This window comes from Alternaria conjuncta, assembly GCF_024043145.1.
Source record: "Alternaria conjuncta strain BMP 0040 chromosome Unknown scaffold_9, whole genome shotgun sequence".
Taxonomy (NCBI): domain Eukaryota; kingdom Fungi; phylum Ascomycota; class Dothideomycetes; order Pleosporales; family Pleosporaceae; genus Alternaria; species Alternaria conjuncta.
The window spans coordinates 1,148,424-1,263,570 of NW_026250098.1; the positions used below are offsets into that span (position 1 = coordinate 1,148,424).

The 115,147-nt window shown below is 53.3% G+C and overlaps 31 protein-coding genes across 31 annotated transcripts in view; 10 read left to right on the plus strand and 21 right to left on the minus strand.

The window, feature by feature from the left end:
- Positions 1–899, minus strand: part of J4E85_006858 (uncharacterized protein) — a gene marked incomplete at both ends in the record, with an annotated part of 918 nt that extends 19 nt beyond the window's left edge. Inside the window, 2 exons of the mRNA XM_051471093.1 lie at positions 1–682; positions 857–899. The exon at positions 1–682 is cut by the window's left edge and continues 19 nt beyond it. Coding sequence (XP_051325303.1) covers positions 1–682; positions 857–899 — 725 coding nt within the window. The remainder of the gene's footprint in view (positions 683–856) is intronic.
- Positions 900–4,074: 3,175 nt separating this feature from the next.
- Positions 4,075–5,763, minus strand: J4E85_006859 (uncharacterized protein; the record flags this gene model as incomplete). Its single annotated transcript, XM_051471094.1, has 3 exons — positions 4,075–4,589; positions 4,692–4,699; positions 4,751–5,763. The coding sequence occupies 3 exons, from the start codon at positions 5,761–5,763 to the stop codon at positions 4,075–4,077; spliced, it is 1,536 nt and encodes a 511-aa protein (XP_051325304.1).
- A 2,019-nt stretch (positions 5,764–7,782) lies between these two features.
- J4E85_006860 (uncharacterized protein) lies at positions 7,783–11,060 on the minus strand (the record flags this gene model as incomplete). Its single annotated transcript, XM_051471095.1, has 2 exons — positions 7,783–10,467; positions 10,515–11,060. 2 exons carry the CDS (start codon positions 11,058–11,060, stop codon positions 7,783–7,785), a joined length of 3,231 nt encoding a protein of 1,076 aa, XP_051325305.1.
- A 3,457-nt stretch (positions 11,061–14,517) lies between these two features.
- On the plus strand, positions 14,518–18,257 carry J4E85_006861 (uncharacterized protein; the record flags this gene model as incomplete). The annotated part of the gene is made up of 2 exons (XM_051471096.1): positions 14,518–16,439; positions 16,487–18,257. 2 exons carry the CDS (start codon positions 14,518–14,520, stop codon positions 18,255–18,257), a joined length of 3,693 nt encoding a protein of 1,230 aa, XP_051325306.1.
- Positions 18,258–18,409: 152 nt separating this feature from the next.
- J4E85_006862 (uncharacterized protein) lies at positions 18,410–19,411 on the minus strand (the record flags this gene model as incomplete). The annotated part of the gene is made up of 2 exons (XM_051471097.1): positions 18,410–19,249; positions 19,313–19,411. 2 exons carry the CDS (start codon positions 19,409–19,411, stop codon positions 18,410–18,412), a joined length of 939 nt encoding a protein of 312 aa, XP_051325307.1.
- A 3,145-nt stretch (positions 19,412–22,556) lies between these two features.
- Positions 22,557–25,040, minus strand: J4E85_006863 (uncharacterized protein; the record flags this gene model as incomplete). The annotated part of the gene is made up of 2 exons (XM_051471098.1): positions 22,557–22,949; positions 23,004–25,040. 2 exons carry the CDS (start codon positions 25,038–25,040, stop codon positions 22,557–22,559), a joined length of 2,430 nt encoding a protein of 809 aa, XP_051325308.1.
- A 653-nt stretch (positions 25,041–25,693) lies between these two features.
- On the minus strand, positions 25,694–28,114 carry J4E85_006864 (uncharacterized protein; the record flags this gene model as incomplete). The annotated part of the gene is made up of 6 exons (XM_051471099.1): positions 25,694–25,756; positions 25,845–26,119; positions 26,169–26,298; positions 26,351–26,611; positions 26,661–27,855; positions 28,032–28,114. The coding sequence occupies 6 exons, from the start codon at positions 28,112–28,114 to the stop codon at positions 25,694–25,696; spliced, it is 2,007 nt and encodes a 668-aa protein (XP_051325309.1).
- A 5,665-nt stretch (positions 28,115–33,779) lies between these two features.
- Positions 33,780–35,734, minus strand: J4E85_006865 (uncharacterized protein; the record flags this gene model as incomplete). Its single annotated transcript, XM_051471100.1, has 3 exons — positions 33,780–35,329; positions 35,378–35,406; positions 35,478–35,734. 3 exons carry the CDS (start codon positions 35,732–35,734, stop codon positions 33,780–33,782), a joined length of 1,836 nt encoding a protein of 611 aa, XP_051325310.1.
- A 556-nt stretch (positions 35,735–36,290) lies between these two features.
- J4E85_006866 (uncharacterized protein) lies at positions 36,291–38,204 on the minus strand (the record flags this gene model as incomplete). The annotated part of the gene is made up of 4 exons (XM_051471101.1): positions 36,291–36,317; positions 36,366–37,889; positions 37,936–38,108; positions 38,165–38,204. The coding sequence occupies 4 exons, from the start codon at positions 38,202–38,204 to the stop codon at positions 36,291–36,293; spliced, it is 1,764 nt and encodes a 587-aa protein (XP_051325311.1).
- Positions 38,205–38,549: 345 nt separating this feature from the next.
- Positions 38,550–39,708, plus strand: J4E85_006867 (uncharacterized protein; the record flags this gene model as incomplete). Its single annotated transcript, XM_051471102.1, has 2 exons — positions 38,550–38,950; positions 38,997–39,708. 2 exons carry the CDS (start codon positions 38,550–38,552, stop codon positions 39,706–39,708), a joined length of 1,113 nt encoding a protein of 370 aa, XP_051325312.1.
- An 831-nt stretch (positions 39,709–40,539) lies between these two features.
- Positions 40,540–41,277, plus strand: J4E85_006868 (uncharacterized protein; the record flags this gene model as incomplete). The annotated part of the gene is made up of 2 exons (XM_051471103.1): positions 40,540–41,081; positions 41,136–41,277. The coding sequence occupies 2 exons, from the start codon at positions 40,540–40,542 to the stop codon at positions 41,275–41,277; spliced, it is 684 nt and encodes a 227-aa protein (XP_051325313.1).
- A 4,081-nt stretch (positions 41,278–45,358) lies between these two features.
- On the plus strand, positions 45,359–46,402 carry J4E85_006869 (uncharacterized protein; the record flags this gene model as incomplete). The annotated part of the gene is made up of 1 exon (XM_051471104.1): positions 45,359–46,402. One exon carries the CDS (start codon positions 45,359–45,361, stop codon positions 46,400–46,402), a length of 1,044 nt encoding a protein of 347 aa, XP_051325314.1.
- A 2,894-nt stretch (positions 46,403–49,296) lies between these two features.
- J4E85_006870 (uncharacterized protein) lies at positions 49,297–50,797 on the minus strand (the record flags this gene model as incomplete). Its single annotated transcript, XM_051471105.1, has 5 exons — positions 49,297–49,371; positions 49,421–49,775; positions 49,956–50,328; positions 50,397–50,488; positions 50,727–50,797. 5 exons carry the CDS (start codon positions 50,795–50,797, stop codon positions 49,297–49,299), a joined length of 966 nt encoding a protein of 321 aa, XP_051325315.1.
- A 1,437-nt stretch (positions 50,798–52,234) lies between these two features.
- Positions 52,235–53,681, minus strand: J4E85_006871 (uncharacterized protein; the record flags this gene model as incomplete). Its single annotated transcript, XM_051471106.1, has 3 exons — positions 52,235–52,696; positions 52,747–53,594; positions 53,648–53,681. The coding sequence occupies 3 exons, from the start codon at positions 53,679–53,681 to the stop codon at positions 52,235–52,237; spliced, it is 1,344 nt and encodes a 447-aa protein (XP_051325316.1).
- A 5,689-nt stretch (positions 53,682–59,370) lies between these two features.
- Positions 59,371–60,738, minus strand: J4E85_006872 (uncharacterized protein; the record flags this gene model as incomplete). Its single annotated transcript, XM_051471107.1, has 1 exon — positions 59,371–60,738. The coding sequence occupies one exon, from the start codon at positions 60,736–60,738 to the stop codon at positions 59,371–59,373; it is 1,368 nt and encodes a 455-aa protein (XP_051325317.1).
- A 619-nt stretch (positions 60,739–61,357) lies between these two features.
- Positions 61,358–62,450, plus strand: J4E85_006873 (uncharacterized protein; the record flags this gene model as incomplete). The annotated part of the gene is made up of 2 exons (XM_051471108.1): positions 61,358–61,508; positions 61,786–62,450. The coding sequence occupies 2 exons, from the start codon at positions 61,358–61,360 to the stop codon at positions 62,448–62,450; spliced, it is 816 nt and encodes a 271-aa protein (XP_051325318.1).
- Positions 62,451–64,258: 1,808 nt separating this feature from the next.
- On the minus strand, positions 64,259–65,177 carry J4E85_006874 (uncharacterized protein; the record flags this gene model as incomplete). The annotated part of the gene is made up of 3 exons (XM_051471109.1): positions 64,259–64,354; positions 64,406–64,573; positions 64,722–65,177. The coding sequence occupies 3 exons, from the start codon at positions 65,175–65,177 to the stop codon at positions 64,259–64,261; spliced, it is 720 nt and encodes a 239-aa protein (XP_051325319.1).
- A 734-nt stretch (positions 65,178–65,911) lies between these two features.
- On the minus strand, positions 65,912–66,749 carry J4E85_006875 (uncharacterized protein; the record flags this gene model as incomplete). The annotated part of the gene is made up of 2 exons (XM_051471110.1): positions 65,912–66,565; positions 66,615–66,749. 2 exons carry the CDS (start codon positions 66,747–66,749, stop codon positions 65,912–65,914), a joined length of 789 nt encoding a protein of 262 aa, XP_051325320.1.
- Positions 66,750–68,100: 1,351 nt separating this feature from the next.
- Positions 68,101–69,216, plus strand: J4E85_006876 (uncharacterized protein; the record flags this gene model as incomplete). The annotated part of the gene is made up of 3 exons (XM_051471111.1): positions 68,101–68,148; positions 68,206–68,771; positions 68,832–69,216. 3 exons carry the CDS (start codon positions 68,101–68,103, stop codon positions 69,214–69,216), a joined length of 999 nt encoding a protein of 332 aa, XP_051325321.1.
- A 512-nt stretch (positions 69,217–69,728) lies between these two features.
- Positions 69,729–70,474, minus strand: J4E85_006877 (uncharacterized protein; the record flags this gene model as incomplete). Its single annotated transcript, XM_051471112.1, has 2 exons — positions 69,729–70,163; positions 70,220–70,474. The coding sequence occupies 2 exons, from the start codon at positions 70,472–70,474 to the stop codon at positions 69,729–69,731; spliced, it is 690 nt and encodes a 229-aa protein (XP_051325322.1).
- Positions 70,475–70,957: 483 nt separating this feature from the next.
- Positions 70,958–73,330, plus strand: J4E85_006878 (uncharacterized protein; the record flags this gene model as incomplete). Its single annotated transcript, XM_051471113.1, has 2 exons — positions 70,958–71,791; positions 71,816–73,330. 2 exons carry the CDS (start codon positions 70,958–70,960, stop codon positions 73,328–73,330), a joined length of 2,349 nt encoding a protein of 782 aa, XP_051325323.1.
- A 188-nt stretch (positions 73,331–73,518) lies between these two features.
- On the minus strand, positions 73,519–75,484 carry J4E85_006879 (uncharacterized protein; the record flags this gene model as incomplete). The annotated part of the gene is made up of 2 exons (XM_051471114.1): positions 73,519–74,879; positions 75,010–75,484. The coding sequence occupies 2 exons, from the start codon at positions 75,482–75,484 to the stop codon at positions 73,519–73,521; spliced, it is 1,836 nt and encodes a 611-aa protein (XP_051325324.1).
- Positions 75,485–76,586: 1,102 nt separating this feature from the next.
- Positions 76,587–77,770, plus strand: J4E85_006880 (uncharacterized protein; the record flags this gene model as incomplete). The annotated part of the gene is made up of 3 exons (XM_051471115.1): positions 76,587–76,595; positions 76,644–76,754; positions 76,808–77,770. The coding sequence occupies 3 exons, from the start codon at positions 76,587–76,589 to the stop codon at positions 77,768–77,770; spliced, it is 1,083 nt and encodes a 360-aa protein (XP_051325325.1).
- Positions 77,771–77,788: 18 nt separating this feature from the next.
- On the minus strand, positions 77,789–78,202 carry J4E85_006881 (uncharacterized protein; the record flags this gene model as incomplete). The annotated part of the gene is made up of 2 exons (XM_051471116.1): positions 77,789–78,029; positions 78,081–78,202. 2 exons carry the CDS (start codon positions 78,200–78,202, stop codon positions 77,789–77,791), a joined length of 363 nt encoding a protein of 120 aa, XP_051325326.1.
- Positions 78,203–78,403: 201 nt separating this feature from the next.
- On the plus strand, positions 78,404–85,168 carry J4E85_006882 (uncharacterized protein; the record flags this gene model as incomplete). The annotated part of the gene is made up of 1 exon (XM_051471117.1): positions 78,404–85,168. The coding sequence occupies one exon, from the start codon at positions 78,404–78,406 to the stop codon at positions 85,166–85,168; it is 6,765 nt and encodes a 2,254-aa protein (XP_051325327.1).
- Positions 85,169–85,779: 611 nt separating this feature from the next.
- J4E85_006883 (uncharacterized protein) lies at positions 85,780–90,213 on the minus strand (the record flags this gene model as incomplete). The annotated part of the gene is made up of 5 exons (XM_051471118.1): positions 85,780–86,745; positions 86,809–87,143; positions 87,194–88,089; positions 88,229–89,860; positions 89,909–90,213. The coding sequence occupies 5 exons, from the start codon at positions 90,211–90,213 to the stop codon at positions 85,780–85,782; spliced, it is 4,134 nt and encodes a 1,377-aa protein (XP_051325328.1).
- A 707-nt stretch (positions 90,214–90,920) lies between these two features.
- J4E85_006884 (uncharacterized protein) lies at positions 90,921–91,470 on the minus strand (the record flags this gene model as incomplete). The annotated part of the gene is made up of 3 exons (XM_051471119.1): positions 90,921–90,991; positions 91,039–91,396; positions 91,447–91,470. 3 exons carry the CDS (start codon positions 91,468–91,470, stop codon positions 90,921–90,923), a joined length of 453 nt encoding a protein of 150 aa, XP_051325329.1.
- A 722-nt stretch (positions 91,471–92,192) lies between these two features.
- RPS30A (ribosomal protein S30A) lies at positions 92,193–92,629 on the minus strand (the record flags this gene model as incomplete). Its single annotated transcript, XM_051471120.1, has 4 exons — positions 92,193–92,216; positions 92,268–92,372; positions 92,518–92,525; positions 92,578–92,629. 4 exons carry the CDS (start codon positions 92,627–92,629, stop codon positions 92,193–92,195), a joined length of 189 nt encoding a protein of 62 aa, XP_051325330.1.
- Positions 92,630–93,455: 826 nt separating this feature from the next.
- J4E85_006886 (uncharacterized protein) lies at positions 93,456–94,217 on the plus strand (the record flags this gene model as incomplete). The annotated part of the gene is made up of 1 exon (XM_051471121.1): positions 93,456–94,217. One exon carries the CDS (start codon positions 93,456–93,458, stop codon positions 94,215–94,217), a length of 762 nt encoding a protein of 253 aa, XP_051325331.1.
- An 8,573-nt stretch (positions 94,218–102,790) lies between these two features.
- J4E85_006887 (uncharacterized protein) lies at positions 102,791–103,984 on the minus strand (the record flags this gene model as incomplete). Its single annotated transcript, XM_051471122.1, has 2 exons — positions 102,791–103,593; positions 103,645–103,984. The coding sequence occupies 2 exons, from the start codon at positions 103,982–103,984 to the stop codon at positions 102,791–102,793; spliced, it is 1,143 nt and encodes a 380-aa protein (XP_051325332.1).
- Positions 103,985–112,708: 8,724 nt separating this feature from the next.
- Positions 112,709–113,911, minus strand: J4E85_006888 (uncharacterized protein; the record flags this gene model as incomplete). The annotated part of the gene is made up of 2 exons (XM_051471123.1): positions 112,709–113,537; positions 113,598–113,911. The coding sequence occupies 2 exons, from the start codon at positions 113,909–113,911 to the stop codon at positions 112,709–112,711; spliced, it is 1,143 nt and encodes a 380-aa protein (XP_051325333.1).
- Between the last annotated feature and the right edge of the window lie 1,236 nt (positions 113,912–115,147).

Sequence of the window (115,147 nt, forward strand, 5' to 3'; positions counted from 1 at the left end):
ACACTTAGCCAATAAAACGCAAGAAGCCCCAAGCCTTGGATTTGCGGTACATCGGAATGTGTGGTCAGGGAGGCTTCATTCAACCCAAAAGCCCTCGCTCTTGCGTGGAACAGGTTCGCGTCGCCCTCCGGCCAGTCCTTGTTGTAAAGATACGAATAGTTGGCGCCGATAGCGAAAACAAGATTCAGGATCGCCTGCCACTTGGGATTTAGACGCGGTGCCTTTCCCTCACGTAGCGCCGCAAAGTATACGCGAGTTTGTTTGACGAAGTTGCGTGGTAGAATCGGGAAAGAGTCGTGCACTCTGAGCATGTAGCATTGCACCAGATGCTCGGCGAAATCGGGTCGCGGCAGCTCATACGGATCCACGTAAAAGTTGACACTCACGTCATCGCAGTCGGCCCAGAAGCTGAATGAGCTTACTTGCTCGTTGCTGAGAACGTTCGAAGGACGGCGTTGGGACCTGGATCCGGACCATTCTCCGTCTGGTCTTTCTTGTTGAGCAAGAGCTACTGTACGCAACCACTGTACTTCTGAGCTCTTGCCAACGAATCCTGTTGACCGGGCTCCGTCGCTACTGTGTAAGTCTTCGTCCAGCAGATCCAATGCCTCAGTGTCAAGATGCTCGAAGTGCTCGAAACCGCTCGCCTCTCCGCTGCCTTGTGAACCATGACTGTCGACGTCTGGTTGCGAGGGGATTGGGGTCGGAGTACGTCTCTGTTCTGACAGGTCTTCATCCATCTAGCCCATGTCAGCTTTCTAGTCTTTCCCTTTCGCGTTTTGTGCATAAGATCTATCAGGACCCAACTCACATCTTCCAGAATGTCGGCAATCCTTTCCCCATCCTCGGTGCTTACCCGGTCCCTTAACTGCGTTAGGAAGTCGGTTAATTGGTGGCATTGTTCAGTGACGCTGGGAATGTCAGCAATGCAAACATAATTTCCAGCGGAGACTGGACAGACATTTTCAATCGATCTTTCCGGGGCAAAATGTAGACGCATTCGCGATTCGTGGTCGCACAATGCTTGCACCTTGGCTTCTCGCCCGTGCATTTGATCTTGTGGGAGCGACACTAAAAATGCCGCTGTCAGAAGCCGTACCAAATTCAAAAAACACTGGCCTATCGGAAAGCCCATCGGCTGAGACTCCTGGTTAAACCAGGAGTTGTGTAAAATCGAGCACCCGTCATCGGCACAAAAATCTCGTACGCGATTCAGACTTACACCAGTACAGGCCCGTGGGACTCGACGCCTGTCCTTCAGTCCACTTTGTCTTTGCTCGACTCTCTGCAGCCGTGGAATCGCAACTTTCTGTTGCCCGAACAAAGGGGAGCCATAGTTTCCTTGGTAATGATGCTCCGGGATGTTCGATGCCATGATCCAGGGCAGTTTACCATGGATCGACGTGGGATGTTGTTCGAAAGACCGAACGTAATTCCAAAACAGAAGAAGACGACGCGGCAAGGGAGCGAGTAATGTGAGAACCCCAGACTACGGCGGCTACCCGAGATCACCTTCGACCGCATTGAGGCTTCAGGTGAGCGTCTACTGCCAATCCGGATATGGACATGCAGCCTTACCCACTTGATCTCACATGTACCCTGAATTGTACGCACACACGCTTACAGCTGGATGTCTGTTGAGCTAAGGTTTGCGGTTCTTCTCAGTCCCTCGGAAATCCCGTCGGGATGCTTCACCGTGGCCAATAAGCGCCTGGCTTCTCCCCAGCCCTGGCCCTCCGATCCCAATCATCAGAATTATTGTGGGTTGATGTCACTCTTTCCCTGTTATTGGTGTCCTATAGAACATCATCCAACGGTGATTTCCTCTATTTCAACTTCATGAAAGCTTTGCCACCCACAAATTCCAGTCGCCAACCGATTTCCCAGCGACAAGCTGCGCGGCTGCGTGTCAACCAGGATACCCATTCAGGACTTTGGCTTCCCAGGGCGTTGTGGTCGGACCACTTCGCATGCGGCCACCAACTTCTACAGTACCGCTTTTGCCATAGACTAGGATTCTATGTGTTTACGGGAAAGTCGATCGACATGCAGAACTTAATGCCAAATCTTACATGTGGACTATTTGGCATTGCGTATACGATCCAGGCGGAAAATACAATTCCGATATCCCTCATAGGATAAGAGTAGTAGCTGGACCACGTAATGCTTGCTCAGCAATTGTGGGAGCATGCAAATCATACTCTCGTGGGTCCTAGCTGCCAGCCTCCAACCCTGCAACACAACCAGACGTGTCAGTGGTGTTGCGGGGCAGCTGACTCGTTCGACAGAGTCGAATGGCACTACTATTCTTACTTTGAGCCTGGAACGTACGCCAGCTTGAAGTTGAAGGACGAGTCGGCTTTGCGGCACAGTAATACCGGATAACGAGAAAGTATGTACTTGTCACTTACATATGCCGACCGTTGATCGTCAAGTTCAGGTATGTCGCTCTTTACTCGAATTGACTAGTTACCCTAGCTAGCGCAACGAGAGTCAATCTAAAGAAGCACACCCTCTGCCCCGTTGTCATATCTGAGGAACTCGTAACGAGGAAACACCCGCGCATGCTAACACTAGGACGAATTTATCGACGTGGGGCTTTCGATCGCTGAGCCTTGTCGAGCATGGATCTTGTACAGAATTGGTGTCGTGTCACCTGCGCGGCGAAACAAGAACGTTATTCAATTGACTCAAGACCTGCATCTTGAGTATGAAACCTTATGAAATGGCAAGTTGATGCATGACGTTAGGCAGGCTACATTTCGGTGGCGTCCGCAGAACCGCCAACCAATAGTAAATTCGCCACGATCAGCCCTGCACGTGGGGTCCGTCTCTACGTGCGTACGCGCCCGCTGCAGGCACGTCGCAACGAGTAAAAAAGAATTCATGCTTTGATCTGGAAAATTTGTCAAAGGATCGCATCAACGCGATAGTCTCGTACGCTGTGTCGCTACGTCAGCCAAAAAAATTCCGACATGTCAATGTGTTTCACGCTCCGCGGACAGGCATGGCACGTAGTTTTTAGTACTCCGCGCCGATCTAAACAGACGCCCCCCAATTAGTAGACGCCCAATCTTACGACTTGTGCATATCGCTTAATTCTGTACGGTAGATACGGTTTAACTCAGTTAGCAGATTCGCGCCGTCCCACAGAAGTACGATAAGACCACAATCCTGCATCACAGGATCTTGTTCAGGATCTCGCTCTAGTCGACCTCGATCAGATCCCGAGATGCAGAACTTGATGTTGCGGTCCAGTTGTGGCTAGCCTTTCGGCAACCGGCTTTGTAAGGTTTCGGATGACAACATCTGCGCGCTCACACTTGTCCGGACGCACATCCGCCGTTCCTCCCGCGCGGTAACTAACACATACATGTCTTTCTGACACTTCCTCATGCGACCGTTTACGTCCAAGACCGTGTGCTTCCAATTCGATCACTGCGCAATACACGATCCGCTGCTTCCTACACGCAACCATCTCGCATCTGCCGGATTTTGCAACTCTCAATTATTCTGCCGTCGAGAGCATGGTGGAAACGGAAACTATAAAGACAAGTCAAGAAATCAACATACGAGCCTAGAGACGAGTCAAGATAAGCTGTGGACACCATAGTCCTCGGATCCTCCCCATTTCGAAGTAGCTGGAAGACAATCGAGGCCACCATCCCCGCACATTCCTCAACAGAGCACTTGCGACTCAGTATTTACCACCGTTTTTAGCCGTACCTGGCAACGTTTATGGGGCCAACTGCTCTCATTCGGTGGACTCATCGCATTCGCGTCTGGTGCTTATAGAAGCGATAGCGAATCCTGGTTGAGATGCAGCCACCGCATTGTATTAGTCTGTATCCAGGCTGCCACCGACACTAGTACGCAGCTCTTCTACGCTCATCACGGTAGATGCAGAAAAGCAAAGCCTCCGCAGCAGGATTCTCATGCTACGATCTTGACGAAAACAGGAAGTATTCACTAAATCCGGCATCGCGCATGGCGATTCACTTCCGCCAGTCAAAGGACCTAGCATGATACGGTAGCAGCCGCGATCGCTACCCACGTGCAGAACCACCAGAACTCTCAAGGACCCCACTGCACGTTCTTCAGCTTAAGCTTCATCCCATTCCTCGGCTTACTAGCGATCGCACCACCTACGACAACCTTCTCTTTAGGGTTTTCCATTTCCAACTCGAAGCTCCCCACAAACGCCGCAACAAGCGCCCTTAGCTCGGCTCTCGCAAATCTCTCTCCTATACAGCTCCTCGGCCCATGCAAAAACGTGAGAAAACTGTAGTTGCTGTCCGCCCCACCGTTCATCGTCGCGCGCCCCGTCTTGCTGTCGATCCAACGCTCGGGTACGCACTTTTCAGAGTCCGGGCCCCACAGCTGCGGATTGCGGTTTATTGCCCATGGAGCGATCCATACCATGGTGCCGCTGGGTATGATTTGGCCACAGACTACCGTGTCTCTGATGGCGACGCGCGCCGTGATGGGAACTGGAGGGAAGAGGCGCAGGACTTCGTTAAGGACGCAGTTAAGGTAGGGCATATTCTCCAAAAGGCTGGCGGAATTGAAGCTGGAGTCTGAGAGGACTCCTAGATCAGGGATACATTGCTGGATCTCGGAGCGAAGACGCGTTTGAACGGCTGGGTGCTGAGCCAATAGGTGAGACGTCCATATCAAGGCAGAAGACGTACTTTCATGACTATACCGGTCAGCTTTGTGCACGAGTGGACTTGAAGGTAGGGGTACTAACCCTGCGGCTAACAAGGTGAGGAGTTGATCAACCAGGTTCTTATCCGACAGTTGGCTGTCGCGTATCATGATCGACAAGATGTCACGGCTCTCGGCATCCTTATGCTGCATCTTTGCCCTCCGCTCCGCTACAAACTCGGAACAAATCCTGCGCAAATTCCTCGTCGTAACCCTGGCCCGCTCATGCAGCTTCCAGGGTAGGATGCTGACCAGCCAAGGCGGTAGGACAATGTTAGCCACATAGTACCACATCTTCTCCGCGGAGGGCTCCAGAATCTCCTCGTAGTTCTTGATCAACTCGTCATCGGCGTTCAACAGAGACCCGGTATCCCGACCCATACCAGCGAGACAGATGAGGTCCAACGTCACCCGCGATGTATACTGACAGATATCCAATACGCCATCTGGTCGCCCAAAAAGCTCCTGCCTAATCGCGCCGCAGAACTCCATCGACTTTGCGCAAAACACAGGATACAATTCTTTAACGTTCCTGAAGTGGAACGCAGGCGCTAACCTCTTCCGCTGTAGCCTGTGCTCTTCTCCTTCACTTAGCAACAAGCCCTCTCCCAGGAACCTCATCAGGAACCTTCTTGCTCGAGACGGTTTCTCGAAATCATAGCTCTTGTGCACCAGTACATCTGCCAGTGCTGCCGGCGTAGTCAGGATAAGTCTAGTAGTATGAAGAAACCCTCGTCGGAGGATGATGCCGTCGTTGGGCACTGTCTTCATGGTTTGCAGATGCCAGTCCCCGCCTGCCTGACGCTTCTTCAATAGCAATCGGCCGTGGCCGAAGAGCGGGATGAAGCCTTTGGGTTGCGGCAGATTGCGCAGTGGGCTAAGGAAGAAAGGATAGAGGACCATGTTGTGGAAGATGAGGACTGTGATGTTGAGAATGGTAAAAGCTAGCCAGTACGTGGTGAGAGAGATGTCCGGAAGACATTCTGCGAGCACATAGCGTGCGACGACTGCTTCAAGAGTCGGTAAGAGAATAGAGTTCGCGCCGTTGAAACTCATGGTTGCGATGCAAGTGCAAGAGAAAAGAAGGAAAAAAAGAAGATGCACCAGGAAAGACTTCAACAATATTGGGTATTTGATATCTCTGCTCCTTTTTGGCGATTTCTTTGTCTTGCACACCTGCAGTCATGTGGCGCGTGAGATATCTTGAGCCTCACACAACATTGTCCCCGATTGGTTCGTCTTCCACAGCCGCGGTCTATCACGCAGGTTCCTTAACCGCGTAGCAACATCTCTGTTATATAATTAAACATTGAATATATCCAAGCGAAGGCGTAGCGCTACTATCGACTTCGTATTGACAAGCCTGGGCGCCGGGCGTAATAGGCAGAACTTCGAAGCATCCGGGCTTACTGTTCTTGCAGGTGCATCACTCAGCTCAGCCATGGGATCAAAACATACCCACTACTGGAACGCGATTTCAGGAGGCTGGAAAGATAGCAGATTCCCTCTTATCATGGATCTCACCACTACACCACACTCTCTCCTCCCCTCAAATCACCACCCCTCTCCATCAACCCAACCTTCTCTTCCTCACCCACCAACTTCTCCGCCAACCCTTCCTTCCCACCCTCAGGATCCAATCCAGCACACCTGAGCACAAACCCACCAATCTACTGCTCCGCCTCGAGCGAATTCCGCGTCAACGCGTGATCATCTGCTTCGAAAAGTTTTATTTCCCTTTCGCCCCCATCCCCATACATATCGTACAGTCTGTCCGAGCACCGCGGACTCAGCGTGCGATCCCCCGTCCCATGAAGAAGCAATACCGGTCATGGCGCAAGAGACCGTATACCTTCCGTTTCTGCAGTCTGACTAGCAACCGTTGCGCACCCCACGACTCTCTTGTCTTGCCCACCAATAGTAAAGACGGGTGCGCCGCCGAATGACCAACCTACTAACACGAACTTCTCGATTTGATACGAGTCTTGTAGTTCTTTCATGGCGGCTAGCACATCTCTAACGCAGTGTTTGTTCCACGCAGGATATCTGTAGTCAAGTCGTAACGCGGGTACAGGCTGCTTTAAAGAAGCCAGTTTATCAGCCAAGGAGAGGTATATAGATGATGGACCCACGACGCCACCACCCGCGCCTGAAAGCAGGATAGCTGCTGTTCTTGTGCTCGGCGTGGCGGATGCTGTAGGCGGTAGATGTAAAAAGCCTGAGACAGAGCCGTCGGGTCCATCTTCAACTGCTATGGACAGAGGTCTGACGATGCATGATTTTTGGGCGAGCGGTGGGTGCGAGAGGCCTAGGTAGTCGTCGAGACGCGCCGGTTGTAAGGGTGGGGATGTGCGAGAGGTGGCTGATAGGGAGGTAGCGGGAGGGGACATGGTGCGTGTTAGAGTGTCGATATGGGCGAGGAAGCGTTTCATGAGGGATAGAATAGGTGGTATCGTCATCAGGAATGGAATACCTTACTACATCGCTGCAATGTAGTGTTCGCCACTTGCCATCTCTTGCCTCATGCTTAGTTAGGTATGATGTCACTTCAGAACTACACCAATCGAATGATACTGGGTTGCGAGACTGTAAACATCAACGGCTTCTTCGATCGTTCTGCTCCGAGGACGATTTGTCTGAATGCTGCGTTGCTCGAAAGAGGAAGGGGAGCACTGTAAGGATACGGACTATGCCCAAGTGCGCTAGCTGATTGGGCTTTCGCTCTGTTCCTGTGACAGCGAGGCGGCACAACATCATGACGCATGCGAAGATAACAGAATGAACGCGCACGAAAGGGTCTTGGAAAGAGAGGAAATCTTACTAAGGACTACGATTATCTCCTATGCTGTAGTACTAGCGGAGCATTGCTCGTCGACCAATTGGCCAACCTCCATCAAACGCCATGTCATGCTGAGCTTTGAGCTCTCTTATCCTAAACGCCGCTTACTTGCTGGATATATGATCCATTGAACGCCGACCTGGCCATATGAATCATGAAAACTGACCCGGACGCCGAAGTCCTGACAGGTTGCGCCCCTGTACCCACGTCGGTGTTGAAACACCTTCATTCCATCGTCACCTTTCCGTGGTCTCTAAGACCAGGGCCTCGGTCCCCGATTCCAAATCATCTACACGACCCGCTCCGATTTCCTCACTGCCTGCTCTACTCCTTGATGGATGCTGTGCAAGAACGGGCGAATCTGCACTGTCTGAGAAGTTGCCAACGCTACTCTCGCGTACCCGTTGTGCTACGCTAGCTGCGATTTTCTCATCCAGCATGGTCACCAACCGTTCGGAATATTGGTCCAGTAACTTGACCATGACCGTCTCCTCAAAAGCTTTGGATTTTATCCTTTCCCCAATTGCCCTCGCGGTAGCCGCAAGCTCCCTTTCCACCTCTTTCGCTATCTCTGGGCTAATAGTATCACTAGTGTTTGCGAGACGTTTCCTGTAGGCTCGCAACGTCCTGCATAAACTCTCGGTCGACGCTCCGATCTTGCTAGAGTCGCTGACAGGTGCTTTCGCGCGACTTCTGGCGTCCATGGAGGCACGGCGTTTGCCGAGTTGCGGGTTTTTAGGGCTAGGTGGCGATGGGGAGCGGTTCTTGTTCTTGCGTATGGTACCCCCGCCATTCCATGCTGTTATTCGGCCTTCGCGTGAACTTGTAGGCATAGGAGATGGATCAAGTTTCGGCGTTGGAGCCAAGGAGAATTTTGATACTTTTTTACGCAGCTTTGGTGACTTGCTCCCAGTGTTCGGAGGAGTCTCTTCCACGGGTGAGCGTTGAAAACGTGCTAATTCGGATTGTGAGAATACGCGTCGTAGAGGTGGCTTGTTGGATAGCAGATCCTGGTTGGAAGGCGTATTTGGGGCGAGCAAATCCATCGACTTTGATATGTCTTGACGATTGGGAGCTTGTAAAGCCAAAGCCCATGCAAATATAGTCCCGTCTACTGCCACTGTAACCAGTGACTTCTCGCCCAACTCTTCACTCACTTGCCCAGGTGTTTCCACAAGCGCAATATCAGAGACACCTTCAGTATGGCCCCAGTCACGAGCGACCAAAGAGCCGCTTTCATCGTAAACGCGTATCGACTTATCGGTGCTCGACACACCAGCTATTAGTGGAGCGCCCCAATTACGTGGTATGTGGACTAGGGAAGATAGAACGACGGCATCCCCACCATCAGTGTCGCATGCACGGAAGTTGCTGAGACTTTGACCTGTTCGAATGTCGAATTTGTGGACCTGACGGTCGATGGTCGACACGAGCAAGACATCATCCTGATCAACGTCCCAGGCTGACGACACTGGGGTTGCCTTCAACATGATAGCGCGTGACATGACAAAAGCGCGGGTCGTTCCACGAGCCTCCTCGAGAGACAACAGTTCGCGGACGACGAGGCTTCGATCGCTGGAAGAAGAGACTAGACGAGTGCCATTTCGTGAGAAGGAAACCCCGTTTACTGCTCCCACATGCTCGTCCAAGGTTTGCAGTAGATCCCAGGTCTGCTCTAATCGGGTGAACACTTGAACGGTGCGATCTCGACTGGCGGATGCGACAAACGTGATATTCGGCTCTTCGTGTATGGCGATGCTAGTGATTTCACTGGCGTGAGCCTTGAACTCTAATGTGCAGGTTTTGGTGTTGCAATTGATGAACCGCAGAACGCCATACTTGTCTCCAGCGACGAGGAAAGCGCCATCGGCAGAGACACGAACTGTCCGTAGCTCATTCGGAACGGCCTCGGGATCCTCCAGCTGCTCAAGCTGTACTTGAAGCGAACCTTTACAGGATCCTTGACTCCAGAAGATGACAGTCCCATCAGCTGCCCATGTGTAGTATGAAGCCTCGAAAACGTTCGGTTGTGTGAGACCAGCGTGTACTCCTAACACAGCATGCCCGTGCGCAGGCAACGTGTGGACGACGTTGCCGACGACGGCTTCGTCGTCTTCGGAGCAGAGTTGCGACAGTCGAATTGCTCGGTGTGCATCGACAGTAATGAGGTAGTCTTTAAGACAAGCAATTACACCGATTTGGCTGCTGTCCGTGACCGAGATGGATGGAGACTCTATGCGCGGTGGAGGCGAGGGCGGCGGAGTCAGTCTTCCAATCATCTCTTTTATGTTGAAGGTTTTGAGCGCGCCTTGGCTACCGGCGATGTGAAGTCGTCCCTTGACGTCGACTGCTAGAGAACTGACAGGAAAGCCGGCATCAACCAGTCTCGAGAAGCGATGGTCGGATTCGGTATCGTCGATGAGACATATGTCTCCCTTGTCAGAAGCCACGATGGCCTTGTTCCGGGCTATAGCGACGACGCTTGTGAATGTAGACTCCTTTAAATTCTCTAGGATGCAGTTTCTCCCTGGTAATGTCTTGTGCGTCGAACCTGAGAGGAACGAAACATCGCTTTGGCGCGCCTTGCTAATGCGCATTGTGGCGTTGAGGTCATCGATCTTCCAGACCTTGACATGGCGGACACCGACGGTGACGAGCTTGTTTCCCATCCATGCCATCCGATTGATGTGGCTGACGCACTTGTTGCTAGCATGCAGCGTGGCAGCTCCGGTGCGGGAGTTGATGTGCCAGATGTATAAGAAGCCATCGTTGGCGGAGCCTAAGCTAGCAAGGAAGCGCGAGTCGGGGCTGAAGGCGACGCAGTTGACGCCGAAGGTGTGATCCGAGAGAGACGTGAGGGGCGTGTCCGAGGGGGCGTCTGAAGAGGCAGAGAAGATGAGTACACGCGGTTTGTAGCCGGTCTGGAATAAGTTAGGATGATGCAGCATGAAGTCGGCACATGTCTCACCTCTCCGACGGCAAAGAATTTCCCATCCGGACTGAAACTGACACAGGTTGCCGCCTTGATCTTCTCTTTCATGTTCCAAGCTCTGTTGCTCGGCGAGTCTGCCCAGTCGGGCGCACTGGGCGACGGGAGTGGTGAGCCCCCGAAGCCGGCGTCGCGCAACGAGACAGCGGTGCGGTTGCGACTCTCATTCTGGGTCGGGGTGGATGGCCCGCCATAGATGGAAGCCGAGGGATTGATGGGGTTGGTGGTCGGGCGTGCGCGGTAGAAGCGCTGGGTGACACGGCCTTGGTCGTCTATGCACGCAATGACAGCGGCAGCACCCGCCGTGTAGCCAAAGGTGCTCGCCGACGGCAGGCTGTCAAAGGCATTGGCCGAATTGGTCGTGGTGCCGATGACCTGGCGCAAGGCAAGGCTGGCTTCGGCGCGTCCAGCCTTGACGGGCGAGCGCGGGGTCGTCTTGAAGAATGGGGAGGGAGAGGGATTGAGCTTGATGCCGGACCCGATGGCTGGGCTCATCATCCGGGGATTGGAGGGCGTAAGCGACATCGCGGCCTCCAGGTCAGTGGTGGAGGAGGTTTGCGATGGCTAGCAGACATCTCAGAAAGACGTCATGGCACTAGGCGCGCCTGCTTGCTGGGGGAGGGCGAGGTGAGGTGAATATCGCGTGGTTGGTAGGGATTCTCTGCTGCGACTGCGGAACGGGGATCCGGCCGCTATCAAAAAAGGGACGTGGGCGCGCAATTGAGCGGGGTGAGTGCGGTCTAGAGTGGTGACGGTGAAGGGGCAAAGAAGCTGCAGCTTGGGTGGTCGTGCATCAGACGGCGACGCGCATCTGAGGGTGAATTGGCTCGACGGGGCCTTTGTTTGGGCGGTCACGACACGCAAGGAAGCGACGATCTACGGCGCGAGGAACAGGCGGAGTGCAGCTCGCTAAACCCTATCACCATGCATCATCACAATCTCGTCCAGCCACACCAATTTCCCCATCGACTTCGCGACTTGCACAATCTGATGACATCGTGAGAGGCTCCGATATGCAGGGCTCATCGACGCAGGTGTCCGGCTGTTGTGCGACCCAGTCATGCATCTCCCGGGTAGCCCTGGCACGTCGGACCCGTACCTGCACCGAGTGCTGCGACGTGGCAGAGTATACGTGTGTACACGCCGTGCAATAACAACTTCGCATAGCAACGCGCGAGGTTGAGGATATCCACATGCTCTAGTGTCCACCGCGGGCGGCGCAGTGGAGTATCGCGTTGGAAAGGAACAAGTGCAGCACTCGAAAAGTGGGGCACACACATGTACAAGTCTCATCGGTGTACCACAAGACAATCTCAATTACGCTATCATGGCAAGAGCAGGACGGAACACCAAGTAGGAGCTTTGCGCGCCATTCAACTACACTAACATCCTTCACAGATACGCCGACACACCAGCAATCTGCTCCCCCAAGCCCGACCCGTACTCAACTTCGACACTAACGCACCAGCTTCCACCCGTTCTTCTTCGTATCCAACCATCGAACGTTCAAGAGACAGAACAGCGAGATCGTCAACAAAGATCCGGTATAGACAATCACCCTGACAAAGTCTCTGCCTTGCAAGTCTGCATCGGCAACTCTCGACACCAACGCGCCTGCTATCGGTGCGCTGATGACAAAACCGACTCCGCGTATGCTGGTCATCATACCACTCTTGGGATAGTACATCTCCGAGCCAAACAGCATCTTCTGCGCCGAGTTGATGACGACGTTGAAGACGCCGTTGCTCAGCCCGTGGCAGACACTCATACAGATGTAGAGTCCCACGTTGCTCGTCATTGCGGCAGATAGCCAGAACGTCCACGTTGCCATGGCGTATAACGCAGTGGCAACAATGAGCATGTTCAGATGCCCAATCTTATCTGACAACCAGCCGGTGAATAGTCTTCCTGGGATCCCTACTCCTGTGTTGATGGCCAAAAGGTATGATCCATGGATGATACTTGTTCCTATGGACTGGGCAAATTCAGGTCCAAACACCATGGGTATTGCCATCGTCAAAGGATGTACTAGGTTTGCGACTGCGAGTGAAGCGAAAAGCGGATCCTTGAAGACATTCCAACCGACTATATGGGTAGACCGCCTTTCGAACTTTCGGGGTGGGAGGGCGAGCGCACTAGAAGTGGACAGGACTACGAAGCTGAATATGGCGAGAATTCCTAACGTCCACCGGATACCGAGCGTCTCGAGTAACTTTGTCAGTGCGAAGACCCATACCGTGCTCCCTAGAGCCGCGCATCCAAACATGATACCTTGTGCGAGGCCGCTCCGCTGTGGGAAGTACTCTGGTAATATGGGCCCAAGAATATAGATGTGAATGCCGGTTCCAAGGCCGACCAGGAGTCCCTGACACGCAACAAGTGTTGCCAACTGCGTCCTAGTAAGTGACTGATGCGAGAGCAGTTGGGAAGCTTTACTCACCTTGTGGCTGGCTACTGCAGTTGCGAATCCGATCACAACAAACGCCGTGCCTAATCCGCACAAAGATCTAACGTGACCTCCTAATTGGGGAAGATACGGGTAGTAGAACACTCCAAAGGCGGCGAAGAGCCCTCCATTCCCTAACGACCCTATCGCCGAGATCAACGGGCGTTTGGATAGCTCGGTCTGAAGGAGGACGCCTTCCGTGACAGCCGCTTCTCGTCCGTAGTGTGCTTGGAACACCCCAAAGGCCTGGTTGAGGCCTACTAACGTAAATGCCATCAGACAGGTCGAGCCCAGGATGCGGCATTGTTGCGTCCGTGTTATGTGGTCGCCGGAATTTTCGGCATCCGGATGGGTGGATATGCTGGATATGCTGGATATACTTGGATGTCTGGAGCGCGACTTCTCGCGGAGCGAAGGCCGGGCGCTGTCGACTGAAGTCGAAGTAAGCTCACATCTACACAAAGGATCAAAGGTGCAAAACTTACCAGCTTGTTCAGCTTCGGAGACGTTCATCTTTTCTATCGCAACAAAAGGTATCTGTGTATCAAGAGTACACAGGAGTGCGAATACTGTCCTACTATTTAAGAGCTATACGTGAGAAGTCTGTTTCCCATTCTCCTATCCGTCGCGGAAGTTATGTAGGCAACACCATGCGCGAACTATGGTTCCGCTCATTGTTGAATTTTCGAGTCGCTACCGATCCGTGGTACCATCCAGTGTCATATCATATGAGGCATTCGCCCCATCCCGGGCATCTTTAGGCCATCCAACACATGCCAGTTGCAAACTGCGTTGGCACGCTCAGGTTTTGAGACCTCCGGTTGGTGAGATGCAGCGGAGTCAGGTCCCATTCAAGTGCATGGACAGACTATAGGTTCCGCATCAAACGGGCACGCAGTCCTGACCCACTTGCTCCATCACCGTATCCAAGTTGTATGAACTGTTGAACAGTGTGGCCAAGCCGTTTCAGAATGCTGCATATAATCGAAGTTGGAGTCATTGTACTCTTCTAGGCCTGATGTCGACATGGAGAGCACTGAGTGGTCTACCAAACTTTGTGGTCAATAAGAACGTTCGATTTTCGGCAACATATTCCTAGCTTGGCCAGAAGCTGGCCGCTCCCATGGTAATTTGTATGGGACGACGCAGCATGCTGCCTCGTTTGCACATGCGAACTCCTTCATCTCGATGTCTCTTGATGCGCGCATGCGCGCTGCATCGCCTACGTCATAGGTTGCCAATCTATTTGTGTTGACATGCACTACCTTTGCATTAAAGACATTTTCGATCACTAACAAGAATTAGCATCGCAGTCGCAGCCAGATATATCGCGATGTGCTGTGGTAGAAGATGGGCATAGGGCGGGAATAGCCGGCGCGTCTTGGGTGGACCCTGGCTGGGGGAATATCAAAGAAAGTTGACGATGGTTATCGCCATCAGACGCAGCGCCGCGCATTGCCTCCACCCCTCCGCAGCCTACGCCAACTCCTGTAGGCTCCCTTCCTCCCCAATTCTGGGAGCGCCTTCGACGTCCGTATGTACGTGATTCGGTCCGCACTGCGAGTGTCTACGAAACGACCTCCAGCGCGCTTTATTCGCGGCCGCCGCTACCCTTCGACACCACGATTACGAGCATTCCACACCACACGCACCCTCGCCCAAGCCGCAAACCCACCGCCCACGCCCAATAGCACCCCCGCCGACCAAGATGACGTCAACAAGACGGACCGAGAGAAGGCAGCAGCAGCAGTGGAGGAGCCCGCCGACAGTGCGGTAGCATCAGAAGACCCAGAGGTTCTGGCACAGAAGCTGCAGCGATCGCGGGAAACCTCACGCAGGTACTCGGCTGCCTTGCGACGCCAGCAGCGGGGGAAGAAGACGCAAGGGCTGCCGCCTGTCCACATACCTGACTGGTTTCTGAAGAAGAGGGTACTACGCCGCCAACAATATCTCGCAGACCCACAAGTAGCCAATGCGCCCACGGTTCTCTCTGTTCAAGTCGCCCATGCTGAGTCCGGAGAGCATGCCGCGTGCACCATACCGGCTCCACGCGACTCGGACGCTACCCAGATCCTGTCGCGACTAGTGCGTGGCCTGTGGAACAGGCGCCTGGACGATCACGAGAAGCTCAAGGTGGAGAGGTATCTTGAAGAGCAGATGGCACCGATCGATCAGGCGGAAACACACCAGTCACAAATCCGGAATGACGAAGCAGTCGCTAGCACCGAAGCAGGGCGCCCGGACGAAGTACCCATATCCACAATCACCGAAGACACTGCTTTCATGGACGCTTGGTCTAAGCTGAGCAAGATTCAGAACGACAAAGACATGGATCCGCGCCAGAAAATCGAGGCCATGAAGAAGCAGAGTGCCAAATTGGGCATGGTTGCGAGGAAACGGGAAATCGCAAAGACTCGGCAGGCGGGCAACTCCAGACGCCTATCGTCCTTGGTCGTTGCTGAGATCCGAGCTACTATGGCTGCGTCTCTTTCCTCCTTGCACCCAGCTGGCGACTCGTTCCCTGTTACAAAGACAAACCTTAGCCTTCACTCACCCATGGCTGAGCACGAGCCATTGATAGATGAATGCGTAACATCTACTGCTCTCGAAATGGGCGCTGACGTTGTTGTCCTAAAAGCTCAAGACCTTGCTCATCTTGCTGGAGATTACCTTGGCGAAGGAGCAGAGCCATCACCACGTTCGATACGCTCGCTGGGCTACGAAGCATACCGCATGAACACAGATCTCGGCGATCTCATGAGGGACATAGAAGACTCTATCGCTCAGGACGACTCCGAGTGGAATCAGTCTTCGTCGACGGATCAGCCTGATCCCAATTCAATGCGCCCCCGTGCTATACCCCTCTCCATAATTTCTCTAAAAGGCTCTCTTTCACCTGCCTTGCGGGCTATGACACAAAGCTTGAAGGGCATGGGCCTGTCAGCAGGCGAATTCGGAACGTCTGATGCGACAGTCGATGAGTCTGGGCGCAGTCAAAACCCTGGGGACGTACAGCTTGAGGATCTGAAGTTAGCCGCCCTCTTAGACGCACTAATTGATGCGGGTGATCTGAAGCAAAGCCGTGGTTTCGTCGACAATACCCAACCTTCCCACTCGTCTGAAGAGTCTCAAACATCGTCAAAAGCTCCTGCCTTTTTCGACTACTCTCTGAAGCAAGAAGGTGCCGAGCTTGAACTCAACTCTGCCTTACCGTCTCCTGCAAAGGCAGACATCAGCATGAGTGTCAGAGTTGGTTCAGCTGCGAGGACCCTTAACGCCCCGACAAAGTCTAAGGTTATCTATATCCCGGACTTCAAACAACTAAATGCTACACACTATGGTGGTCGTATCGTTCAGAAGCTGGAAGAGCTTGTTCGCAAGCGCCGTAGTGCTGGAGAAAGCGTCATGATTGTGGGAAGCACTTGTTCACGCGACCTCACGCCTGAACTATCCGCCAGGTGAGGAGTACCCGCAACGTAGAAACGGCCAAGCTAACACACACCAGCGGAGTTCGTGCTCTCCAAAGCGAAGGCGAAAGCGGCTTCTTCAGGACCATTGTCGTCGCATCAGAGTCCGGCAGCAGTAGTACACCAAACTTCGACGAAGCTCTCGCATCGTTGGGTAGCAACTCTGCGTCGTCGATTGACCTTTCAACAGCAGAAAAAGATAAATTCCGACGCATCAATCTATGGCATATCCAAGACATGCTTCGCTCATTAGATCCAGCGGCGGCTGCAAATATCTCGAATCTAGAGCAAAGTCCTTTCCGATTCGCTGAGTGGGCGCCTATATTCCATTCATCACAGTTCGGCCGTGTGTTGAGTTACGATGAGGTACACAGGGTGGCATTGACAGCTCTCGGCCTGCTTATCACACGCCCAGTAAGCGAGGCAGTAGCCTCTGAGGACGCACCGGCGCAAGTAAGCTGGGCACATGTTGCGCTTGCTATGGGACTGCTAAAGTCTAGTGACACAACTAAATACACCTCTTTCGAGAAGGCTGCGGCAGCAATCCCAAAACGCTCCAAAAACGCTTTTGGTAATCAGGAAGGAGGGTTTGAAGCAGACCTGGGCAGGAAACGTCCAGACGAGAAGAGCATGCAGCGTCAACGAAATCTACAACGCATAGCATCTACAGCCAACAAGCACGAAAAGCGGCTCATGCCCGGTATCGCAGACCCGGATCAGATCAAAACGACCTTTGACCAAGTACATGTGCCCACCGAGACGGTAGACTCGATACGAACCATTACCTCATTATCACTACTACGACCTGAGGCGTTCAGCTATGGTATTCTAGCGACGGAGAAGATATCTGGCGCCTTATTATACGGACCTCCAGGCACAGGAAAGACGCTTCTAGCCAAGGCTGTAGCGAAGGAGAGTGGCAGTACGGTACTCGAGGTTTCCGGCAGCCAAATCATGGACAAGTATGTGGGCGAGGGCGAGAAGAACGTGGCAGCAATCTTCTCCCTAGCACGGAAGTTATCGCCATGCATCGTCTTCCTCGACGAAGCAGACGCTGTCTTTGCATCCCGAGACGCAATGCGCGAACGAACGTCGCATCGCGACATACTCAACCAATTCCTGAAAGAGTGGGATGGCCTCAATGACCTTTCCGTCTTTGTCATGGTAGCTACAAACCGACCTTTCGATTTGGACGACGCTGTCATTCGCCGACTACCCAGACGATTGCTGGTAGATTTACCCACGCAAGCCGACCGGAAAGAGATCTTACGCATACATCTCAAGGGCGAACAACTCGATGACTCTGTCGATCTAGCAGACATTGCCAAGCGTACCCCGTTTTACAGCGGAAGCGATCTCAAGAACATTGCCGTCTCTGCCGCCCTCGCATGCGTCAAGGAAGAGAACGAACAGGCCGCCATTGCCGCTGCGAAAGCCAGTACTGAGTCTGAGTCTGAGGCCCCATCCACTTCTGATTCAGAAACATCGGAATCTACGACCGCAGCCACATCCACAGCCTCTGAATCCTCCCAACAACAACCCTCCTCGCCATCAACGCCACCAAAAGCCCTACACCTCGTCCGCGGCCAAAACTACATATTCCCCGAGAAACGCATCCTACACTCGCGCCACTTTGACAAGGCATTGCAGGAAATCAGCGCCAGTATCAGCGAAGACATGAGCAGTCTGAGCGCGATCAAGAAGTTTGACGAGCAGTATGGCGATCGCAAGGGGAACAAGCGGAGAAAGGACTTTGGGTTCGGGATGATTGCTGAGAGGAATGAGAGTGCGGCTAGGGTGAGGATATAGACGAAGTAGGAAGTAGGAAGTAGGTAGGGGATAGCTGTGTGTTAGGGAAGTGCATGGGCGGGTGGAGAAGACTGGTGCATGTATATGCTGTACGAGTAGACGCTAGTCATGAAGTTGAAGAATGAGTATATATTATCCTACAATCCATGACCTTACCTCAACATCTCCTCAACCGTCTCCTCCAACGGCTTCGGCGCCCTCCCCGCCTCCTTGAGCAACGCCTCCAACGTCCCATCATCAATCTCGCATTCGCCGTCTTTGAGCGCATCATACGTGCTGCTCCACCACTCCACACTCGGCCTCTCCATGCCCTTCTCACTCACATAGTAATCCTCATACTCCTTCCTACTCACAACCTTGAGCTTAACCTCCTCGCCCCGCACTTTACTCACAATGCGCGCAATATCCGCCAACGAATGAGTTTTCTTCTGCGACAGGTAAAACGTCTTTCCGGTCCATTGCTCGCGCGGCGCGGCAAGTACTTTCGCTGTGCAGAACGCCATGTCAGGTATACTCGTCCAACTCACCTTGCCATCTCCTGCTACTACTACTTCTTTCCTCGTCTCCGCTGTAAGACCGAAATAGTATCCAAAGTACAGCGGCCAACTCTCGTTATACAATCCCTCTCTAATTACCGTGTATGTGCACTTCCCTTCCTTTGCCAGATCGGACAGATACTTTTCCGTGCGAATATGCGCGCGCATGACACCGGCTTTAGACGGATTCGCGAAACCGAGCGAGGTGTAGTAGATGTGCTGCACGCCTGCTTTGAGCGCGGCGTCGATGGCGGCGCGGTGGTGGGCTTCGCGGCCGTGCCAGAGGGGCGCGTTGTTGTAGTCCATTTCGATTCTGGGGGTCGAGACGAGGAAGAGGGATGTGCAGCCTGCGTAGGCGGTGGTGAGGGAGGAGGGGTCATCGAAGTTGGCCTGGCGGAGGGTGATGGATTGGGCGCGCAGGGGGGCGAAGCGTGAGGAGGAGGGGTCGCTGGATGTCTGTGAGGGTTGTTAGTTATGAGAATAGGGAATTGAAGAGGATAGATGGGAAGAGAGACGTACGCATACTACAAGCTCCTTTGGGTCAATGAGCTTGTTGTCGAGGATGGCGTTTAGCACGGCGCCGCCGAGCTTGCCTGTTGCGCTGGTGAGGGCTAACATCTTGATTGCCGTATGCTTATGTGTTCCTGTCAGACTTCGTTTCCAAAGAACGGATTGCCTTTGCTATTCCAGAGACGCGTCGTGATTTAAAAATGTCACGTCGATGACTTCATCGCTAATCAGGGTCCACGGCAGTTGCTGGTGGGGCAGATCGGTAGATGATTTCTGGAGTCGGCATCGTTGTGCAATCGCTTTTTACTAATTAGACAATCGACCTCCTTCGCGATCGTACCTAGGCAGTTGCGGTCATCCGTAAGTTGGTATGGTACGGAATCAGTTGCGGCGCGTGTTCAGATGGTTGGTGCGGCGGAAAGCTAGCTCTTCTTACTGCACCTCCCCAACCCCTGCTATACTAAACACAGCACCGGCGTATCTTCGACTGCACACCTACTACTACTTGAGTAGCCAGAATCTAAGCAGGACTAAACACCTTCAATAAGTTCATATTATCGTAATCGTCTGCGTTTCAAAGCCAGAATGAAAGCTAATGTTCTCCGGATCATCCTCGTCAAAACCATGTGAGAGCATTCCCACTCGACGATACTTTCCAGGTGAGGCTGGTACAAGTACCAAGCCGCAACAGTGGGTATTGATAGAACAACCACTACGCATCAACAAAACAGCCAAAACTGAATCGTTGGCATCCACATAACCGTCGGGTAGGCTAGCATCCCAGAATAGATGCGTATTCCTTTGATACTTTAAGAATGTGCTGGAGAGACGGTCATCGTGCAGCCATTCCATCCACATGACGGGTGCTATTATGGTCAAGAAGCCGTCGTATATCTTTCCAAAGGTCGTGTTTGGGGGATATTGCTCGATGGAGACAACCACTACCCGGGCTAACTTGGTATAGTCATGCTCTTCACGTAGGTTGTGAAGTTTCGTAGTCGAGGGCAAGATGGGGCCTCTATCAACTGCAGCCCAAGACCATGAAGGCGCACGGTACTCGACTGGGCGCGGTGGTAGATTCCCTGAGCTCGACCAACAAAGGTCATATATCAGAGTCTCTTTCCAAAGACCTGCGAGATAGGTGTAACCTGTATAGTCTTTGTATAAGTCGGCGATGGCTGATAATGCCGTAAGTTTATCCAACGGAAAGGTAAGACTTCGCTTTGTGTAGTCGTCTACAATTTCATGCCACTTTGGTAAGGTCCGAAGATTCGAGTAAGGACTGTAGAGCCGGTTCTCCATCCGCACACTTCGATCTTTGTACCATTCTAATAACGACCCAGCGCCTTCGCACCGCTTGTTTGTGTAGCAGTATAGTACCACTTGATTGTACTTGAAATCGAGAACTCTGGGTGATAGGTGGCGCTCTTGGTATGTCCAGGCACGGTTGTTGATGGGTTCGTATTTTCGATCGCATTGGTTGTGAAGGAATATGACTTCATCTTCACTCGAGCTGTCCTTAGCGAGGTAACGTAGTGAGATGGGAACCTGGACATCCTTATCTGCACTCCTGTGAACGTAACATCGACGTTGTAGAAATCCGTCTGAGACGCTTGCCGCGGTCGACGCTGAGATAGTAACCCATGCCCTTCGATAGATCTGTGGCATAGATGCCAATTCTCGCGTGACATCTTTTGGGTCATCTTGTATGATGCAGAGTGAGTCCACCCAAAGAAATTCCAAGGAAAGGCCTCTGCAGACTGCGACTGCGTCTTTAAGCGTTTGTGGCAGGCTGTTCACACCAAACCCAGTCTTTAATCCCGCAACGGAAGCAATTGTAGATTTAAATGACTGGTCTCCGCCCCAGACGTAGCTCAGAGCGGCCCATTTCACTCCAACCCCTTGCCAGTGTTCAGTCAGACGGACGGTCACTTCGTCTTTTGCAGCGGCAATCTGTAACAGTCTGTGCGGTGCAAACTCTACATGCTCTTGTCGGCAAAGAGTATGTGAGGAGTGGCACTCTGTGAGCCAGTCAGACATCTGAGCAAGACTGGATTCTGTTGCTACGTCGGCATTGTAGCTCTCTGGCAAATTATCTCCCACTTCCCTCACAGCTTCTCCTAGAGACGATCAGCTATAAACTCAATGGTTTCTCCCATTGCTCGACACACCTGTCACTCCGGTCGCTGTCATGTCAACGGAGGGTATATATCTCATCTTGGACAGCTCTTTGTACTTGAAGGTCAGTATGGTAGGGCTTACCCTATGGCGGCACGAAGACAATTCGATCCAGACCCCTCCATGACCCCATAGAGACCTAAGCGAATTCAGGCGGTCATAAATTGACGAGGAGTACGGTCGCACACCCTCGTGTGAAGTGAGGAATTTGTATTCGAGTCCAGCCAATTCGCGAATGTGTGAAGCCTGGTAATCCTCACAGTCGGAGCATCCTGAACAGACCAGTAGATGCCCAGGCCATTTCGCAGAGGCAAAGAGTAGTATGAGCTCGCATCGGTCCTTGACGGCCTGTCGCAATTCAGCTATAGTGTGCGGGAGTTTGATGCGACTTGGTCGTTGAATGAAATGTTCTCGACGGAGCACGATCCGCTGACAGTGTTTACAGCTGTGAGGCGGAATGGGATGATGAGACTCTGGCTCGTCGGAGTCGACGCGAGACATTGGAACGTTGGAAGCGAATGAGTGCGATTAGTGAGCTAGGGAAGTTTGAAACTCTAATGTAAAGTTGTCGCCTAACATGGTGGCGGCTGTGTATCTTCAGCTCGTCCGCATTAGAGGATTCCGGGTGCTGATGCGGGGCTGGCGAGAGAGTGGTGTGGCAGGTCGCATGGAGGCTGGAAGGCGCAGGCAGGACGTAAGCGCTTGGACCCATCCGCTGCCCAAGACAGGAGCGAAAAAGCTGGTCTCCGGTCGCGCAATCCATAGGTACACCGATATGCGATAGAACGAGACACAAAAGACGAAACGTGCACACAAAGAGGGATAAATTCTTTCTTTCCACTCCATCTACACCAACACCATCTCCTTCCACCCTATCCATCCCAATCCCTAATGCAAAAACGGCAGGCTTCCCACCACCCTACCACTAAGAATCACACAAACGAAACAAAAAGTATGAATAAACGCCGCTAACGATGCAAGAATTCGCCCAAATCCCCCCAGCTTCCAAGTCCGGGGGGTGTAAATGACCGTGATATAGTCCTTTCAAACAAAAACAAGGCAGAAAACGAATAGCTTACGCATACCGCACACTACTCCTATGCACCGGCGGCGGCATGGGCACATTGCCCTGTGGCGCATGCGGATTCGGTTGCCACGGCGCGGCTGCACCATTTGGTGGTGGAGGTCCCTGTGGAGGATAGCCGTTGTTATATTGACCCATGGGAGGAGGGCCCATAGGTCCGCTTCGATTCCTCCTCGAGCTGCCACCGGATTGGTAAGGCATGGGCGGGGGAGCCTGAGCGTATTTCTTGAGCTTGGAGCGACGGCGGTAGGAGCGCAGGCAGCAGCAGAAGATGCAGAGGAGGAGGGCGCCGCCGATTCCAGCTGCGAGACCGATGACGAGGGGGAGGTGGCGTTGGATCCAGGTGGTGATTTCTTTGCCGACGGAGCCGCCTTCGCAGACACCCTGTGATGTGTTAGTGTTTGAACTGAGGTAGGAGAGTAGTCGAGGAGAACTTACGTTGCTGCATTGACCTCCACCGGTACAACTTGTTCCGTCGAGGAAGTTTTGCTGGATTCCATAGCATCTAGCTCCGAATTCTGGGCTTGCGCAGCTGATCATGCAGTTGCTGTTGTCGCAGGCATAGGTGTCGTTGCCCTTTGTGTAGCTGCCCATGATGGTCTTGCACTGCATGTCTCTGCTCGTGCACTGTCCGGAGGCACAGCTGAGGCCATCACCACAGTCTGAGCCATCCTGCTTGGTCTTGTCCTCGGGGCAGTATGGCGAACTTCCAGTGCACGTCTCTTGTGGATCGCACTCGCCAACGGAAGCGCGGCAGACGGTGGTGGCAGGAGCGAAACCGCAGTCGCGGCAGCAGTCTTCGTTGGAATCGTCGCACACGGCGTTATTGATGAACTGGCAGGTGTCGGGGTTACAGCATTTGTTGCCCTCACAGCCTGAGGCGCCACCGCAGTCGCACTGCTCGCCGTCTTCAACGATACCGTTGCCGCAGTTTGGACCAGTAAGAAGAGCGACATCGCGGTTGTTGGTAAGACACTGAGACTTGACACTGTTGCGTCCGAGCGCAGAGCAGATGTTTCCAATAGAGCAAGCGGAAAAGCGGGAAATGCCCTCGGAAGTCGAAGGGTTCATGATGAAGCCGCCTCCGGCGTCACATTTGCCTTGGCTGAGGGGGCAGCATTGTTGTGCGCTGACCAGGTCGCTGTTTGCGCATGATTGCGACGTGCAGTCGTGCACAGCACCGTAGGTGTGTCCCGTCTCGTGAGCAATGACCTGCCACTCGGATTGAGTTTTGATAACAACGTTGGCACCAGCGACTTGCTCGCCAGCGTTTCCGCTGTTGTCCTGAGAGCCTGTAGTGCAGGCTTGTCCAAGCCAAGCCAGTCCAACGGCGGATCCGGTGTTACAGGTAGATAGCAATGTCCAGTGTGAATATTGATCGTTCTGCTGGCCCCTCCATGTGGAAAACTGGTTCAGACGGTCTTGGATAGTAATGCTGCCGCTGCAGTCTTGGTTCCATGGTGTCGCCTGCTGTTGCTGTGTCGGGCATTCAGGTTCCGTGATGAGCAGATTGGCCAAGCCGAGGGAGATGTTGAAGGTACTCTCAAACAGCTCAGAAGCCGAGTTCATGGCGTCAATGATGTTGGTCTGCGTCGCGTTCTTGTCACCGTTGAAGGAGCGGACATAGGTGCAGTCGGCGGCCACACCGACGAGCGCGACCTTGCGCGTGCCGGGGCATCCGGCGGTACTGCCAATGGTGGAAGAAAGGTCGACACCTGCACCGTTGCCTCCGGGCTGGTAGTCGTCCTGTCGCTTGAACATGGCACCTATGAGTGACGGGGACGTCGCGGGTGAGACGTCGCGGGCGCGCATGCTAGCAAAGACCGGGTGGTCTGCCTGCGTGTTGAAGAGCAGCTCATCTGACGGGCATTTGACGCTGTCTGCCCGCTTCCTCAGTTCCATGCGCTCCTCGTCGTTGTCGGCAGAGTTCTTCATGTCCGAATCGCGGTAAACGACCATGTATTCCTTATCGCGCAGGTCAACGTCTGGGTCGTCGGCTGTCCGCACCGACTTGTAGTTCGTCGCCGTCTTGACATGGTGGTGGTCGTGGTCTACGGTGAAGGTGCCCTCGAATAGCGGTTCCAGCCCGTCCTTGCGTATCCCTATCCGGGCCCAGCCGACCTGGTCCCAGCGGTTCCCCCTCTTCAACCATGCTGTGCCCTTGTAGACTTTGTGTCGCAATCGCTCAATCGGCTCTTCCCGCGCTATTGACCCGTCGGTGTTGAGGTGTGTGATGCGGCCGCCGTCTACGAAGAGGTCGTGGTTGGGCTCGAGGCGCAGGCGGATGCGCTTGCCGGAGACATCGAAAGCGAGGTCGAACGACGAGACGGCAGTCACGCGGTGTGTTTGTGTGAGGATGTCGGCATTCTTAGCGAGCGCAATGCTCTGCAATGGTGGGCGGGCGTGTGATGAGGCGGCTGTTATGGTGGCGAGGCCGATGGTGATGGCGGCCCGGAGACTCCCAAAGATGCGCATCTCGTGTGGCGGTGCTTCTCCGCTCAGGAGAAGATGGGGGAGGTGGTGAAAAGCGAAAGCTACGACAACGCAACGAGAGACATGGGTAGGCAAAGTACGTGTATACAGAAGAAACGCTAGTAGAGGCGAAAGGCTATACGCTGGGTGAACGATGGCGAGCGATAATGGAGAGTCGTAATCGTCTACAGGGGGGCTGTGCAGAAGGGCCAGCCACCGTCTTGGCGGCCGGCAAGCGGACAGCGAAGGGGTCTGGGCGCGACACGAATGAAACTATCCACCCTGCCTGCACCTCTGCGCCGTAGACTGCTCTGCTTCGTATCTGTATACGCCGTTGCGCCGCTATTCGCGCGTTTGTTGTCGTGTTGCTCCACGCAGGAACACCCGGATGCACAAAAATTACACTCAACGTGAACCTAGCGGCTGCATATTCGTGCTATATCCGTACTAAACATAGAGGCGCGCACAGCGGCCGCCCAAACAAACACAGCATGGTCATGCCTCAGCGCGCATACTGCCTGCGTCTCACTATAGGACTGCCATTGCTCGGCGCTTGTTCCCTCCAAGCGCGACTGAATTCCTCCCCACCACACTAGCAGAGCTTCGTATGCTTCCCTCCCATGGCAACCACGCCCACCCGAGCCAAGTCGAGCCGTTTATTTCTTCTTAGACTGGTGCACAATATCGATGATCTTGTCGACTACCGACGGATCCGAAAGCTGTCGGGAGCCGTTAGTAAACATCATCCCACCAAGTACGCGTCATCGCCTTCAACAAGACAAGAATATTGGCAAAACTCAGACTTACTGTTGTAATGTCGCCCAACTGGTCCTCTTCTCCCGCCAAGATCTTGCGCATGATACGGCGCATGATCTTGCCGGATCGCGTCTTTGGCAGATCTGGCACCACAAAAATGGCCTTCGGTGCCGCAAACGGTCCAATCGACTTGCGCACTTGCATCACCAAGTCCTTCTTCACCTGGTCACTTGACTCCGTGCCGTCTTTCAGCGCTACAAAAGCGTTGACAGCTTGGCCTGTCAGTTCGTCATTGATACCCACCACGGCGGCCTCAGCCACTTGGTCTGCGCAACCGTCAGCAACTTGCATGTCGGACTTTCGGACATAACGTACGGTGCTCAATAAGCGCGGCTTCGATCTCAGCGGTAGACAGCCTGTGACCCGAGACGTTGACAACATCATCAACGCGTCCGCGGATCCAGTAATAGCCCTCGTGGTCACGTCCGGCACCATCTCCAGTGAACTGCAGATGTTATTAGAATTTGCATGTAAGTAATCAGCTTGCCCAAACTCACGTAGTAGCCCTTGTATACGTTCAGGTATGTGTCCATGTATCGCTTGTGTGCTCCCCAAACTGTGCGGGCCATGCTGGGCCACGGCTGCTTGAAGGCCAGTACACCCTCGACATCGTTGCCGTGAATCTCCTCGCCAGACACGGGGTCGATGATCGCAGGCTCGATACCGAAGAATGGCAAAGATGCGGATCCGGGCTTCGTGGGTGTGATGCCTCCCATGGGTGAGATGACGTGGGAGCCAGTCTCAGTTTGCCAGTAAGTCTGTCTCAGTCAGCAACAATGTCTATGAACGTACTCAGCCGCAACTCACATCAACAACGTGTGCCTCCTCCTTTCCGACAATTTCAAAGTACCACTTCCACACTTCGGCGGCAATTGGCTCACCAACAGATCCGAGAATCCTGAGGTTCTTCATCTTGTGCTTGACGTGCTCGTCACCCGCACGCTTGAGCAGCCGCAGCGCAGTGGGCGCGACGTAGAACTGGCTGACGTTGTACTTGTCGACGATGTCCCAGTAGCGCGAGAAGTTGGGGTAGGCGGGTGTGCCTTCGAAGACAACGGTAGCTACACCAAGCAGCAGAGGGGCGTATACGACGTATGTGTGTCCTGTAATCCAGCCCACGTCACCACCGCAGAAGAAGACATCGTTGTCGTGGATGTCGAAGACGTACTTTCCAGTTGCTGCTGCGCCGAGGAGGTAGCCTGCGGTTGTGTGCATGACACCCTTGGGCTTGCCGGTGGACCCTGAGGTGTAGAGCAAGAAAAGAGGGTCTTCCGAGTTCATCGACTCTGGCGCAATGTAGTTGGGGTACTTCTCCACCTCCTCGTGCCACCACCAGTCGCGACCCTTGGTCCAGGGAACCTCGGCGCCGGTGCGCTTGTAGACCAGGCAGTGGCTGATGCCGGGACATTGCTTGAGAGCATCGTCGACGATCTTCTTTGTGCTGATGGTCTTGCCGCCACGCTTGCCCTCGTCGGTGGTGATGACGACCTTGCACTCTGCGTCGATGATACGGTCGCGTAGCGAATCAGACGAGAAGCCCGCGAAGACAACGGAGTGGACGGCACCGATACGTGTGCAGGCCAAGAAGGAGATGACGGCCTCTGGAATCATAGGCAGGTACAGGGCAACGGTGTCGCCCTTCCTCACACCCATCTCCTTCAGTGTGTAGGCCAGCTTCGAGACCTGGCGGAGGAGTTCTCCATATGTGATGATGCGGCCATCGCCCGCGTCGTCGGCCTCGTAGATGATGGCAGGCTTGTTGGGGTCCTTGAAGGCATGACGGTCGACACAGTTGTAGCTGGCATTCAGTCTGCCCTCCGCAAACCACGCGACATCGCCGTGTTCGAAGCTACCCGAGGACACGGTCTGGAAATCGCGCTCCCACGTGAGCAGTTCGCGCGCGAGTCGGCCCCAAAAAGCTTTCGGGTCTGTGATGGACTCCTTGTACAGCTTCTGGTACTCTTCGAGGTTCTCAAGATGCGGTTTCGAGTGCGGGTGTTTGCTGTGCGCGCGTTAGCTGCGTGCTCTCGTCTGGGTGCGATCGCGATCTGGTGGTCGGCCAAACGCTCGGCGGCGCGGGGTCACCCCGCCCACCCGCGAGCTCTGGAGCTTGGATGACGCCGCAGCTGTCATTGTCTTGGTGCATGATGCAATGACCAAACAAACAGAGAGACTCACTCGTAAAACGCCTTGGGGACGTGGAATGTGTCCACCTGGTGGGCTTCGGCCACGACGGGCGGCTTGACGTCTCCTTCAGACATGTCTGGGCTGGTCGATGTGGATTATTTAGCCTGGCTGGCGGGGCAAAGGAGCTCGGCTTCGGCGCGCTGCAATTTCGCGACAAGGACAGTTCAGCAGCTTCACCAGCGTGGAAGCGTAGTCTGGCAGGATCGCAGGTCAGAGACGGACGGATTGTCCAGAACAGTTATATGTCTCAATTCCGGGTAAAGGGGTCGGCGGTACGCTTGATTGCCGCAGGGGCCGGAGTGAAGTTGGTGAATGTTCGGGAAACAGCTGCTTAAGTGGAGCTTCGCGTGGCTGTTCAAGGTTCGAGATTGAGGCGACGCGGTTGGGAGAGGGAGGTTTGTAATGCAGAGCACGAGATGGGCGAACGGCACTCTTATGAGCTGCGACTCTAGCAGGGCGTTGGTGATGTAGCCTTACCCCTCGCGTGCCTTCGCTGCGGGGACTGGAATATGACGAACAGCTTATTGCTGGCTTCTGTCTGGGCCCACAACCATTCCGTGGGCGGCACCATGATCCAATACGGATAGCATCCTGTGATGCCCTCCGTTTCTCCGGATCACTAGCACACCACGCCAGTCAGACTGTACTGCTGTGCCGATCCGCCGTCAATCTGCTTGACTGCCAATAATTGGCGACATCCAATTTGCCCTGCTTCACATGCTGTAAACGCGTGCAGCGACATGTTGGCTCATCAGGGCGGGCACTTATTCACCATCACCATGTACCTAGATATCCATGCTTGACCCTGAGGAAAACAGCTTCGGCAGGCAGCCGGCCCGCAACTTCGCGACCGCACAATATCTCCCGGCTGTACGCAATTGCCCGAATTCAAGCGGCGCGGTCGGCCTATAATGACTTGCAAAACTGTCATCACCTGGGCAGTGTCGAAGAGCAGGAGCTCTCCCGTAAGCTACAAGCTCGGCTACAAAGGTGCCGAACGCTCCTACAAAGCTCTTGGTATGACACCACACAAGCCCCAAGCACCCCATTGTGACCAGACTGTCAAGAGTACAAGTTCTACATATCTGGCAGGTTGTGGAGCTGATCGCATGCTCCTTTGCAAAGAATGGGCCTGACCACGCGATGCCTGCAAGCATCAGCTTTCGGGCGTGGGGAAGAGGGACGCAGGACCCATCCGAGGCACCGGCAATTGTTACCGTTGGGCTGGTCGCCATATCTGTTCCCGCTTGTCTGTGCTAGCTGTTCTTTAACAGTGGACACTTCGCATGGCGTGCTGGATTACTTACAAGAGCTAGCTGTTGTGGGTGTGTTTTGTGTGCAGTCCGCGCTAAGCTTTCACCGTGCGAGAGGGTAATATGTTCCGTCCTCGGTTGACTCCCACATGCGAACGCCCTGTGAGAGAGCACCTTTGCGCGCGTGTCTTCGTGCACATGCTCGGATGTGTATCACATTTACGGTAGCGTTTAACGTGCGATCAACACAGTAATCGCGATGCGACCATCCATACACATCTTGGCATTCAAACAGCCGTCGTCATAGCTACCGGCATGCCGTATTGGCTGATGTTGGCAGGTCTGGACACGCTGAAGCAGATGCCGACCAATAACGACTTACAGAGACGTATTATTTGGAGCATTATCATTGCGGGGCCCCGCAGGGGAACAACAGCCAAACCAAATACTCCAGGGCTCGATCAGTTTACTGTGCCTCCTTAAATGAGCTAACTCAATGACTTCGCGTTGGCATTAAGAAACAGTCTGCATGCCCGGAGATTGGTCTCAACTCTGGTCAGAATAGAAGCCGTTGTAGCCGTGTCTCGCGTCATACGGGAATTCGCAGCTCAATGGCGAAAAGATGGGCATGTCTTCATCCAGTCTACATAGCAACAACAGTCCCATCCACTACATGTACCACCACATCCCCATTCCCACCCCCATCTCTACTATCACTCCTCCATTTCCTCTTCACCAACTCAGGATTAATCACAATCCCCCTCTCCCCAACCCCCTCCCACTCAAACTCATACGTATCCAACTGCCCAAACAACCATATCCTCACCGTCAGCGTATCCGTAATAATGCGCGCAAGATCATCATCTCGATCCTGATCGCTAGACGTCGGATTTGCCCAAGGGAAAAAGGTAAGCGAGAAGTGTTCGGCTGCTTCGCGTGTTTCAGACTGTGCCATCCAGGATTTGCGCCGGTTCGGGTACCCGGTTATGGTGCTGTAGAGGTAGACGGAGACGCGGCGGTGGAGAGAGGTGGCGGCTATGAAGTCGGGATCTAGGATTGGGTGTGAGCTTAATGCCTTCCGTGGATCGAGGGGTAGGGATGGAGGTTTACCTGATCCGACGTCGGCGCCGTTCGCGACATGCGCCAGCTCTTCTGGAAATAAGGTCCCTTCCTTGTCCCCTTTTTGCTTTGGCCCTGTTATACCCAGAACGTATGCTACGAGCGCATGCTTGAGCGCCGCAGTTGGACTTGAGCATTCTTGCAGGAGTTCCGCCATATCCACGCCTTTGATGCCGAACTTGGCGATTGAAGGTTCCATACTCGGAGTGATACAGGCGTGTACGTCGCGGTAGAACTTCTCGATATGCTCATGCATCATGCTGAACAAGTGCGACACGCCGTTCCACACTTCATCGTCGTCCGCTGCAGGGGGTAAGAACGATGTAACATCCTTGGACGGTTCTTTTGCCACGCCGGCTGGCGTTGACATCGGAGGAGACAATACAGCAGTGGGCGTCGCTGGCGTAGGGGTCTGCGATACCTGTACATATGGGCTGTGCCGCCCTCCTAGACTGCCGACACCTTTGTGTTGCATCATCCCCAGATCAGGCGCAGAGTCGGCATAGCTTGGGTAATCTTTCGTACTGACGTTTGCATTCTTGTGTTTATTCCGCTGCCTGAAGAGGAAGAAGGCGGCGGCAAATGCGATTGCCGCGCCAATGATGAATGTTCCGATGGCAATACCCGTCACTGCACCAGCGCTCAATCCCTTCGTCTCATCGCCGGCTGCCACTCCTGCCAGGGTTGCGACCGTTGCCTGACTTGGATCTTCCGTCGTTACGGATGTTAGTTGGCTGGGTAAGGCAGTGTGGCTTAGCGACGTTGATATTGATGTTCTTATGATTGAAGGTGTTTGCGATCCTAAGCTCGTGAAGGTGGGCTGGGTGCTAGGTTCGTCAAGTTGTGTGATGCTAGAGCCAAAGCCATCAAAGGTAGGTGATGGCTGTATGTCCGAAATGCCTTCGGATGGAGAAATCCCCCATCCACCCGGCGTCCTTGTCAGAGCGAAACCAATTCCCTCCGTTTGTGCGGTACTTGTTCCGTCCGTCTTTGAGGTACTCGCGCCGAATTTCTCACATCCTGGAAACCAAGGAGTACATCGCGGTAAATCGTCGTCAAATGCGGTGGTCGTGAAACTCCGGATAAAAGGTAGCATCTTTACAGTACCCAGGTATTTCAAGCCAAACCCAAGGCTGTACCTCAACCACGAAATCGACAGGCAAAAGGCGAGAAAAGAGGAAAACGAGAAAAAGAGAAGATCCGAAATCGAAACAAACCTCTCCAGCCTCAAGGGCCACCTATGAACAAAGACAACCCCATCGTATAAGCCGATCAGGCTTCCAGCTCAGCCGCAGCATCCTACAAGGCACGCCGCCGCACTCCGCCTCACGCACTGCAGCAACCCAAACCCCGAATCCTTCCAACTACCCAACTCCCAGACACACGCTTTGTTGCTTACCGTCGTACGGGCAATCAAGCCAGACGCCTTGTCATGATTGTGCAGCTTCCCACTATTGGGACGGCGTAACGTGGGGCGCAAGGGTAGGAGTAAGCAAACCAGTCCCAGTATGAGTGCGCGGATACGGCGATCCATTTGTTGCGCTAGGGCGGCGGCTGTTTTGTTGTTTGGGGGCCTGGGGATGCATGTGTGGATAAGGGCGGCTGTGCGCAGCCTTGTTCTTGTTTGCACAGCCTAGGTAAGGGTTGTCCGCGTTGTGCATGGCATGGTGGGTTTTAGATTGCGGGTGTCTCACTTGTTGGTGGTGTTTGGGCGGAGACGTCACGGCACGTGGTGGTTAAATGGGGAAAGAGGTGGAGGGAGGTTTGCACATGCCATTTCTCAAATCCAGGTTGCCGGCGGGCAAGGGCAGGGTCTATGTGTTCTAGCGTCTACCACCACCACTTCTTCAAACCTTGTTTCTGGTTTGTTTGGTGAACTTCCCTCGAGTTCGCTTGTCGGTATGGGTACTTTGGCACCTTCGGTACCTTCAAGTTCTTGTGCGGTCTCTTGGCAGGGAAGTTCTGCTGTGCTGTACGATCCTTTGTGGGCCAGCATCTCCACAATCTGATGGTGAGCTGAGACTTCAGCTGCGCTTTCATCGGAGCTATAACCCCGCGCTCTTTGTTTGCGTCGCCTGATACATACAAAGGCGATGATCAGGGCTACTAACACCGCCAAAGCCACGATGCCGGCTGCGATTCCTCCCTTTGCGCCGTTGGAAAGACTCTTTGAGTTGGTGGAAGCTGCGTCTGTGTTGGTTGAGGTATTTGACGGCGTCGAGGTTGGGGAAGTCGAGGAAGCTATCCATGTCGATTGTTAGCGATTGCTTTGTTGCTCATGGGGATTATGGAAACATACCCGTCACCTTCTCCAATCTCCCGTTCTTCAGGAAGCACCCTCGAAGGCCCAGTGTCTCACAATCTTTATCCAACCCCTCTACCAAATCCGGTGCCAACATCGCCGCATCAATCGCAAACCCGGGATACACAGCCGTCGCCGCATCAAACGTAGCGTTCATGAGCCAACAATTTTCGAATTCTGTCGCGCCGAGAGGTCGAAAATCGAAGCCGTAGCACAGCGGCTCTTTCTTGACGCAGCGACCCATGCAATCGGACCAAGTTTCTTCGAAGGTGGGATCGAGGAAGTCGACTTTGGCGCCAATGTCTTTCCCGCAGAGGTTTTGGAAGGGCACGGTGAGGTTGAAGTCGTGGTAGGTGGTGGTGTTGCCTTCGCATCTGTCGCTGTCTGATTGTGCGGTGGTGTGTGTGATGATTGTGAGAAGGCATGCGAGCCAGACGTATGAAGGCATTATGGGCAGCACGATAATGAGTCGTCCCCTACTTAGCAGACGGTAAACAGAGATCGGGAAGATACAAGAAAGGCCGGATTTACTGAGCACCTTCGGTAGCTAAAATACATCTTCTCCGTCTTCTCCCACAGCCTGGTAACGAGCATCGGCCCCCTCAACAGATGCAGCGGACATGCCGCAGACGATCCTCTCGACGTCAAGATCTGTACTTTACCCAATGATACTCGCACCGTGCATCTTCTCCTCCAGCCACATGTTCTTGGCAAAGCACGAGGCGTTCTCAGCCTTGTGCGAACCTCAGGAGCTATGCTGAGAAACTGGGTCCGTTGTAAGGGTGGAGTGTATAAATAGTCTGAATGAACGGGAGAGAAGACGATCTTGTATTTTACTGCGCCCTTGAACAGGAATGCTGCGCAAAAGATTGAACTTAGTGAGTAGCTAGCCTCGTCCGTCAGAGTGAGCGATATGTATGCCAAGAATATGGCGGTTCATGTGCATTGCGGGACGGCCTGCCGTAATCGTTGTTCATAGAAAAGATCAGCTTCAATGTTGATCAAATTTGCAAGTGTCGACTGGCTTGACGTTGTCAAGTAACCGCCATTGCTCTCCACCTTCCCTCAATAAGAAAACGGCCTAATAGCATACGTCTCCTTCTCCTCCGGCAGTGGCGAAACAGGCTTCTCCATAAATTCGGGGTACAAATACCACGCCAAGTGTTTGCCCTCCGTCTGCGCACTAGTCCACCCATTGCCCAACCAAGCCAACCTGTTGCTCGTCTTCCCCACACCATGTAGCTCTGTACCGTCACTCTGTCCCTCGAGCTCATCCAAATAAATATAGTCGAAGTCTTCCCACCTCGGACTCCTCATCGTCTCAACACAATGCAACGTACTTCCTGGCCAGAGCCCAACGACCTCGCCCGTCCCCTTGTTCTTGTACCAACTTCGGCATTCGTCGGCGAAGACAGTGCCCTGGAAGTAGGCGTCGACGTATTCGATGAAGTCCTTCTCGCGCGCTTCCTTGACAACCATGGCTGCGATGTTTTCTTTTTGGATCTTGCGGATTGCTTTGATGATGTAGTCGCCTAGGGTCTCGATCATGCACGTCAGGCTGCCGGAGCCGATTGCGGCGTTGGGACCGAGCATGGTGAAGAGATTGGGGAAGCCAGATACGGAGTGTGAGAGGTAGTTTACGGCGCGGTCCTCCCACCTTTTAGCAAGTGGCAGGCCGTTGCTGCCGGTTAGGGGGAACGGAGGTGGGGCTGAGGCTTTGAAGCCTGTGGCACACACGAGAACGTCGATTTCGTGCGTTTTTCCGTCGGCTGTGTGGATTGCGGATTCGGAGATGTGTGTTATGGGCGATGTGACGAAGTCGACATTGGGTTGCGTCAAGGCTTCGAGATAGCCTGGACCAGGCGTCAACCGACGGCACCCTGGGGAGAAGGAGGGTAAGAGTGCTTCGAAGATCTCAGGCTTGCTCTTCAGCCTCTCTTTCATGTGCTGATGGAACATATCCTTTGCGCCCTTTTGTAACTCAGTCCCTTTCATGGTAACAGCATGGATGCTGTTTCCATCTTCCTCGACTGAAAGCCTGAACTTGTGGTAATATTCTGGATCGTTCGCGAAACGATCGCGAAGCTCTGGGGGAATCGTCGAACCATTGAAACCGTACTTGTCCCATAGCTGTTGGCCGAAGGGAGGCGAGATCCACGTCTTACTACGCACAAAGGTACTAATATGAGTACCTGGTAGACGCTGCAGCGACGGGACAATCTGGATGGAGGAGGAACCAGAACCGATGACGCCTACTCGCTTGTTGTTGAAGTCGTAGGCTTGATTCCAGACTGCCGAATGCATGACCTCGCCTTTGAACGTCTCAAAGCCCTTTATCTCAGGCCAAGATGGTGTGTTCAAACCACCCCTCCCTGAAACAAGTACGTCGGCCTTGTCCTGTAGCACATCTCCTGTGTCGAGATTCTTCACTGTGATGTTCCACTTCGCAGTCTTGCCATCCCAGTGGCATGCCTGAATCTCATGGCGTAGCTTGATGAAGCGATCCGCGGAGTACTTGTGCGCTACGTCTTGGAGGTAAGATTGAATCTCCGCAGACGGGGCATAGAGCGACGACCAGTTCGGGTTCGGTTGGAACGTATACTGGTATGAGTGAGCTGTAGATTATTAGCCGTGGTTGTACTCGTAAGTTCAAGCTTGCTTACATGGTATGTCGCATGCGCAACCGGGATATCTGCGATCAAGTCAGTGAATGCACTGCGAAACAGTAAGAAGACCTTGGTTAGTCACAGAAGAAATGCTTACCTGTTCTCGTACCAAGTCCCTCCAACGCCGCCATTCTTCTCATAGATGACAAGATCGACATTTCTCAATCTCTCTGGAATGCGAATGCCGCAATAGATGCCCGAGTATCCAGCACCGATAACAACAACTCTCAGACGTCGCAAGTTTTCCACAGGCGCATCGTTGAGCTTGAAAGGCGGCTTCGCTGAAAGCCCATTGGCATCCTCGTTAATGGAAATGCCAGGCGCGTCGATAGGAAGGTTAGGTACTGCCGACATCGTCAAGAAAGAACGAGTTACACAATAGGAGTAATTGCGCGACGTGTATCCAAATTAAATGGTTTATTCAGAGGCTAGACTGGCCAGCGTAGGTGGTAGTATAGAGTATGACAGAAACGATCCAGATGATGTTGGCCGCAAAATGGCGACAGAGAACCGTTATAAGTACGGCCACCTACACCCCTCACCATCGTCAGGGTTGGCCGTATGATACAAGTGCCGAAGCAGTAGGCGGAGCGTTAGCGAGACGTCGAGTTACCAGTCGGATTCAGCAGACGGCCTGGGGTTCCACCGCTAGGCTTAGCCTATCAGAGCGCGACAGCCTCCGCATCTGTGTCGGCCGAGGCGCCACCCCGGACCTCCACATGCGTCCCGCTGCATCCCGCAACGCGCTCTTAGTGACTTCGCGGAATGTCCCCGTGAAGACTTGCGCGTTCGGCTCTGGATAGTTTTCTATCCGTCCTGTGCAATACAGCTGAGAAACCCCTGCGATGAGCGGCGCGATAGTTGTACCGCAGAGCTGCAATTGAGTTTGTTCCATAGACGATCCCCGGTACTACCTCGGAACCGTGACGATAGCAATCTGTAGTAGTGTAAGCAATTGGAAATCTTCTCTTCGCATTTTGCATACCTGATTTCCAAGAGCGATAGATAACCTAGAACTATCTGGCTCCCAACCAAGACTGTACTCTCCGTCTATGGCCGGGTTCCATTTGTCGCTGGGAGTTTCACTGGCGCGCCACGAGGCAATTGGTACATCTCTCTTTTCTACATCCCAAACAGTGACGGCATCGGGGCCTGCAGCAGCTAAGAGCGACCCGTCTGGAGAGAAAGCAATCTTAAAGGCCTGCGTACCATCCGTGGTAGGTAGATATTTGACGCATTTGAAAGGTTCGTTTGCGTCCCAGATGCGCGTTGCACCAGCCATGGAGCTCGTTGCAAGCAGAACAGAGGGCAGCGAAGAACCGTTCGTAAGGTGGCTGGTCTTTGATTTTACGCGGAAGCTGAGATCGGTGGGGTACTCATCAGGATATTCGTGGACCTGTAGTTGTATCGAGTCGTTGGGGTGGAGGATGCCAAGATAGTACTTCCTGTCTTCGATACCCAGCACGGCGATGATCCTAGACGCAGCGTCATACTTGACTGTTTCCCATGTTACTGAAGTGTCGAGGGTTTGCTGGGTAGTCAGGGAATCGTTGACTTGGTAGATCTTGAAGAGCTTGATACCACAAACGACAAAAGCAGAGTCACTTATCCAGTGGGCGTCGAATATGGCCGTGTCGGTGAATTCGGTCCATGCGGGTATAGAGTCGCTATCGTTCTTCCACACCTTGATGGAACCCTTTTCGCCGTCTGTTGATATCGAGAGCAGCAAGTTTCGTTCGGGGTTCCAGCGAAGCGTGTTGATGAGGCCGGCAGTGGAGGAGATGACCTGTGAGGCCTGGCCGCCTTCGGTAAGCTTGATGAGCTTGTCCATCATCATCTTCTCTCCGACTTCGTTGGATCGCTGTTCTCGCACAGAGACAGTGAGTTCGTTGTCGGAATGCCAGCATAGCGCGGTGACGTCGAAGTTGTCGACGGGTAAGGGTATGTCGAAATGCTGGGTAGGGGGTTCATGGCCAGGGTCTTTGCTCACAACGTGAACTTGGAGGAGGGATTTGCCGGCTGCGAGCAGTACAGGGGAGTCTATAGGCCCCCATAGCGTGTGCTCGATAAGACAGGCAGGGTCTGAGGGGGGAGGGATGGAGACGATGCCGGGAGTGAGATCAGCCACAGCGATGGCCTCGGTCTGGATCTCAGCGTCCTGGCCGATGCTGAGCGTGGATATGGGGATATCAGCAAGCGAGGGCGACTCGGCTTCCGAGACCATGGGCTCCGACTCAGCCCGCACGCTGTTGGTCACATGGGTGGTGCCGTTGTGCTCGATGTCCATGGCATCGCCGTTGACCTGGGGCTCGGGGCGCGGCTCGACGCCATTCGTCGGCTTCGTCTTCTTGCGCTTGAGCGTCTTCTTGGGCGGGGGTTCTTGGACAGCGCCGTTGGCCTCGGCGGCGAGTTCGTGTGCGGGAATGCCCTTGTCGAGGGTCAAGAGGTTGCCATTGCGCGCCGAATAGGGTCGTCCGTGGTCGCTGCCGAACTTGTAGCGCGGCTCCGTCTGCGCTCGTCAGTACCAGCTTCCCGCGCGCGTGTATGCGACATACATTGCAAGCCTCAGCCTGCAGCTGGTCGAAGCACAGCCCGTCCTGGACGAGCCTGATGAGGGCGTGCTGCTCGATGTTCTTCGCAAAGGGCAGCGTGTCGGGGTCGCGGATCCAGCATCGCGAGAGTTGCAGGGCGGCATTACCGAATCCGGCCTCCTGAAGATATCGCCATACTGCACCTAGACGTCAGTCATGCAGGCCAACAGAGGCGTGGGCTGGGGACGTGTACCGAGATAGTTCATCGCGTTGCTGCTGAGAGTCTCCGCCATGGCGCATCCTGTACGCGCTGCATGCGCCGGGGAGCAGAGTGCGTAGGGTCGGGGATAGGCGGGGCGTGCTGGGTGCGCGATTCGTGGTGGTGGTCGTCGTCGAGCTGGTAGGAGGATCGAAGGCTACCTGCAACTACTCAGCACTCTGGCGGCCGCTAGTCCCCACAGGATCTCCGTCCGAGCGTCGTTCATGATCCCTGCCGTCAACACATGCAGACGCTCCCACGCCTGCATGCGCAATTCACCCTCGACACCTCCACCGCCCGTCTGGACCTGCCCGGGCCGATACGTGAAGGACGCCCGACTGCCTCACCTCCCGCCTCCAGACGCCGCATTCTCCCCACCATGGCGCGCATCAACCTGCCCCCGCTCACTCGGGGCGTGCTGGCGGCCGTCGTATTCTTTACGCTGGTAAATTTCGCACTGCGACCCAACGCCAACCTGGTAGAAAAGATCGAGAAGCCAATCATCGGCGTGGGAAACGGCGTCCCGTGGCTCACCATCGTCCCCCGCTATTCGGTGCCGTGGTATCCTTGGGTCTTCGCGCTGGCGACGGTGGTGGAGCAGAACCTCCTCGGCCTCATCACCACCGGACTCACCGTCTTCTATGGCGGACGCTACCTGGAAAGAGCGTGGGGGTCTCACGAGTTCACCAAGTTCATGCTCTTCGTGGCCATGATACCCAACATGCTCGCCTATCTGCTCTACATCGTCGGCTACCTGGTCATGGGCAAGACCTCTCTGATGTGCGTACTCGGCCTTCGTCCCATGCACTGTACTGACCAAGCATAGGCGCACGACCATCTCTGGTGGCATTGCCATCCAAGCTGGCTTCCTTGTCTCCTTCAAGCAGCTCGTCCCCGAACACACCGTGGCCATCGCAAAGGGCCTCATCCGCATGCGCGTCAAGCACTTCCCTGCCATCTTCCTCCTCGCCAACACCATTTCCGGCATAATACTGGGTACCGAGACGGCTATGTTTCTGGCGTACTTCGGCTTCTTCACTGCCTGGATCTACCTCCGCTTCTACCGCATAAGCCCATCGCTATCGTCTACCGCAACTGGCGACGGCTCTGTCATCCGCGGCGACGCCTCAGATACCTTCTCGTTTGCTCACTTCTTCCCAGAGCCCATACAAACACCCGTTGGCGCCCTCTCGGACGGCATCTACAACACACTCGTATCGCTCAAAGTGTGCATACCCTTCTCAGATCAGGATATTGATGCAGGCAACGAACAGGCGAGCGCCCGGGCTGAAGGGGGTTTACCCAGCATCATGAACCCTAACAGCAGGGGCGGTCGAGGAGGAGCCACACGTGCGGAGGCAGAAAGGAGACGTGCTCTCGCTCTAGAGGCTCTGAACCAGCGCCTGAACGCAGCAGCGTCTCGAGGTCCAAGTGCCGCTGCTCCGTCAGCGCCTTCTGTCTCTGGACCTACCGAGTCACTCGGCGAGACAAACTACGAGCCGGACCGACCAGAAGCACCCGAGAGATCAGGGGCGTAGTACACTCGCTCTCAGGGATATCTTAGATCGCTTTGATTACCCGTTGTCGTTCATATACCCGTGGCAGCAGGCGCCTCTCTTACTCCACCGAGTACCTACAAGTTCTCGGCGTTTTGGGCATGGGGCATTGCGGCCGCGTCTTGTCAGCGTTACAGCGCTTTGTTTGGTCGCGTTATTGGAGCGCATATGATACCACCACTCGGGAGGGACTTGTCAGTATTCTTGTACCCAATTATTGTCTACTATCAGAATAGAGTAAGTCGACTGTTTACAAGTCCATCGTTCCATCCGCCGGCTGTTACACCTTGCGAAAGACGTTGCCGCGACGCAGCGGGCCAGTGCCAGAAACGGCACTTCATCAACAATGCGCACTCAAGTGCTCAACTGTACTCGACTTGAATCAGCACTGCCGTTGCGTTTCAGTCGACATGCATCTCTCATGCGCACATAATCGAGCGCCTCCCAGGCACCACCCGCACTTTTGAAGACTACGTTTCCGCAGAAGTCCTCGAAGGGATGCACGCAGCCTACGTGCAGCCTGGTCGCGTACTGCAGGTGATCAGTGCAACCGGGCATTTTGTTACACAACTCTACCCGCCGAGTCTCACGGAGCCGGTAGAGAGCAAGTGTCGTGACAGTTGATACACAGAAAAAGAAATTGCCGTCTCATATTGCTTTGGGAAGAAAGATGCTCTCACCTCCACGAGACGTACAACTCACGAGAAGTACAAGTAGACCGGAATTCTCTATAGTTTCTGTAGACAACGCGCGTCCTATTCACACTTCAGTCCTATCAAATCTCTCTACTTTAACAGTAGCAAATCACTCATCATGTATACATCCATTCTCACCACCCTTCTCGTAACCAGCACCACTCTTGCTGCAAGTCTTCCCCCGAGCCCAGGTCATCCTTTCATCCCCTCAGAATACGTCCCAGAGTCTGCACATCCAGCTGCAAAGCGACAAGGCCTCCCCCTCGGTGATGTTCTAGGTGGAGGCGATGTTCTGGGCGGAGGCGGTCCTCTGGGCGGCCTAGGAGACTTATTAGGCGCTGGAGGCGACGCCGAGAGCTCTTCCGCTGCGCCTGCCCCGGCTCTGACTCCTGTTCCTAGAGCATCAGATATCGTCATGACGACCACCATGGTCACTGTAACAGCGACCTTGTCTACGCCGTTGCCAGAAGCGCCATCAGCTTCCGTGTCTCCCGTGCCTGAAGATCTGGCCGGCGTCTACGTCTGCGATGACATCAACTGGAATGGCGCATGTTCGCACCACTTCACCAAACCAGGCGGTTCAGATATCGACTGCGCGCAACTTTCCGGCAGGGAATCATCCATCGGGCCGGATCCGGGGTTCTTGTGCGAGTTCTTCACGTATGTACTAACAATGCCTCTACTCGGTTTCCTAGCTAACACCTTCGTTAACAGCAACAACTCTTGCCGCAAGACTCCTGGCGTTGAATCGGATTTCCTCAGCTTGAGCTGGCCCGGTAATGCGGATTTGAGGAGTACGGACAAGGGTGATTTGAATGATAGGTTCTTGAGCTATGTTTGCTTCAAGGTGTTGTAGGGAAGGTGGATTTGGGAGATGGGGGTTGAGAGTTCGGGAGGTCTAGGAGGGGCTTGAAAAAGGATTGAGTGAGAGACTGGTGCTTTCGTTCATGTTCAATTGATGATTTTACGACTCAGATCTTGACTTTTGGCATGCTGAACCCTTTCGTGCGTGTGCTGGTGGATGCTTAGTGCCCCGTGGTTCCTGCGCTTCGAAGCAGCATGTACAGTCGTTACTGACGATCGATGGCCGTATGCTGCTTCTCGTGCAGACATGTTTCTTGGTAGTACATGTCAGGCACGCTACATGCTCGGTCCTCACATGCTCCGTCGTATTCTTTGTTTGTTTATTTACCTGCTCCCATTCTTCCTCCATTCTTCATCCACATCTCTTCCACACCACTCTTCTGGGATACGACCCATTCTTCTTCTTTGTCAACTATCCTCACTTCTATCATCATATATCGCTTCCAACTCTCATTCATCACCACGACACCTCAACACTCTGTCTCTATCGTTATCATATCGTCACCACATCTTTATCACTCCATCGCTACGGACAAGAACACGCACAGCACAGCCTCAACGTATTCAGCAAACTCCAGAAGTACAGCAAGTACAAAGTGGGCTCTGCCTCGACTTGCTTCGCCAGGCGCAAGATCAGGGCTAGGGCAGCGACCTCTTCTGTCTTCGTTGTGGCAATTATAGTCACACCAAGGAGAACTACCAATGCAAGCGCTGCTACGCCAAGGTCGAGTGCGACCATTGTGCCTCTTCTCAGTCGGACAAGCGCATTGGTCTCTTACCAGTTCTCCGTTGGCAACATCGCTATCTAGATACAACAGTATGTATCTGATGCCAGAACTTATCTATACCATACTAACTGTTCCTTAGTATCATTACAACATTCGTACCGCTATATCTCGCACATTCTTATCCAGTCTATCTATATCGCCATCGTTCCCTCGCCAGCTCTTATCCTGCCACGATCGAAGGCTTCTACAAGAACACCACGGTTTGACGCAACTACGAGGTCAATCCATGATCGATAACACTTTCCTCGAGGGAGCCATGTATCCACAATGCAACATCGCTCTTATCGGAAGCATTGCTACAACGGTATGCATCTGACCCCACAACTTCTCTGTGCCATGCTAACTGTTTTTTAGTATTCTTACGGCATCTCTACCTTATTCATCCGTCTATTTGCAACACTACCCTAGAGGAAGTCAGATACTCGCAGTGCAACCACGCTCTGCTCGGGGACACAACCATGGAAGACGTCCGATTTTTCCAGTGCATTTTCGGCAACATCGTTGTCACGGTATGTCTCTTACTTCAGAGCTTCACGATGTTTTACTGACTGTTTCTTAGTATTATTACGGCATCTCTACCTCATTCATCATCTCATTCCAGACCAGTCATCCATGCTCTCCGATGAATACGACGGTACGTATCTTGGCCCAAAACTTCTCCATCTCTTACTAACTGTCTCTTAGTATTGTTACGCCATCTCTACCCTCATCCTTTCGCATTCTTCGCTATCCCTCTCCATGTCATCGCTATCCGACTCATCCTCGCTCCCACCGAGACGCTCGAACAACATCGATGTCATCAGATATCATATTACACGACTCAGGGAATTGATCCCATCGAGTTGGATGATTCACTCTCGCTACCTTGCGGTGGCCTTTGGCAGCCTCATTGCTACTGCTACCTGTGTCCAATCCAAGTGCCTTGCAGTGGCCTTCGGTAGCCTTGTTGCTACCGCTACGCTAATATCCCTTGTCACATCCGCGACACTCGAGGTACGTCTCATTCGTCAGCTGTCTCATTATTCAGAACTGACTTCAATATTCCAGCGTCCCGCCATCGTATTGCCATATTCTTGATATCCTTCCTCTAGGACGGTCCTCATTCTCGTCATCAACTATTCCTTGCTATCATCATCGCCATTGTTCAACAACATTCTTACGCCATATCAAAAATACTACTACTACAACCTCGCAAACGCTCACATTGTTGGTTTTTCTTGCCGAGCCACCCGATACCATGCTAACAAGAGTTCAAGGTTACCCGTCAGAACTCCAACAGGGACGAAGAAAACGCTGTGCATGCACTCGAAGCCGTCACCTTCATCCTATTCTTTGGCCCCGACCATCGGTCTACGACTGGTGCTTTTCCTTCATCGTTATCACATTCCTATCATCACCATCTTCATCAATACAACATCTTCGCTGTTTGGAGCTCTCGACTCCAATACCATCTCGCACCAACTCAACACCATCACCAATACTGCAGCCAGTGGACACTCCTCATCGAACCTCGGATGACAAGTTTTCATTGTAAGTTTCCCTTCCAGCCGCGCTTCCTCATCTAGAGAGAGTACGCGTTGTACCTAGCATCTCTCCGTGCTTGACTAATCTGGCTTCAGCATTATTCCGCTATCCTTTCACATTCTTTCGACGATTTCGTTTCTATTATCGTTATTCTTGTCATCATTCAACGCATCCTGGCTACAGCAGATCGCCAAAACGCAGTTCTCGACTATCATTTTCGTCGCCTTCCCCCATTCACCGACGTCGCTTTCGTAACCAAGGAACTTGGCGTTGGCCAGGAAGGCGAGGTAAGTGCGCGAAGATCCATGCTTAACTATCATGCTAACAGTTGATAGGGAGCACAACACAGACGCGAGACTATTGCCTTTCCACAGTCCCAGGACCAACGAGCCGATTTGTCACCGTAGTGACACTTAGAGCCTGCTCGCAATAACACGCAACCTCTAAACACATGCGCATTCGCCATGGAGACAAAAGGCGCGCTAAAGCCATCGCTTTCATCTGGAGCAGCTTCTCATCACGGAGGGCGTCAGCTACGCGTGCCAATTCCAGCTACCACATCATTCTTATCGCCTTTCGTATATCGATATTCCATCTTTATACCTCGGGCCGCACACTGTGCTCTCCAAATTCTTCACTACCGAGTAGGTTCGCATCTTTACCTTCATTCTCAACAACTCCATTCTTTATCGGCATTCAGCGACTGTTATCGATATCCTCGTTCTAGCCATGCCTCTACTCCATTCAGTTTCAGATCTGTGGGGTCTACTCCCTATCATTTCGCATTCATCCATATCCTATCGTTATGCCTACGGCGTCGCACAGGTCAAGCTCGGTTACCTGTCTCATGTCCTTGGAATCTACAACACACTGAGATTCAGGAACTGAAAGACCGTGTCAACGCCCGCGCATCGTCTTGTCCGATGCGTACATACCGTTAGTGGCAGGGGCGACTGCGCGAGGAGTAAACGATCCGTGGGGTTCATAGGCTGGATGCTGATCGTCGCGATTCCAGGTCGGTGGCATCCTGGATGGAAACGTCACCTTGAGAACGTTGGGAGCGGAATTCGTTGGTGTAGCTCTTATCTTAGAAAATACTATGCTCTCTTGTCAATCTTGCTTCCCATGTCACAGTGATGCCGATGCTCCGTCTGAAGCCGATGCACAAAGAAGGCATACTCCAGCGTGCGATCGAGATTCCGAGCTTCATTCTCATATCTTACAACGGATTCCTTTACATTATGTGCTAGAAGGCGTTGTTCATCGTTAATTAGCTGTATCCTCGGACTAAAGGACGGAACAGCCTTCGTTCGTGGAATTTATGTCTTCCGCGCTATTCCTAGTCAGGTTTAGCACATCAATTTCCAGGTCCGCGATCGTCATCGCAACGGTCATCTTGCCACAAACCCACCGCTCTACCCCCGCATCTTCTCTAAATTTACAACTACTACGATCTTCTAGTGTCATGCGCAATATCGCAAAGTAAAGACTTGGCCAATGATGTCTACAAAGCATGCAGTAGTAACGTGGCCGTAGAAAGATCGCGGAATTCTCCAAAGGCTACCCGGTTTTCTTGTCCTGCAATCAATATAATCGGAGGCCACGATTCAGGTCACTCCGGAACTTGTTTACTATTCTACGAGATTAGTAACGGTCTTCCGTGTTAGCCTCGATACTAATTACAATGTTGCACAGTATAAATGTGTGCGAAGTCTCAGTGCCACGACGCGCTGCGCATCTTTCAAACCATCATATCTCATCATGAAGCTTTCCGTATCCCCTCTCGTACTACTAGCAGCCATCGACAATGTCAAGGCTGTTCGATTTCTCGGACGTGTGAATCCGGACACGCAAGAGTTGACATGGCCTGGAACCGGCGTATCCTTTACCTTTACAGGTTCCTCCGCTAGCATCGGCATCGAAGGCACAAGCGGCACCAACAGTGCTCAATTGACCATCGATGGCGTAGCTACTGTCATTCCTGATGTTAATGGCACCTCCATCAAAACGCCCGCTGACCTTGGTAACGGCAAACACACGGTCGAACTGCGGAAACGATCAGAACCTTCATATGGCACCATAACCATTGGCAACGTAACAACGGACGGCACCTTAGGTCCAGACATCTACGCCTCGCGCAAGATCCAAGTCATTGGGGATTCCATCACCGTCGGCTACGGCCTCGACGGCGTCAACCCATGCGTGAACAGCGCCGCTGTGGAGAACAATCCCAAGACCTACGCCGCCCTGGCTGCCGACGCATTAGATGCCGACTACGACATCATAGCCTGGAGCGGCATCGGTCTGACAAGAAACTACGTCTCTCCCACCCCCGATCCAAGCGACATCATGCCTCAGCGCTGGACCAGATATGGCGCTCTCGATCCGCTCAACAGCTATACATTCCCCGCAAACGCCACACCAGATGCTGTAGTCATCAATCTTGGTACCAACGACTTTGGCTATCAAGCCGGCGTACGCGACCCAATCGTCCCGGCAGAATACACCGCTGCCATGGTCGACTTTGTCAAGACAATCAAGACACACTACCCAGATGCTGCTTTCTTCCTTCTGACGTCGCCTATGCTTGGCGACGGATATCCTGCAGGCCAGGCGCAGAAGACTACGCAGACGAATGCATTGAATGCTGCGATTGCGCAACTTAAGAACAGCACGAAGATCAGTCTGGTGGATATGCCGTCGCAGGGCTCAGACGTTGCTTGTGATTATCATCCCAATGCTGCGACCCATGCGGAGATGGCGGAGATTCTGACCAAGGCTCTCGCTGGTGAGCTGGGTTGGTGAGGAAGTAGAGTCGTTGTAAAGAGGATGTGATGATGATGTATATACTTTGACACGATGTATCTAATATTGTTGTTGATACCGGAAAATGTCGGTACGTCATGAACGAGCTGTGAAGGTAGACTATCAAGCTTACCGCGTAGACATATACTTTGTTCGACGCGGTCTACGTAGGTAGAATCATTCGCGTCGCTCGCAAAAAGCATCTATGCAAGATATGACGTTCAGAATTTCACTCCCAAAGCCCGCGGTACAAAGTGTACCATCACCACACGTCCCGAGGAAGCGGTTTTGTTCCAACCCATCACATCTGAACAACACTGACCTTTTGTCCAGCCCTTCTGCCACAACTCTCATAACAGCTAATGCAAACTATCAAGAAGGGAAACTTTTGGACATTCACATCATATACCCCGAGAGTGACTCTTCCATGCCTGCAGCCCGCATCCCAGTGACAAGGCCTCAGGCACAAGCATCTCCCTTGCCCATGCTACATCTGTACAAATCCTTACTTCCACGATACCACCTTTCTCCACATGACCCTCTACACCGAAACATCTTCATACATTTACAACCCACCTCCACCGGTCCACCCCCACCTCACGCCACCCCAAAAGACCGTCTCACCTTGCCCCTTCCGCCCACAATATTCGCCCCCCGAATCGGCCCTTCACTCACAATGGAAGACCCAGACTATCCCCTCAGGTCAAGATCCAGAATCCAAAAATCGTATGATAATACATCAAAGTTCACCATTTCGGACCGTCGAAGGAAAGTTATCACCTGGACCCTGGCGCGGGGGTTCCGCTACTTTTCGAGACACGATGGCACCCGTAACGAGGCTGGCAGCAGTCTCAATCCGGCGAGGTGGAAAGCGGAAACCATGTGATAAGGGAAGGGATGTGTTGCGTTACGACGCACGCGATTGCGCCATATAAAGTTCTCACCCTCGGTCCGTTCTGGGGTGTGGACAACTTTAATTTTCCAACGCGGGTTTTTGGGGAATCTGGAACCTGGGAAACTTGTGTCTTCGATGCGAGGCAGCATGGGGGGTTCTTTGGGGAGTGGGATTGTCTCGTGCGTTCGTTTGGCTTCTTCCGGCTCTTTGAGTTTATGGGTAGCTGGGGTGCTGGTGGTGCGTGATGCTGGATCCTTGCGTTTGCTTGCATGTCGGAGGACCCTTGGGATCTACTTGCGTGCTCTCGCGCGTGTGCGTACGCGGTATATCCTTGTCGTAAGGGGTAGACTGCGTGAATTCTTGAGGCAGCTCGGTAGCCATGTAGGCTATTGAAACCGTATTCGAAGGGGTTGAGAGAGAACTGTAGTTCGTACCTACGCTGATTGAAAGACCTCGCATTCGCTATCAGCCGTGCAATAGCTTTGATAAAGGGTCTTAAGGTATGGGGATGGTGGTCATCTGATGGTCAGTGCTGCTGTGGGGTGAATCGTCCTGCGCGATGGCTGCCAAGCATCGCGAGAATGTTCGTAGTAAAACAGCGACATCTTGTTAAAAATTGACGTGATCATCGAACTCAGCCAAATTGATACGATTTCGCATTCGCATTGAGACAGCCAAATCACAACTCTCACATTCCTAGTGCAATGCGCAGCCCAGCCACTCGACTGGCGCGCCCTTACGAGCGGCGAGACACAAGCGGCCATGAGTTCCGTTGCATCGCGTGGAACCGTTCTGGACGGGCAGCCGCTTAGCAGCGAACGCTTGTTTGAACATGTTCTTCAGCCACGCACTAGCCATGCCGACGCGGTGGCAGAACTTCGGCATCGGTGGATGCAAAAACAACAAGTCCGATCATAGTCAAATCCCAAAGTTAAAATCCGCATTTCACGGATATCTCCAGATTCCACCTCCGCTCAACCCACGAGTTAAACATAGCAACGCGTTTGGACCACTTTCACCCTCGGACCGGAGCGGAAGATCGGAGGGTCAAAGGAGCATCGTGATCTTCATCATGGTTTGAAACCTCCTCGGAGGGTCGGCAGTCGTAGGAATTAATTGGGGAATAAAGGCGACTTGACTCGGCAGGATCTGAGGTGATTACTGATAACAATGATTGAATCCTGAGGGTGGAGGAGGTCGCTGAGTAGTGGCAGGTGGAGCTCTCGGAGTCTACCGCATTTGGTCACACAATCCTCCTTGGGGTATGCTGGCTGCGATATGTGGAGCGTATCTGGAGGTGGCTGAGGTGTACGAACTTGTCGAAGTAACACTAACCGGGAGAGTACAATACTCCGCGTGTTTGTCGATCATCGTTTGATGTCAGTCTAAAGGTGCTGGTTGTGGCTGCATGTTAAGCCTGTCACCGCGCAAGCCAGTACGACGCACATACATCGTGATAGTACAGTACATACCTGTAAGCGATGTCTAGCGGTGATTGATCCCGCACCTTGAGCATGCGCAGTAAAGATCAGCGAGATCTCGCAGGTCTTGAAACCTTATTTGTGCGTGGGGAGAGTGTAGTTTGACGATGATATAAAGTTCGATCTGCTCCATGCTAAAAGAAGCTAACTCGCTAGTTCGTATCGCGCAACGTGACGGACTAGACAAGTGCCTCACCATGGCGTCCTCTTGCGCATGCATGTCAACCCGGCTGACAGCGGATTTAGTTTAGAAGCACCTGCCACGAGTTTAGCGGAAAGAAGCTGTTATAGAAACGTGCAATTTCATTAATGCACTTAGTGCGACGCCTCATGCTGCAGCAGTGGCTTCGCCCATAGATGCGGGATCTGAAGGCGATCTGCAGATCTTCACAGACCCATGATGTCTATCGTCTGAAGAATAGTCCAAGTCCTGATGCTGATCCTAACGCCTATACCGCCAGTGACGCCGTTAATTCATATGCTAGATGACTGCCGTTGACCGAATGATGATGCCTCCCTTAGTCGACGGGCGCGTGCTTGAAGAGGAAACTAACACTCTCGCCGTTGTGGGTACGCCTGCAGGCCTCGGCAAGCTGTGTGCCGTTAGAGCGGCACCGTTCCAAAGTATAGGGAGTTACTTACGGTCGGACTAATATCGATTGTCTCGATGCGGTCGCACAGCTCCTTCTTATCTTCATGGGGTACGGTGTTGGTGACGACGATCTTCTTGAGCTTGCTGCCGTTTAGAGCTTCAATGGCATTGCCACTCAGTATGCCGTGGGTGACGATCGCGAGCGCATCCTTTGCACCCTCGGAGATGAGAACGTCCGCTGCTTTGACAAGTGTACCGCATGTGTCGGCCATGTCATCGACCAGGATGGCAGTCTTTCCTCGTACGTCTCCGACTAGCACCATGCGCGAAACCTCGTTGGGGCGCGTGCGCTCCTTGTGGATGAGGGCAAAGCCAAGGTTCAAGCCATCCGCTATCGAGGTTGCCCTGAAAATGCGTTAGTACTAGCACATTCTAGAAGTCGTTCTACGGATGACAGTCCGAGAGTTCAGTATGGCACAGAGTAAGACTTCGGGTCTTGAGTTCGCGCCGTTGTACCACTGCTCACTGCCGTACTCGGCACCAAGACTTGGGGAGGTTGTTAGCAGATAGGACGTGTGGTCTTACCTCTTGGCACCCCCCGCATCTGGACTGACGATGACACAGTCCTTGACGTCCAGGTTTTCGCGAATCCACCTGAGCGTGCTGGGTTCAGCATAGAGGTTATCGACGGGGACATTGAAGAACCCCTGAATCTGACTGGCGTGAAGATCCATTGTGATGACGTGGTTGCAACCGGCGGTTTGAAGCATGTTTGCCATGAGTTTTGCGGTGATTGGCGCACGGGACTTGTCCTTCTTGTCCTGGCGGGCATACGGGAAGTTTGGAATCACAGCGGTGATGCGGCGCGCAGAAGCGGTCTTGCATGCATTGATCATAATCAGTAGCTCCATGAGAGCATCATTGATGTCACCTGGTGGTGTGGATTGCAGGATGAAGACTGCGCTGTGGTAAGCCGAGCACTAGACGCAGCGATACTCGATCCCGTATAGATATGATGATGCATACCATCTTCGTCTCGAACGGACTCTCCAATAGTCACGGAGGTCTCCTGGTTCGAGTACTGGAGCACCAGAATCTTGGTAAGCTCGATTCCGAGCCTGTGACTCAATTAGCGATGCAGTTGGGGCACGTGCTTAACACCCCGAGGCTCTGTTTCTGTGTCGGTTTCAGAAGAAAAAAGAAGAAAGCATCAAAGAAAAGCCGAGTGACTTTGCGGATTGTGCGATACCCATTGCTATTGCATGATGGTGGGGGTAAATATGTTGCAGTCGTTGGGCAGCTGCATGCCAAGTCGCAGCCTCGAAAGAGCGTCAGGAGTGAAGAACTTGAACGTACCGGTCGGCAACGAGAGCAGCGAGTTCGGGATAGCTGTTGCCGGTCAATAACTTGATGCTGTTGGTAGCCATGGTGGTGAGTGTGACGGTGGAAATTATGGCTCTCTACAGGTAGTCACGTCGTCGCCCAAAGAAGTGAGGTTTTTCGCTAGGCACGGACCATGCGGAGAAAGGTGGCGCCGACCCAAAGAGACTGGAGCGTCCGGTCGCGGCAGGTGGAAGCGGGCCCTCTCACCCGACTACTTGCTCTATCTCGACCAATATGCCGACCTTTGCACCTGCTGAAGAAGTTTCATCTCTGATAAACGGCAAATATGCCTTAAGCCTCGATGATGGCGGGAAGTCGATGCACGATGCGTGCCGTGTGTTGGGATAGGCCTTGCAGTGTTCTAATCGGCTTCTGAAACTTGACGGCGGCCGAGATCCGTATCTGGCCCGCTGTGTGTTCTGGGCGCGTCCTACATCTTTGCACAGGTCAATGGATATCGACGCAATGTACGTTGAAAACTCTGCAAAACTCGTCCCCAGCTCAACAAGGGTGAGAGCAAGGAAATTGATGTGACTGCTGCGCGGGTGCGCGACTGTGCATCCCCGCGTAACACTATAGACACCCCGGCAACCTATAGAAACAATACTCTGGGCAGTCCCCTCTCATGTTCCCAGCCCCACCGTATGCCCGTTTCACCGGACACCTCTCAAGACGCTGCGATGTCGTCGTCGAAACAGCCTATAATGGGCATCATATAGCAAGGACGCCAGTCTAGCCACGTGCGGTACGTAGCTCAGTGAAACAATTCGAGCTCTAGAATGCGCACTCCTCCGAAGCTGCACTTGCTCCACTGCGCTCGCAGGCAGATTACCTACTATCGTCGTGACAGCAAACGTCACAGCCCGGGCCTTAAAGACGAAAACTGGTCGCCGTACGGACCAGGCCCGTCAGTGCGAAATCTCACGCAAGGCCCGAGCAAGATGTTGGAAAAATGACGATGTCTCGACATGGTCCCTGAGCACGATCAGCGCCACCAGGATTATTGGGAAGAGACCGAAACACTTGGCTTTGAAATGTCATTCTTGATTCATCTACCCCTGCAGGTAGTACCTAGATACATGGTGCGCCACAATAGCGTCCTGCCCTTGTCAAAGCTCAAACATGAAACGCCCCCAACATGGTCATCGCCATTCCTGACATCGTGATGTAAGAGAAAGTATTGATGCGCAAAAGACTACTTCGAAGAACAGAAAGGATGGGCAAAAGCTCGGGTATATATGCCAACGTATACAATAAAGCAGAATGTCGATGGTATGAGCGTTCTTTTGTATAGACAAATGTCAAGGGGCCACCCTGGAATAAAAGAACGAGTAATGGTAAGAGCAAAGTATGCTTGGGCCGTTATGGTACAGATAAGGAAGTCGTGAGAAGTCCGGGGGTCGAAATTAATGGTACGCCGTCAAGGCAAGGAAGAGGGTATCGATGATGGAAAGATAGAAGAAATGAATGTCGTGAGGCGCTCAGCAAGATTGCTCGCACATCTTGCCGATGGCCTTCTCAATGTCGGAGAAGAGATTTAAAACGTGTCCGTCGGCGTATATCTTGATAGACTCGGTCTCTTTTCGTTCATGTCGAGATGGGCTGTCGATCTTTACAGGGCTTCGAGGTGGAGTAGTTTCGGCTACCTGATCCCGCGCGCTAGGGTTGAGCACAATAGCAGCCGCGACGTGCTCGAGTAGCTTTTGCCGAAGTCGCAAGCGCCGATTTTCGGCTTGCTCTAGTTTCAGAATGAACTCGTCGATCGAGATGTCCAGTTCCGCCAGTGCCTCTTCCTGTTTGAGAAGTGATTCGCGTGAGAAGATGACAGTTTCTCCGCGCCTCAGATAAGCAATCATACGGCCATGTAGCTTTTGGCGGCCGGCACGTAGTGATTTGTAGGTCTTTCGAAGGTAGTCGCAGCGCTCGTCGAGTGCTCTGAGTTCCTATAGCGACGTCAGCATTGGTTATGTGGATGGTGATGTGAATAGCTTACCCTTGATAGTGATGCTACGTCACGTTTGTTCAGCACCTCGAAGTTGCCAGCCTGGTCATAGGCCTGCTTGTGGAGTAGCTTCTTGTCGGCGTCGCTCATACGTCTGGCAGCTTCTGGCACACGCATGCCTTCAGGCAATTTCCATGCGTCAGGAGTAGGCTCAGAGCCGTTGGCCTCTGACATGGTGCGGCTGCGATCTCTCTTGCTGTTGCGTCGCTTAGGTCGACCTCTTTCCATGATGGACGATTCAGACATGTTTCGGTTATGGGTAGAACTTTGCGATGAAATAGGATCTCTCCTCTCAGTACGCGGTGAGCCTCGGTTCGAGGCGGGTGATGATGCATAGAAAGGATTGGTAAAGGTTGAGGGTGGGGTAGGTAGAGGAATGCTGCCATTGGGCGATCGCCGGAGGTCCATCGCACTCAGTGGTGTGTTACCGCCTGAGTTCATTGATGCAGGCGTAGTCAGCTGTGGCCGGCTTGCTTTAGAGTTCAGGATGAGTGGGGCTGGAGACGTTTTGCGTTCAACGGCTGGCGATTTAGGAGGTACTTGTGGGCGCAGGTCGGATTCTTCGTCGATGTTGGCGGTCTGAACCTTGAGATAAGGTCTAGGTGTGGCACCGGGGCTGAGGATTGGTGACAATGGTCTTCCAGAGGCATTGGGCAGATCAGAGGACATAGGGCCGTTGGTGTGCTGAGATGGGCCAGGGGAAGGACCAGTCACACAGGCCATCATTGCATCGCCGAAGGGTCCCGTCCTCCAGTTAGAGCCGGGAGCACTGCACGATCGCTCGTGACCGAAAGCCTCGTAAGAAAGCTTGCGAAGAGGTGGTCTCCCTGGGATAGTTGCTGGACAGATTATCAGCCATGGCTCGGACGAAGAGATGTCAGTTCACACTTACGAGAGTCGATAGACATTTCCTGAACGGTAGTCATGGTGTTTCCAAGCTCAGGTACACTGACTTTCCTCCTTCTTGACAAGGATCCAGTACGCTGCCAGAAGGGTAGACTGCTCTCAGGCAATACGGCAGTGTCACTGAGGGAAGTGGCAGAACGACCAGCTGAAAGGGCAGCCAGCTTGTCAGAAGATTCTGGGTGCTTTGGCAGTCCGACAGGGCTTTTGGCAGATGGCCAAAGTTGGTATCTGGAGGTGCTTGGCTGTTGGAGAGTTGCCAGCGAGGGGCTCTTAGAGTGGGAAGAGATGGTGGGCGATTGGGAGTCTCGAGTAGCCTGAATGTCTCTGAGTGAGCGTGAACGTCGGGGCAAATGGTAGTTCATTGCAATGTGGAGTGGAGCAGAGTGGCTTACCATCCTGGAGGACGTTTCTAGAGTTATATAAACGGGAGACTTTTCGGAATCCGAGCGCATGCAATTGGCAATGTGTGCCATGACGGACGTTTGAGGTTGCCGTGGCTCACTGTCTGAAGTACAAGGTTGGTGAGACTCGGGAGGCGGGCACGTCAAACATGAAGGCTTTCCCTGCATGTATGTGGTAAAAAAGACACTGCAGCGGGTTAAGTGTGGCTCACAAGCACTAGTGTTGATACCTGCAGCAACGAGGAGGGCCCCTGCAAGACGCGAAGTACCAATAACAGCAAAAGTGTCTAGGCTGTCGGCGGCGCGTCCCAGGTGGGATTGGCGGGAGTTGGGTGAAACGCGAGCCTAACCTCGCATGTCTGGCGATTCGTGGGGTAGGCTATATCATCACGCAATTAATGCCTAGGGTGATCTGCACGATGGACAGCGCGGCACCACCCTTAGCATCGAGCACAGCGCATGGTTGCGACGGACGGTGCCTTTTGGCTGCAACATGTTGATCTGCAGCATAGTGTGGAGGCGAGTAGCAGCGCGCGACTGAAGCATCAGGTGAACATGTCTAGCGCCAGCGAAAACGGACCTGATGCAGTTAATCGACTATCATCATCTATCGTCGCCTTGCGGACCGGCTGCTCATATGCCAGGCGGTTTATCAATGCCGGTGGTCTGCACCAAAGCGGTAGGAAAGCCGGCCCACCAGCTGCGAACAGGGCGACGCAGCTAAACGGTCGCTGGCGACTGAATAATGGCCCTGGTGGCGAGGTACGGCGCACCAGTGATGTGCATGTTGTTGAGAAGAAAACATGTGCCCCGTGCTGGCGTAGTGCATTGGACTCGGTCGCAGTTCAGATGAGGTTGTGCAGCGGCGCGCCTCTGGCCGGCACGCGGCGAAGACGTTGGTGTCAGTGAGTTCGGGGAGAGGGAGGCAGGAGCGCCTCAGGAACAGGGCAGATGCAAGCGAACGTTTAGAACTAGCAGGGGGGCGCCATTGGCTGCGGAAGCGGCCTCGTGGCATCCCTGGGCCGGAAACAGGGTCATCACGGCACAGCTGCACCCGCTCGACTCGTCAAAACTACGAGCTTTTCTAGACGATGACGCTCAAAGCTTATTGCACGCGTTGGTGCGACCCTTCAACGCCGCCCTGGCAAGGGCTTCCGCTCCACTCCACGACGGCCAAATACCGTGAGCGAGACGGCATATTCCACCGAAGCCCATGTTTGGGCACCCTCTTAGCCAACACTCGAGACGACGACGATGATCTCCAGTCAGTGACCCCTCACATCACTTGTACTGTCATCTCAGCGACTCTTCGACAAATCGAGTCCCAATCTCCCACACAGCAGCTATAGGCGGGGGCCGCAATCCGTCGCTTAATTGCCCACGGAGAACGTCCAAAAACATCCTTCGGTGAAGGATTCATGGAAGAGAGTCACGTCTAGCGTACGTCTGGTACTAATTCGGTCTGTGGTTTGTCACTTGCCGGTTCCGCTCGACGGTTGCGTGGGATCAGGTAGATTCCTGGTCCAAGCTGCCGTGGGTCCCTGACACTGTCTCTCCATCTTTTAACTTTGCGCCATACTAGTGCCCATGCCTAGTTCTTCCTTCTTCATACGCCTACGCGAGCAGCACCGTGACTTGCGTCCTTTCACGCCGACATTGATGCGAGCACGAAAGCGAATCTGAAAGACCCGCTTTGCACTTTGTCTGCGATTCCCGTCCGCTGCGGACCACAAAAGCTTCAACACAACACGTGCAGTGCCGCATCTGCCTCTTTCTCCCGAGCCTACTACGCCGTTTCACTCTGGTATCCGTGCGGTGGCTAGTTATCACACACCACAGCCGAGCGTCGACCCCCACGAAACATTATGCGAAAGACATGTGCGCTCATCTTCTTCCCTATCTGCCTATAGGAATGATAGTGACGGTGCTCTCTCCAAAGGTGATGCCTCGTCACGTCAATATGCATATAACTATAGCTGGGTACGTTGCGCTACTGAATTTCGGCCTTCGCGCACCGACTGCATGCAAGTGCTTTCCGACTTCACGCCAAGCGACGCAGTGAACGGGCCAGTCTCAGCAAGGGATTGCTGCACGAGAGCCACCAACTTTTTTCGCAGAGTCAATATCGTCCGATTTGCACCACATGCGGTTACCGTCTTGCCTGTTCCTTATCAAAAGCACTTTGGTGTGCGGTTCGTCTTGCTGTTCATACTTTCGCCTGGCCCATCTTCCCCGAAAGGGGACGTCTTGGCTCCATCGCACCCTGGCTCTTGACTGACTGTTCTGAGCGCAGGCTGCATATCATCACGTTCGGTTGGTTCGCAGGCAGCGAACGGTGCTCATCGTGCAGTCAATATTGGTCCGTTACCTACGAGTAGATCATCTCGCGTACAGCTGCTACAGCACCAGTCGATCGGGCGTCGAAGGAATCAACCCGCTGCACATGTGAGAAATAGGCCGTTCCCCATATATCATGACATCACGTCGAAAATGCGTGTGTTCGTTCTGATTGCTATGTGCCGGTTCCGATCGGTTCGAGAAAAAAAGCGCCACTCCATTATCCAAGGCGCGGGAGTCGGCACACTTCGCCTGATCACCAAGAAGGGAAACGCACAGGGCCTTCTTCCGTTCAAACAATTCAAGGGAACTGCTCGCCATAGCCTTGTTATCTTGCGCCGAACGCAGGTATCGTTTTCGCAGTTATATGATGATCAATCCCGCCGGGTTATGTACCGTACTAAGCTATTAGGTGCAGATTCAGAGCATACCACGAACCGTTATGATCTGTTCTTAGTAGCGCACTGCTATTGCGTATCACTACCAACATCATCTCCGATATCTCTATTGAGCATTGCGGATATGGCGCAACGTCAAGCACAACACGTCCGTGTTCCAATGCCGCTTCGATAAGGAAATGACTTCAATGCTCTCATGGCCCCACTCAAATCATACACTTAACCACCTCCACAACGTGCCGAATTGATGCGGCTCAAATGGGACCTCTATCACACACAAGCTGGCTAAATACGACTCACCGTCACCTCGTTTCAAACCTCATCCGCTTCATTAACGTTATCTTTGTTGCAACATATTGTACTGTCATATGGTAGCACAGCAGGCATCAAGGTAGTACAGCTTTCGTGTACGGCGAGAACAATTCCCCAGCTCTTACTTTGATACTCAAACGTTACGAGAGTTTACACCCTTGCAGCTGGCCGTTGCCCAGACACCAAACTCCTGAGACCGAAAAGCAAAAACCACCCACTCGCCGTTACTCAACAATCGTCGATCTGAATTCAATCTCGATCTTCTCCAAGAACAACTTCTTCCCATCGTGCTCAACCCATAGCGTGTGGCTATTTTGATGTTTGTGGGGGATTGTTACGGGACGAGTACCCGGGGACTAGTTGCCATGCATATGAGATGATCGTCAACATGCTGCAACAGCCGTTGAGAAATGCTACATCGCACAGCAGACGCGATCCTTCGCTACCTGCGAGGTCGGCAGTTGCTTGTTCGCACCGGCTATTAATGTGTACGACGATGGCATAGGAAGTCCCTGCTATGATATAACGGCGATGTATACATGTGGCACAGAACAATGAATTCGAGAACATCAGCCAGGCGCCTCAACACAGACTTCAACATTCCTCGAATTTGACATCAACACGACGAATTACACGCGTAGGAGGTAATAACAGTATGTAAAGAAAGAAAGCACCAGAAGGCTTACCTTCCACAAAGCAAGCAAACAGAGCTCACTCGTCCAAAGCTTCCAAAACAAGAGCTTCTCGAAGACGCATGGAAGCCTGAGGCGCAAAAGTAACAGCAGCATCGCACCAGCACTTCCGCCCACGCCACATCAGCCCCTGCGCAAAACCCCGAAAAAGCTTCCAAATCCTTAGCCAACATTCGCAACACCCATCTTTCTTTGCGACGGAAGTGCCTCCTGGTAGTCCTAGGAAGAACGGCAGCTAGCAGCCTCCTTCGACGTCTCTTCTAGCCTCGTCGGAGTTTAGGGGACCCTCCGCTCGCCAGCCAGGCTAAACCTACACCAAACCTGCGCCAAAGTTAGACGCCAAAGGCAATGTCGTGCTTTGATCTATGGGTTAGCTTAGCCAACCTAATAACAAGCGCGTTCCCAGGTAAGCAAGCAAGGCGCAGGGTCCGTGACGATTTTGGGTTTACCTACTTGGGATGCCGCTGCGAACTGCAAGTCACGTCTTATCGCATGCGTCTCGAGCGTGTAAGTTTGAACGGCGCATACCCGCGTCGAAATTTGGTGTTGGTTTGAGGGAAAACAGGGTCCTTTGCCCCACCAGCTTGCGACCTGCAGGACACGCCGGTGAACTTGGCCACCACCAACTGCAAACTATAACACAGCCGCATATAGGGCGACCAACAATTACAGAACCTGAGACGCGCATTTTGCTGACGTGATGCCAACTTTTTTCTTGCTGCATTGTCAACATCAGGCGTTAGTGCTGTTCAAAGACGTTCAGATTGCTCGCGTGTGGAAACAGGATTTTCCTGCACGGTACCTTGTGTAACTTGTTTTTTACTCCTTCCTCAATCGGAATTTTTGCGGGGTGCCGTGCATGAGGCTTGCGGGTCGACAAGAAACGGAGGTGCAGCAGGGAGGTACCGAGTCTGGGACCTAGAAGTACCGAGTACCAGCGATTTGAGTGTGTAATAATAGAGACTGTGGTATGGTAGAGTTGCGTTTGATTTAGAACTACGACTATCGTTACAGCATATTGTACATCGTGAGTTGCCGGCTCTGAAGAGGCGTTCAGGAGATACGCAAGCATGCAAGCGCCGCCCACTCCTCCACTTTGCATGTCAGGCAATCCGTACGGCAGATATCGTCGTGTTTAGAGTTTCGAGGGTGTGATGTCCTGCATGCTCAGGCAGTCTGGCCACCCAGAAACCACATCATGCAGTGGACATCGCCGTTAGGATTGAAGGGATCGATAGCCGACATTAGTTTCCTCTCTTACACACACAAACACCCACACCTGCATTCGGCAGTCGTCCGTTCGCTCCGTTCCGTTCTTTATCACACCCTCAATGTCACTCTGACGGTTTTCCCCACATTCCGATCGAGATCACAGAATCCCGTCTCTTCACATGGCTATGCTATTTTCATGACATCTCCTATGTGTTCTTTTTGCGTGGCGGCCTGACTCCCGTACCGTTTTACCGCCACCACCGCCACCAGACTATACTCCATTCCTCCTTTTCTAAATAGGACATGGCAAACTCGTACGGATTTCGCCGTCCTATCTTACCACATGGCCAGCCAACGCTACCTTAGTTCAACGCCCAGCCTCTCCACAAGCATGCCTTTCATCCGCTCATGCAGCTCATTAGTCTCCTTGTTCGTGAGTGTGCGTTCCAAGCTGCGGTAGTTGAGGCGGTAGCACATGCTCTTGCGCCCAGTCTTTGGATGCACGAATTCATCCGTTAGGCGAACATCTTCCACAAGATCACCGCAGACCTCTCGCGCGATTTCCATCACATCGTTCTCGTGGAAGCTGGAGGAGGATGGCGCCGGGGCTGCTGGTGGGATTGGCGTGCCAGATGGAGTTGTAGGAGCAGAGGATGGGGTGGGGGATGTCGTGGATGAACTGTTAGTCGCGCCTCCTGCAGGCGGATGAATAGCAGCGGCGCCACCAGCGGCATTCGAGCTACTCTTCAACCAGAAACTCACGTCCTTGAAACATGCAGGGTGTTTGCTAAAAGGCTCGAATCGACGAATGGCTTTCTGCTCGCTGAACTGCGATAAGAAGCGAGAGTCCTTTGACCAAAACAGACGTATGTCCGGGATGGAGTAGAGCAACATGGCTATGCGTTCGAGACCTATGCCAAAAGCCCACCCTACACGATTGGGAACCGAGGCATTGTTCAGGATGGGTTGTGACACGATGCCGCAGCCGAGCACTTCGAGCCAGTCGCCTTGCCAGAAGACTTCCAGTTCCCAAGAGGGTGATGTGAAAGGGAAGTAGGCCTCCACCCAGCGTACCTTTAGTGGCTCGTCTGACGTGGCAGTATCTGCAGCACCCTTTGCAGCATTAAAGATCGTGACCACCATATCCTCAAGACTTCGTTTCAGGTGTGCAGCCATGGCTTCTGCTTCTTTTGCCGAATGTCCTGTCTGAAGTGGGTTACGCTCGGCGTGGAATAGAGGGTTCGGGTCTTCGACTGCAACATCGTGCTTGGGAATCTTCTCCACATCGTCCCAGATGACCTGCGCAAGTGTCTTGCCTTCTTTCTCTGCTTGCTGACGGTCCCAAGTCCTGGCTCCCTCCATCTGATGGAAAACAGGGTAGTGGCTTCTGTCGATGGCATCTCGACGGTATACGTCAGCACTGATGAGATAGCCCTCGCTCTCATTGTTGCGGAAAGTGTCGGCTTGATGAGCCGAGGTGTGTGTTCGTAGTACGGTTCCCTTATTTATGTAGTATGTATCCGTCCTACTCCGGCCTATGTGATCTAATGGAAAGCCGAGCGAGTCGAAGTTTTGTGCCGTGGTGACGATAGGAAAAAGGTCGTTGTGGGTTTTGTAACCTGGAAAGCGTGACTCGATAAGTTTTCGTGTGATGGTCAGAGGATGATCTGGTTGCAGATGAAGGCGTCTTGATATAGCGTCGAGGATAGTTGAGGGTGTGTTCATCCATTCATCGGTTTGATAAGTTCGTCCTTCAATTTTGACTTCTTTCGGGAACGCTCCTGTGAGAACTTAGATGCCACACTCCGAAGTTTCTTCATATCTTCGAGTACACGAAGTTGCTGCCCAACACCAGAAACACGATAGTAGAATGCAGACGCATTTTTCATCTGCATCTTCCGAGTCTCGCTCAACGCCGGAGGAGTACAATTACATCAATATGGGAAGCCGTGAGCCGCGTCACATGACAGCAAACTCACCAGAAGAATTATATCTCACCGCTTGCCGCCACTGCCAGGGCGACGCGGGGCTCCGTGGTACTCGCAACAGGGCATTTCGACCTAATTGACGGCAAATTGCCGTGGAAGAAAGTGGTATTCGCATCTTTGATGATGAGATTCGCCGTTACCTTCGCGACCTCAAAACCACGCGCGCCGCCAAGCCCAGCCCGCCAGCTCCGAGCTTAAATCCGGAAGCAGCACGTTTTGCCGATGACGTCCGCATGCCGAATTCTCGGTCCCTCAACTACCACCGAAGCTTTGCAGGCTTCCTTACTTTTAAGGCTACAGCTTCCCTGTCTCTGCCAGCTACACATGCTGTTGCTGCGCGGCCTTTCACCTTCAACATGGCGGACGTCAAGAAGCCCGTGAGCGTGCCTGAGCTACGGAAGAGCGAAGATGTGAAGCCTATCAAGAAGACGCCTATACGTTATCCGTTCTGGTTTGGTGGAAGCGCAAGTTGTTTTGCGACTTTCTTTACACATCCTTTGGATCTTGGTAAGCTTTGTACCGCTTTGTGCGCAGCATTGGACAGTGGCTGATAGTTTGAGTAGTCAAGGTAGCTTTCTCGACTGTCGCGTGCGCCAATTTGTGTATACTCATAAATTCAGGTCCGGTTACAAACACAAACGATATCTGGCGTAAAGTTGAACATGATGCAAATGTTCAAGCATGTTATAAAGACTGATGGCGCATTGGGACTGTACAAGGGCGTAAGTCGTGTTATCTATCCAATCCCAATGGACCCGTCTAATGCGACGATAGATTTCCGCAGCCCAGCTCCGCCAAGGGACATACAGCATGACACGCTTCGGTGTCTACGAAGCCCTCAAAGACCGCATGACGACCGCCGACACGAAACCCTCGTTCCTCACGCTCGTAGGCATGGCTTCCATATCAGGATTCCTCGGAGGATTCGCCGGTAACCCAGGAGACATCTTGAACGTACGGATGCAGCACGATGCCGCACTACCGAAAGAAAAGCGGAGAGGATACAAGAACGCGATTGATGGAATAATACGAATGTCGCGGGAAGAAGGAGTAGCAAGTCTATGGAAAGGCGTTTGGCCCAACTCGTCAAGAGCTGTGCTCATGACAGTTGGACAGTTGGCAACATACGACGGATTCAAGCGCGTGTTGCTGAACTACACGCCGCTGCAAGACAACCTCGCAACACATTTCTCAGCATCATTTTTGGCTGGATTTGTAGCTACAACGATATGCTCGCCGGTAGATGTCATCAAAACCAAAGTCATGAGCTCCAGTGAGAGTGTAGGACTAGTGAAGACTGTCACGGATACTATGAGAGCAGAAGGATTCCGCTGGATGTTCAAGGGCTGGGTACCGAGCTTCATTCGCGTCGGCCCGCACACTGTGCTCACGTTCTTGTTTTTGGAGCAACATAAGAAGGTCTACAGGCAATTGAAGAAGCTGGAATAGAAAAGAGGGGAATTGGAAAGACGCGCATGTGCTTTGTGCAATATTGGGTATGCGATGAGGCGAATGATACCACATGGGCGGGCGTTTGGCGCTGACAGCATTGCGCGGCGCGACATTATAGACTAGGCTTGGATGCATCGGTCGGCTTGTATATACATACGACCGATGTGCATATACCTTAGAAAATATCAAAAAGTACACATCTCAGTACCAATGCTTGATGATACGCTGTTATACCTTCTAGCAATCTAGACACGCCAAACCCGTCTTGACCGTACGTCAGCTCCATCTATCGGCTAGCCACTACGGGATTTGTATTCACCTAGATCAACCAGAACTGTGTAGCATAGACATCGGGGGATTTGAAGAGTCCATCCGGTGCAGAATATGCAACACTCTGCCTGCTTCTCAGGAAACAACACAGCGTTGTAGACATAGTAAGACTGCTATTACCAGTAAGCAGATTACGATGATGAAGTCCATCTGCTTCAGTACCTCATTCTCTATCCACCATCACTTCCCGGCCAAAGTACAATTAAGCGTCCCCATACTCATTCTGCATCGACTTCCATTTTTCACAGATCTTCTCAACAGCCGCGATGGGATCACTTCCATCAACTTCCAACGAAAGCGTATCCAGCGGCCTCCTCATCTCCTCAAAAGTCCTCTCAGCCGTCCCCCGCTCTTCAAGATATGTCACCCAAGCTTTTCCTCTCGCCTTTTGTATCCGAGCTTGTTCTGACTGCAGCAGCTTCTTCACGACGCTGTGTATCTTCGATGTAACGCTTTTGAGAAAAGATCCAATGGTTTGTTTCTCACCAGTGTTATTCCTCTGATCATCCGTCTTGAGCTCCCCATGTTTAGTCGCCCATCTCTCCATAGCGCTGATTAGGTCTCTCTTTACCAGGACGATAAGTCCTTGGTCAGGAATTCGAAGCCTTTCGTCGTCTAGGTACTTACTGTACACCGGACTGCCAAAAGAGATGTTATCAAAACTTTCTTTGCTATCTGATGTCTGGAAATGCTGGCAGGTATCTTTGATGTACGTGCGTGTCAGATGCTCGATTTTGTCTGAATCAAGCAGGCCGTCGCATATTTCTTCAAGGCCTGAGTGTTCTGGACCGAGGATGTGGATGGAAGCGCATCTATGCTCGACGCCGTTATGCATCGACTGGGAGGCCATGATCATCTTGGATGAATTCAAGAAGGTTATCTTAGCGAAGGGCTGAGTGTTGGGAGGAGGCGGCTGAGTATTTGTACACATGCGTTGGGCCGGGATTGCTAGGACAAATAGGACTCATTGTTTGTTCAGAACTAGAACGTGTTCGATGGATAAACTTCACCATAGTCAAGCGCTTCCTATATCGAGGAGGGTGTATGCAAGGTACAAAAGGATAGACATATGACGTGCAGAAGATCCGGTGAGCATGCAAAGGCTCAAGCAAGGGCTTGACACACCATGAGCTGGAAGGGTTGCAAGAGGTACGCGCGATGAGGCAACGTTGAGAATGGAGCTGCCATGATTAGCAAGGTCAGATAGGTCGATGAGATACGTTTGTCAGTCGACAGATGCGCAGTGTATGAAAGTGTACCAGCAAGAGACGTGTCGGATACGAAGGTTGTGGAGCGGTCGTGAAGTGATGCAATTGTTTATTGAGACAACTGCCTTAAGCAGTCAGTGGTATGAGAAGCGCCTATTCCCTAGAATGCCCGAAGTTTTCATTCAGATACAGGAGCCCACACCGTTATTTTCGTGCCGACGCCAATGTAATCATTCCACGACCCAATCATGAACTCATGATAACGCTCTAGTGCTTCATGGAAGACGCCCTCCTCTTGCGGGCCTCCTCGTGTGCGGCCTTGGCGTCGTTGATGCGCTTGGAAAGGATCTGAGCGTACTCGTTCTGCAGTATCATTAGCCTCTGTGCGTCTTGTGGTGAATGGTGTGAACGTACGGCAGCATCCTTGGAAGCCTCCGCGCGACGGCGCTTGAGTGCGAGCCTGTGGCGCTTGTGCTGGAGACGCTGAGGAGTAACAAGACGCTGGATCTTGGGGGCCTTGGTGTAGGGCTTTGCGCCCTCCTTCTTGGGGACGACTTCACGGCGAATGACGAACTTGCGGACCTAGACACGCAATGATTAGTACTCAAACCTTCAAACTTTCTAGCTCACTTCTTGTTGCTCAGACTCAATGCGCTGCTTGTAGCAGGATGAGCGAGACTCAATCCGCTATGCGAAGCAGGATTGGCGAAGAAGCTATGAGAGAACTCACATCATCTTCCTTGCTGAGACCGAAGAAGCGGCGGATCTTGGTGGCGCGCTTGGGACCGAGGCGCTTGGGGTGGACAATGTCGGTCAGGCCGGGAATGTCCTCGTCGCCCTTCTTGACGATGCTGAGGGCAAGGACGGAGAGGTCCATGCCGACGATGCATCCGCGGACGGACTTCCTCTTGCGCTCACCAGTGCGGCGAGGGCGGTAGCAGGAGTGGCCGTCGGAGAGCAGGAGGCGGACACGGGTTGGGTGCATGACACCCTGCTTCATCGGGAAACCTTGCTTGTCGTTACCGCCGGTGATCTTGACGATGTATCCCTTGAACTCGTCGCCGATGCTGTCGGCGGGGACTTCCTGACCCATGCGGCGCTCCATGAAGACGCGGAGCTTGCGCTCATCGTCGACCTCGATCAGCTTCTGGGTGCCATTGTTGGGGTATGAGATGTTGAGCTTCATCTTGACTGCGGCGTCTCGACGGCGTGTGGAAGCTGCAACGTTAGTAGATTGTCGTGGTGTTGTCGGGGTCGTGGCCTGCGAAATTAGAATTATCGAAATGGGCCTTCGCTTCGTAGTGCGCGCTAATCGGAATGGAGATTATCACGTGCTAGCGCGACTTTCAGGTACGGCCCGCGGGCAACTGCGACCAACAACATGATGCGCCCCACCGGATGTGGTCGTTTTCACATCCTCGTGCTTTTAAAGTCAGGATCTCTCGTTATGAGAGGTTGGAATTTGCAGTACGAAGTCTCATGCTGAACTCTGCGCGGCACACAAGCAGTTCATAGCGAAGAGGCAGAGACATAGAGTACTTAATCAACACTTGCATTGCATTGCCAGAGTTCTGGCGTCGCAATCCCGGGCGGGCTCTGGCTTCGCAATCATAATTGACACAGCATACACATGTTCACGAAATAGACTGGAGCAGGCGAAGTAAAGTTGTGCTTTAACGTATTTGCGCTATTCGAACGGGATATCATACTATGCCATACCCATTAGACCCATTGCAACCAGAGTCCTACCAAAGGTATCCCCACTGTCCTTAATACACATGCTATCATTCCTAACTCGAAATCGAGCCATCCCAAGAGGTGAACCACCAACGCCGGAACCATGCATTCGCAATGTCATTTGAGCAGATGATGCTTTTTGAAAACAGAAGGAAAGAAACACGGTGAAATCTGCACGACCGTCTAGTGCATGAGCTCGACCGGTGGCCTTGATGTGCTCACTGCTATGCCCTGCGCCTTCTGCGATGCGATCGGGCCCTCGACGCCCTCCATCGCATCGATGGGTGTCAACGGCTCAGGTGTCTCTGTTGTGTCTTCGACGGATATGGCTGGAAGGTTGGGTGAGTCACCGTGGTCTTCGGGGTGGTAGACAACAGTGGTGCTGCCAGTTCGCCTTCTTGTGATGGATGGGCCGCCGTGGTCGGTCGTAGGCGAAGTCGCCTCGTGGTTTGCATGTAACCGTGCCAGCGCAGCCGCAAGGTCTTCTGGGTGTACAATCTTGTTTGGCGCATCCTCTTCCTTCATTTCCCAGCCCATAGGTGGAGAGGGCGGCGGCGAGATGAAGAATAGTCGGTCGGACTTTGGGAGGGCGAGGTGCTGGTCTGAGGGGTTCATGGGTGTGTTTACGCCGAAGTATACGCGGATGCGGTAGCCCATGAGCTGTTCGCCATCAAGGGCTTGTCGGACCTGGATCGCAGAGTCGACGTCGAAGAAGGATACTACGATGCGACGGAAAGACTTGAGCGGCGCCCATGTGTGTACTTTCGCATATTTGTCTACGGTTTCGCGGATCTCGGTGAGGGTTGATAGTGAGAAGATCTCGGGTGCGAGAAGATTCTAAACGCTGTTAGTGGATGCTCCTATGTTCAAAGAAAGGAATGCTCACGGTTATGATGAGTGTGTTTGAAGGAGGTGATGGCTCGACGAGCGGTGGGAGGTCTGAAAGGTCGAGAGAAAGTGGCGACTTGCTCCCCGATGACGCGCGAGAGCGCATTGGTGATGGAGGTAGAGTAGCCTGCATGTTTGCGATCATTTATGTTGCGCAAAGATATACTGTGATCTGTTGGTTGAGTTGCTGTGGTGAGTTGGAGGGCAAGAGACCGACAGCGTGTGTCTTATATCAAAGTTCGCCTTCAGCGGTTGGTCGTTGCAGCGCCCGCACGCAAGCAGCGACGGTTGCTCCGCCTCAATCCGCCAAGGCCAGACTCCGGCCATGCCATTTCCCGCGTCCATGTCCCATGTCTCTGCTTCTTTCGCGCCATTTCCTGGGCACCATTGCACTGCCCCGCCCTATTGCTCCCCAACGCACTGTGCTGCTGGAGGTCTCCGGACCTCGGCGGACGCGTCAATGATGGATTCAACTGACGATAGCACGAGACGCAGAGAAAGGAGAGGGCCTCAGCCTCGCTGATGCATAGTCGCTTGCCACTCAGCCTCATGTCCACGAAAGAAACATCTACCAGTGTCTCGCTGGTTCCACAGAACATCCTTTACTGACTATTCAAGTACCGAGTCCACTGTTAGTGTCCGGCTTATCCATGTTAGGACTACACAGCATGCATGCAATACCATCAAGGCCTTATCTCGTCCGACTGGGCATGTAATAGGTCATCACTCGGCGGCAGACTCGTTTATTGTCCGTCTGCCATAGGCATGCGATACGGCAAGGACAACTGTTCAACTCGGTCGGCTCATTTCGCAACACAGCCATAGGCGCTTTGCGCTTGAGGTTCTTTGTCGGCCAATAGTACCCTTCATGATTGGATTTTGTTGTGATGCTCAAGTCAGGCTTGGCCCATGGAAAATGTCTCATGTGTTCAACTGCAAGGCTGATCAAAAGCCATGCTTGTCTCGTGACTGTCTCGAGCTCCGCGTACGCCGGGCGCATCCACAAGTCTTGATGCGCACAACCGTTGTACATGTCTCCTATTTGGTGTGTACAGTCAACGCACGAGACGGTAGCTGCAGGTGATGCTATGACGACTCCGCCTTTGCGAAGTTTACGGTTTCCCTAGTAACTCTTAAGCATAGAACTCAGACGTCATCCAACCATTAATTTTGGTCTATGTGACCCTGCATGCAATTCTGCACTCGGCGTAATCTCGTCAGCTGCTGACCCGTATGACGATGCCACTGTCAAAGGTGTGGCTGGCTCTAGGTGTGGCGTAGATGCATGCGCCACACCTAGACGCTAGGCTGCTTCGCTCCCAGACTCACCTCAAAGAATCTCCATCAGGACGACGACCCTAGCCAGCACACCCCACACACGCCAACACGTCTCTCTCCGCCTCCGAATCCAGTCGCCCTAGTACCTCGGCTCCATCACGAGCCTCGCAAGCACACAGCCCTCTCCTCCCTGAAACGAGGACGCGATGGACTACGACCCAGATGGCGGCGCAATCAACGTGCGCTTCCTCCAGGTACACCGCCCGCTCCGTCTGCCCCAGGACACGTCGAGCTAACCCAGCTATGCGTAGGCCGACAGCCAGCGCGCCAACTTCATCGTCCAGAACTTCAATCTCGAAACCGCAAACTCGCTCCGCCGTGTGATGCTCGCCGAGATTCCCACCCTAGCCATCGACGTCGTAGAAGTGTTCGACAACACATCCGTCCTCGCCGACGAGTTCGTCTGCCACCGTCTCGGCCTCATTCCTCTGTGCTCCAAAGGCGTAGAAGAGCTGCTGTACTCGCGCGACTGCGACTGCGAAGGCTACTGCGACAATTGCGCCGTCGTTCTCACCCTCAACGCGAAATGCACAGGCAGCGAGATCATGAAGGTGTACGCGCGGGATCTGGTGATTGAGTCTCGGGCACCAAATGAAGAGTTGGGGAAGCCGGTCATCACTGATTCAGAAGAGACGGGTAGTTGCATCGTCAAGTTGAGGAGAGGCCAGGCGATCAACATGAAGTGCATCGCGAAGAAGGGTATCGCAAAGGAACACGCAAAATGGGCACCTAGTGCAGCCATCGGCTTCGAGTACGATCCGGCGAATAAGTTGCATCACTTGGACTACTGGCACGAGGAGGATGCGGACAAGGAGTGGTATGTTTCGTCTAAACCATCCGAACATTGTGTAACAGCACGTCTCTAACAGATATCCAGGCCCAAGGATGAAGCGCGCATAAACCTCGACGGCGGACCTCCCAACCCCGACGAACCCTTCAATTTCGACGCTGCCCCATCACGCTTCTTCTACGACGTCGAAACAGTCGGCGGTCTCGAACCCGATGAAATCGTTACACAAGGCATCGCCATCCTGCAACGCAAACTCGCCGAGATCATCAAAGAATTATCTGGCGGCGTCGGAGGCCCCGAGGACTTTGGCGGCGCGCAGAGCCCAACACTGAACGGTGCTGGATACGGTGATGCGGGCGGATATACTCCTGTTGGGGGAGGCGGATACGGAGGAGCGAGCTCGTGGGGCGGTGCGGCACAAGGAGGAACTACGCCATATGGAGCAACGCCTTACGGGCAGTCCAATTGGTAGACGAAGAGAGTGGCGTGTTTGGGTGTACAACATTGCATGGGCCTGGCGTTCTAAAAGGTGTGCTCGTCAACAGACTGCAAGACTGCTCAAAAGATACGCAGTCCTTCTTCACATATTGGCATCTATCACGAAAACAAGGACATTTTGCGAATCGCTATCGAGAATGAGTTGATGCGAATGGCATTGATATCTCTGCTAGCCCTTTAGGCTGCCTTCTTTTGCTCATGGTTCGTCATATCTAATATTACAATATACGCAAAGCCATTTCGTCATCATGCTTGCTTCAACTTTTCCAAGATGCGTCTGAGAGGGGAATATATGTACACAAATGTACCTCGTGAATTGACACGAAAACGCCATGCCCCCAATGTACCGTGCCAGATCAAAGCAGCCAACCTTACAATGGAGCCGAACCGAAGTAGTCATACACATGCGAAGAAGATCGTGGCGACAGCGACAGAGGTCCTGGTTCGCGTAGAATGAAGCTCATATTGCTTCTAATGATGTCGGGTTTAAGCGTTCTTTACAACGCCAACCTTGGCCGGTCGCAGTGTCCGGCCGTTGAGCTTGAAGCCCTTCTGCTGTGTGTGGAAGCAAGTTCCGTCCTCCTTGTCCGGCTGCGGCGCTTGGAAGACCGCCTCGTGGATGTTGGGGTCGAACTTCTCGGCCGCCTCGCTGGGGTCGAATCGCTCCAGACCGTGCTTCTTCAGCGTGTTGATGAGGATGGTGTCGGTCATCTTGATGCCGTCGTGTAGGGCAATGAGGTCGGTGTTATCCCCCTTGAGCTTCTCTTCTGGCACGGTGCCAAGGGCGCGGTCGAGGTTGTCGACGGATTCTACGAGGTCGCGGGCGAAGCGCTGGATGGCGAAGTCTTTAGCGGCCTTGATTTCGCGCTGGGTGCGCTCTTGGAGGTTGCGGAAGTCGGCGACTGAGCGGAGGTACTTGTCCTGCGGAGGCATGTTAGTCTGCTGCTGTTATGCATCTGGGCAGCGTTGAAGCATACCTTCAAGTCGACGATTTCCTTGTCCTTCTTCTCTAGCTGCTCCTTCAATTGTGTTGCCTCATTGTTCTCTGCGGGCGCATCCTCCTTCTTCTCGGCAGCCTCGCCCTCCTTTGCTGGTGCAGCATCTGAATACCACCGGATAGCGGGCGTCGCGACTGCTCGTGTGATGGGTGATTGTTGACGTAGTGGCGCAAAAGGCCGTATTGAGCGGGCAGCCTGCTGTCTTGAGGCGCGGAGGATGGTTCTTTGCAACATTGTGTGGTATGAAATGTGGAATGAAGCAGAGGATGCACGGTTTATGCGAAGGCGATAGTGTAGCTCAGGTGGATGCGATGATGATGAAGACGTTCGAGAAAAATTCGGAGCTGTGAGTGACGAATGCCTGTGCTTCCATCAGGGTCCAATTCTTTCCGTTCCGAGGCGGACCCTTTCCGAACAATTTGCCATCCGGCGATCGCATACGCCTTTGACATGCATCTCGACAAGTCAATGCCATGATGCGTGATGCGTCCTTCGCCAGTCTTCTCCTTGCGTATACGCTCGTTTGTCTCGCGACATGACGTCGTTCCGCCATCTGCGACAGTCCAGAAACCCATTGAGGCGGCCTATTACCGCGGGGGTACATCACGAGGCGTAATCCTACAGCCGCAAGCCTTGCCTAAAGAGCGCGCAAGATGGCCGACCATATTCCGCCAGATAATGGGGAGTGGTGATCCCTATGGGCGGCAACTTGACGGGATGGGTGCGGGCATATCGAGTCTCAGTAAGATATGTCTCGTAGAACCCTACGGGAGGAGAGTGGCTTTGCCCGAGAGAGCCACTCGATTTCGAACAGGCTTTGGTGGTATTGATGCAGCTCGTAAAAGTGCGCAGGCTGTACAGGCTGCAGAGGCTCTGGAAGAGGCAGGATTGGCCGGACATGAGCCAAAGTTGGACATTGATTACACATTCGTCGGCTTGGGCATTGAAGACAATGAAGTCGACGTCGCAGGCAACTGTGGAAACATGAGCAGTGCAATTGGCCCTTATGCTTATAACGCCGGTCTTCTCCCATCAAGAACATACGCCCAGGGAGACGGAGTGGTCACAGTGAAGATACGGAATACCAACACTGGGAAACTGCTCGACTCTACCTTCGAAGTCATTGGAGGACAAGCTGCCGTCGCGGGTGACTACAGCATTGACGGCGTTACCGGAAAAGGCTCAAAGATCAGATTGGATTTCAAACGTCCATACGGCAGCAAAACTGGCAGAGTGCTACCTACTGGCAGGAGAGTGGACAACATCGGGGGCTACAGAGTATCGTGCATAGATGGCGCGAACCCAGCGATCTTCGTCCGAGCAGACGATGTCGGAGTGGATGGTACCATCCTACCCGACGACTTCAACAATTTTCAGGAAAAGCTTGCTTTGCTCGAAAGCATTCGCAAAGCCGCTGCCGTTGTCATGGGTATTGCATCTACAGAGGATGACGTCCCTCGTACCGTTCCCAAGATCGGCATCGTATCACAATCATCTGCGCACCCCGTCCTCTCAGGGAAGACTCTCAAGGCATCACAGATGGACATTGTCGTACGTTTTCTCTCAGATACACAGCCTCATCGAGCCATTCCTTTGACTGCTGCACTGACGACAGCCGTCGCGGCGCGCATCCCTGGAACAGTTGTCGAACAGATGCTTGCTCCGGAGCCTTTAATGGAGGGCGCCATCACCATAGGTCACGCAAGTGGTCGACTGCAGGTCAACGCCACAATGGATCCGAGGAACAAGCTCATCCCCGCCAGTGGTACGGTATATAGAACCGCAAAGAGGCTGCTCGAAGGGAATATATTCTGGGCCGACAAATTCGGGGAGACGGAACCTAGGGAAGACACTACTGAAACCAATACCACCTATGGTAGTAACGGCCGACACTCTCTCGGGTTAGCTTTCGTTCTGGAGAACCGCGGTAAAGATTCATCCCACCTCTTCGAAGAAGACGTCGCACGTGCAAAGCAACAAGAATCGGACATGGACCAAATCATAAGCCAACAACCGACTCTAGAGCAGATTGAAGAAAACGAGCAGAAAGAGGAGCCCGAAGTCCCCATCCTAGTTTACAGACCCCTCCCCGACCCGCACAGGAAGCGTCGCGACCTGCGGGAAACACCCAAAGAAGAAGAAGCCCTCACACTCGCCATCCAAGGCCTACACTCCGAACTCACCGGACTGCTGCACGATGAAAAGATCATGGACACCACGGAACAGAACTCCAACCTTCTCGAAGCTGTCCTCAGAGCACACCGTGACATCCAAATCAACTCCCTGATCCAAAGGCGTTCAGCCGAGAAGGCTAGCGAGAAGGCGAAGAAATCTATGGTTCAGAAAAGTAGAACTCGTGCACAGAAAGTTACAGCGGGCGGGAAGTTGAGATGGGAGCATGTGGAAAGGGCAATCTCCGCCCGCGTTACGGAGCAGGCAAGAAAGAGGGTGGAGAGTTGGGGGAGGACGGAGAGGACGGATACCAATGATATGGATGAACATATGGGGAAGAGAGTGGAAAGGGAGATGACGCTCCAAGGTGATGGCGGTGAACAACATAATGCGAAGAGATCGGTGAGAGATGACATGGAGGAATGGATGAGGAGCCAAGAAGAGGAAGAGAGAGGCGATGGCGGTGAGCAGCAGAAGACGGAGAGATCAGTGAAAGAAGACATGGAGGAATGGATGAGGAAAAAGCAAGACGAGGAGCAGAAAAGGGCGTTTAGAGAAGACATGGAGATATGGAAGAGGAACGCCCAAGAAAAGAAGGAGAGGATAGAGAAGAGGGAGAGAGAGATGATGAGAGATGACATAGAGGGATGGGAGAGGAGCCAAGAAGAAGAGGAGGAGGAGGAGAGAAGGATAAGGAGAGAAGCCTCGGACGAGATCCTGAGCAACCGCGAAAAAGGGGACACTTCGATGTTTAGTAGGGACCCGGAATTTGATGCTTTGGCGGAGAGAGAGCCGGGGAAGAGGGCACCTAGAGATGTAGGACCGAAGATTAGCGTTTACCCTGTTAAGACGGCGAAAATGAAGGCAACGCGGATGAAAGCTTTATACCGTAAGCCGAGGTCGTGGAATTCGAGATGACGGAATGAAAAGAAGAGTACAGGTTGCAGCTTGTGCAATTTGCGAAGACTGGTCAATAGTAACAGACTGGAGCAGACCTCGATTGTAATTCAGAACCAAAACTTTTGATTCCCAGACTAGGAACAAGTCTGCTCATCTCATCCTATATCCCTATCAACTCCCTGAAGACTTACCTTACCTTACCTTACCTACCTGATAATCGTGCCCTGCCTTTCAATACCACCAGCATAAGGCCCCTCAAGGATATCACTCCCACCTAACAAGCCCATCGAGCCACCGCCCAGCAAGCCGCCTGCGCCCATACTACCCCGTCTATCACTCCATATCTCGTGGAACCGAATCGCCATATCACTCGCGGCCACAACAATGCAACCTTCTTCCACACCTCTCCGTGACCACACTCCGTCTTCACCCCTCGCCCTCCCACCATCACGATCATCGTCTGTCTGCGGACCGCTCGTGGGACCACCTGGGTAAGCGACTGCACACAAGGCGCGATTCTCGTCGTACCACGGGACGGCAACGACTTGTTCGCAGCTGGGCCAGGCGAAGACGGCGACACGGTAGGGGTGTTCGGGTTGCGCGAAGCCGAAAGTTGCTGCGATCTCGCGGCGCGTCTGGGACCAGATGAGACTGGTAATTTGAGCTGCGCAGTCGATGGTCGCAAGACAGGTGCCGGAGCGGGTGTGGTAGAAGTGGATGCAGCGGTCGTTTGAGCCGCCCCCGACGGCTAGGAGTCCGCGTTGCCAGGGGCAAAAGGCCATGGCTTTTACGGCGGCGTTGAGCGTCCATGTGTGTTTTGCGGCTGATTGCGCGAGATGTAGGACGGCGTTGTTGCTACGGTTGGTTACGGTGTAGATGGATTCGCCACGGGGACCTTCGCGGACGTCTAGGATTGCTGCTGTGTTTTCGCTTGCGGGGTTCGATCGGAGCACCTTCTTCGTTTCGAAAAGATTGCAGTTGTTGTCGTTCCCCCCACTCGCGAAAAGCTCACCGTCGGACGACCATGCTAGACCACAGATCTGTTGGCTGTGGATTGAAAGTCGAGCCAGCAGGGTCATGGCGCCAGTCCAACCGAAGAGTTCACTGTGTGTCTCTGACGGCCATTCTACACTGTAAAAGTAGATGTGACCGACTTCGTCCCCGATGAGCAACTCCTCAGTCGATACAGTCATTGCTCTATCTCGGAGAGAAGGGCGTTGCACAACAGTCGGTCTCCAGGATACACACGATACAGGCTTGGGTTGAGTTGCATCGAATCGTGGCTCAGCATCCAGTGGGCTCCATAGCAAGATGCGGCCATCGGCTCGTCCCACAGCAAGGATCGCTTGACCGCCTGCTGTAGAGGAAAAGTCCAAGGATGTGACGTGCTGAACATCTGCGGGACCGTTTGGCGGCACAGCGTTCAGCGAGTCTGGCGTGTTGACACCGTTTCTCTCAGACCAGAGATGAACAAAATTTCCTAGGCCGACAGCCAGACACTTGGAGGTGTAGGAATATGCGAGTAGGGTACAGTAGTAGTCGTCGCGGAGGTTAGGGGCATCGAGAACTGTGAGCGGAGTCAGTATTGAGAAGTATCGGTAATCAGAAGAACATATCGAAAAGGCAAGATCGGCACCGGTCTTCGCTTTGGTGGTGTCTGGCGGGGACCTTTCATCTCAGATTAGCAGCGAAACTACATTTGGAGTCCATAGCAAATGAGAACAAACTCGAAACGACTCCGTCCCTAGTCCAAGCTCCGTCTCGCCAGACATGTTTTGCCTGCGATGCAGGACCACTATGTGGTGAGCTCGACGACACTGGAGAAGATGAGTGTTGGAGGATGCGATCAGTCGGGTCAATGTCGAGCGCCAGTGCGAGACGTCTTTCGTAGGCTTCAAGTTCGGCATCGGGATCTGCTCGGTTCAGGAAAGCCGATTTGTACAATGGCGCGTTTGTTCCACTCCCAAGCATTCCACCTCTACCAGTGGAGACTGCTACTACTGTGTCACTCACAGCAGAAGGCCCACCAACATTCCAGACAGCGCCAGCGCTGATCTGGCGAGTACCCAGAGGTAGAGGGGTTTGTCTGAAGTTGACGTTTCTTCTGTTTGCATTTGCCCGGCCTGAAACTACAGAGTGTGCCTCCCTGAGGCCGCGTAGTTCTTCGTTCATACGGCCACTTCTGCGCAGTCGGCGACTGAAAGCATCTGTTCCTGTACGTATGCCACGATTCGTGTTCTGTTCCTTGTTCCGACGCTCCGCAGGGCTGTTGAGCTCGAAGCTTTCTCGTGTGATAGTGGGTGGTCGGCGGCAAGCGATAAAACGATCTGGTGTACTTGTTTGGGGTTGACGAGGTGATGCTAGCAAGCCACCTCGTGCTTGCCATTGACTGGATCTGAGGGGAGAGCTGGCATAGCGCAAGGGAAGACGGCGAAGCTTGGTGGGCGGAGAACTGTCGTCAGCAGAGATGTCAACGCAGCCTAAGTGCGGTAGATTTGGTCTTTCGAACGTAGTGACTGTATCTGTTGGAATGAGTGAAGGAGATACTGCGCGGCTTGCATTTTCAACTATGCTGTCCGAGGAACTGCGATTGCTGCGTCGTCGCTTGCTGGAAGAGGATTCATCTCGAAGCGGGTTGAGGTCGCAAGGTACCGGCACAGATACGTGATTAGTCGGACTCAGGTCTGGAGTTGACAGCGCTTCAAGACGAGAGAGAAATTTGGACTTGGACTTCCTAGGAGAAGACAATGGAGTTGAGCAATGACTGGTAAAGCCGCTGTCGATATCCCTGAAGAGGCAGCTGCGACTTTTGCGCGGAGACTGAGGCGTCCGAGGTGATGCCCAGCCCTCGGTACTGACAGTCTTCGTAGGAGACAGCGGCGGTGTGAGGTAGCCGGACCGAGACAGAGATGCTTCGTCACCAGTGTCGCTCATGTTGGAACAGCTTGTGTCAAGATGAGTGGACTGGGGGACTGAGCTGTGAACTTCAGCGCATGTGAAGCTGTCTGAAGGAGAGGAGCTAGGAGGCCGGAGACCGGGTGCTGCCTGATGTCCCGGTGTTATTGCTGCTGGGTTAGTAATAGCAATGGCTGCTGAAGGTTGCTTAGGATGTTTGGAGCATCTATAGGGTTGGCGGATGCGGCTAGTGGTGACGGCAACCTTCCGCGAGGGATGACGGAGGGGCAGGGGCTCCACGCGTGTAGTGGGGCAACATTCCGCCGAGGCTGCAACTCGAGGAAGCAACGCTGAAGCCTCCGAGACAGCGCAGAAACATATGGCAAGCGTAAGTTGACTTTACAATCGCTCGGAAGATCCTTGCTGACAAGTGTAGCACGGTATATCGCGCGGGTCTGGCCCGGTCGTCCGCTCAGAAGAAGCACGGCAGAAGGAGCTGCGACAGATCACAAACTACAAAGATTTGGCGCATCTGGTGAACACAAAGGTATTGCAGCCAGGAGAAGCATTCATTGGATTCAGCTGACAGTCGCTTCTCAGGTTGCCGAGAAGCAATATACGATCGAAGTTCTGGGCCTAGTCACGAAACTCTTGAACGAGAATCCTGAATACTACACGATATGGAATCACCGAAGACGCGTCTTGATGGCTCTGGTGACCGCAGACACCCCCGAACAATCACCAGACGAACTCTTGCAGGGCGACCTGCAGCTCACATTTGCGCTATTACGAAAGTTCCCCAAATGCTATTGGATATGGAATCACAGAAACTGGCTGTTGCGCGAAGGCGAAGCGCTGATGGGCGCGGATGCAGCACGTAAGCTCTGGTCAGGAGAATTACAACTCATAAACAAGATGCTGCACGCAGACAGTCGCAACTTCCATGCTTGGGGCTACAGACGATTTGTGGTGTCGCAGATTGAGCGTCTGACCACATCCGAGGATGTTCCCGCATCAGGACCAGCACAGAAGAGCCTCTCCGAATCTGAATTCGAGTACACGACCAAGATGATCAAGACCAATCTCTCCAACTTCTCCGCTTGGCACAACCGTAGCCAGCTTATCCCCAAGATCCTCCGCGAGCGCAACGCAGACGCTGAGGCGCGCCGTGTATTTCTCGACTCAGAACTAGCCCTGATTTGCGAAGCCATAAACACCGACCCCTTCGACCAGTCCATATGGTTCTATCACCAATACCTCCTCTCCATATTGTCACCGTCGTGTCCGCCGGATGCGCTTGTCGTCCAGGACCTGAGCAACGGCGAGCGGCAAAAGTACTACGAGCACGAGATGGAGTACATCAGGGACATATTGGAGGACGAGGCGGATTGCAAGTGGATATACGAAGCGCTGCTCGGGCTTGCAGAGGCTTATTTGGAGGTAGATGCTGGGACCGGGTCGTTTACAACGAAGGATATGAGGTCGTGGCTAGACGAGCTGAAGCGTCTGGATCCGCTGCGGCGGGGACGATGGAACGATCTCGAGCGTAGGCTGAACCTATGAAATCCATTATGGTAGCATTCAAGGCTTGCTTTTGGGATTCTCCACACTACTCGTTGCAGTCGCAGGCGCGGCTTCCGTCTTGTTGTCCTTCTTCCATGCCCAGAGCCCAAGCACGTTTGACCACGAGTTGTCGGCAGGAGCGGAGGCCACAGCTTCCTCTTTCTGAGCCTGTACTTGTGCGGAAGGTGGGGGTGCTACAGCACTCGATGCTACGGGGATGGGATTCGGGGTGCTGGAAGCATTTGCAGCGGCGAGTTCCCTGACACGAATGTTAGTGAAAGCGACGAAAGTACCTGTGGAGTCAGCGTACCGTTTGTACTCCTCCTCCATCCGTGCGATTCGCTGTTTCTTGAACTCTCCATCAAACGTAGCCACACCAATTGACACACCAACGATAGTTGCCAACGCGACTGGAAGAATACGTCCCGCCATTTCGTGTGTTCGTTGCGTGAAGTGACTGTGGATGAGACTGGCGTGTATGACGAAAGCACTCCCGCGGGCAAAAAGTTGAGCCCGCCGCCGTCGCCAGCACGCGCTAAGCGGAGCACGGGACGACGCGCCATGCCTTCAGCCATCACCCAAAACCTCACCCCGCCAGCATCCAACCGCGGAACGACATGCAGGCGCGTCCAAATGTCCAAATGGCGACAGAAAGGTTTTGTCCAGGACTCGGATGAGGAAGAAGACGAGTCTCAGCTTGAGAGTCAGAGTTCCAGGCAGAGTGTTGGCCTGAGTGGACGCGTCGAACGCGTCGAAGATGGCATCGCGCCGGTCCGACGGCATGAGGCACCCACGGAAGAGGTGCACGGAGTCAACCAAGAGGAGGGAGAAGAGAAGTATGCCGACGAAGGCATCAATGGGATAGAGAAGCAAGAGACGGGCATCGCCACGCCTACCAAACACAGCTCGCCGAGACGCCCTACGCCATCTCCCTTCACGCCCAAATCAACGCGCAGTACAAGAAGAGAGCCCACCGAGAGCCCTGATCCGCTGCTAGGCTCACCTACGCCTAGAAACCGACAGGCTGTACCACCTCCGTCGTCACAGCGCCTGGCATCCCCGATTCTCCAGCCAAGCTCTGCCGTGTCCATACCTCAACTCGACGACGGCCATGTTGTGCCCCTCTCCGATGCCTCGATTACCCCGATACAATCAACTGTCCCCGGGGAACCTCAAACCTCTACACATGCTTCAAGCATACTCAGAGAGTTCGGCATCGCGCCGTTGTCCGATGATTCCGACGATGATCTCTCAGATCCGCCCTCGGACCTGGAATCGCCCCCTCCTGCTTTCGCTGAGCCCCATCGTCGTACGGCAGTTCAAGTTGTCATACCATCCGCAACGGCTCTACAAAGACAAATCGCCGATGATAGGGCAAGACGCGAGTTTCGACAACGGAAGCCCATCCAAATGCACCCATATGCGTTGGAGGGTGAGATGTATCGGAGAGAAGTACAGAGTAGAGGCCTCAAGCCGGTGCGAAGAGAACGTTCACGTTCCCCTCAGGGTCATCACAGACAGCCAAACGATGAGTCGCAAGAACAGGAGTTCAATCCCGATCAAAGCCCCACAAGCAGCCCTCCCGAGGTCGAGATACCCGTCTCTACACCTGTGCTGCCACGTCCAAGAAATGATCTCGTTCATCGGTCTACTTCTGGTCCCGCCAGACGTCCTCCTTCTACACAGCTCCGTCACCCTCATGCAGCCAAGCGTAGGAAGCCTAATTTCTCATCCACACAAGTAGCGGCGGCACCGACAAGCATTTTTGAAGACAGTGATATGCGACGCGATATTTGGTCCATACCTCCGAACTCGCCGCCGTATTCAAGTAGTCCGCCATTACATGGAACCACGTCAGCTCGCCGTCCAGCTATGCTGCGTGTATCAACTCCTGCTCCAAACTTGCCGACGCCGTCTACGTCGTCTGTCATGCAAGAAGACCCTCAGATGCTCCAGGGCTCAGACTCCGAGCCTGCCCCGCGCAGCATACAAAGATCCGGTGGAGAACTGCGTCGGCCAACAAGGGTAGTGATAACGGACAGCTCATCTTCGGCTGCAGGCTCTGCTAGTGAGGCAGAGAAGAGTGACGATGACATGCGTCATGTGGGCCGAAAGATCAAGGGAGTTTTGCCTGCTTCTTGGCTGCGATTCGATCGCCAGGCACAAGAGCGACGGAAGGCTCAACAGCGCGAGCGGGAACGCGCGCGTATCAATGCAGCTGCTTCCCCCGAGCCAACAGTGCCTGTTCGTGGAGTCGCTCAGAGAATCATGAGACCTGCTGGCCGACCTCGACAAAGTTCAGCTTCCAACACGCCTTCGCAAGCTCCTGTTGTCATATCTGATGATTCAGATGACGGGCCCATGGCTTCTGAGCCCCGGCCTTTGCAAAGGGTGCAAGACTCTGTGGCCGACGCCTCTGCGTTAGCTGCAATGTTTGACGATCGTTATGCCGATGACAACCTGTCCGACATGGAACACGACCGTCTACCACTCCCTACGCTCGGTGGGACTGGATCAAAGCGGAGAAAGCAGACCAAACTTACAGACGCTTTCGCGAAATCCAAGAAGGTCAGACTATCAGACGGGTTGGCAAAGAACGTTGGCTCTGGGAAACGATCGTCTGGTGGTCAATCCTCGAACAGGAAGCATGGCCACTCCAAGAAATCACGCAGAACCCCACCACCTGCCATGAGTGTCATTGACATTGATCTTTCGCCTTCTCGACCGAGTAGTAAGATGCCGCAGTTCCTTAGGATCGCCAGACGGCAAGCGCTTCAAAGACCAGATTTAGCCCGTCAAAGTCCACATGACAAGCAGATACGACTGCATAACACTGAAGACACAGAAGAGGCCAATACCACTTTACGACAGTGGCAACGGGGAACACTGAAACCGAGAGCAAATGTCGTATCGCAAAAAAGGAGATCCCGGCATCCTTTGGCTGATCGGATCGATAACCAGCAGCATGCCGAGCAGGTTCCAGTAGCTGACACCGCATCTGCGAAGGGCACTGAGGTACAATCTGAAGCCGGGACGGACGTGTCCCGTACACGCCCACGTAAAAGCATCCCCGCAGGCCTCCATATCTTCCAGCGCTCTACGACCCAGGTCAGGAAATCTACGCAACGAGGAAAGAAACATGTCCAATCAAGCAAGGATCCAGGACGAGCTGGGCGTCAGGTGCCTCTTCCGTTCAGAACCGCGCAACTTGAAGGCGATGAGAACGACTTTGGCCGTGGCCACAGGAAAATCGCATTCGAGAAGGGCCTCTTGCGTGTCGATCAGCAGTTTGGTCTTCAGCTGCCTAGCGAACAGCCTTTCGTAAACCCACAGCTGGCGAGGTATCTCGCAGATGACAATACCGAACTGCCGCCCCTTCCCTCCGCGAGAGACGTCGGAGAAGGCCAAACTGAAGGTCCAAGCAAACAACAACCTCCGGTTCGCAGACGCTTGAAGCGAAAGGTACAAGCGCAACGAATTGATGTCGATGCGCGAGAATACCGCCAGCCAAGCGAGCCAGCAGTTGACGAGATCCTCAAGAACACCGACGCTCCTCAACCACAAGAGGTCGACACGGAAGACGGCTTGCCCGTACTCCACGGGTTGGGTCCTTATGGCACCCGTTACCCGATCACGTTCGATGTATACTCTCTAGCCACCGACACGTACTTCCATTCTTCCACGTTCATCGGGGCTGACGAGTTTCGCCAAGCTCTACTTGTCAGCAAGCCCGGTAGCCGTGACCTCGATGAATTGGCCGGCCATTGCACCATCAGCCATGGCGCTCTGTCAGTCAGATGTGGCCCATGGAATGATGAAACATTTTCTAGGCTACAAGAGCTTGTGAAAGCGGTATCAGAACCTGTTGAAGTCCATGGACCCGACCCTGATACGTCATCATCAGTCCACGAAAGTCCGCTGAACTCAGCTCGATTGGCACGATCACTTATCAGCTATATCACCCACCATCTCAGCTTTTTGGATCCCATCGATCGAGATGACTGTGTGGCCAAGTTGTTGCGGCTATGCCAAACAATCTTTGACAGCTTGTTGGTTGCTCAAGGTACCCTGAACGGCCAAGATCCTAGTCATACTCATGGTGTGGTCCGTGCTATGGCATACCTTCTTGTCATTGGCCTTCAAATCCACCACATCGCTCAACATCCTACCATTGCTCCAGGAAACCAAGTCGGTGTTATCGGTCTTGCCAAAAGCTTGTCCAAGACTATCGTCGCTCACTTGATGCGACACGGCATTCCCAGTCTTGGTAGTTTTCTCGAACAAAACCAGCGACACTCCGTACGCGAGAAGGGTATACAAGATACCGACGTGATTGTTGAGAGCACGGTCATATGCATGCATGTTTTGGAGGAGATGGACATACCAGCATGGGGTTTCTGGGATCTGGTCAGTCAAGAGCTTAGTTCCAAGCTGGGCAGCGCTACTACTTTACCTGCCTTCGAGGCTACCTGGGCCACGATGTTCACCTTCCTTCCCTACAACGAGATCGATTCGTCCGGCATACCGCTTAGAAGTCGGAGGGAGACTTTCCAAAGCGACAACTGGGCTTGCATTCGAGATCTCTTACGCAGATTATTCGAGTTATACCCGAGTACGTACAGGAAGCACAGCACGTCGCTGAATGGATACGTCCGCGCCAATCTTGCAAGATGCCACCGGTTGATTGCTCATTGGCATTGGAGACGTCCGGAGTTGATGCTCAACGCTGTCTTGGATTTCTTTGGCAAGAATGGACTCAAAAGCCTACGACGTGAAGTAGGCGCTGGGTCGGTACCCTTTCTCAACGACCTTGCCACTGCTCCATCACTCAACGTCGAGCCGAATGAGAACTCCTTTCACATCGCACTGAAGTGTCTCGCTCTAGGTCTTCAGGGTATGAGTACTGCCTATCCCGAGAAGAAGATTCGTAGCTTTGTCTTCCGCTCTCTACCTAATCATGGGCGTGCTTACCCCAAGGACCAGCCCCTGGACGAAGAAAATCTCGCAGCGCTACGCAATCACCATGACCTACTCTCAACGCTATACTGGGCTGCGCCACCCGCTTGTCGGCCAAAGCTTGATCACATTCGTGACCTAGTCAATCACGAGAGCTCTCACCGCGAAGCATGTAGAGTCAGTGTTCGAGCCTGGGCCAACCTTGCTACGTATCAGCTATCAACCGAAGAGCCATATACCTCTGCACGGCCATTTGCATCCTGGCACAAAGACATCATGCACCAAACGCTCATTCAGTACAAGTTGGCAAAGACCGAAGCTGACGACTATCTCAAGTCTGGTGTTCTGGACGGCACTACTGATGTCTCTGCCGTCATGGTTCGTCAAACGATGGAAAAGAACCAGGGTCAGGTCATTGCGACGCTAAGAGACTGCATTGCAGGGATGAGCAGGGCCATTCAACATGCAAAAGATCAATCATCCCTAAGGGAATTTTTGGTGGACTCCGACGTCATGCATCTTTTGGAGCTCCCTCATCTGGAAGATCATCGACTCGTCAACGTTATTCGCGACGTCATGAAGGTCCTTCAGGATTATGCGAAGATTCAGAAAGCCAACATGAAGAAAGACGTAAGTCAACAGACAAGCGAGGAAAGCCAGGACTACGGTGACTTTCCTGATATGGATGATCTGGAAGATATGGATGTCGATGTCCCCGCAAAGACCGTTCAACAATCGGGATTGGATTTCATCCAGACTCCACTTTGGCACTTACTGTCGAACGCATTTGGCGCGGAAAACTCGCCAGATGATAACCTGCTCATGGATTGCATCGATACATGGGTTCGAATTGCAGAAGGACAGGTCCTATCGGGTGAAAGATCATGGTCGTACTATCTCGATTCGTTTAGCCAGGTATCGTGGAAGCAGTTACGCCAGACCGAACAGACGCGCAAATTCGGTCCATACTTCATGGCTGCTCTCGTTGACTGTAACTCAGCCGCGTACGAAGAGCATCGACATGAATTTTTCCAGGCTCTAATGGTAAGCTTGGTCGAGCGAGAGTCGATGCTGAGGTTCCAGCACAGACTGCTGCACGCCATCGCGCAAACGGACGAGCACCACCCGCTCATGCAGAACCTACCTTTCTTCCGCGATCTAGAGACTGGAAAATGGGACATCACTGCCGACACTCTGCGCACGCGACGCCTTGCTCTCATCTCCAGCATTCTCTCCAACATGCGCGACGACATCCACGCCATCACCCGAGCCGAACCATCACGTCTCGGCGAAATGAAACGGCTGTACGCATCAATGCTGAAGGACTTCATGACATCTATGAAGTACAACTACCAGCAGCTCCGCCAAGGCACAACGGTGACCGGCGCATACGTCGAATTCGTGCAAAAGATCGTACAGTTCCTGAAGCAATACACGAACGACATCTGCCCTGTCCTGCCTTTCTTCACAGACTCGGTCGCCTTCCCACTACCAGCCGGTGATCCCACATACGTGGTCGCACGCCTCTGTGGATACGCCCCGAAGTTGTCAGATGCAGGGACTGCGAAACAGCTGTCTTTCTTCATCCAGACCGTCGCACAACAAGCCGCTGCCGACAATCAACAGGCTTATCTGGTCAACCAGCTCAAGACTGCGCTTTGCACCGATGAGGCGCCAACTGGCGATAGGGTCGCACTACGATCGGTATTGCTACAAGGCATTCTTCCCGCATACTTGGAAGAAGCTTTCTCATCAAGCACAGCTTTCGCCATCGCTAGGCCCATACTGCAAGCACTCCCCGCGATCCTAGACACGATGATCTTTGACCTGCGTATCACTCAGCCGGAAAGTCTCGCTTCAACCGTCGGCTGCATCGTATCGATTTCACACGCCTTCATCCGGGGTACAGAACAGCTGAAAGACAACCATCATCTGCTCCAGCTACCTTGCGTCCTCGCCGCGCTCACACACATGCTGCAAGCTCTCAGATTAATCCTTTCTCCGCTGGAGTACATATGCAGCCGCACCATGCCGTCCGCACATCTCAACCCACCGCCACTAGTCACCTACATCTGCGAGCTCAGCATCTTCATCACCGAGCTTCTCCGCGGCGCAACACCAGATACCATTCCCTCTTACGCCGGCGACGCACATGCGCCACCTCCGGAGAAACAACACGTAGACCTCCTAGCCTTCTGCCGCCGCGGCCTGGAAGACAGCTTGAAGACGAACTGGAGTGAGAGCGTTGAGTCTGTATGGTTTGGTCAGGGTCATGCGCGCAGAGAGGTGCTTTTCGATATCGGGGGTGTAGAGGAAGAACGAGGAAGACTAGAAGGAGGGATAGACGCGTTCCAGGCTGCGCTTCATGATGTTTATGGGTTTGGCGACGACGGATATGATGGGGCGGGGGAAGGGAATGCTGGGTACGACATGGTAGTTTAGTAACGTCTTGGATTTAGCGGCATGAGAACGGCGTACACTAGCATTTCTCAGATTACACGAGTATAATAAGAATCACACTAATACCATCACGCTTCCCAGGTATGCGCGGATTAATCAACTAAACACCATGCGAGCACCTCAAACAAGGAACAAATTTAAACACGTCTGCAGCCTACGTTAACGTCGAGAGATGCGAAGTAGGTAACTAACGTCAACGTTAGCCCTAGAATGTTGAGTGTTTTCCCATAAATAAGGGGTGCGCAATAAGTCAAAGCATAAATCACGCGAAATCATGCAGACAAGTAGAAGTTTATATGTTCTCATTCCGTCTCCAGCAGGTGATAGGCAAACCATATCAGCCTTCGCAGTATGGGATGTGGCTATCAGCCTCATCAACTATACACCATGAGCGAATAATAAGAACAAGAAATCAAAGCCATAGTCATCCCTCTCCCAAGCTCCAGCCTCTTAAGTCCATCGTCAGGCACATCTACCCATCAAGCCTCGACCTGAGCGGTCATTTCAAGCTGTGAACACACTTAGCTACATCGCGCTTGAAGGTTGAGTGAAGCGTACACGTTTTGGACGACAGACCAGCGTCTTTTCGTTCCTCAGCTAGCATGATCATTCAGATCCGCAAGGGCTCGAGCAGCCCTTCTGCTCTCTTCAGCATCCCTCTCCATTCGCGCGTTTGTAACCGCATAGTAGGAGGTAGTATCGTACTTGTTAGCTCGACGAATAGCATCTATGTGGCTCATTTGGGACGAAAAAGGATTATAGTTATGATAGTCCCCGTCGCTGGGGGGATTGGGATCAATTGAAGGGAGGACGGGCGCGGTCTTCTTCTTTTTTGGTTTCTTCTTTTTCTTCTTGGGTGCTACAGTCGGGGTGGCGTCGAGCTGGGGTGCTTCATCAGGAGAGACGGTTCGCGAGGAGTCCGGGTGAGTAGGGGCAGGAGGGGTAGAACCAGACGGTAGCACTCGCTCTTCTCCGACTAGCGTAGAAGCGGAAGAGCGGCGAGAGTGACCTGGAACGTGAGTTTGTTGATTGGAAGTGAGGTTATGGGGATCATTTACTTCCTGGGCGGGCATCTTCTGGGAGGAGCCTTGTGTTTTTGGGGTAATTGAAGGGACAGATGGTGGAGTTGATGGGGTCGGTTCAGCAGCTGGGATTACCCCAGAGTCTCCCGAAGATCCCTGGTTGGCTGGCGCGGCGAGGTAGGCCTCCATCTTTTCCGCCTGGTGAGTTACTGAAGAGACATCCTTGGAATCGTTGATATTACCATTGAGTTTACCATTCTCCGATTCGGCAACAGCCTTGTCTTCGCCATCGGCAGAGCTGGTACCAGCTGGCTGCATCTTTGCCTTGCCTTTGGACTTCTTGTTTCCTGTGGTGCTATCACCGCCAGTCTTTGAGTTGGCCGCTTCTGGTTTAGCAACTGTATCTGTAGCTCCAGGTGAGTTCACAGAGTCTCCTAGAGACCCAGTCTCACGCTGAGCGGAGGGACCGTCGTTGGGCTTTTGCGAGGATACGGCCTTATCAGCCTTCGCCTTAGCGACCCGATCAGCGTCTTCTTTCTGTAGAGGTGAAAAGCCAAAGTCAGTATATGTTTCATGTTCTTTCGTACATGCAAGACTCACCCTCTGCTGCTTCTTTCTGGCCTCCTTTTCTCGTTTGGCCTGAGACTTGTTGCTCTTCGCAAACGGGTGGAGCGACTGCATCTGCTGAGCACCAGCTTTCTTGGTTGCAGTGACGGGTGAGGTCTCTGCAGCTGTTGACATCTCTTCGTTTCCTTGAGCAGTAGCGGTTGTTGTAGGATCTTGTGTACTCTCCGACGCTGGAAGCTGAGGCGCGGTATCTTTTTTTGGGGGCGCAGCTACAGGTGGATCAGACTGAGTAGTATTGCGCGGGGTGATCAGTGTTGGGGATTTATTCAGGCTGGTCTCGGTAGGTATAGATGGCGACTTTGTGGTTTCTATGTACTGTTAGACGTTTTATATGAAAATTGGGTTGGGGTCGCAGTACCATGGTTCGTAGTCATCGCCTTGTCCTGGAGCTCTGGTTGCGGCTGCGCTTGCACAGACTCAGGCTGGATTTCTGGCGCAGAATGGAAGCTAGTGTCGTTCTTGGCCTCATCGTCCGAGACGTCGTTGTCTGCTAAATGCGCAGGCGATTCTATCGGAGCTGTACTGGAAGGCCCGCCACCTGTGTTCTCACTATCCTTAGCGATGGAAGTAGCGTCAGATCTAGTCTCTAGATTCTTAGCAAGGGCGCCCGCGAAGTTGAGAGGGACGTCAGTGTCACGCTCTTTCTGTGTTGTCTTGGTGTCTTGTTCTGCCTCTGGCGTCTCCGAATCCTTGGGTGGCAGTACGGTAGAGGCGTCGGCTACATTTTCCGGCTGGTCTAGCGCTGGTGTAGATTCGGAGGGAGAGGATTTATGTTCTTCAGCCGAAGAAGTAGGCCCATCGACAGTCGCTGGCTTCGTAGGTTCAGTGATGGTTTTGGCAGACTCTGTGCCGGTTTCTTCCTCTTTCGTGACAGCTGGGCTATCAGAGTTCAGCTTCCCAGCAGCTTTCGTCTTCTCATCGGCTGCATCGGTGTTCTTGACTGTTGATTCGCGCCTACCTTTGCCCTTGTTCTTCTTTGTAGGAGATTTCTGCTGATGTTTGGGCATCTCGAGCTTGACGTCTCCTGTCTCTGGATAGCTAGGAACGTCCAACTGCGGGGATGGCTTCTTCAACAGGCCGCTTCTAGCATCCTGGGGAGAGTACGATGCCTTGGCGCTCTCTATAGGTGCATTTGACTCTACATCAGTGACAGGCTTATCGTCTTTCTGAATCGACATGCGTGAAGCATCACGCCCAGTATGTGACTGATCGAAATAGCTTGAACTCGATGGTATATCCCTCTGGTAGAATCGCCTTGGTACCGTCACAACGGGTCGGACTCCACGTACGTGAGGATTAAACTTATTAATGCCCAAGGCTACGCTGGCGTCTGCAGTTGATACGAATCTAGATGTGTCAGCGGATACACAGAGACAACAGCGAGTTGACTTACGTAGCAAAGGCATGAATAGAACTTGCACCGATCTTGTTGCCCCTCAAGGAGACCGCGATAGGGTTAATGCCGATCGTCTGCTTGAACATCTGTGCAATTTCAGACTCGCCGGTATCGGGTAACAAATCTCCGATCCAAAGCTCGGTGACGGTCTGGTTCTTGGGCCCAATCCATGTATGACCGCAACCAGAGACGGAGTCGCCAGTGATAGCCGGGTCGTCTTCCGATGGGCGACGTCGATTGTTGTAGTCGGCATATCGAGGTCCGCTGGATGGAACGTTGCCGCTGTAATCAGCGTTGGACCTGTTATATGACTCTCGCCCGCCTGGGTTGGATACTTTGCGGCCACGACCAGACTGAGCGGCGAAGCCGCTGTTACCACCCTTCCGGCCTGTGTTGTTATGACCCGGGGCACCGTTGAACTTAGGGTTGTTGCCACCGTAAGGATCGTAGAGCTCTTGGGGGTTGCGCGGTGGATTGGAACGACGGGGGACCGGCGCACGAGGATCCTGATGTTGAAGCATCATGTTGTTAGTCATGTCGCCCATCGAGACGTGCTGGCTGTGTGGCTGCTGCGTGAATATAGGGTTTATTGGCTGAGCTTGCATCATGTTCTGCTGGTAGTTGAGTTGTGCTCGAGACATCAGGCCAGGGTCGGGGTGCTGGAGAGCAAAGCCATGATGGACCACCTGAACATACGGAACTACACCCGACATCATTGGCTGTGCGATATGTTGGCCCGGTGCCATTTGCGGGGGTAGGAAGTGAGGCGACTGCATGGCAGGCATAGCGCCAGAAGGCTGTCGTGGGTATGGACCATATGCAGTGCGGTTGTTGTTCTCGACCCAGCCGCGTTGCTGAACGTAGGATCCGGAGTTCATGTTACGATTGGATTTTGGAATGTTCAAGGATAGCGCATGCATGTTGGGCGACGGTCTCGAGGGCCCTGCCGGAACACCCATATCGCCGCTCCTCAATGGAGCAGAATGGCCCCCACGCTGAGCAAGACCCTGCGACGGGATGCGTGGAGGAGCATAGCGCATGTTGGGCTGATCTGGTACTTCGGAAGACTCATTCGCGACATGGTCTGGCTTATCGACGGCGGACGAAGGCTCTGCCGGTGTGGTCAGTTTGCTGGGTCGAGATCGTGTGATCTTGCGGTTTTTCTTACTGCCTTTCTTGTCTGTAGACATCTCGACAAGGGTGGACGAAGGCTGGGTTGCTTCATTGGTGGACTGTTGACCCCAAGTGCGTGCTTGTGGCGTCAGGCTCTCGCGCAGTGTCTCGTTAGTCGCCTTGTTCATCTCGATCCATGTAGTAATCAGAATATGAGCGACGTGCCAGAGGAACACACGAGGGAACCCGAGAGGCTCGCCGAACACGAAGATCTGGTCGACGATGGCAAGCGGATCGTTGATGTCGTAGACGTCGCCCATCTGAAGCCCGATAAAGTCGACTCGATCTGGATGCGCGAGCGCCCAATCCTTAGCGAATCGGTCCGCTGCGTAGTAGGTGTTCCGGGAGATGAAGGTCAACATCTCTTCGCAGAATTTCCTGCCCTCGATGTGGACATCTTCGGCATCCCATAGGTCTTCCACGGTCCACCCCTGTGAGAGTAGAATGCAGAGACACCTATTCGAGTCAGTGTGGGCTTCGAGTGGGACGCGAAAGGTTACTCACTGATTCTTGTACTTTACCTGCCAATGGGTCGCTGCTTGCACCACAGCCGCAGGACCTTGGACGCTACGTGCGATGACGGGCGCACGAATTGGACCTAGTGAACGGGGAGCGCGGGTACCAAGTTCGGTAGAAAAGAAGGCCTGGCCGGCTCCCGGACTGAACTTGGGGTCTCTAGTTGCATGGTTGACTGGGTCGACGACAGTGTTATTCATATCGGTGGGGGACGCAGGCTGCTCGTCTGCCGTTGTTGCGGTTTGCGTGTCTGCAGCGGGCGGAGTTCCCGGCGGTTGGACAGTATCCGACATAGCTGAACTCACTACTGGCTCGATGAGGGAGGTGCAGTGAGCAAAGCCGTGGGACAACTGGAGGTGGTGTTTGCAGCAGGGGAAGGTCTTGAGCGGCGCCGAATGCAGTTGGAAACTAGCAACTGCGATGGAGAACGCGAGGTTGAGAATACTTGAGAGATTTGTGGCAAGCGCGAGGGTGCACGACAAACAAGAGTTCGTCGCTGCTTGAGGTGGAAGGAGCAACAAGTCTTGGCGCCGCCAGAAAGAGGAGGTGAGCGTGAGTGACCAACGCTCGAAATCTCCGCGCGCCGCTCTTCCGCTCATGCTATTGGCCCAACTATATAGCTTTGGCGTCACTTGTAAAGATGCTGAGTGACTGGAAAAGAACAGAAACAGAAAGACGTAGTCACGGAGGATTTCGACATGGTGGAGCAAAAGGACGCGACGCGCAGTAGGAAAACACGACACTCACACCTTACTAAATGTTGGAAGAAGCTTTTCTTGGGATTTCTTTTGCATGTGCATTGATTTGCATCAGTGTCTTACCGGCGGCGCAGCTACCGGCCGCCTGGCAGAACGTCTCTTCCCGAGCTACTGGGCGGAGAAGCCCAAGACATACCGGGTCTAGAGGCAATCTCGAAGGCCAATAGTACTTTCCAGTATGTAGTATCCAGAATCACAGGCTGAGTGGAGTGGGTATAGTACAGATCGCATCTCTCAACGCTCTACACCTTCTCCGTCTCCTTCGGTACCGACCGTATCAGCTTCATGATCTCGCTCTCATTCTCTCCAGCGACTGTCAGAGTTAGCACGAGTAGCCTCTCTTCTCCTTTGCGGACATACCAGCTTTTCCCTGATTCCAGTCCACGACAAGCGGTCTCTGGAACGCGCCTCCGTCCGCCTTCAACCTCCTCATGGCATCAGTCTCGTTTTCCGCTCCGCTAATAACCTTGCCTGCCGCGCCTGATCCGCCCAAGTAGTCCAATATGTTCTTGAGCTGGTCGGTTGTGGGTGGGGCTTCTGTGACATCAAGCTCGAACTCTGTGCGCTCGGCCTTGTCCTGAGCTTTGTGGGAGCTGGCTTGGTCTTCAGTCGCATGCGCAACGGATTGTGCGTTGGCTTGTTTGAGGAGGGTGAGGACGCGAGTGGAAGCTTGGTTCGAAGGCGCGTGGAAGAGTGTCACGACGTTCTTTGCGCCGTGCTGGATGGTATTAGCAGGTGATGCTGAGAGCCAATTCCAGAATGGCTTACCTCTCCGAAGAATCGCTTGAACATGTTTGCTGTTGTTGTTGGGTTTGTACTGTTGATGCTCTGCAAATGGAGGTGTTGGTGCTCTGACAGCTCAAGTGGAGTGAGGTTCGGGTGTGACGTAGATCGCCGCTTGGACCTGCCGTTCCCACCGCAGTATGATCTTAAGAGATCTACGATGCAGCACTCGAGGATTGGACTAAAGACAGATAATACAGAGCTTAGAAAGCTCTTAGCTTATAGATCTGGAGGAAGGCAAGCCTACCGAGGGTGCTTCACTGTTGATGACGGATTTCTGACAAGCTGGACGGGCTTGTCCGCTTTTGAATGCGGCCAAGATGCTATGATGGTGCCAATTCGAAGACGTGAAATAATGTACTCACATTGGGGAATGTAACGCGATTGAATAGATGAACACAGCATCGGGTCGAGTGAAGCATGGAGGGTCAGCCAACGCGACAAGAAACAACACACGGCACACAATCCAAGAACACCAGAGTTGGGAACACAAGCAGCTAGAATTCGTGATGCAGCTGTGCAAAAAGCAGAATGTACATGTACGCCATGAATATGCCCCCATCATCCCAAAGTGTGGGATCATGCTGCTGCTGAGGAACGTGCCGTGGCGACGTCCGTGATTCCCACTTCCCTCTGATCCAGAGTCATAGCCATCCTGAAGAAACCGAATTCATGACCGTATTCTCTAGCTCATAGTGCTCGTTTCGTTCGCCCTTCCTCTAGTGTTTGGCTTATGAGGTTGGGTTAGGGTTCATCTGGGACGTGTCAGTTCTTGCCCATCATACAAATGCGCGATGTCTACTGACCTTGCGCTTGCCACCGGTCATGGTGACGTTCACGAAACGGCGGGTGTATGTGAGCCTCTTCTTGGCGCGGCCCTTGGGGGTCTTCTTCTTCTCCTGGGGCTCAACCTGTGTAGCGTGTCAGCCGGCTGTCCACATCCACATAGCATCCATAATCAATCCGTCCTTCTCCTCAGGCGTCGCGTGATCGTGGTCGTGGTTCGACGTGTCGCTATCGGCTGGAGGCGTGGGTGTATCGATGGGTGAAGCTTACCTTGGGGGCTATGCATTGTTAGCAGACATTCGCAATCGTTCCACATGAGCCAAGACTTACTTTGAGACTTGACCTTTCCGGCACGAGCGAGGGATCCGTGAACCTTTCCCATATTGGCGGTTGTTGATGGGTGTGATGAGTCGTTCGAAGTTGTCTGTGTGGTGGCAAAGTCCGATTAGCGGTGTACCTCTGGGGTTTCGGGTGTTGGGTGCGAGTTGAAAGTCTTGGTTTCGCAAGGCTTCGCGTTTGATGCAGGTGCAGTCGTAGGAGCGGGCGGAATACGTACAGGTTGCGGTCGTTGGGTGTTCGATGACTGGGCGGCGACGAGAGGGTCAAAATGACTCCAGGGCTGTGGACGGCGGCTCACCGGATTAGCCGAGATCACGTGCAGCGCTAGCGCATCGAAGTGTGAGCATCGAGCTCAGCAGAACGGCCACTATGCATTCACTATAGACACTTCCCACAAGCAATGAATAAGCAGAGCACATCTAGATAGCTGTGCCGATGCAGAAATTACCATCTATCAGGCTGCTGCGTCTAGATGTTCGGAACGGAGATCTCGCCTCCACATCTACCAGAGATGATCAGATAAGATAATGCGGCCCATCAACAAGTACAACGGACAACAGATTAGACACGCCGACTTTCTCAATGACCCTCAAGCCACTATCAAGCAGCGCGGTCATGCTGTGTTTAGATGCTTATGGATGAGCCATCTCTGTGCCCGACACGGTCATGCCTTCCGCAATAGACTTTACCTTTACCCTAGTCGGAGATCCCCGCCGCGGTTGGGTGTCGCATGATGCGTCCCGTAGCTTCGCTCGGACGCGTCGCTGTTTGCCATCAGCCACCACCTTCACTGACGCTTCACTGTAGCGATCTAGCTCTCGAAACACCCTGTTACATCTCTGCATCACTCGGATACAAGCAGTAGCAAGATGCGTCTCCAAGCTGCCCTCATAGGCCTTATCTCCGTCACCACAGCGTCCAACCTGCCATCACCCCAACACTTCTTCGCGAACCCGTCCTCCAGCGATGGATCCGGCTTCAAGATCCCAACTGTCCATGAGTCCGCCGTTCAAGCTCGCAGGATCATGCGCCTAGAAAACATCGGCACCTTATCTACCGTCTTCCCAGACTCTCACACCACTGAGCAACGACCCTCGGATGTCGGCGGCGCGCCCATAGGCTTGATGGACTACTTCGGCGACTGCGAGTCCGAATCAGGCCACCCGACCATCCTCGCCATCACCATCGCGACATCCTTCAAGAACGTAGATGCCGGCTCCAACATCACCCTGAGCATGCGATGGCACCCCCAGGACAACAAGTGGCGTAGCCCCGCATCTCTCCCTCGCTTCTCACTCGTCGGACGACTCGAGGACATCGATATGGATGCTGTCAAGAAGCTGGGTGTGACGGCTTGCTATGTCAAGAAGCACCCGGATGCTGCATGGTGGCTGCCAGGCAGTGGCATTCACGAGAGCAAGTGGGTGCGTCTCGTTGTCGAGGAGATATACTGGATTGGAGGCTTCGGAGACCGTGCATACATTGGATGGATTCCCAAGGATGAATGGTACAGCGTTACTCCGGAGGAGATTGATGGTGTCCAGCTGCCTGGAGAAAAGCAGAGTGCGTGGAACACCCTCGGAAGCTGGTTCGGAATAGGCCAGCAAGAGGATGGAGTGTTCGAGCTTTAGATTGGTTCATGAGAATCGGGGTCTGATGCTGCTCGCCACCTTACATGTGGATCATGTAGGGTGATTTAGCTGGACTTCAATATGCCCTGTGAGGTGGGAACCACGATTTCTGGTGCTCTTCTATAAGTTATCCGGCTGGACTATCACGACAGGTACTTATCCGCTACCTTGAGCTTACTTCAGCGTGTAGCACGACCACATGATAATACGAAACCTGGTTTCTTTCTTTGGTGCACATACATGTACACATCTTGCCGCCCGATCTGTATCTCTCCGTGGCGTCGATGAGCAGCTATCGCGTGATGTCGGCTGGTGGTGGAGCATCGAAATCACACCAATCTGAGTCTCCGTAGCGCGACGCTCTTAGCTCCATATAATGTCCTCGCTACGATGACAAACGAAATATCCCACGTCTGGTGGAGGCCACTTGAACACCTTCTGTGCTTTACTTGTATTCTGGTCCATGTGGCTCGTCTCGAACCTTTCGCGAGAGCGAGCTCATGACCGCCAGCCGCCTCGTGATGGTGGAACGGCTCTTGCAGCTTTCCGCCCCCACGGCTTGTCGGCCTAGCCTCGCCACCTCTCAGCCGCACATTGAACGTTGCGCTACACGTTCCCTCGGGCAGCTTTGGCATTACAAACAGTGTTTGCGAGCGCTTCAGCGGTTCAAGTCGAATACTGCACGCCGTGGTTGGTGAAAGACGTTTCACAGGATCTAACGACAACATGCGCCTACTCCGTGCGATTGATATGACGTTCCACGAGTTCGAAGGCGCTTCAATACCACCGTATGCCATTCTATCGCATCGATGGGAAGGAGACGAGGTCACATATCAAGAGATGAGCGAACGCGCGACTGCCACCGAAAGAAGATTTCGATTCATGAGAAACCAGGAACTCAAGATCCGGACAGCCGCCACAGAACGGAAACCTGGTTTCAAGAAGATACAACTATGTTGTGAGCAAGCACTGGAAGACATGATAGAGTTCGTGTGGGTGGACACATGCTGTATCGACAAATCGTCGAGCGCAGAACTCTCCGAGGCCATCAACTCAATGTTTGCTTGGTATCAAAAATCTGTAGTTTGTTACGCCTACTTAGTCGACGTACAAACTTGGTCAACATACCGAACAGAAGACGCCAATGGAGCATGGGCAGGAACGATCGCTGGCTCCCAATACGTACTGGATGCACGATCAGGTGGGGTAACGGGGAACAATGCTTCTTTCTCGCAGTCCCTGGAACCTATCGCGCGTGTGATGGGAAGTACGTGGTGGACTAGAGGATGGACGCTACAAGAGCTGATAGCCCCGTCTGAGATCATTTTCTATGTGAATGGAGCATCCGGTTGGAGCAAGATTGGCGACAAATGCACTTTGCTTGATTTGGTTGCGCAAAGAACCGGTATTGAGAAGTACATACTGCTCGGTGGGGACGTCATGAAGTGTAGTGTTGCACAGCGCATGTCTTGGGCCTCTGAACGCGAGACGACTAGAACGGAGGATTTGGCGTATTGCCTCCTCGGAATTTTCGGTGTCAACATGCCTTTACTTTATGGAGAGGGGAGCAAGGCATTTCTCAGACTCCAGGTAAAATGAGCATACGTTTGATTGTGCATTGTCTCTCGCTCACTCCATGCAGGAAGAAATTATGAACAGGTCTGATGACCAAACCCTCTTCGCTTGGCAGCTCGATTTTGAGAGCACGAGAAATGATCTCTGTGGGCCTCTGGCTACACATCCATCGAAATTTCGAGGGGCCAGCGGTTTGATGCCCAGTCTTGACGACAATTTCCAGAGTCCTTACTCAATGACGAACAAAGGCTTGAGGATTGAGCTTCCCATTGTTCACCATGGCGAAAGCCCCTACGGAATAGCTTATTTGCATTGTGGCTACTACAACACGCGAACTGGTCTCCCTATCGTACGCCTAGGGCCACCAGGAACAAACCGCTATGCCCGCGATGCTCGCTCTTCTGGACCATTGATGGTTGTTGGAGTTCAAGAACTCTCATCCACAGTTATCTTTATGAGTCAAGAGCCAAGCATCAGAGTAGAAAAGCGACGGCCTCTCCAGGTAGTCATCGGCAAAGATACTGTGGAGTCATTTGATAACGTGTACTGTAGTACGAATACTGCTCAGCTAGCCTTATCTAGTGTAGCCACTGACCGAGCGTACACGTTCCCTTTCAGCTGTCGGCGCGGCCTAGTACTGATGACTGGATATAGCGGCAGTCTATTACTCTTGTTCAACATCGAGCTGCAGCATGTCGGGCGATACACATGCAAAGTTATCTACGCGGGCAACCATTTCAATGACGACTTGGGCACCATGGACCAGGAGCAGATACTTCGCGTGGCGGCAAAACTGGACTCAGTTCGCGACTGTCCCGAATTGCAAGCACATCGTCCACCGACAGAAGTAGTTTTGGTTGACGGACTCCAACCGATCTGGAGCAAGATCTACGGGGACTCTGGTCCACCAGAAAATCGGACCAGCTTCGCTGACCTACCACAAAAACGTATCGTTTTGGCCAAATTTGCGCCATACGATGCAGTGGATGGCAGAGATGATGGGAATTTGGTGCTACATCTCGGTATAGTAGATCAATCGGAAGGTCCACATGCGCCGTATGAGTTGGAGTAGAACGTGCACTAATGATAGCACTATGGGAGGAAGGAGGATGAGTGCAAAGGAGATACGAAGGACGTTGAAACTGGTACTGAATGCAAGGCCATGGGCTGTAAACCTAGCTCGATGCTGGAAGCCACGAATGAGTAGTATCTATCACTTCCCCATTGGGCTTTGGCATCGACGGACAAGAAGAATGGCTCATCATGAGATTTTGGTGAGTTGTGCTATACTCATGCGCGGGTTCTGGTACATGGAGGAAACCGAACTGGGTACCAGGTATGCTGCAGTCTATGTAGGTGTGAAGACCGAACTCAATAAATCTTCTAGGTTGTTTACTCCTATTCTTCTCTTCACTAAGTGTTTAATCTTGTTATTAGGCGAGGTGTGTTTACTTTCCAGGCGTATACACGATGCACACTGCGTTTAATGAAAGAATGCCTACACGATTCACTGAATCTCTTGTGCAACGATCTTGTCTTCATATAGACAACAAGGTATTGGAATGGTTGGAAATGGAGTATATATCTGTAAGTCATCATTGGTATGCTTGATGATTGGCAAAGTTTATCTGAGAGCGTTTGATACATCATGTGGCCTTGTAGGAAGGACTGCGTTAGACTCACACTGACCTCTACTGTTCTAATGTCCGATAACTGCCTCAGTAAAACCAAATACTGAGGACGCGTCTCCTCGTCTAGAATGCACTAGAGCGAGTTACCTGCCCCATCATCCTGCACAACGGCAATCCTGACCCAGACACAACTTCAAAGCTATCGGCTCTTTACCGAGACTCAAACCACATAAGGCCCATGGCATCAAGCTTGCGTCAACACCACGTGTCTTTTGCGCCGTGCTTGCGTGTACAGCTCGATAGATCGTACGTTCTCTACATACGGCCAAATAGGACACATATCGAGACGTGCTCAGATCTTCTCCAGTCCGCTCGGCTTCACAACAACGCATTCGCCCCTTCGCGGCGTATTAGTAATGACGATCGGCTGCAAGTCAGCGCAGTCAGGTCACTCGACCTCAACGCCGCTCAGATCTGTGCTCTTCGCGGCTCTTCGGTCGGCAAGTTCAACCGGTATACCTACGGAGTAGCTTCGTAGGGACTCTGTGGGCCCCATCGGCAAGGTCAACCGATACACTTGCAGAACAGCTTCGCACCCTTTCGGCTTCAGCCGGTACGCATACAGAGTAGCTTCGCGGAATCTCTTCGCGACTCTTCGGCATATTGAACCGATAGACTTCCTTCGCAAGAACTCTTCGCAACACTTCGGCAAGGTCAAGCGATACCCCTTACGGGGCAGCTTCGCAGGAACTTCCTCGCGATCCACATGTCGCGCTGCGTACTCTGTGTAACCTGGAGTAACCTAGTCGATAATTCACGAGGCCACCCGCTCCTTCTCTTTCTCGGCGAGCGCACGCATTTGGCGATAGCTGACAGCCTCACATTCGCACACCGCATGGTCGTCGCATCGCGTAGGCAACAAGTGCGCTGGCGCTGGCGCGAAGGAGTCGTGCGCGCAAGGATGATGATGGAAAAATGACAAAGGAGAAGACAGCCCTACATCGACGATGGAGATCGTGTTGTCTCGATGAACTACTCACCATTACCATTGCAAGCTTACCAGGCATCCTCCATGTAGACAACAGCTTCATTGTCGCCCGAACAACCGCATGATTCATCTGCGCCCCTTGGGCAGCGGCCGTACCTGAGCGTGCGCGCAACCAGGTCAACCCCAGCTTTTCCAGAATCCTCGGTCGTTGCTCATCCACGTTGTGTGCCTGATGTTGGCAAGGAGGTTCCCAGCAGCGACGAAATCACGTGGCCCGGCCATTCCTGCCTGAAAAGGACCTACTACACACGTCCCTATAACAACCATGATATGATCTTGAGAAAGGCGGTGACGTGGTGCATCCCAGTCGCATGAACGCCGCACAAGCACGGCACGAAGATGAAAGGGTAGAGCCTGGGAATCCTTCGGTCTGATCATCAATCACGTTGCAAACAAGCATCATGCCGGTAAAGGTTCTCTACGCGAGGTGGACGTGAACCATGGGACAACACGAAACAGTCTTGCGCGATATGCGCGATTCTAGTTCCCGCAAGCCAGCCAAACTCAATCGCTGGTCGTCGCTCAATGGCGAAACTCTCTTTTCGGCGATATCGTTATTTGGTAGCGAGAGTGGTAGTGAGGCGATCCCGAACGGTGGATGCCCAACGCTGTCCCTAGCATCAGGTTCCGGAACGAGTCGCAAGGAGAATACGAAGGTGATCCGGCGATGGCGGCATGGCGCAATGGTACTTTCCACGAGTCGGCCCTTGAGTGTGATCACTGTTTTCTGACTCAAACGTTGTTCCGGGAAGAGAGAGTGAGTGTGCTGAGTTGGACGATGCGGGCGCGCAGGGACGAGCCTTGATGTTGGCTAGAAGCTGGGATCATCCCATCTCTGATCGTCCGCACGGTCATATCACACCCCAAGAAGCCTTAGTCCCGGAGCATTAGCCCGCCTGGCGCTAGAATGCGGTTCGTGTGCTTTGGGATGCGAACGGGCAAAGGGTGGGCGTGGGCGTTCGCGCGACGCGGAAATTGGGCGATCACAGCTGTCAGGCTGGGTGTCCTGGGTGCAGCTATGACTCTGGCAGCATGCTGGTACACTGTGGATGCTCCGACGGTTTGGCCTGCGCAAAGACTGGTATTAATGTCCGAGATAACTGCTATCGGCTTGGGGCTCGTTGCGGGATACGGTGCTTGCTGATACTCACCGCCACGTGCTGCCAGCACGAATGCGACACAGATACCCACAATAGCACCGCCGTTGTTGGCATAGCTGCCATAGCTGTCGGCACTTGGGATTCTCACAAAGACGGCGCAGACGGCTGTCGATCGCGGTTCTTTAGGCAAATCTTCGCGTCTTACCATGACAGTGGCATCACCTGCTCTCTCTGTCGGAAATTTCGGACGAAGCTCGCGGTGATGAGAGGGGGTCCTGGTCGACGGCAGGATGCGAGTCCAAGGTCCCTGCTTGACTGCCTTGTCATGAGTAGCGGAGAGGAGGAGGGGCAACGGTCGGTGTTATGGATAATTCCGTGCAAACCTCCTTCTCGAAGGTCTGGCGCGCAGGGATCATGGCTGATAGTTTAGAGTGCTATTCGCAAGGCCGCGTAGGGCGGCAGTAGCAACAATCTCGCAACAATTTCGCAGGCAAATCGCCCAGCCATGATAATCTAGGGAAAGATTGCCTGGAGCAAGATTGCGTGCATCCGATGATAGAGCGCTCTGACCTGCACAGCTGCAGAAGTAGGTGTTGGAGGTTCTGCGTGGTGGTGTTATTTCGAAAACGTCGTCATCCCACCTGGGCACCATGGACCGTCGCGCGTTTGGTTCCGACGCAAAGGTTCGTTGATTGGTGATGGTGCTGATTAGAGGCAACGCTGAGTGGCTGTCATTACGAAGGTACCCCTCCCTCGGTACCTTCAATACTTGACTGCACCAGTCGTGACGGCAAAATGGTACGATACGTTCCCTTGATCGCCGCTGGGCGTGCGCATCGGTTCTTGGTTGTCGGAATTGATAGACGCATGGTGACAACATATGTTGGCGCACTGTTTTCTGTAAGCGGATGCGCGCAGCAACAGGATTCTTGTGTGGCTGGGGGAATCGTAGGCGTAGGCATAGGCTTTGTGCTAGAAGGCTGCTTGGAGTCTCCCCTGCCGTCGCCGTATGGCCCGTATTGCCAGGCTCATCAATCTTCTCGTTCTGGATGCGCCATGATTGCAAGCGAGATGGAACTAGAACCTGAGACACTTGCGCAAAACCAAGATGATGCGCAGATCTTTCGCGAGCACGATCCAAGGGCTTGAAGGGGCGCTCCGATCCACCTGCACCAACAACCCGATTGGCAGGAACCGTGTGCCAGCTCGAATCAAGGGAACTGCTGACGAGGCGACGCTCCTTCATCTCCATCCCGCGATTGCTTTTTGTAGTCTTGTTCAGCGGCCGTCTTCGCTAAACTTTATCACACCTCCGGCAAGTAGTACACTCTCCGTCATCAATGCGCACGAGAGCTTGGAATTGCTTGTTGAGTTTCAGGGCCTCGACCGAGGGGATTGCTTTTCGCCGTTCTGTGGGGAGACAATGCGTGGCGGCGCTCTGTGCGGTGTCGTGTCCGTTGCAAAGGATTCAAAGGATTCCTCCTCCGCCAAACGGATAGACGAGTGGACAGGGGTCTGGAATCAGACCATTTGTTTTCCTTTTGACGGCAGCCAGTGAGCCACACGCAACCGACCTCACTCAATGTTGACGTCGGCCCCTGGGTGGAGAGCCCGCATGACGAGTTTGGTTAACGAGCCGTTACCGTTACGATTGGCGCCGCAATGCTGGTTTCAGTATTATTGAAAGCACGACTTTGTTATTCCGTGATATCCCACATGGTTTGATGAGAGACCCGGGGTTCGGAGAATAGTTAAGTGACGATCGTCACTCAAAGCTCATGCGTTCATGTGCTGGAACGCCTGCGGGAGGATGGGGCCAGACTATGTTGGCAAGCCACATGCGATCCCGAATAACCGCTGTATGCTGCAGCCGAACATCGGACCTGCGCTGGGCGTTGTTGAGGTCATGCCATTGAGCTCTGAACAAACGGCTCAGTATAGAAGAAGCAGCAGCATGCAAGCATAAGCGACGTTTGGCAACCACGTTTAGAGTAGAATGCGGACTTTTGCATTACGGAGAAATTTGTTCCCTAAAAATCAGTCGATAATCGGAGAGGACATGGCCTGGCTCAGAGTCAGTGGCACAGTATCGCCTCCACGTCTCCTAACTGACGGCGCATGACAGTTGACTCCGTGTACACCTTCAGCGCACTCACTTCGTTCCAGAGTGGGATTCACTGATCGACACGGTAATGGACTCGGGAAGACGTGCCTCTGAGCGAATGCATATTTTTATCCATATAGACCGTGGCGAGGCGGAATGGTTCGATAGTCCGGACTTGGCTTCATGGACAACCGTTTTGGGGTCCACAGATGTCGTTTACAGAACGATATGACCTATCCGGGAAAGAGTGGACGGGTAAATGTCTCCTTGAACTTGAGCCCTGATCATAATGCAGTGCAATAAGCATCCAACGTAAGATTGACACGGGAGATGCCCCAGTGACTCCAACGATCTGCAGGAATCCAGAAAATCGTTATGACTGCTCGAATATAGTCCAGGAACATGCGGTAATCCCGGAGATGTATCAACTACCGTGGGTCTTGCCGGGTTGGAAGCGTGGGCAAGCAGCTTGGAAGTGATGGCGACCGATGGCGACTGCCTCTCGCATACGGATTAATTGTTACGCGAAGACAACGACATGGATAACCCGTCAGGAACGATCTATGCGCGCTCGACGTGTCGTAAGTGTCAAGTGTGGCTCTGACGTGTCCGGTTTCCACTAGGTTTAGAAGGCGACTGACATGCAATGCGAAACATCGTTTCGCTCAATGAATCCACAACAACACAGGCAATAGCATGAAAGTAACTGGATTTCGTAGACAGTATTGATTTGATCGGTTTTGGCGCATGGTGGAGCATTGAATTCGCTCATGCAGGATCCCTACTATAATACAAGAAAATAAGGGCGGCTTGTTGGACTAATGCCATGCGCCTTGATGCGATAGCAAACAGCTGACCGGACTAGAAACTAAAGTTGACTGAAGGTAGCGTACATTATCGCAGTAGTAGCGATATAGGATATCGTTGGTGACACGAGAAAGAAACTCCGGTGAAATGCATGACAAGATGGGAAGCGCCCGAAACGCCGATGCGTGAAAGTGGTATCGTTGGCAAGATGCGGCTGAACAAAGCATTTCGTGTGTGGGACCACTACATGGTAGGTCGAGGCTTGTCAGGCCGATTGCGTGAGACAGTTGGTGAGGGCTCTTAGCTCGTTATGTCGTCAGGGTGGTACTGGAAGCCGCGTGGCAACCTCGCTCGTGTCGCTTCATGTTGCTGCGCACGCTGAAGGCTTTGCCACATCCAGGCTGCGGGCACTTGTAGGGCTTCTCGCCTGTGTGACTGTGACTGTGGATGCGCAGGCTGCTTGGCCGCGAGAAGGCCTTGTTGCAAGTCGAGCAGATGTACCGATCCTGAGACTGGGGAAACTGAGACTGGCTAGAGGTGCTAATGTAGTGGTGGTGTTGCCATGGGTTGGAGCCGTTCGAAGCCGGGCTGGGCACAGGAGCCGGCAGGGGTATCGAGTGTGGCTGGAAGTTGGAAGGAAGCGGGCGCTGCGCATACATGGCAGTGCTGTTGTAAGAGTGCTGCTCAGGCGAGTAGAATGAAGTTGTAGAGGCAGCGCCTGGTGATGACTGATACGGCGACTGGCCATAGATGGAGGTACTGTAGGGAGACATGGAGTGCGACTGCAGCGAATCGCGCTTCATTGGAGGCATCGATGAGAAGGACTGGCGCTGCTGGTGCGGCTCCATGTTGTTGAGCGAGCCGCCGACGAAGTAGGGCGCGGATGCAGCAGAGTGGTTTGATGCAGCGGAGGGAGACTGGGTACCGTCGTGTGCCACGTCTGGGTGCATTGGCGGTGTCGGAGGCAGTGTCATCCTGGGGTTGCTCGGCGCAGGCACTTGAGCGTAGACGGTTTGTGACGGTTGCTGCATGGCTCCTGCCCCTCCCTGCTGTGCTTGCCTTAGTTGCGGCGATGACGACTGGCGGTGCTGTGACTGAGGACTTTGGGAAGCTGCGATGAGTCAGTATGGAAGTGAGAGAAGGTGCAGTGGTTGGCGCCTACCTGTCTCGGAAGCAGCCTTGTCGTTCCCAGCAAACTCGAGGAGACTTGAGATAGAAGGCAGTGAAGGCTTCTTCTCCTCTGCTGGTGGTGAGGGCGGCGATTGCGGCCGTTGCTGCTGCTGTTGTGGTTGATGTGTGTATTGTTGGTGTTGATGTTGCTGCTGTTGTTGCTGGCGGTACTGCTGCTCGACCTGAGGTTGAGATGGAGTATGCACGGGATATGAGGAGGCGGCAACACCCGACATGGGGAAGGCGCGAGGTTGCGACTGCTGGAAGTAGGCCGGGTGCTGGAACGACTCGCGCTCCCTAACGCTGCCGTGTACCATACTGGCGAGATGCATTGCCATGGAGGAGGTGGTTGTCACGGGTCACAGCAGTGGCTGCGTAACAAGAGAGAGAGGAGTGGGTGAAGGGAGTTGGATGATGACGAGATGGAGAGTAGTCAAGGCGACGGGTACAAGCAGATGTAGAGCCAGGAATTCGGGCCTGCAGCATTCAAGTACGGTGTCGAGGGGATTGGCGAGATTCAGCACGAAGCCCGTTCGCACCGTAGCGTCGTCAGTGGGCCTGTCGTTCCCTGTCCAAATTGCGTTTGAGCGGGCGATGAGGCGGCGGACCGTTGTCAAAAAGCCCACGTCCCACTCGAGTTAGCCCGAGACGCTCAGTCCCTTGCAACGGCAATGCAGATGACAGACGGACGAGGTTTAGAGTGAAGATGTGCACGCCCCGTAGTAATGCCTTGGCCGAGCGATCCGCCCACGCATCCCAGACGTGCCAATCGACGCTGCACCGGCGCAACAGCGCTTTTGGGACAGCCACGGCAGGGGCCCTGGCCGCGCTGCTAGGACAGGCCACTCTGCACTGCAGATCGACCGTTCCAGGAGATACCTGAGGAGAATCCTCGTGGGCTTGTCGGAAGCAAGTAAGCTGCAGAGCCGCTGGGATCGAGTGAATGCCCGCGACGTTCCCAACGGGGCGGAACAACCCTCGCCGATTCCTCTCACGCTGCTGCCGCCAGATGACGACTCAGGCCGCACGTCGCCGACTGCTGCGTCCTGCCAGCTGGCCTCCAACGGCGCTTGGGTTGACGATGCAAAGGGTCCTGGCTGCACGGGCGCTGGGGCTGCACCGATCGGTACTCCTGCCAGACTCCAGAGCGCACTGCCGACGTGCTGTCCAGCAGTCGAGAGATCCACCGCGGCCTGTATCTCTGGGAGCGGCGGCGAGACAATACGGATCGCGCTGACGAAGGATTACGCAGGGGGTGAGGCTTGGGAACGGCTGCGATGCTGGCCTTCGGAAAGAGACAACGATGAGACGTGCGAGTCTCGGTGCTGCGCCTTTGGCACACTTTAAAGAAGCCACCACTGTCCACCCACCTCATGCCGCCCTCGTGAAAGGGCACCGTCGCAAGCCATGGCAGTCAACTAGACGATAGCACCGTATCGTCCCGGGGGCGTTTGGCTCGAGGCAAGTCACTGCGGAAGCGAGCCAAGCGCCTCGTGCAGCAGAAGCTGTCTAGTCCTACCCACCAGGCGATGCCTTGACCATTGTTACGACTGCATTTCCTAAAAATCTGATCCCGCATTAGAGAGGGTCCGCCTGCAGTGATGCACATGGCTGCAGCCGCGCTGGGTGAAGCGAAGCATCGCGCGCGGGATGATTTGCTGGCAATTATTGGAGGCGGTCGACTTTCTGGCACGTCTGGTGGTGCGCGGTCGTACACAGCTGTCTAACCACCGTCACCGCCATGACGGGCGAACTCGACGGGCAGTCACGGGACTGACTCGTCCCAACCTCACTCATTACCTTCTCCAGTACATGTCCCAGCACGCTGCATCGAGAACGCTCACCGCATGTTTGCTTGCTCCAGCTAGCAGGTTAGGCCGTGTGCCAGCGACAGATTGGTTTCAGCAAAAAGGCAAGCGCGGGACGTCAGAACGACGGCTCGACGGCTGTTGCCTCTTTGCAGCGACAGTCTCCGACCCCAGCACGCGACGTCTCTGCGGCGCCGCCAGGGCGGGATGGCGGCGTTATCCCATGTCTTGGCCTCGTTCGTCTGTGGAGGATCTCGTCGAAAGAGGCGGGTCGATCAGCGACAAGCGCATGCAGCTAATCCCGGGGGCCACGTTGGCTGTCACCATCTGCTCACTACTCTAGCCGACCTCCCGCCATCCAACCACGCTGCCCTCTGCCATGCTTAGGAGCGCCTTCGAGAAACAAGCTGCGCGCGAGTGAGATGCCACCGCAGCCTGCCACCGCGTGCTTATGTATCGTCCACCACGAGGCGCCGCAGATCTAGCAACCCAAGCCGAGTGTCTAGTGTCTAGTGCTCAAAAGGAAGACTGCGGTTACCGTGCAATTTCTTTACTGCGTCGTCGTCAGGAGCATGATGCGTTCCGGCGTCGCACAGCATCTTCCCAGCTCGGTGCAACACGACCTCGTGGCTCTTCTCTTCGCTAGAACAATCGAAGCACAAGACTTGCAGGGCTATCGTGTGTACCACCACCGACGCAGACGTGAGCGACCGTGGCATCCCACTCTATTGGTGCTGCCGGTCTAGAGAAATGGGCACAGACGTGACCTCAGGGCTTCCGTTGATGGAATTTGGGAATTTCATCGCTTAGGCCTGCGCGAGTGCCGGGCGTCTTGCACATCACATTACCACCGTCCTGGATACCTCATTCGCAGTCTACATCAGATGTCATGGTGCGCACTTCACAATCTGTCAAATCTGAACAGCTGCACCACCATGCAGAACATAATTTTGATCGATGGCCAGTCTCCAGCAACAAAAACTGCGTATCTGCATGGCAGAATGCGAACGCTGAACAGGGTGCATGATCTCCCGGAAGACCACCACCCAGGGACGCTGCGTCCGGTCTCAGGGAGCGCGGGACTGGCAGGGATACCGATACTTGGACCGCATCATGATCCATCATCAGCGGGAACACGCTTACTGCAAGGAGCCTCCCTAGTGCTTTCCGAGCGATCGTCTCGGCGTTTCATTTTCACGAATCGGCAACCCAGCGGCATGTCACCCACCTTCTTACCCGAAGCTTCCCCGTGTCTTCCAACACCTCTTCCCAAAACCCGACACCGTCCTCAATTTCACAGCATATCGCAGTGCGAACGTGGTTGTATCAGATACCCGCTGCGTTCCATGGGTCAGTGGAAGCAGCTTTGGCCTGGCCCCTGTACGTCGCACCCCCGTCTGCTCCATGCATGACGCTCTCCAGGGTTTCTCCGGCTAAAGCGCCCAAGCTGGATAAGCCCGAAGATTGCAAGGCTGTTCTCATCGTCAGGCGTCTCATTGGCCCTGACCGACAAAAATATTACATCGAACTGCCGGGATTCGTCCAGCGTCCACATCGTGTGATGCTCAGACGAGGGCTATGCGAACTTGCACTTTAAGCCATGACGCAGCCACGCGCTCTCGCTACGAGCAACAACCATGTTCATCATTCCAGACATCACGGAACAACTCACCGTTTATTGTAAAGCGAGCAGCTATAGTTAGTCTGCAGCAGAAACTCTTAGGTGGGTATGTTTTTGGAATGCCTCACCAGAAGATGAAGGCAGAACGTCATGCACGAGCTTTGAGCAACTACCCGGACAACTGGCTCCGCAATCGTCTTCGTTGCATACATCGGTGGGTTTGGTTCGAACTCGTAAGGGTATACCCTGGCAGGTTGACTCCTCTCAGCGCTTACTCGTGTAAATTAGGCAAAGAAATGAGCCCAACCAGAATGAGGCGGAACCGACAGATTGGAGATATCGCGAGATGGCCAGCAGTACCCGGTACGCAGGATTGTTAAGAACACATGGTCTGCTCTGAGCTGCATCGGACACATCTATCGAGCCTTGTTCTTGCACTGCGCTGCAAATTATGACCATCTACTCTTCTTCCGAGCAAATTCGGGTCCAGTCCAGATTCAGAGTTCCTGGAGACACGGAGATTATCTCTCGATACCCTCTAACATGATAAGATTCACCATCCGCGACCCTTCAATCGCGGTGCCATCAATGCAATGGGTCAAACTGGTGCCTACCTACCAGAAGATCACGTCCGATCCTTTGCGCCACTGTTACCGGGGCGCAATTTGCGCTGCAAGAACCCCTTGCGGAGTTGGACGATGTTGGCAATACGGCTAATACGTCGTGTCTGTGGTCAAACAGCACTGCGGTGTGTTTTGAGGCGTCCCCGGGAATCGAGCATACTTTGTCTTCAATCTCCCCAACCTCGTTGCTGTTTTGAATCCGCACACAGGGGTTCGGGTGAAGCAACAACAGCAGCCACCAAGCGGGCCGAATGGGGCAGTAGTGAACCCAAAGAGTCGACGGCGAAAATGAGCGGCCCAGTTGTGTGTCTCGCACCCTGTTCCCTTCCCACCGTTTTGAGCATGTTTTCCGGATCCATTGCGCCACGACAAGGGACCGCGTAGATCATTCCTGATCACCGCGTCGAGGTGGGCTCGGCTGACAGTGAGATTCACCAGGATATCGTGCGGCCAAGTGTCAGATCAGCCGGATCAGAGGGGCTGCCAACCAATGCCGTCTTTGCCGGATCACGGGTGAATTCTATTTCGCCTTCGATCTAACCGTCCATTCTTATGCTATGCACATCGCCGCCGATGAATCCCCATAAGCAAGGTGTTCGGTACGACTTCCATTCATGGCTGCGGCGGTACCTGCCGCGGATATGCCTGCCTCGTCAGAATGACCCTCGTCAGAAGACGGAGAAGCTGATTCAGTATGGGGAACCATATGTCCAGTGCCGCTGTTTCAGCCGTTCAACTTCGAGATCCACTTCTGCAAGACATTCAAGCCATTCACCAGCTAACCATCTCTGGCTCTGCAAAAGCACGACCACATCAAACAAGGCATGTGGAGCTCGCAATGTGAAGCTCATGTAACCTTCGAGCCGGACCAGTTGCGTATCAGCGGCCGCCGATACTCGATAGTGGATTCAAATTGTGGAAAAGCGATATCTTCCAGACATGACTGGATACCTGAGGCTTCTTTTTCTAGGCCCCTGTTCAAGTGACTCGGCCTGACCCACCAACGTCCGCGTCGGCCTGCCTCACTCCCCTGTCATTGCAGAAATCGTTAGCGCACCCTCCTCCGCGTGGCTGACGCTCAGCGAGTTTATTCGTGAACGTTGCGTGACAGGACGTTAGTATCGTTTGGTCGGCGCCATCACAACGCTACCGGCGATACCATGAGATCGCTGCTACTGCTACACGCTCACGGCCTTGCTCACCGTATCCGGTCTACTCCAAGTGTCAGATCTCGAGGAGTCGCATCTAGTGTTACCCCGTTTCTTCCTTATTCAAGCCAGCAATGCGACGGGGTGAGGAGTCAATACGTGACCTGCTGAGAGTCTCCCGCGGCAGCACAAGGCTTGCTTCTGAAAAGTGGTCCGACATCCGCATACGGCCTGTATCCCGCCACATGATTTCCACCACTGGGAATCTTCCTCCCTTCGCAGTGCTCCAGAAGGATCACATAGTCGCGATCGGCGCCGATCTATGCTCAACATGATCCGCAATTATAGCGCCAGGGGGTACTCAAGGAGAGTTTTGTTCACACGGCGGTCGATTCACAGGTGCATAATGAACGCAGGACCAAGCTCACCAGTTTGCCGCTGTCAATGCGCTGGACTCTAGACCTGGTATTATGCTGAAGCAGTGGCCTAAGCCGTTAGTGACCGTTGATGTTGTTTTTTCCGCAACGTCTATCCGAAGGAAGCTCTCTGCGGGACACGAATGCGCAGCCCATCGACGATGTGAAGGAGTCGAAGGATGCACCGCAAGATTAGCCCGAGGGGCCCACGACACGTCAATCACGAACCCACGATCTCCGTTTGAACTTCGGCTTCTAATGACTAGCACACGTGAGACCCGGTCCCGCGGGCAGATCCCAAGTGCTTTCCAATGATTACGGATCAGCCTGTCCGTCTGAGATCGAGTTCGTGTGTCGGCACCCGCGCATATCTCGCATTCGGAAGCCCACCCGCTACATCCCAATCTGCAAAGGTCATCACACGTAAGGGCACAACCGCGCCGGGGTTTTGGATGTCGGGCCCCGCGACAAAGACGAAAAGGTCGCGAAAGGCTTCGCAGTTTGATGACCCAGTGACCCTGTTATTACTGCGAGGCGCTTCAGTGTATGCAGCTGCAACAGTATACTCCGAAGCTACTGCTGCAACTGAATATTGGGTGTGTTGCATTGCATATCGCCGAACAGCGCGCAGCAAACGACACTGCCGTGAGCAAGGGTGGGGCACAAGATCACTGTCACGGTCTGTCGGTCCTTTAACAACGTGAAACTGTCAGCAGATCCACGTTTATCGACCTGGCTGTCGGGAGCCGCACCGCCCAAGTCAAATGTGTACGTGGACATCACTCTATCTAAACCTAATCTCCATCAACTCCGGGTAAGGGCTTTTACGTGTGGTGGCCATGTAATACCGGTCGGGCTTATGCAGCCTGAGGATCATAGCATGGGTCTTTGTCCTTGCTTCCTTTGACCTACCCCATGTTGGTAAGCTCCGTGCAATCTCGATCGCTCAGGAATATGGGTTTTATTTTTCTCTGCCAGACTGCATGCATGCGATACGATCTGCTCCGCAAGCAATGCAGTAAGTTGCTGTGCCGTGCGTGAAAACCGTCGCAGATACATTGGTACTTCGCCGACGACGTTTACCTGCAGCCGAAGGAAGGGGGTGGTATGCGGGCCTAAGTTGAACGAGATGTAACGTACATCGCAATATCTGTTTAGCTTCTTTCTTGGATCATGTCGATACCCGAACCCAGTGCGGGATCTGCCAGCCTGCGTGCTCCAAACTTGATATGCCGCAACGGAGGCAAGTATGACGACATGAACGGGCCCACAACGTCTATCACCAAGGTCCCAGATCAAGACACTCCGAAGCCCCCACTTTCCGATACGTGACCGACATCATACTGGAACAACATCTTGGTCGGAACACGAGGAAGGGGTCTTGGTTACTGTACCAGAAATGCAAGGCAAGCAATATACCTGCCACTGCAATCCTTCTACGTCATTCGTGGGAAAACCACACCCCTGGTAGAAGTAAGAGCACGCACGCATAACTCATTGCACTCCCGCACACATCCTGCAGCCCAGCCAGCCACCCCAGCTTACCCGAGCTCGGAGCCGCCGCAATCCCATCCCTCCCTTCCCTTCCCCCATCACATCACGCACCCTCGCTCTATACCAGGGTAATCTTATCATCTGCATCTCTTACCTCGTATATCCCGCCAATTCGCCAAAAGGCTTGGGTCATAATGGCAGGCCCCCAGTCTACTAACTACTAACTTGGTTCCGGCAGCGGTTCTTCTTTTCTCTCCGCATATGCGCCGTTGATCCGCCCCTTCTGCACTGCTGCTCTCTCCACGCTCGTATGACGTGTGCCATTCTGTGCACCAAGCTCTTCAGTACAGTGACGCCGGATGGAAGGGTCTCCGTGGAATAACGCCGCGCCTTATATGTACGCTGTACATTCGCTTCACATCAACCTTTTCGTTTGTCTGGCGAATCGCTTAGGTGTACACCGTACCATATACTCATCTCGCTCAGTCGCTCACGCGCGCCTTTATGCACACGCGAATGCAAGCTTGCCATACACTAAAGCCGCAAGCGAGGACTGCCTTCTCTGTCTAGTCTGCTCGCTATTCGTCTCCTCATCGTCGATTTTCCGTGCGTTCATTTCTACCACCGGCCAATGAGTCTTCCTGCATTTTGTAAGTGAAAGCGACGGTGTGTTCTCGGATTCAAGTGTCAAGGGTAAGCGAAGGATTCTTGATAGTCGCAAGATACGATGCGGGCTTAGCGCGGATCCATGATCTGAGTTGATCGCGCGGGTCAAAAGATGGGGCTTGCGTTTGCAGAGGGTTGATCATGATGGAGGGGGGTGACGTGGTTGTGACGGCTGGGAAGGCAGTATGTGGCTCGGGTGAAGGACTGGTGTATGGCTGTGTCGATGCCAGTGCGGTGTATTGTGCCGTATACGAATGGCGGGTCATGACTGTGTGAGGTGATGCCTACGGGAAATACTCCGCAGTTGATACGCCAATTTGAAGCCACATAGGTCAAGTTTGCGGCCTCCAGTACATGTCTTGGAATTTCCTGTCGAGTTCGCACAATCTAGCATCTCGAAGGAGACAAACCCCATAGTCAATAGCGCAACTCTTCCCATGGGGTACAAAGCGGCCACATAACCAACACACTCCACATCAGCAAATAAATCGCCATATTTGTACCTCTCACGTTACCCACAGAGGACCACTATCAGGTAATCCAAGGCTACATGTAAAATGATATTAAGTTATGGCACATAGGTTTGTATCACAGTAAATCATTCCTGTGCTGACGTTCTGGTCACTGGGCTAAGAATTGTCATTTCTTGATATCATTAAACTGATCTCACATGTAACACTGTCGGAGCACCAGTAGCAAAGAGAACAAGGGGTGAAGCGTAAGACCGAATTCGTGTACATGCTTTACATTAATAGTGTAGCAACGGAAGTGAAGACAGCAATGCCGATAGCCTGGCGAAACGACATTTCTTAGAAGTAGCTCAACAATTTGATCGCATTTGCCTAATGCAGCGGGTAGCGTACCACACCTACTCTTTACTACTTGATCTTCTGGTGAATGCGCTCGTGATTGCTCAGTCACGATTATCTGCATACCTCTAATACTCTCATGGGTATGCACAGGAATACATTAAGCTCCTTCTTCTCGTCCGCTTCAGAAATGAAGGAGCAGCACATTCGCACATACAGCGTGACAAAGATTCCTGCGTGATCATCCGATTATATGCATAACTAGTACCAGAAGGTGGCCTTATTTGTATGAGAAGAGAAGTGAAGAGTAGTATGTATGTCGTCATGCAAAGCCGCGGAGAGCGAGGAGACAATGATCATAACGTAGGTTGATTGTAGCCTACTTGAAACCTTCGAGACGGGTGTTTGATACCACTCATGCCTGATCATCAGATATATCTCTCTCCTGTGAACAACATTCTCACCATCGGACTACTCCTCCCGTACCCATATGCTCATCTTCGCAAGCCACTCGTGAGAAATTTGAATCGGGAAACCTGCCGCACCAAATATCTGGGTGCCATTCATGACGTGCGTATAAGACTCAAGCATCGTAGCATAGGCCCTTGTCTCCGGATTGTTGGCGACTACCGGGTTATCCCAATCGTAACTGATGCAATCCACGTCCGGAGCTTTGTCATTGTTCAAAAAGAGCGCGGCAGGACCTTTGCGGTGTGGTGCCTCGGTTGCGAGATCGGCGATGATTTGTTTGACAGGAGCTCCAGAGTAGCTGGAAATCACAAGCGAAGATTCGTTGATGGCCAGAAAACCCTCAGGTTCGGTCACAGTCTGGATCGGTACTGGTAGCTCAGACAGTAATGCGCGGTCACGTTCTGTGTAAGCGGAGTCTTGTGCGATTATCGTGATTGGATTTTCGAGTGGCACGCCGTTCTGTTTGTATAGTCGGGTGAGATCTAGAGCGAGAGTACTAGCAACAACGTGCTTGGACATCGACTTTACACTCTCCATGTTAGATCCGTGTAGGGTTCCCATGCCTATGCAGACAATGTTGGAGATCGGAGCGGTATGCTTGAAGCTCTGGACGCTTTCAAGAAAAGTAGGTCGTGCCTTGCTGCCACCCCACGAGACTAGTTGTGCGAACTTGCTGTAGTACGTAGCCGCGTTGGCCAGATAGCTTTTTTCCATCGCCATTTTCTCACACTCGCCGTGGACTGGGAGTAAATGCCATGTCTTGGCCTTCTCGTGCTGCGAAGAGACAGCGAGGTGATGGGGTCCCCGGTAACTTAAGACGGGATGTTCCCTAGCGGAATGTTAACGTAACAGATACGCGGTCTAATGTGTAACTACACGTTGTACATACCCAGGAAGACAGGCACGCTTGGGTTGGAGGACCAAAGTCTGACCGAAGCAAGTCGTCAAGGTAATCTTTTGACCTTCTCCAATCAGAGGAAGTTGATTTGCGGCATTGCGAAGCATGAGGCGACTGTAGATAGGTCGGTCTCCGCGTGAAGCCATGAATGCGTTGAAGTCAACGACTCTGCGAGAGTTGTTTGTGGATCCAATTCCGATTTCCTCAAGCACCTCGGCGAGGGGCTCGTGAGTCTGGATGGGAAGTGTCTCGTTGGCGAATTCCTGGAATTGCTGCGCGCCGATGGGACACATATCCCACCACATGGCAGCTGCTGGCGCGGCTGAACAGTTCATTCCCAACGATGCAGGCTGTATACCCCATGTGTTCTCCATTATCGTTGGTTATCGTAGTGCTAGAAGATTCGGTATCGAATGAGACGTCGAGAATGATCGGAGTGGGTAGTTGGAAACCGTGACGGGCGATATGCTGACAATGGTGGAAGCGTGGGACGATACTGTGGGGGTAACGATATTGACAATGGGTTGATGATGATGTAGAGTGTAAGAGCCAGCTGGGGATGGAAGTAAACATGACCCGAGGTTGTGAGCAGATGCTTCATGCACGTATGCCACCGCCGCTGACGGTGACGTGAGGGAAGAACAAACCTGGATCCATGGGCTGGGTAAGAGCATACCGCAGCGCCGTCGGTAAAGCCCGCCGTTCTGCCACTCCTGCGATTGTGAGTGCCGATAGTGATAGCATTGCTCTAAAATACCACATCCAGTAGCCCTGTAGCTATCACAAGTGATGATGGAAAAGCTTCAGCCACCGAAGCGTACTCGGTGAATGTTCCAAAGGCCACCGGAAATGCTTTGGTAGCCATCCGGAGTGTCTTTCAGGTACTTTCCGATCCTTGAACTGCTCTTGCATATCATTCATCAGAAGTGTGGCTTCCGCGCAGCCGATCGAGATATCTTATGTAACCTCCCACATTGAGTAGAAGCTGCGAATGAGATGAGAACATCTTCCCTCGGAGACAATGCGCGAGCGTAACGCGTAAGACACGCGCATTGCATCAATGCGATGCTTCTGTGACCGTCGCGAGACGTAACCCATGGAGTGAAACTCATTGTAGATGGCCTGGATAGATTCCGCGATCTTGAGCGAAAGCACGTTGAGGTAAGTTGGAAGGTGCAACAGCGCTTGAGGTGGCTGCTGTGTTGCAGAGTCGGCGCGCAGGGACGATGACGCGATGGCGCGGAAATTGACCACTAGCGTCCTTTTCTGTCGCGTCGTCTCCACGTGACGCGTCTCTTACCCTCCAGCACCTCAGACAAAGGAAAAGCTGAATAGGTGCGCCGAAGTCTCCATTACAACAAAGACATGAGTTCTAACAGACGTTAAGGCAATGTAGTCTTATTAGCTTTTTTTCTCTAGATTTACTTCGTGGAGGTAGCTGTCCACTTCTTCCCTTGGATGGGTGCCAGGGCACCTTCGGGTCTGCATCGTCATATGGTCGCAAGCCTCATCCAGGCACTCATTCACTGTCGAAGTGATCG